The sequence below is a fragment of the Pararge aegeria genome, chromosome 12 (assembly GCF_905163445.1).
Source record: "Pararge aegeria chromosome 12, ilParAegt1.1, whole genome shotgun sequence".
Lineage (NCBI taxonomy): Eukaryota > Metazoa > Arthropoda > Insecta > Lepidoptera > Nymphalidae > Pararge > Pararge aegeria.
This window is the reverse complement of record NC_053191.1, coordinates 12747693-12856420: the sequence shown is the minus strand read 5'-3', so window position 1 is coordinate 12856420 and position 108728 is coordinate 12747693. Positions and strand designations below refer to the sequence as shown.

At 35.3% G+C, this 108728-nt stretch overlaps 4 protein-coding genes across 4 annotated transcripts; 3 read left to right on the top strand and 1 right to left on the bottom strand.

The window, feature by feature from the left end:
* Positions 1 to 1445: 1445 nt before the first annotated feature.
* Positions 1446 to 14062, top strand: LOC120628037 (WASH complex subunit 2). Its single transcript, XM_039896225.1, has 13 exons — positions 1446 to 1597; positions 1832 to 1944; positions 2520 to 2617; positions 2725 to 2812; positions 3959 to 4089; positions 4914 to 5002; positions 6487 to 6608; positions 7566 to 7694; positions 7850 to 7934; positions 8777 to 9021; positions 10068 to 10196; positions 10332 to 13344; positions 13879 to 14062. Exons 2-13 carry the CDS (start codon positions 1849 to 1851, stop codon positions 13980 to 13982), a joined length of 4329 nt encoding a protein of 1442 aa, XP_039752159.1. The 5' UTR covers positions 1446 to 1597; positions 1832 to 1848; the 3' UTR covers positions 13983 to 14062.
* A 2808-nt stretch (positions 14063 to 16870) lies between these two features.
* On the top strand, positions 16871 to 25200 carry LOC120628080 (ribosomal RNA processing protein 1 homolog). The gene is made up of 11 exons (XM_039896291.1): positions 16871 to 17182; positions 17770 to 17849; positions 19034 to 19183; positions 19466 to 19568; positions 19700 to 19791; positions 20117 to 20293; positions 20669 to 20790; positions 21331 to 21480; positions 21629 to 21792; positions 22504 to 22604; positions 22722 to 25200. Exons 1-11 carry the CDS (start codon positions 16981 to 16983, stop codon positions 23568 to 23570), a joined length of 2190 nt encoding a protein of 729 aa, XP_039752225.1. The 5' UTR covers positions 16871 to 16980; the 3' UTR covers positions 23571 to 25200.
* A 15102-nt stretch (positions 25201 to 40302) lies between these two features.
* Positions 40303 to 76135, bottom strand: LOC120628161 (protein son of sevenless). Its single transcript, XM_039896394.1, has 36 exons — positions 75808 to 76135; positions 73399 to 73518; positions 72728 to 72865; positions 71668 to 71844; positions 70584 to 70805; positions 69529 to 69658; positions 68072 to 68175; positions 67411 to 67578; positions 66740 to 66804; positions 65564 to 65694; positions 64180 to 64280; positions 63319 to 63424; positions 62003 to 62144; positions 59927 to 60056; positions 58682 to 58862; positions 58019 to 58090; positions 57304 to 57415; positions 56325 to 56481; positions 55978 to 56214; positions 55567 to 55662; positions 55097 to 55279; positions 54417 to 54579; positions 53764 to 53885; positions 53313 to 53432; positions 52714 to 52831; positions 52285 to 52356; positions 50899 to 51034; positions 50308 to 50364; positions 49413 to 49542; positions 47820 to 47967; positions 47129 to 47198; positions 44988 to 45056; positions 44538 to 44590; positions 44044 to 44129; positions 42604 to 42701; positions 40303 to 41704 (listed from the first exon to the last, which is right to left on the bottom strand). The coding sequence occupies exons 1-36, from the start codon at positions 75901 to 75903 to the stop codon at positions 41647 to 41649; spliced, it is 4368 nt and encodes a 1455-aa protein (XP_039752328.1). The 5' UTR covers positions 75904 to 76135; the 3' UTR covers positions 40303 to 41646.
* Positions 76136 to 76959: 824 nt separating this feature from the next.
* Positions 76960 to 106033, top strand: LOC120628241 (SID1 transmembrane family member 1-like). Its single transcript, XM_039896518.1, has 20 exons — positions 76960 to 77168; positions 78446 to 78515; positions 79713 to 79815; positions 83173 to 83274; positions 84812 to 84924; positions 86649 to 86755; positions 88233 to 88317; positions 89704 to 89787; positions 90637 to 90764; positions 92455 to 92576; positions 95774 to 95872; positions 96828 to 96939; positions 98584 to 98659; positions 99429 to 99605; positions 101729 to 101846; positions 102512 to 102634; positions 102885 to 103001; positions 103176 to 103308; positions 104611 to 104815; positions 105213 to 106033. Exons 1-20 carry the CDS (start codon positions 77065 to 77067, stop codon positions 105387 to 105389), a joined length of 2355 nt encoding a protein of 784 aa, XP_039752452.1. The 5' UTR covers positions 76960 to 77064; the 3' UTR covers positions 105390 to 106033.
* The last annotated feature ends 2695 nt before the right edge of the window (positions 106034 to 108728 follow it).

Below are 108728 nucleotides of genomic sequence, written 5' to 3'. Positions count from 1 at the left end.
ATTGATTTAATATAAGTTTTTCAAAGATTTTACTGAGAGTAGGTAGTACAGATATTGGTCTAAAGTTAGAGGGGTCGGTAGTACCACCCGATTTGAACAACCTTTGATTAGCCAATCTTAAACAAATTAAGGATACTTTTGCACTTTAAAATGTCGTTAAATAGTTTCGATGTTTACTACTACTGTTATATTTTTTGTTATGTAATTTAGAGTTATATACGAGTAGAAAAATCGTTTAACTTATTTTTCTTTATTTATTACTCACATAGAATTCCGAAAACTAGAATAAACCTTTTATTGACCACTAACTCCAGTTGTTGACCGTATTTGTGCCAGAGGTTGACAAATTTTTTCAATGGTGATTCTGAGATTATGTTTCTAAAAAAGAAGCAAAGGCGAGGCTTATTGGTATTACATGGACCAGGTGTAATTATTTTTTTCAGATTTACTAGGTGTTCTTTGTTGGTCGTTAAGTTCTTTGAACAATCTTGGTTCAAGTGTTTTTTGCACAGATAATTTCGTAATATTTAAATTACAAAATTCTTGTTATTTTGACAAGTTGGTCAGCTATATAAATTAGGTTCAATACCTACATCCTAGAAAAATTAGGTACTTTTGTTGACTAGTTAAAATAAACATGAAAAATTTCAAGTTGATAATAATATTGTCGTACTTATTGCAACGCATTGCTTATGACAAGGGAGGCCAAACTGATAGAAAAAAGCCGGAGTGAATAGCCCATGTCTTTAGTATTTTTCAAGCGGCTATGCGATTGGTTGATTTGCCTTAGCTGCCACAAATTATAGCCAATATAAAAAAATATATATAATACAAATTATAGCCAATATAATAAAAATAAGAGTGGCGAGAATTCTTAATATTTACACTTAATGCTGCAAGTGGTCAACCACCGGTGCCTGGTCAACTATTGAGTCATCCACCCTGAATATAGTTGAAGAATTCAGTTATGGATTTAGATGTTCTGTACCTCTACTTTGCTTAGTGTTATCCTGTACCTGGTTAAATAACAATTGTTTTTTAATATCTAATAGTTAATCAATGGTTTTCTTTCTATTTAATAATTACAACGTGAGTCGATAGGTGACGCTACTTTTAATAGCAAAGTCTTGCAGCACATCTTAAATTTAGTTTGAGATGTTATCCACCCTAAGTTGATTATATCCACTGACCTCTATTGGAACTTATGTTTTTTATTGGATTATATGGTAAACTATTGTTTACTTATTTTTATTTTATATTATTTTATAAATGGATGTAATGTGTGTAAATGAAGTATATTATTATTATTAAATTATATACCCTTATTTATTAAATTATCGATATAAAAATAATTATGTGATTTCAGAACGAAAAAGTGGATGTCGGTTTTAAAATGTGACATTGACGTTCCTTTGTTGATACTTCACTTTGACAGAAACCTTGTAACTGCGAGTGCGTACACAAAATTCATAATTACTTTTTTGTTTTGTTAATGATTTAGTGGTAATTTAGAAAGTTTACAGTTATTTTTCACCGAGTGCACTACTTTAGAAACTTTCTATAATACGAATTGTAATGTGAAGTGTCATATAAATCGGTAAGTGTTAAAAAAATTCTTTCACACAGGAAGACTAGCGCAAAGTGGTTTTTATGTTTGAATACTAGGTATAGTATCAATGTATTTTTGCTATTTTTTATCGTGTAACCACCCACTTATAAGGTTGGATATCAGGAACAAGTGTTTCTTTGTACAAATACATATTATTATAAATTTAATTTATTAATGTTATAACATTACTAGCTTGTTTTTAATATTAATGGAATTTTCCAGTCGGTAGTCTGTTCAGGATGGAGGGAGACACAGAGTCCCTTCGTAAGGCAGCTCCGCACTGGAGCCTAGATGGAGACAATCAATTACTGGGAATGTTGCAGAAGATACATCAGGTTTCTAAGTTCTTTATTTTACCAGCCTTGCTTTGATTCAGCCTGATATTATTTCATGGGTTAAAAGTCTATGGAAACAATCTTTCTTTCTTCAGAGCCCTGTGGCTTGGACTAAAGTAATTCTGCCTACCCTTATGAAGTGGCCCTGGATTTAATCCCAGATTAAATCCAGGGCCTTTTCCTCCGGCCTGGTCAGAGGCTTTGGCCGCGGCTTGCTTTTATCTTATTCACAATGATACACTACCAAGCAAAACTATTAAGGGTATTAATGCGGGAGTTAAAACCAAAGAAGCTACTGTTTGTTACAGTAGGTTTATTAAAGAAAACACCTGTGATCACTTAACATACATCTGGCATTTTATATGAGGTAACTAATGAAATACAGTATTTGCATCATTGTATGTTCCCGATTATGCTAGGAGAACAAACAAAACATGGGCGGTCACAACCACCAAACCTCCAGGAGTTGATGGGAAACTTAGATTTGGTATCTACTCTGGCATATATAAGCATTTATATTATTCTTGTCAGTTATTAAGAAATATATTCTTTCTTATCTCTTACATATTTTTCAGAAAATAATGACAAAATGTGAGGAAGCAAATATGAAGTTGGATGCCATGGTAGATGCACTGGATAATGCAAGCATAGATCTGCAAAATGTAAATAATAAGTAAGTTCTTTTGTTAAACCTTGAATTAAAGCTTCAATTGGCAAACTATTACAAGCTTTTGATTAAGATTATCGTTACTTAAAATAATTGAAATTTGTATTTTACAGATTCATGGCTTTGAGCAACAATCAATTTGTGGAGAGCAGAGTTTATGATGATGATGTTGATGTTTCGACTGAAGTTAATATATCCAAGGTTATTAGAATTTATATAGGATAAGTTTAAGACCATATTTAAAATACACTTGTCGTCATCGCCCAATTATTTTATCGCAAAGACAGTCTCTCTGAGCATTCACATTATATCATTTTGGACCTTTTGAGAGCAGTGTCTTTTTGTATCAGACTCATTGTAATTCTAAGGCTGGCTTATTTACTGTCTCTGATTTTAATATTTTTGTCTAAAATAGCAGATGCCAAATATTCTTCAAAAGTGTCAGGTTTCCCTGATCATGAAGAGCTCCTTATATTATTATTATTATTGTTGATTAATTACTTCATGTACACACATAAAAGACAAGAAGCCCCGCCGGGGCATTGCAATAAAATTTGACAAAATTATTTTTATTACTTTACTGAATTTAAATTATTATATCCAAATTAAATTTCCATTATTGCAATTGATTTAAATATTAAAATACGTCAACTTAGAACTAAAAAAACAAAATATTAGAGTTTGTCAACTAAAAACATAAGAATAATATTGATTTACAATAATTATAGAATAAGGATTGAATATAATCAGTGGCGGTTAATACTATATAATCAGTGGCGTGCATAGAGGGTATGCACAGGGTATGCATTTGATATAAACTGAAGATAATCTGTAACTCAGTACGAATTTTAAAAACCCTGAGGATAGGCATTGTAAAAGTTATAAAAAGCCTACCCTTAAGTATTTACAACCTGTACTGGACATTTTCTTAATTTTTTATTATCTGCATACCCTGTGCATACCCTCTATGCACGCCACTGTATATAATCAAAGGCAAGGTCAATCATTATGGTATTAGCAGGTTAGGTGTTTCTTTTCTATATGGAAGTACTTTCTACAATATGGAGGTTTAAAGGATTAATCTGCACTTGATTGAAACAATGAAATGCTAATTTGTATGTTTAATTAATTTTTACACTGGTAACTTTTATAGCTTATATAATGTTGGTTTGTATTACTTCCAGGTAATGAATCAAACATGAATTTATAGTTGTCTGCTATTTTGAGAAAAACAAGGAAATAGTAAACGCATAGTATTCAATGCCCTGTAAAACGTTGTTGTTCATGTATTTCAACATTCACCTTGCCCTAAGATAGATTTATCGTTTGTTTGTTTTTTAATTTCAGTCTGAACCTCCAGTAGTGGAAGCAGAGAGTGAAATAACAAAACTAAAACGTAGTTTGGCGAGGTTAGAGCAAATGCATGAGCCTATCCACATATTGGACAGTGACAGTTCAGATGATGAGGATGATGGTCGGTAAGTAATACACACTAGTCCTGCTGGTTAGTTTAAATAGGGCATAAGATATATGATAATGAAGTATGTATATTTTATTTAATTTATTATTATTATTTACTTATTTTTGTAATTTTTGTTTATTATTTAAGTATTACTTTGTGTACACCCTAACCCTTCTTAACTTCATGTACTCAATTTGATTTGGTACGTTGCCTGGAAGAGATCGCTTTTAAGCGATAAGGCCGCCTATTGTACCTTTTCTCCTTTATTTTAAATGTGTATTTTTTTAATGCTCGTTTTCTTTTTTAATTTGGTGTACAATAAAGTGTATTTCATTTGAAGATAGCTGATCTATCCTGGGTTGAAAACTGCCAGCTGATTGTGATGATCTTTAGTAGTGATTTGTATTTACTGCTATACAAATACTATAAAATTGTTTTTCTTTTTATCATCATCATATCAACCAGGTTCACTCACTCACAATGAGAAGCGGTTAACGCGGTAGTCTATCACGCTGGCTCAGTGCGGATTGGTGAACCCCACACACCTTTGAGAACATTATGGGGAACTCTCAGGCTTGCAGACTTCCTCAGTTTTCCTTCACCGTTGAAGCAAGTCATATTTTAGTGGCTTAAAACGCACATAACTTCGAAAAGTAGAAGGTGTGCTGGGATTCGAACTCAACCCCCGAAAGTGATTTCGAAGTTATACCCACTGGGCTATCACCGCTTTTCTTTTACTACAGGTTCAATTCTTAAATAATTATGGTACTCATCGTTTATAAATAAATAACGAGTAGTCATTCGTAAAACCAGAAATATAACATAGCTATATATTTTCAGAATAATAATGAAACCGAAAAAGGTGTATGCACATCGTCCTCTACCTTACATCATTGGCACACAAGAGTGGAAAAATAAGTGGCATGCAGGTGAGCTCTTATACTATAATACTAGCGGACCCCAGCGCCATCTGTCGGGCTAATTTGTGAATCTAAACCATCCAGGGTGCCACCCAAACGTATACCAAAAATTCATTCAAATCGGTCCAGCCGTCTAGGAGGAGTTCAGTGACATACACACACACACACAAAAAAAAATACTATAAATATATATATAACTAGCTGTACCCTGCCTCCCTTCGCTGTAGCACATTGTGATTGAATGGTTGAGAAAAATAGATAAAAACAATCTTTTTTGCGTATTATATATCATGCTAAAATTTCAGCCAGATCGGTGCGGAACTTTTTTAGTTTTTGAAGCGTACACAAACCAACATAACATTTTTTTATATGTAGATATTATATCCTGTTTATATAGGTGCCATGTGGTGCTATTCACAAACCCTCTTTCCGCGGGTGTCGTACGAGGCGATTAAGGGAATATAACGTAGAACAGGTAGCATCATCATCATCTTCTACTACCACCACCTACTGCGACAGGTCGATGGACCTGTCTGACCAGCTTGGTGATTATTTGCATAAAAACCTGCTTGAAGAGGCCTTTAGTCTAGCAGTGTTATAAGCTATTGATGATGTATATTATATATCCTCTATATCATAACAAATTCACAGAACAGATAAGAGTACAGAAGTTACGTACTGTTATATTTTACTATACAACGTGTAACCGAATTACGAAATAAATTTGAAGGATGCATAAGTATATTTCATAAGGAATCACCCTATAAAAATATTAAATCAAAAACAAGCATAATTATTTTTCCATACAAACGGATACAAAAAAATTTAAGTGTTTACTTATGACAACCCTATTAAAGATAAAAGGCTGACACGCGCATAATACTACGCACGGAGCCACGTGGCTCCTTTCACTTTTAATTTTGTATGTGATTTTTGTATGTGAGGCTGTATCTGATTTCTTTCAGTAAAAACTATGGCAGTGGTCTACTAAATACTATTAGGTTTTCAGTTTCCACAGATAAGTCTCAGAAACAGTACATAATGAACCTCGAAATCCTGTGATGTATTATTTCGGTTTTCATTTACACGTTGTATATAACCGCGTTCATCGGAGACAGAGAAGCTTTTTTATCTTTTCCCAATGTAAATTCACCCATAACTAGTGGTAATAAGATACAGATTCCAATGTTTAAATATTGACCTCAAGGGATAGAGGGGATTTGGAATGAACGCAATACGAAACAAATTTTGTAAGCGTTAAAAAGTGCGGCATTCATCAAGATCTTGCTTAGAAAACAATAATAGTTTTTGTGCACCGCAGAAGACAAATGCTTGGCGTTTCGTTAAAACTTAACAAACTCAGTTTAAAATGTTATTATATTATCCCTATGTACACAACCCTATCGTTGCTCTGGCTACAATGCAGTAGTAACAAAATTGAACTTTATTTCAATACGATGTGTGCTCAGATTTCTCTGACTATAATTCCGTAGGTCTCGTTCAAGAGGAGAGTGACAGTGACAGTTCATTATCGAAACACGATAACATACCTGCCGAAGAATATTCCGAATCTGAACCGGAAACTGTACAGACGGATAAACTTGAACGTCGAACGGTACGTATATGATATACAGGGTTAAATAAAAAATATCAGAAAGCCTTGTTGTTCCAACTACTTTTCAAAATTCAGTATTAATTTATTTCATACAAAAAAAAAATCATGTTATTTCTTTAAAGTGTCATTACACTGTGAAATACATGTGATATAAGACGTCGCGTCGCGTAGTCTGGTCAGTGACCGCACGATAGAGACGTGGTTCGCGCGCTTTTGCCGAAGTAACATTACAGATTACGGAGTAGTAACAAGTAGAGTATCTATGTAAAATATTGAATATTAATTATTTCACAAACGTTCAACTATAATTAAACAAAAGTCTTACAACAAAAGTTATTAGTTTTAATTTAAACAACTTCAGGTTCTACTCTGGTATATAATTATAATTAACTATATACTGTTTAAAGTCTCCCGGATGATACCAAACAAACAGACACCCTTTCGCAGATGTAATATTAGTATGGATAGTAGAAGTTTTTTCTGTTATTAATAAACGTATTAGTAACAGAATTTCTGTTATTAATAAACGTAATAATAACAGAAAAAACTTCTACTATCAGTAAAACGATGGAGTAGTTACGAGGCGTTTTTTTAACGCTCTGACTGTTGAAGGAAGGGTGTCATAACACTGCGTTACTATTCCAACGCCAACTTCATCATTTGTTAAAAACTCATTACCGGCTAGGAGCATTAGTTTACGCTGCCCCAGTGCAGATTGGTGGACTCTAAACACCTTTGAGAACATTATAGAAAACTCTCAAGCATTCAGGTTTCCACACGAGATTTTCCATCACCGTTAAAGCAATATTTAATTGCTTATAACGCACATAACTCCGAATAGTTGGTGCGTGCCGGGGATTGTACTCTGCACTTCCGTAAAAGCCATATCGCCTACACATGTATGTATGTAACCTATATCACACATGGGTTACAATGAAATAAATTGATGCTTTACAGATATCATCGTCGTCAATGGAATCTGAGATGACATCACAACCGCCAGCGAGCAGTCAAATTGTAAAGCAACCAGCGAAGCCCGCAGACATTGCAGCCGAATTAGCGCGGCGGCTTGGTGGACCTGTACAAGTAAGCAACAGTTTTCTTCAAAGTTTTTGACAACGTTGTTAGTTTAAAGTTTCACCGATTTAAATAATAATTTCGGTTTTCATTTGTACGTTGTTTACAATACAAATGATTGTTTAAACCATTCTACATGGTATTTTGTGCTCTTTTTTTTGCAGTTGCCCGCTAGTGAACCTGTCGATATACATGCACCTCCCGAACAGACTTCGGAAAAAGTTTATAGAGTCGAAAAGCCTGCACCTAGTACGTACCTATTATTACCTATTAGTATGTAGTATTTTAAAACTAGCCTACCAAAACGCATTGAAGCTGCGTGGTGGGTCTATGCTCTAAAACCGTTTATGGTTTTTAAAATTATACTGGCTTTGAACAGTGCTTATACCCGCGGCGAATAAGTCTGTATTTTCTGGAATTGGAATTACGTATGGAGACTTGCTCTTCGAGGGGAACACCACGGAGCGCTGCTATAATAAACCTTATTTCCAGGAAGTTTTCTATGGGAATCTATAGCTATAGTTATAGACGCGAATGTCAGTATTTTTTTACAAATCCCTTGGAATCCATGGTATTTTCCGTGGTAAAATGTAGCGTATGTTTTAATTCAGGGTAAAATCCGTCTACATTCCTAATTTCGGTCAGAACCATTCCGTAGTTCTTACGTTAAAGAGTAGCGAAATTCGTCCAAACAAAGTCATGTGAGTTTCAGGATGCGATGATTACTTATTTTTAGTTGTTTGTTTAATAAAATAAATAAATAATAAATAAATAAACCTTTACGTTTAATGTACAAGCAGAAATAAATTAAAAGTCTCAGTACCAGCTCGTAGTTCATAATTTGGCGGTGTCCACCCCCGTGCTTCGGAGAGCACGTTATGTGGACGGTTACAGCTATTATCACTAACACGTCATAATAATCGTGTAAGCCCGCCAACCCAAATTGGAGCAGCGTGTTGGGTTACCTCTCTCCTATTGTAGAGTAGCCTGTGCTCAAAATTGGTACGTTAATAGGCTGAAGATGATGATAAAACATAACATCTACAAGCGGTTACCGGTGTAGAAATAAAAATGTTTACTTTTTGTTTTAGCTACAATTTTTTCCGACGAACCACCTCCTCTAGACGACTACCAGTCCTACAAATCAGACTATACGGATGACGACGATATATTCGCAGAGTTGCATAGGAAGCCTAATCCCGATATTAATAAGGATCAGAATCGCGTGGCTAATGATTTGTTCGGAGGGCTCAGTGATAACATCGTCGATGATTTATTTGGTGAAGAAACTCGTGATAATGATATAGGAAACGTTGTGGATTATCAGGATGTTAAAGTAAGTAAAATATATAAATAAGACACTTCTAGGGACATAGAATATAATGCATAAGTGATTATTTAAGACTATTTAAGTATCATTGTTTTAACACACAAATTACTGGAACTACCAATTGATTCTAGAGGTTAGGTTATACGCTACTATCGTCATTAGTCGAATATACTAATGGTATTTGTAGAACAGTACCCTTAGTACAAGATGTGCTCGCTGGCATTCGAGGTGTCGTTTTCGAGTAACAAAGCATTTAAACATCACAGCAAAGTGATCTTATTTTTGTGTAACATAAAGCTCAAATTTGTCTACAATTAATCAGCGAGAGCTTTTGAACACAATATTTGCAAAAAAAAAAAAAGGAATTGCAGGCTTAAAAGCAAGCGATTTTAGATCAATTTTACTTCGAAGGCATAAAATTTCATATGCGAAAATTAAATGGCAAAATTATAAAATTCAAAAGTAAGCCTGGAAATTTACTAACAAACCAAGAAAAATGATAAAGGTCAGACCCAGTAGGTAACCGTGCCAGAGTTTTGACGGCATTTTCGGTGAAATTACGATATAAAAAACGTGACTGGACTAAACTGGATGCTGAAAGCAAAAAAACAGGTAGCATTGGCTGTTTCTGGAGAAGGCCTTGACCTTAATTAATTGTTTTTTGTAACATAACTGAGTTTTTTTGTAATTATTTTTTTAATTAAGGGAAAATATCAAAATTCAAGTGTATGAAGAATCATAAGCTTTAATTTAATGATTTATTATGCCAAAATTACTTATCAGAAGTTCTACGCAGAAGAAGACGCGAGCTTTTCATGAAAGCTTCTTCTTTTAAGTATTTGTTTGTGCTTCCACAGTGCTCTACTCACACGTAATTTTCCAGTAAATAGTTTATTTCTCCACTAAGTTGTTCTTTCCACTGAGAAAAACAAAATTCAAATTTAATAATTCTAAAGATAGTAAAGATGCATCAATGAAGCGTTTAAATATTCCTAAACTTTGGACACATTAAGATAAATCTCCAAGACTTAAAATTCTTTGTTATATTTTAGCCAAGTGCCAGTGGAAGTCCAAAAACACCTGTATTCGAAGAAGGAGTGCAATCAAAAACAGTTGCTGAAAATCCAAAACCTAAACCCAGACAAATAGAAACCAAAGCAGAGACTGAGGGTGCTGTTAAAGTAAGTATATCACGTAAACGTATTATCACTATGATCTGAAGATAGTCAGTGAATATGTAGCTTAACCTGATTTTATTAGTGGTGTTAACCATAGTAATTAAGTTGTTTTTGAAAATACTGGAATGGTTGTTACAGAAACCAGTCGGTGGAATATCTCTGTTTGGAACGATTAAAGGTGCTGAGAACATTGGTGCCGCAATTTTGAAGAGGAATCAAGGAAAATCTTCCTCTTCCGAAGGAGATACTCGCAATGTTATGGAAAATAAGCTAAAAGTTCCTAATGCTTCGATATCTAAAGAGGAACCAGTGAATAAAATTATCGAAGACCTATTTAGCAAACCTACAAAGAAAAAAACGATAAAAGAAGAAATAATAAGCAAAAAAGAGCCTGAAAAAATTACTTCTAAAGATAAAGTAGATCTGTTCAGTGATAACCTTTTTGATGATATAGATGATATTTTTACAACAAATATTGTTAAAAAACCTAAAGACAATAAACCCCAAAAATCCATATTTGATGATGATGACCTATTTGCTGATATAACCTTAAAGAAGCCTGATAAGCATAATGATAAAAGTGAAAGAAAGAGTATTTTTGATAATAATGATGATTTATTTGGCGAAAATAATAACTCTTTAAAGACTGAAGTTATAATTTCTAGTAATCCTATAAATGTAGATAAACATGATATGATAGCTGAAGAGAGTGTTAAAGTAAATATAGAAAGTGATAAAAAGGCAAAAGGAACAGAAAGTAAAGGTTTATTTGATGATGACAGTGATGATGATCTTTTTTCGGGCGTCAAAATGGCTGGTGAACTTCATAATCCCCAAAAATCTACTATTGAAAATATTAAACACGTAAATTTTACTAGAAAAAATTATAGTAATGAAACTCTCAGTACAGAAACAATAAACAATGAAGAAAATAAAGAAGTTAGCACAAGTCATTTAAACCCAGTAAGATCAAACTCTCATGTAGAGAGCCCGTCTCTTTTCGATGACAATGAATTCGATGATTTATTTAGTGCGCAAACAAAACCTAGTAAGTTGAGTGAAAAAACATTAGATAAAAATAATCATGTTATTGAAAATAAGGAAAAAAGTAAAACTATAGATAACGACGAAACAGCGAGACCAAGAAAGTTAGAAAATGAAGTTTTAGAATCACTTCATACCATTGAAAAAGATAATGTAGTGGCAGCTAAAGTACGCAATAGTAGTATTACAAATGAAATAGGAAAATCTGAAACGTCACAACCTGAAGAAGATGTGATAAATGACACATTAGACAAAACTCATACTAGAACTTCATATTTTACAGATCTCGATGATATTTCAAAGGAAAACGCCCATTCAAAACATTTAGAAACTTTACATAAAGATGGAACTAATATTCCACCATCAGATATATCACCAGAAGTGCTAACATCGGAACCTGTTGGGCCAGACATATTGAGTGACATATTTATAGATACTCCTCCTGCCTTTGAAAAACCCCTAGAACCAAAGAAAAGTAAAAACGTTAATGCTTTGTTCGATGATGATTCTGATGATGAAGCGTTGTTTTTTAAGAAGAATGAAGCAATAAGCGATGAAAAACCAGAGCTGAATTGTAGTAGTGACAGGTTTAGAATTTTTCATGATGAGCCGCCTGAAATTGATGCCACTTTTTCTCAGACACCTTCAAAAATCACCCCAAGTTTGGTTAGTGAATTACCCGGTAGTGAATTATTTGGAAGTTCACATAAATCTCAGGAACCAGAAAAAATCGATGTGAGCAATAGCGTTAAAGATTTTAATGAATATCATATCGATCTAAGTAAAGAAAATAAAGCACCGAATGTTGTCGATAATACAAAAATAATTGAAAATTCTGTGGACAGTGACAAAAACCAAGAAATCAATGTTCCCAGACTTCTAGAAAGTTTCCAAGCAAATACTAAAAAAGATTTAACAGAAGTAGCAAAAGAACAGACTGAAAGATCTGAAGAAATGTTAGGAAACAGAGATTTTAATGAAGAACCTGAACCGAAAAAACCAATAGGAAAATTAAAACATATGAATTTTAATATAAACGTGAATACTTTGCTTCCCGGGGCGTCTTTAAAAAAATCAATAACAAACGAAGAAACCGATGGGGTCCGAATATCAACAAAAAGTAATGAAGAATTACATATACATAGTCCTGAAAAAAATGAAACTAAAATGGTGAAATCCGTTAGCTTTGACGGTGATCCAGAGTCTGAAGTTCTCGATAATAAATACTCAAAACAAAGAGCAAAAATTCAAGTCAAACGTCGCCCATCTTCTCGAAGGGCTCGATTAGAAGCAGTTAGGAAATCACGTATAGACCTTGCGTCAGATTCAACAGATAATTCTAGTTCTCTCGATGAACCTCCATATAAAGAAATAGGAAATAGGGAAAGTCTTGTAGACAACGTTGATTCAACTTATACACTATTTAAATCTACAAGTAGTGACACATTAACGATAAATAATACAATAACAGTAGATATCACCAATCCAACAAATACTTCTTCTTTGCCGGAAAAGTCCCATACTGCCACTGATATTTTAATTGATACTAATAATTCACAAGCCGATGTTAAATCAAAAGTAGTTTATATTTTAAATGACGAAGACATATTTAATGATAAAAATCCAAGAACAGGAGAAAATATTGAAAGTTATAAGGCACACGACACCATGAATGTTCTAGATATCGTGGATGATGATGATGAATTTTTATTTAAATCTCCTAATATATCCACTTTAGGTAAATCTTATGAAAATACAGCCACATCTAGCTCAAATTATAAGCAAGCGGATCCCAAAACTTCTGTTTTAGTAGAAAGTGATAATAAACATAGTGGAATTGCAAAGGAAAAATTGTCTAAGACTAAGAAGTCAATTTTCGACGATCTAAGTGATGATGAAAATGAATTATTTCGTAGTAAAATTCCTACAGTACAAAAAAGCAATACATTTGATTCTGATAGCGAGGGTGAATCATTATTCGTTAAGAGTAAAATAAATAGCAAATCAAACAATGAAGTTAAGAGAGAAACAATGAGAGGATCTTTATTTGGCGATGAGAGTGATGACGACAGTGATTTGTTCGGAGTGAAAGTCGGAAAAACATCAGGTAAATTACTCTATTTACTAATTATAAAAACCTCTGAATCAATTTAACATTTCATATAGACGTGTTTCGCGAAATCTATCATCCATCCATATTTCGATATGGCTTCTGTTTAGTGTTGTTGTTTTAAATATTAATGATGAGAACTGCGGGGTTTTTTATATGTCACTAGTGTCGTTGTGAAAGTAAGAGTCTATCGAAAAGCAGTCATCGATAGGTATATAAAAAAATATTGGTCGGGACACTGCTGTCAATATAAATTCTCCAATCCGATCCCTTAATGATTTCAAGACTATTGCTAATTTAAGGGTAATTACTATTTATAATGACTATCGGACTATCAACTATAAGACTAATTTTGAAGGTTGAAGCAATGGCACAACTATCGATAGTTCTGCAACACTATTTGGCATAGTTTTATTGTTATAGATACCAAATGAATATCGATAGGGTGCGTGAACAGATAATATAATCAAAAAATATATATATTATAACATTTATTAGACAAACACATGAACTAATTTTTACTTTGAACAGGGAATGTAAGACAAAATGCACCACCAAAACCAAAAGAAGTGCAACCTAAGACATCAGAGCCAGTTTTTGAAGACCCTTTATCTATGTTTGGTGATGACAGCTGAAATCCGTATGCAACTAGAGATTATACAAACAAATATTTATTAAGTTAATAGAGATTATTGGTAATTATCTTTATTTAATATATTATTGGTAATTTTAAATTAAAATTTTATGTAATACAAAAGAAATTCAGAGATTTTTATTAAAATAATGATGTCAATTTTGTGTATAAAAATATTGCTACTAATTATTTAATTACATTATTTTCATAAATAAATATATTATTACCATTTGTCTCATGTACAATATTTTTTTAAGATAGATAAATTTATTAATATACATGTATAAATACAATCAACTAATTTTGCAATGTCCAGAGATTCTTAGAGCGTTTATGCATCAGTTACTGCACCATATATTGCAATGGACAATTTCCTCATTCAACTACAATGACTGCACCTCTATTAATAACACAATGGACTATCTGTGCCATACACAAAGAACAACTTGAATTTTGTCTTTGGTAATACTTTACGACGGTTCAATTTGGTTTAGCTTAGATATTTGTGTAAAATATAGTTGTTGACTCTAGTGGAAAAAGTTGGTACATGTAGTGTGCATTTAATAGTGACATCTAAACGTAACGTGCCGTGCCTTGTGCAAAAACGCCCTGAGTCTAAATATTTTTATAAAACAAACAAAAGACGTATTCTAACATAATGCTAAGAAATGAAATTATTATTTTTTGTTCAATATATTATCATTCCATAGTTAATATCAAATCAAATTGTGTATGTACGTAAATAGTGTAAATATTTTGTAAAAAAATATTATTGTCTATTAACGGAACAAAATAAATATTTAATTAGATAGACCAAGTTAAAATATTATGAACACAAATTAAACACGCTTTGAATTTTGAACACGCGTGTGTAAATCGACAGTGCATTTTTACTTATTATTACAATAATTACGCCTATTAATTTATATGCGCTTTTTAGGGTGGTGTTAGATTAGATTTTTATACACATATATAACTTGCAATTCGTTATGAATATTTACTTTATTGTGCAAAGTGCAAGTTCATATTATTACCTAACAACAAGTAAACCATTAATGTGTACAAAAATGTGCGCATTCGAATTGCAAAGTTTTTAACATGAATGTAGAAATTCCATTAGGTGCTTTTAGAAAATGTTAAAGCTGTAACTAAGTGCCTAAGTATTGTGTTAAGTTTGTATGAATTTAATAAACTTAACTGTTGGTATTTCTGTATTATATTTAAACCCTAAATTCTATAATAATGATTATGAATTAATTATTGCTTTAGGTAAAGAAACTGTTGTTTCTACTCACCGCCCTGTACGTTATTAAATCGATGACGGTTTTTATGAATACAGATTTCATTCTCACCTTTTATTTCTATAAGAAGAAATTCCTGTGAATTTGTTCGCGTTTCTTTTGGGTTTTCTCGAGATATAAATATACCCTAAAACGCTGCCCACGATGCAGACTTCTATGCAAAATTTCAGCGATATAAATTAACGGTGAAGTCATGTAACAGGTAACTAACGCTGTGCAACGAGCTACTCTATGTCCGTCTCCAGCTACATATGTGCTAAATTTCAGCAATATTGGTTGGTTCTACGGTTGAGTCAAACATTAGTAACAAACAAAAAACAGAAACACTGTATTAAAATTTAGTATGGAATAATGAAGTAAAAAAGTTGAATATTTGTATTACCGACACATACATAACAGCATCGGACTATAAACGATTTTCGTAAAGCTGTATGCTTTCGTACAGACTGTACATCTTTTCAAGGTTTCCTACCCGAAGGGTAAGACTATCACTGTCAGTCCGTCAAAAAATAAAAACAAAACTTGTAATTTTAAGGGGGTCCTCACCACAAGGACCATGATTTTTGGTGTGAAGTTTTAATAACAATTCAAAATAAAGTCTGTAAACTATTCATTGATATTCATAAATAATAATATAAGGATTTTAATAATTCTGGAGGATTTTACACTATATAAAGTTGTATTGGTGTTTAAGAACAATCCGGTGTAAAGAAAAATAAAATCGAGAATTCAGCTCGTACTTTACTTCATTTAATTAGCACAAGCTGTTAAACGCGATTTCTCCCGCTGAACGAAATGTTATTTAGGCCACCTTTAGAACCTGCTATTGTGGCTTAACTATGTTATTTAGATAATCCTTCCGGATTTTTTTGTACAAAATAATGTTTACTTTAATCATGTAGTACATTATTTTGCACGGTGAAGCGGTGATAGCGAATTGGATAGGAGCTTGTCTTCCCTCCAGAGGGGCCAAGTTCGCATCTCGGCACGCACCTCTAACGTTTCTAAGTTATATGCGTTTTAAGTAATTAAAATATCACGCACTTTAACGGCGAAGAAAAACATCGTGAGGAAACCTGCATGACTGAGAGTTCTACATAATGTTCTCACAGGAGGTGAGTGTGTGTCCACCAACCCGCACTGGGCCAGCGTGGTGGACTATGGCCTTAAACCGATCATATTGTGGAAGGAGACCCGTGCTCTGTAGTAGGCCGGTAATGGGTTGATGTGATGATGATGACATAATTTTTAAGTATCATCAATAAATGATAGTTTAATTTTTTTTTTTAATTGATAAGACTTTTTAAATCTTTGAGTAAATTATTATCGTTTTTTAATTTTTCTTTTTTCGAATTAGTTTGAATCTTATTTCGTATAATCAGAAAAGATATGCACACTTTCATTGACAGTAGATTGTTTAGGAGTGTATTTTAATTATTGTAAAACAACTTATTGTGACCCACAATACTAGCATATAAATTATTATTAATTATAAAAAAAAATCCTCTATTTGTTAAAAAAAAAAATTGTTGTGTCACATCTAGGTAACGTCAATGTCTCGAGCTACGTTGTCTGTGATCATTGTCATTTGTCATATCAAATGTCAAGCGTGGTTTTACTTGAAAAATGTTATTGAATTGAATCGAATTATCCATCTAATTTACTAACGAAAATAATCTAAATCTACTTTAATTAAACATGAAACTCCCTGATAAAAAGAAAACTAAGAAGCAGAAAGAGAAAAGGAAGCCTATTACCAAACCTAAGAAAGAAAAAGTTCTGCTTGTGGCACAAGAATTTAAATTTGCACGACTTCTTTCTGGAAACGAGAAAAAAACACGCGATCGCGTGTTGAAAACGCTTAAAAAATGGCTTACGAACTGTTTTGATAAGAAGTATGGTTAGTATAATTTTGGGAAATTGATAATTTGTATTGACATGTGTAACATAACCTCAAAGGGAACAATAATGTGGATTCGGTTGTAATAAACACAACTCTGTAATGTTCTGCCTCGTTAGTGTAGTTGAAAATCATTATTGACAGCTTCTAAATTGGTTGGGTACTGTATTTTACTTGCCAGCCCCAAGATAGGAACATAGTGTTGACCACTCCATGTGCCACAGAAACCAAGCAAATTCATTGGTCACACTTCTTAGCACTAGCATTTGGATAATTAGGATATTATCTTCCCTGTGAGGGAGGCAATGGACTTTCTGCCATCGCTAATAGCAGTTAATTTTAAAATGCCAGGTTATCATACATGATATCGTTAAAATAAAGATTATGATTCTGAAACAAATGCCAAAAATATTAATACTGCTTTAATCTATAATCATAGAAGTTTACTGAAAAGAACTAAAAATATTAAAATAATATGTGCTCTCATGATACACAAATCATGAAGAAATTGACAAGGCTCAATAGTGCTATCTTCATTGAAATATTTTGTCCTGTAATATAAAAACACATGAGCCCTTATGTTTCAGAATTTAAAGAAGATGATTTTACCAGAGTGTGGAAAGGTCTATTCTATGCTGTTTGGATGTCAGACAAACCTATAGTGCAGGTAAAGTAAGATAAAAGTTAGTCAAGATAATTTATAATTTTCAAAAATATTGTTGAAAATTAAAAAATAAGCAAATATTATTGGTAAAGTTATAGTTACAAAAAATCCTACTACTGTTTGTCATTTTCAAGTATGCCAAGGCACTATCTTAATATTAAGGGCCTCGAACATGAATTTCAATCAACATGTTTAACCTGCCCCCTTGATAAACTAATGCCTGTTTTCACAAATGATAAACAAGGCAATGCCTAAATAAGTAACACCTAATCTAAGGAGGTTCCTAGGCATACATCATCTGTTGACCAATAGTTATCACTTAAGAGTTGGTGAAACATTTTTTCCATTGCTTAAATCTGTAGGCATTCAATTTAGGCGATGCCTAGGTTTAGTGAAAACTGGCTTCACAATACAGTTTAAGAAAATGATTATACTAACTCACCTTTCAATAAACAAACCTTTGACGAAATCTCAGTAATCAAATACCACATGGCATTAAGTTTGAAATAGGTGTAAGTATAGAATTTGAGGTTATGGGTAATTTGCTAACATAGGAATTGCTCAGCTTTGGGATCAGAACTGAGATCCAAAATTATATTTACTCAATTCCTTTCATACATATATTAGAAGTATGCAAGATTTTATTAGTGAGGGGTACAGAAAAGTTTTCTTTGGTACTAACTGTTCTCATGGTACTAACTAGTCCTCATGGTACTAACTAGTCTTTATGAACAAAAAGTGGATATGAGCAGTCGACTTACAAGAAATGGTCGTAAATTAGTGACATATAGTAAAGAACCTGGAGAAACCTGGAAGAAAATGGAGATGAAACAAACCAAATTGATTGCCAAATGAACAACTAGCTAGTTAATAACTCTTTTCTTAATAGCTAAGAAGTAGGCAAATGCTGCTATAATATACAAGCTCATTTAACTAGATATGTTACCTACTACTAGTCTACCTACTACTTAGCTGAGTACTTACAACTTCCTGCAATATGTGAAGTAAAACTATGCATTAAAAAGTGGCCTGTTTTGGTGCATGATCTATGTAGAGATAAGGCCACCAAATCTTATCAAAAATCCAAATGTCGTAGTCACTACAAACAGACATACTTGATAATTCAAAAGTGTTTTAGGCCTACTTGAAAAAAATGAATTTTGAGTTTGTACCTCATTCTTTTACAGGAGGACTTATGTGACAGTATTGCAGCAACCCTAGACTTGTTTCCAGCTGACCAAATTCAATATGCTATAATGATGATAAAAGCAGGCTTCAAAGTCCTTGCTACTGAGTGGTATGGAATTGATCAGCACAGAATGGATAAATTCCTAATGGTAATATTTTAATGCTTAAGACCTACTATCTTTGTAGGAACTATATCACCATCCCTCAGAAATAAGATGATAATTATCATGATATTTTTTCTGAGTCACAATTGAAAATGATTGTGTTGTTTCAGCTAAAGAATGAGCCAATGGGCTAAGATAGAATAGTAATTATTATCGAAGTTTAGAAGAGAAATTCTGTTAGTTTTGTTTGTATTGTATAGCCATAGTGTCCCTCTATCAAGGCATCCTTGTCTTCATACCTTCTTAAGTTCTATATTCTCCACACAGTTGGTGCGTCGCTATCTTCGCGGTAGTTTCCGCTGCTTGCAGAGATGTGATTGGAAGCTCAAGAGCTGCCAGATGTTTTCCAACATGCTGTGCTCTAGTGATGGTAAGTTTTTAACATATTTAGCGGTTATGAGGTTTGGGTTAGAAGCGACATAGTTGCAGAACTAAATTGTTGCCACTGCCCTTTTAAATTACATTTAGAAAATGGTTTTCAAAAAAAATTTTGTTTCGTAGGTATCCTGGCGTTAAAGACGCCACTTTACGCTCGCAATGCAGCGTCCATGATGTTGCACATCACAGACTGTTACCTAGAAGAACTATCGAAGGTATGAAAAATAAATATTACACTACACTATAACAATAGAGTGTTCTCCTCTCAAGTTTGTTGAGCCTCATATGATCAAAATACAACTACACTATCAAGATTACAGACATACAGAAAAGGCATGAGTGAATGTTTGGACGCTGCTGGCACCATTTATGAATCGCATCCGCCATTTCTTTAAAATCAAGAGTCAAATCGACGAATAGTATTTTTTTTATAATTTGTGATCAATCACCTGTAGGTATGATTTCGTGCCTAAAGTGCAGAATGAAAATATACCTGACTGTACTGACATATATAATATAGTAAATCCCATTAATTTTCAGGTATCCAAAGGTCAAATACCTGAAGAAAGCTTGGTAGCTCTCATATACCCCTTCAGCATTCAAGTGTGCGGGGGTGACAGCACACTTGCTATTACTTGTAGAAGACTATTGACTTCTTTGGTTCAACAAAGTGAGCTTGGATTAGAGTATGATATTGCTACATCTGCCTGGAAAAAGGTATATTTATTAAGAGCTTTTCTGTGTATTCATTCCATGTCATTTGTTAAAGGCGCTTCTAATGAAATTTTTGGAATCCTTTGTGTGATTTTTAAGTTTCTCATGTTCTTTAAATGCAAATAAGATTGAACTGATATTGATAAAAATATGTACTTAATCTTTGTGATAAGAAAATACTAAATTGTTTAACATATTTGGTAAAGATCTGACAAAGATCTTTAGGTATTAGCATTATATTATTTAAGGGAAGGACAAATCACTTGCATCAATGTAATAGTGTCACAATCAGAATACTTTTAAACATTAGCTACTAGTGCAGTACTAAAAACCCTAATTAACAAGAAAAGTTTTAATGATATATTTTTGTTTATTTAGTTGGGATGTCCCGCTGGTGGTCCCGAAGCTCTAGAGCGTGTCTCAGATGACGAAACTGATGATGATGATGAGTATGAAAACGGACAAGCTGACGAATCTATGGAAAATGGTGATGAAAACGAGTGAGTAGAGTTAAGTTACTGGGAGATAAATCTAAAAAAAACATCAGTACATAACCAAAACCAGCTTTACTTATTAAAGCAGGCGGTACGATCTTGAGCCTTTCTGAATGAGGGTGCATTCGGGTCGGTACTCTTCCTCTGCTACACTTAAACAATCAGGCCTTTCCGTTGCCACATGGCCAAAAAGAAAGAGCTATCTTTGAGCACATAGACTACGATGGTGACGACGATGTTATAAATCTTAAGCTCCTCCGGGACAGATGTTTATTAAAACAATAAGGATCCTAAATCCCTCCCTCCCCAATTAGTTAGTGAGGAGTCTTGTGCCCTCCACGGCTGTATAGTTCAATTCAAACTTTGTCATAGCGTAAGTTACCAGCGGATGTAGCTTCGCCAGGGTACCGTCGCGCTGATTGGCTGATACCGAATATCGAATCCTGCGCATCAAAACAAATAAAATTCTGGAAGCCATAAAATTTAATCCTATGATAATATTCATGTCGATTAATAATTATTCTTCAATGTATGTATGTATTGTAGGTCGCTTCCTCTAGATCCTCGAGCGGGTCGTGTGAATGTTAGTTTGGAGCCACTTCCTGTACCGGCCAAGCTTTTAGCTGAACAACTAAGAGAATTAATGACAACATCCTCATCCAAGGCATACAAACGAGCAAAAATTTGTTTAGAACGGTGAGTTGTTTTAGAAATGTTAACTTCCCCATCAAATCTTTGTTTTCCTTTTTTTTTGTTAATGAAGTTTTAAACCTGTGACCACTAATTGTTTGATATGATGATGATAAAACATGTCTTGAATTCTGTCCACCATATTGAATTTCAGTTTCGAAGATCTAAGTCGCAACCAGTATCCGCTCCGAGTGCCGGCCTCAGACGCAGCGGGGCTGGAACCGAACCTGGACCGCGGCGAGCCGATACGAGCAGCCACACGGCTGCGTGCGTTGGAGAAACAGCTCGTCAAACAATCGGACGAGCTCGCCTTACGAGGTCACTATGAAAATAAACATTTTGTTTTTCTTCCCCACTAACACTTAGCCCTTTTAATCAAAATACTTTAAATATAGAAAGTTTTCTTGCGTATTAGATTTTTATGGCGTTACTTTATAGGCATTCACTGTTTTCGAGTGGAGGTTCAAGTTATCCCGATACCCTCCTCGTTAGCGCAGGAGCCCCAGTAATCGGTGGGGGTGGTTGGTAGACGTCCAGGAAGTGTACAACAGGTACACCGGCCGTCTAACAAAGCCAACAAGAGGGACATGCCGTGGTGGTTTTCAGTATGGGTGATACCCCCTTTAGAAAATGTTTGAATGATGAACATGAATGTTTTTGAGTCCCTGGGTATTTATCTGTATATTATAAGTATTTATTCATATTATTTAATATATAAGTATTTATTCATCAGTCATTTTAGTCATAACTACGCCTTGGGGCTAGATGGCGATGTGTGTATTGCTGTTTTATATTTATTTATTACTTGAACAAGAGATTGATTTGGTAAGAGAATGATTTTTGTGGGTTAATTAAGTATTAAGTGTGAATTTTGTAATTACGCGGTATTCTTAGCTAAGCGAAGTTTTGCTAGTTCAGTTTTATACACACGTACCAATTCATTCAAATGTATCACTCAAACTTTCTTTTCAATTTTATCTTATATTTGCATAACCTATATCATTGTCATAATTAAATTTTTTGTTGTAGGTCTTAGTCGAAAACACCGTAAAAGACTTCTTGCGAAAAGTAGGTCTGGTGTGAACATCGTGGATGAAATCTCTTCTGAAACAACTCCATTAGATACCACTGTAAGTGTTAAATTATAATTAAGCTTGTGACGTTTCATCAAAACCAATAATAATAGAATGCCATATTATTTTTTACATTTTCCAATATTGAGTTTGTAACATAATATGTTGTTTTAGAATGGCGACTGGCAAGTGGAAACAACGAAACCAGAGGAAAAAGCTAAGAAAAACGATTCCAATAAAGAAAATAAGGCAGTTGACAAGAAAAATAATAGAAAACGAAAACTTAAAGACAAAAATAGTGTTGAGCTCAGTAAAAAACCTAAAGTCGACGAAAACAATAAACCAAAACATATCAAAAGTAAGAAAAATAGTAAAGTTAATAAGAAACTTCTAACCAATAGTGAAGATAGCAAAAAAATAGTTAAAACAGAAAATGTTAAAAAGGAAAACAAAAATAACAAAAATATATTAAATAAGGAAAACAAAAATAACAAAATTGTATTAATTAAGGAGACTAATAAAGTTTCGAATAGTGATAAGAGTAAGGAATTTAATAAGTTGTCAGATAGTGATGAGGTGAAAAAACTATCAGTTAATAAGAGTAAGAAAATAACAACAACACAAGACAAAGTATTAAACTTTAAAACAAACAAACAGACAAATGAAGTTGCTAATATAAAAAAACAAAAAGTTTTGAATCCTAAAGAGTTGAAAGCAAATAAAAAAACGGAACCGCACCTTGTAGTGAATAAGGTAAAAAACTACCAGAAGCAAGTAAATGGCAAAATAAAAAAAGACGGTAGCCCAAAGAAAAGGGTTAATATAGAAACGCCGAAAAAGGTGAAGTTTGTGCTGAAGAATAACGGCATGCAAGGAACGGTCGATTATTACAAAAGTGTTAGACAAAGTCCGAGTATCCCGTTTGACAGTAGCAAACAGCCGAACAAAACGAACTTGAAACCTTCCACGCCATCTCCTATCAATCCGTTCTTTAAGAAGAAATTAAAATTAAAATCACTTTGATGACTTTATCTTTTGTTGAAACTTCATTTACACTACAGTTAATATTAGGTTTATTTTTCAGTTATTGGTATTTAATTATGCTTGTTTTACATTTCTAAATGTATCATTTGTTACTAGGACTATGAATTGAATGACGCTGCCAGTTCTGAATCTTAAAAATATAAAAACAAACATTTGTAATTAATAAAACATCTTATTTTAAAGGCTGTATTAGTTTTATCAAAGTAAATTTTAGAATCCTTCAACCCAAGCCTTAAATTGATTCTTCGGAAACATATGTCAGTTGCCAGTTCTTTTCAGAACTGGCAACTGACATATGTTTCCCCCTTTTATACATTCTGTTTTGTATATGTACGTTGAGATATTTTTGTAAGTTGTCGTTATTTTTATATTTTGTAAAGTACCTAATGGTGTCAATTCTGTTATATATAACTTAAACTTAACTAAATTACAGGAACGAAAAACTATACCTTCACTAGCACAACTATTATTCCTGTAAATTAAGGACCTATTTATTTGTTTACAACATAATTAGCAGCAATACAATTAAATCTAACGATATAAAAGATGTTAGCCGTCGAATGTCCATAGAATCCTTTAAGTTTACCTCAAACCTATTTATTCACTATTTACTACTGACAATTAAATGTTAAAATGGTTTTAATTTTGATAACGCGTCTTGCATGCAAAACCCGAATAAGACTAACATTTTTTGTTTTGCTCATAATGCTCAAGATATATTATATTTTGTACCTAAGGACGAGAGAAAATATTTTGACTTTACATACATGTGACACTTGTTTACGGTGATGTGTGTCAAATGTCAATCATGATAGTTTTTTTTTATAACGAATGTGTATCACGGACATTTTGGATGGTTTACAAATTTATTTTGCTGCTGAAAACTGAACCAGCGGAGTCCCTTCGAAACATTTATTTTGAGATATTCAAGTAGTGAATAAACGGAATAAAAATAATATCGTGTTTCCTTTGATGGTGCAGGAATGTTTATGTGGAATGCACTAAACATCCGCTTGCTAGTTTTTCAGCTCTTTGGCTATTTTTATGTCTAACGTAAATTAAAAATTTATTTATTTTAACTGCAACTGCAACTTCAATCTGTCTGTCTATCTGTCCTCTGCGTCCAATACCTGATAATAATGAAAATTCTAGAAATGAATAAATTAATTCTAGACAGTTCTGCAATCATTATCGGTGACATTTGCGCGGCGGTGAGCATAGGAATTTAATTCGATCAGCGTTTTAGAAGTGCATTATTTTTTATATAACTACTAAACTGTATTTACATTAAATATTGCGCAGAGATATAGGATATGAATCACTAAAGGAGCCGCCTTCGTAGCACTAAAAATAGTCACTGTGTATAAAAAAAAAACTGAAAATGATGAAGAAATGTTCTATTTATGGCAAAATATAAGATTTAAGGTAGTTCATTCTAATATTTTGTTATTTGGTATTCAGCATATGGTGAACAGTGTAAAAATTATGCTACCAGTAGCATATTTTAATTATAACGGTGCTATGTCGAAACTGCTAGTGTTTCTTAGCACAATTTGTTATGTTATTATGACTATGTATTGAATAATGAAATAAAATGTTTTTTAAATAATTGGAATTCTTACTTGACGTTGCATCCTCTCACTTATGTACTATTTAAGTTATGACGACGTCTGTGTCAGTTCTGTGTCCTAACCTAACTCTTAACGAAATAAATAAATAGTCAATCTAATGTAATTTCTTCAGATCGCAGATTGTATCAAGTAGTCCTTACCCATAACTAGCTGTGATGAACTAGTGTTTAGGTATTTAGACTTCCTTTCGCTTTCGGGATTCGATCCCTTTTAACTTTTAGGATTATGTGCGTTTTTAAATTGAAGCAATTAAAATGTTACTAACTTTAACAGTGAAGGATACCTGCAAGACAGAGTTCTCCAAAACGTTCTCAAAGGCGTGTGAAGTCTACCAATCCGCACTTGGCCAGCGTGGTGAAATACGCCCATCCCATTGTGAGACTCATGCCTTGCTCATGGAGTGGGTCGGTAATGGGATGATGATCTATAATTAAAAGGAAGAGTAGGAGTAGGAAAATCATCTACATATACCAAACACAACACTACTAAATTCATTTTGTCATCTTGGTTTGGAGCGTTAGCTTTTTTAGGGTGTGAGAGAATGAGATGCGAATCTCCTGCACTATGGTTATGTTAACGAAGAACTAGATTTGCTGACATTCAAATAAAAACTAACTGGAATATGGCGGAACTTCCGTCATAAAAGTTACGCTGTGGCAGGACACCATACAAGACCAGCTATGCCGATAGTTGCTAGAGTGACGTAGTACTTATATTGTGATAAATGCTTCTGAAGTTTGGTCTCTATAAAACAGATATAAGCGTCTGGACATTTTCCATCTCAAGTGTTATAATGCGAGTTAAGTGGCAGGATAAAAATTTGAAATTACAAACTCTGAAAATCTGAGGAGATCGAGACTGGACGGCATGGAAGCTTTGATATTGAAAGGTCAAAAAAATACGTACGTATGTATCTGAGGGACATACAATTTTTTCAAGTTAAAACACAGAGCAATTACTAAATACATATAAGAATGAAGTAAATCACATCTCATTCACTATCGAAGTAGGTAAATACGCATAATTAATACTCTTGCCACATAGTGTTTATAATGTACGTAGGCTGTAAGTATATAAATACATTTGACTTTTCGGCTTATGATAACATTGTTTATAGTTAGGCTTAGGCGATAATGACATGGGTAGCAGGTAAACCTAATGTAACAGGTAAACCCTGGTAGGTTTTCCAAGCTATAATCGCAACAATTTAGACCATATTTTATAATTGGGCCGTTTGGTACGTGGGCGGAGTGTTAGCGCGGTACGTGCCCGATTGCTCTGTCGATGTACCGTGGCCAAGGATACCTGGTCTGCTGGCGACGGCGAGGCTTGAGAAGCCTCCGTGGTGTCCGACATGCGCGCATTCGTCGACATTGGTAAATACGGTGTGTTTGTAGTCAGAGAGGTTACCGAACTTTCGGTTTTATCACAACCGACTCCAACCGCCCACGAATAACGTTGCGGTTTGATTGAGATCATCTGATCGACGTGATTAATTTGACGTGGTTAATTGGAAGTGAAACACAAAGGCATGGAACTGAGACCGACTTTATTTGACATTTAATTTTTTGACTACCTACATATATTTTTATACTGATACTTACATTACAAGATGGTGTGGACATTAGGCTTCCAAAAGCAGCTTTTTACAATGAGCTCAGTTCTGGTAAACGAATGAGGTTGTCAGTATTTACTTGTTCTTTAAGGATGTTCTAAAACGCTAACATCATGCAACATAGTTTGGATCAATTGAGAGGCAGACTGCTGTGGAAAGGTCTATATGGCGCAAACTGATAAGTGACCAATGTAAAGCTTTTGAAAAGAAACGTCTAGAACACCTCGACTCCCTATACCTACATAATATACTTACTAACAGCGGTCAACTCTACTGCGGGTCGGGCAATCGAAATTTTATAATTATATTTGGCTACGCTAGCCATATCTGCGCACACTCCAGATGATGAGGCCAACGTGTCGCAGTTTCCGCGACACGTCATGGAGGACATAATGTTGTGATAGCGTTGCGTTTTCTAGGTCTTTTGAGTGAGGTTTTACATGCAGATCAGTTATTTCATAGGGGGCATATCAACTTCTTTGTAGTTACTAAATGGAGCAGAACAAGCATATCCATGAACTCGTTCATTAGGCCAGACTTCAGGACAGTGCCTACTAGATCTGCTAAACCATTTATATTTGTAGGAAAGTAAGTCAAGCATCACGGCTTACCTAGAGGTCTTTATTGCACTAATTACAGTGCAAACAAAATATGGAATAACAAGGAATAAAACAACATTTGAAATGGGCAAAGGCGGTCCTATCGCTTTAAGTGATCTCCTCGAGACAACCCTTGATGCAAGAATCAAGTAAGGGAAGACGCTACAGTTTTCTCTGTGCAACAGGTTGCTTACAGACACTTACCTACTTACAGGGTGTATGTATCCTCGAACCTTGAACAGCTTTAATTCTTGTAAACTAAGGTACTTGCGGTAAACAAGGGCCACCTTAATTTAAAGCTTATAAAATGGTATAAATTTAAAAATAAAACTAAATTTGAAATCACAAGACAAATATTTGAAGATTCATTCATCTAAAACCGTACAAATATTACTGTTATTATCACATTTTCGATAAAAAATTACGTTTTTTTAAAACCTTAGCTTTGGTCCTTATTGAAATAAATGTGTTACAAATGTGTTTTTGTGGCAATGGACCTTGATAGACACCGGCTCTTTCTACCCGCAGGTACCTTATATCTGCATTTTTTAAATATACCTATATATAAAAAAATATTGAATGATGATGACAGTGATTAACTCTTACTCATATTTAAGTATGTTTTAGTATATATTAGTTTATTATTTTTTATATTTATTATTATTAATATTTTATGTGTGTAATCTAGATAAGTATTAGTGTGTAATTGTTCGTAAGTATGTATATAATAATAATACACCCCACCAATCGGTTTCCCTTGGTTTTCCTAATCATAAGGTTGCCTGGAAGAGATCGCTACTAAGCGATAAGGCCGCCCTTTGTATCCTACTTTTTAAGTTTATTTTTGTTGTGTCCATTGTTTTTTTTTTTACTATTTGTGGTTTACAAATAAAGTGTATAAATAAAAAAAATGATGTGGTATACAGTGGGGCTTGCCTAGAAATTTCATACGTTTTTATTTAGATTTCCATAATGTAGCTACCGAGAAGACTAAAGCCGGAAGAGCATTTAAGATCTTTGAAAACTAATAGTAGCTTTTATAGCTCGTTCTAGGAACTACTGCCTTCATACTTATTTCGGCCGCCAAGTAACATTGCTCTATGAAGAGCGTGATCGCTTGGCGCAAAGGGCGGCACTTTGAAGGAAGTTTTCCTTGCATGACCAACGTTGCTCTGATCGTTTCCCACTTGCCATCAGTTGGGTCGTCAACTATGGGCCTCATAAGAAGATTTAGACTCAGCGGGCGATGGAAAGAGCTACGATAGGAGTATCTCTACGTCATCAAATCAGATTGACGACATCCGTAGAAGAATTAGAGTTACAGACTCAACGAGTCGTGAAGCTGAAGTGATTATGGGCTGAGCACATAGCTCGGAGAACGTTGCACGTTGGGGTCCTAAGGTGTTGGAATCAGGAATGGCAGCCCCGCGCTGGGAGTCGCCGGAATGTAAGCGACCCAGGATCATGTATTTTAGAACGCCCTACAAAATATCTATCTCCAACAGTGAACGACAATCGGTTGAAGTGATGATCTGCTTAGCTCATCAACACCTAAAGCTATAAAAGTAATAATTTACGGAAATTATTACTTTTGTAGCCATCATTGAAAGCTAAATGAAACATAGATCGCGTACGTTTCAATGGGCTATCAACTAAGAGTTCATAACAGTAAATACCCATACGATATCTCGGTGTTCGATAGTGGAAAGGAGGGACAGGTATAAGTAAGGAGTGCATCAATAAAACACTATATTTATAACTGTGTATATAATATGTTTCTACACTGCTTTTCATTATATTTACACCTATTATTATATCATTTTTACATTTGTCTTAGCTAACGATAATATAAACGCCATAGACTTTAAACGCGATCGTTAGATTTTATTAATATTCATATAAAAACTACATGCACGTGCTACCAAAGGAACTTAATATCGATTTGCATTTACAGTTTTAAAAAAAACCGCCTCTACAGTCTATGGTCATTGATGCTGGTCACATCGAAGTTTTTTAAGCAAAACATATTTATTATTACTATAATATTTATTATGTAAACTAATGGCATTCATAGTGACAGAGAAAGACAACATTCTTTATATAGAGCTGTGACGTTTTATTGCTTTATCTCTCGATATGCAAGGTGTTGTCTTTTTCTATCAGAACACAAACCAAAAATATTGCAATTCCTTATCTAAGCTTGGCAAACATATCACCGTAGGTAAATCGCCCATTTCCATACCTCTACGGTTGAAGGTTTTCTGGTTACCGAACTTTGCCTACATCGATAAACAACATATCCTTCAAACTTAAAAAAATCGCAGTGTTTCAGTACGTTAAAACATAGCCAAGCTTACAATATTTACAGTGTAGATTACAATCAGTCACGGTTCACAAATGCCTAAGCGTCTACTGTATTATTTAATTATATAAATCCATGGGTGCTCATTTAAGCTGGAGCTGGCGTCCGTCGACCGCAAACAATATTTTGTCTTGGGCACGCCAAATTATTATTTTGCTACAGTACAACTACTTTGATAGGTTAATAGCCCTCCCCGCGTTAACTAAGGGATGTTACTTTGTATTTTATAGTTTAAGAACCACGTGGGTACTGATAGACGTAAACTTGCAACTCGACCCAATGCCACCTAGTGCAAACCGCGCGTTCTAGCTACACAGATTGAATAAAAACTTATATGAATTTGTCATGATCTCCTAAACTATGCATTTTAAAAATATGCTGTAAAATTGTATTGATAATAAAATCATTGTTTTTTGTAAGGAATAAAAACACTACGCACGTCTACGATTAAAAAGTACCTTTTAATTTTTATGTAATTTTAGACAAATGTTATATTTATAAAAGACAGGTATTTGATTGCGCGGACTTTTCTTTATATTGACTAAAGGAGCAATATTGTTATAGTACATGTAGTGTACGTACGACGTACCATTTTGTCAGCGTACGGGAATAACGCTTTTACTTGAAGCTTTCTTTACAAAAACCATTATCAAGGCTGTAATCTTGACCAATATTACTGAGATAAAATACGCTATTCATTACTCGCTGAGAACGTAGCTTTCTAAGAATTTTGACATCGGTAATGTAGTTTAAGTTGATACGTAACATACCCAAACTCAATTCTTTCCTCTTTATAATATTAATAAGTAAATATACCAATCTGCGCCAACTTTATTGGTAGGCGCAAAATATTTTTGCTAACCATGGTACAAAGTATTTACGCGCAAAAAAATTTAAACGATGACGTCATCGGCTACTAGCAAACTCTCAGAGCGGGTAAGCTTTAGTTTCTTGTTGTATTACAAATCTCCCAAAGGCTATATTTCGCTCCTTATCCAAAATTAAGGACCTGCAACTCCGCTACAGGAGAACAGTTTACAGTTAACAAGTATCTACAATAACAATGTTACCGAATTTTAAAATAAGTATACACATATCCTAACTAACCATTAGGTTAAAGGAAAACAATGATATAATATATGAACATTAGCTAAAATTGTAAACAGACAAATTAAAAAACTTGGTGTTTACAATCGTTTTAAGGCGTACTGTTAAGCGCTTAAGAATATAATGGGCATAACCAATAAAAGTGGTAGTACTGTAACTTAAAGAGAGAAACGTAAGTTGTTTACTATCGTCTTGCGTCTCTTTCTATTTGTTATTATTCTAGTCTAGAATAAAATTTACATGGCAAAATAAACATCTAAAAATCTCTTTTAGATATATAAATATATATGTATATATTTATATCGCCTATCTAATCCTTAAGGATGCAATATATTTAAAATACAACTTTTTACACTTCCATACCTTTTATTGCTAACAAGCAATATTCATTCAAACTCTAATCCTCTACGTGTCCAAATAATTATAAATTCATTTTAACCGTTATACATGTATATATACACATTTAAGCATGTATTTCAACGATAAACTTATCAGATTCTAATATTTCACCTATAATTTGGCTCAGTTTGGTCATGATTCACGTCATTAAGGAAAATAACTTTTAAGTACTAAGTACAAAAAACTATTTTTTTAATAAATAAAGCTCGAAAATAATCTAACAAAATATAAACAAGAGAAATTATGATTTGGTACTCTAAAAAAATATTAATATAATTTTGCAATTTAACTGAATATGTATGTGTAAGATTTTTTCTTTTAAACATTGAAAAAACCAAATTATAGATAAAAATAGTAGATAACATTATTTCTTAAATTTATTTAGAATGGACTTGACATAAAAATTGTATATTAATTGTATGAATTAATAAGGTCCAATTACTTAATTTTATTTATTACTAATTGGACCGCATTAATTAATTAATTCAAGAGTCCATTCGAAATTGCCTACATAAAGGCATATAAATAAATAATAATAATATATAGTTTTTGCAACATGTGCGAAATTCCATCGATACAATCGCGAGTTGAATTTAGGCTTTCGCATACCATATCCAGTTGACGCCGACTTGGCACCAACTCCATTTAAATGCGATCATGGAAAAGTGATCTATATGTGTTATAAAAACTGTTAAAACACTTGTAACTATTCACAGTCCGTTTCCCACAAAGTCGACAACGTTTTGACGTAATATTTCTAAAATACATGTTCTGTTTTATAATTTAAAATAATATCATAAAACTTTAATTTATCAATTCATTTATATGCAAAATAAAAGGAAAAAATTTTAAAACGTAATATTTGTTTATCGTAGCTTAGGCTTCAATTGCCGAAAGCGTCGAAGCTTTTCCTTTATCGGACCTTTGTGCGGGATGCGTTCGACCATTATTTTATTCTACTTAGGCCGAAGTTGCAATAACTGAAATATCTTATTATCACTTTCATTTAATCTTTATTTCATATTACATTTTTTTTATGTTTCTTAATTATTTGTTTGGGATAATAACGTCCACGATTCTATTCTCTTGGATAACCGTTGCTACGTGAAAGTCATCATCATATCAACCCATTAACGAACCACTAAAGGGCGCGGGTCTTCTCCTACAATGAGAAGGGTTTAGGCCATAGTCCACCACGCTGTCCCAGTGCGGATAGATGGACTTAAAAAAACAACGCGAAACATAAATATCATGAGTTGTATATTATTTATCCGCGACTTCGTTCACGTTGACTTAATGGACACTGGTGTTCTAAGGAAATAAAATGATACTGATTAAAGAGCTAAAAATAAAGCTAACATCAACGTCGAGAACGCTAAATTGCCGGAAATTTTGTTAGACTAGTTAGTGGGTATTTTTATTGTAAATGTCATGGTTTTAAGTGCAGAAAATAGTGTACCCTCCATATAAACCTTAAAAACTTTAGTGCTCTGTGATTGTTTTTAAACATAGACCTCCAACACGGCTTTAATTCTGGTCGGTGTGGTAAACAGTGATATTTAATCGCTTCAATTAAAAAGCACATAACTCGGAAATGTTAGAGGCTGCGATCGAAAGTTCCCCGAAAAAAAGCCGAAGCCTTATTAGTGGACTAGGCTTCGGCATCACCGCGTATACGATTAAGTATAGTTGTCGCATTATAAATAGTCAAATCTGAGTCAGAATCTGAAGTTAAACTAACTAAACTATCTTGGCCATTGGTACAACGCTTGCAGCCTAGCTGTGATCCGTTTTTACACAATGCGCGGCCGCACGCCTTTGTTTTTCACTACAAATTATACCGTCTGCATTCGATCAAACGCACCTATATACTAAACCTGATCTAGTTGCTGAACTTAGCCCAAGGTCTATAGAGTGTACTTTGATTTTTCTGACTTAAGAATAACAAACCAGAACAGAATTACGTGTACGACGTAAGTCGCGTTTTATCGCAAGTTAAGTCTGAGCGTAGTCTAAGAACGGTCTATAAATCAGCCTAAAACACAAGTACGAAGCTATTCGTATTTTTATATTTTGTAAACTCAAATATTCTCATTCAAAGAATTTTTGCATCCGATAGATCATAAAGGTATTATAAAATGAGCCAAAGGTTTAATTGATTTCTTGATAGAGATCATAATATTATAAAGATGAAGAAATCGGTATCTAAATCGGTAAAAAAATACATAACGCTTTAAAAGAATAGCTCTCTCATTTAAATTAAGCAATTATGTTAAACAATCTGTTGCCCGCGCTTATTACGGGTTTTTACAAGCAACGTGGGTATCGTTTGTTTTCTTCGGATAAAAAGCAGTCAATGTTACTCTCCGTCCTTTCAACTAACTATATGCCAAAAATCACTAGGAAGGTTACTCAGTTAGGGCGTGAAGGGACGGACAAACAAACAAACACACTTTCGCATTTAACAAAATTGGTAAGGATTCAATTTCGTGACCGCTTACTTACAACAATGTGTGTGATGTTTGATTGATGTGTCAAAACAGCCTTATATTTTTTGCAACGCTTTCTCTAATTATACGCATTAAGAAGTTTTTTCTAAATTAATTAAGCTCTTATATGTGCATTACTAGCTGTAATTTCTACTTTGACGTCCATTGTCGCGAGCGAAATGATAGTGGTATCCTTTTCGCTCCCGAAAAAAATACATCCCATCCTTGCATGTGCATCCTTGTGTGATGATATTGTAACATTATAAACTAATGTATTATTACTAGTAGCTTCCCAGAAAATAATCCGCGTAGAATTTACAATATATTACGAATACACGATAATTATATACCAATATAAATAATGTATAAGATTGAGGCGGCGAGAGAGCAATAATTCCTAATTATTATTTTATTTTAAAAAAATTCAATTTAATTATTGATTTGTACATTCTGATAGAAACTCATTGATCAATAACTACTAATACTAGATAAAAAATCACTTATAAAAACTCATACCCGAATTACTCTATACGCACATACTCAGCCGTATCCCTAAAGTGTTAAGACTCATTTTTGTAACACAAGCTGAAAATTTTTGAATTGAACACTTTTCAATCATGCAAATTTTTCGGCGTACAGCATGGCTGGTCACATCGGGTATTATATAGTACGTTTGTATTTAGTCGTCCTTTGTTATTAACACATATATACTGTTACTAGATACTATAATACCACATGCATATGGTTAAAAAAAATGCGTTTAATTTGAATATGGCAGGCCGCATCACAGCCCATTCTTGATAACATATTTTTTGTACATTTTGCACTGAATCCACAGGCGGACTTGTGTCACCCACCGAATTAAGAATATGCAGAAACCGTGTACACGACTAATATTAAAGCATCAAAAACCACTCCACTTTAGATCGGTTTATCGTACAAGCGGTTAGTCATTTCAAACCATTTAGCATTTGACAGTAACTATTTTATCTCTAAAGTTATTTCCCATGAAATGGGAAAATGGGAAAAAAATAGTGACCTAGCAAAATTCCGCGGGTGTAAAGTGTGACGCGCGCAGGGCGTTTTTACTGTGTATTGTGTCCAACACAATGCACTGCATAGAATAATGGCCGAATATTCCGTGTGTTCTTATTGCAATGGTGTCACCCTTATTTCTGTGGGCTTTTAATTCATTATCATCTACCTACTTTATCATTGGCCTGGTTAAGAAACTCTGGGACAGCTTCTATTATCAATTTGTCTAACTCATATTACGTATACTTCATCTGTGTGCAAGCGATTGTCGCTTTGGAGTCAATGCCGTAAAAGTAATGCGTTTATTTCATTTTATTTAGTAACCACTCAACGTATGATATTTGAGAAATAAATATATTTATTATACTGTGTATTTAGGGATCGATTTTAAGTCGGAACTCACTGATACACAGGTCGATTGAACACGGTGGGTGCAACAATTTTGCGACGTTTTTAATAGGTACGTAATATGAATATCTGTTTGGTGTGGAGTATAAGGATTGAAGAAATAATAAATTGCACCATACAGATTCTCCTGCTTTTCGCGGAGTATTATAGCAAATCAGGCTTAATTTTTATGATACGTAATATGAGGTTTAACTTGGCCAGTTCCGGTTATATTACAATCACACCTATGCTTACTGTCGCATATACAGCTTAATGTCGCCTCTTTGTGTTTTACACAAATAAATAATATTACATTCATTAACCATGATAATTGTTATTTTTTTATATGATGCTAAAATTGATTGTTTGTATAACGATTCGTGCGCGAATAAGACTGTATCTAGGTATTATAAATCTATGTTTTCATTAAAAATATAATAATACAATATTCATATCGTTCATTTTGAGATTGCTGGATTTTTTTTAACCAGTTGGTTTTTTTATTCTTTCAAGTATTTTGCATTAAAGTTGTGGAAACTTCATTGGTCCTATGTGATACAAAAATACGGCATTACTTTTATGTATAGTTATACTGTTTGTTTCCCTTGAAAGCTAATAAATAAATAAATTAAATTTGTTTCTATTGATTTTGCACGGATAATTAAATAACGGCCTTATGCAATAAAAATACGAGTTTTTATTATTATGTGGTATAAAAATATTAAAGTAAATAAAAAAAATTTAGGTTATAGAATTGAAATGGTTTATGTTACATGGAAACAGATAAACTATACTAAACATGTAGCGTTTTGTTTTATGTTCATAGACTTGAAGATATATTTAATAAGTAGAATATAATGGATTTTAAATTATGTGTGGAATCAGCAACATAATGTTTGCACCAGTTTAACGTGCTTGTTGAAATCCTGAAAGGTTGTTCCCGGTCAAAATATTTGAAGTTTACTGGTACAAATCGTCACGTAAGAAAAATGCGTTATGCTCCCTCGACGCGAATCGCTGAGTTCCGTCTCGAAACGAAAAGCCCTGGCCCGGGTTCACAGGTATGGCGACTTGTATCATGTGTTAGTTAAAAGTTACTTTTTTCCGATGGTCAAATGTAGAGAACTTCGTTACGAGGTTTTTATATTTACATTACTCTTTCAAAATTGACGCTTAATATAAATGGTTCTTAGCCCATCGTTATAAAGTATATTATAAGCATATTTTTTTTTCACTACAAGATAACCCTTGACTGAATCTCACATTGGGTAAGCGATGATGCAGTCTAAGATTTTTACGGGCTAAACTATGACAGCTATATTAAACTAATACTTATAATGTGGTTCTACGCGACATCGTACCGGAACGCCATATCACTTTGCGACAGGTTTTTGTCGGGTGGTAACCAGCCACAGCTAGAGCCTCCCACCAGACCAGACCAGAGAAAAATCAGGCAAAAAAATTCCCATTGCTGTTAATAGAACCCGAAACCTACCACCTTAAAACCACAGCTAACCGCTGCGCCAGATAGGCCGTCAAAACAGTAATAACCACCTTTTTGGATAACCGCCATCTCGTAAGTTTGTTTTAATTTAATATCACATCTGGCCCTACTTTAGACTAAATTACCTATAGAACAATTATTTATTATTGCTAATGAGATATATCTTCTGAACATTTTGACACCAAATATTTTTAGCTGATGTTATATCTATTTCTTATTTATTATTTTCTTGTTATTCCACCTTTTGTTTTTTTAATAATTTATGCAAAAAAAGACTCCATCTCTCAATCTTTTTATCTATCTATGTGACTATGATTTTCGTGGTTAACATTTCTTAAAAAATAGTGCGTTATTTTACGGTAATATTTTGAGATTTATCGATATTTAGACCCAGTTGGTTTTCGACCATGGATCGTGGTCACGAGGGGACTGCGGTGGTGCATGACGTCAAGCTGGATGTCACGGGCAGAATCTTCCTAACCGCTTTCGTGTTCTAGTATGTACGTTGTCACCACGATCTACGTAACTGGGTGGAAATATAAAAAAAATCTCGAAATATTATCGTGGTATGTACCCGTTTAAATATTTTTAAGAAATATCTATATGACGTCTTTCTACTGGATTCTTATTGATTATTTTTGACTATCAAACATCGCAAGCTGCACTTATGTTTCTACATAATATGTATATACAAGTTTTTCTAATAATATTTATTGCCTAATGTGTGAGAATCTCATTTGTATCACATATGTATTCTTGCCATACAGGTTCTATTTTGCGGGAGGTAAATGAGGTAAAATCTTTAACTATGACAAAACGAGAATTTTGCTCCAAAGAACCAATAAATGAAAATTTGCATTAAATATTTAAGTAAGTTTTTTTTGTTGACGGGGGGGAAATCTTCTTAAAAGATAGAAGAAGAAGCTCGATAGAGTAGGTTTTTTTGAAATAAATGATATAAACTTAAGTGTCCATAATGAAAAAATAAAGCTCAAAATTTCATTTATCATCCAATCAATAAAACTTATCCATAAGAATAAAAAAAGCTGAAGAGTTAATTTTGTTTGCTTGGACGATGTAATATCTGGAAATATTTTTTTTTTGTTTGCATTTAATAGTGCTATTTTTAAGTAAGGTTATGGATTATTTAACATCACGCTATTGCTCTGGAAGTCAAGCAAACGTAATAGAGCAGGCGGGCGACGCGACGCGGTGGGTCGGGCTGTATTGGAAACCTATCACAAGTTGTACGAGCACGTAGTCCCGGGGGACCGCTACTTGCAATATATATGATAATATTTAAAAATTTTAATATCTTAAACCATTTTTATGACCACTTCTTTATCATCAATGATAAACATTGGTAAAATATGGTTTATATACTTGAAGCTTTCGCCTCACTGACACGCTTCAAAAAACAACATCTCATGTATAAATTAATTTTCTTTTTTACATAACTTCATATATCATTTTTCACAATATACGCAATATTTCGTTTCAATTTCTTATAATATACTTATTGTAAAAATTGCTAAGCTTTCCTAAATTTATTCGCCCACTAGTTAGTTAACCGATAGGATATGGCTCGTTACGCTATCGTGACGTAACGGTCAGTAGACTAAGTACAAGATTTGTTCGCTCGTGTCTGTTTACATCGCTCGAGTTGTTATCGCATTTTTAACTCTGTATAGTTCTAGTAAAATGGACCTAATGACACTTGTTTTTAGAGTCGCAAATTCTATACTTCTTTTTGTTTTACAAACGTTCTGTTAAATACTCGAGATAAAGAATTGCAGGCAAATTCGAGCTTACACTTAAATTAGATCTATTTTACTCGAAATACGACTCCTCGTTTGTGAGCGAGCAAATCTTGGATAATATTATTTCTAACGTACATGAAGTGTCTTGAAAGTAACTTTATATATAATTAACTCAACAGTTAGTAAGAATTTTAATATTACAGTGATCGATTTTTTTTACGCAACTGCCAAGAATATTTCATTTAGTACATCGGATCTCTTACTACCATCGCTTTAAGCAGTATTATGACCGGTCTTGTCGTATTTAAAATATGAAAATAATTCTTAAGCAAAACGTCAACAATATTGCTATTAGCGACGGCAAGAAGTCTGTAGCTAAGTAGAACAAAACATACCTTAAATACTTTTCCGAAGGTTGGTTCAAATCGCAACTGCGTTTTAAAATATATCATAATTATCATATACGAAGCTTTCATATCGACTCGACACCAACTCAAAATAAGAGCAAGAAATGTGAACTTCATTTCATCCGACATAAAGTATATAAGTTATAAAACTGTTAAAATAGTCGGAGAGGTGTCCACTAGCCGTATACTTCTAAGTAGACGTCACGCTAACGGTGAAGTTAGTGTTGATTCGTTGAAAAGGTGTTGAATCGATAAATAGGCGAAAGTGTTTATACAGTAGAGTGCCGAGTGCGAGATTTTCTACCAACATTAACTAATTATATCGCGTGAAGGCTAACTGCGATTTATATGATATCGAAGGAGCGCCATCTAGTAACAACATTGAGAAACCGTATTGTCTACTCCTACTACTACTATTACTACAACTACTTCAAAACGGCTACTCTACTCCTTCGATACCATATAAATCGTATTTAACTCTCACACGATCGAATAAGTAAACGTAGGTAGAATATCTCCCACTTGGCACTCAGTTTCACAGTATCTGTCAGAAAAGTAAGCAAACGCGTATAAATTCAAGAATTTGTGATACAATAATATGATTGCATTCATGGTGTATTATAGTAACGGGTGACATTTCAAAGCATTCTATTTATTTATCAAAGTGCTTATTAGTAGTGGGCGAATTGTCTACATAACTTCACTACAAAGAAATAGAACATCTATACAAATTACTATATAATTATTTTACTATTATTTATTGGCTTTGCACATGTTTTTATTACGAACTATTTCAGAGAGAGATTAGAAAACAACAAGTTATAGGCTTTGCATTGAGAGATTATTGGATATTTATTGTCGACAAAATATGTTTTTTTTTTTTTTTAAAACGAGACTATTTTCAGCACTGCACGTCTAGAATAAGCAGGAGACAAAACAAGGGATGGAATTTACTTGTCCACTTGCAAAAGCACGGAAAAGGTAAAGTTTACCTCCGTTTAATTATCATATCAACCCATTACCGGTCAACTACAGGGCTCGGCAAGGTGATTACGTATCTCGCGACAGGCGTAAATATTGCAATCGCTGCTGTCAAGCGTCACTTTTGTTTATTTATCGTATGGAAAAGTGAAGTTTGTGATTGCAAGATTTACGCCTGACGCAAGCCCGTCGCGCGCGAGATACGTAATCACCCTGCGGGTCTCCTTCCACAATGAGAAGCGTTTAGGCCGTAGTCCACCACGCTGGCCCCAAAGGGGTTGGTGGACTCCACACGCCATTGAGAACATTATGTGGAACTCTAAGACCTGCAGGTTTCCGCACAATGTTTTCCTTCACCGTTGAAGCAAGTGATATTTCAATTACTTAAAACGCACATAACTTAGAAAAGTTATAGGTGCGTGCTAGGATCCGATCTCGGCCCCGAAAGTAAAGACGAAGTCCTAACATCATGGGCTATCAACGCTTCACATATATTATTTGGATATTTTTTCAACGGTGCGCTTATGTTCGAATAGTGGATAAAACTTGGGGAGTACATAAGAATTTCGTCCTTTACCCGAGGAGAAAAATGTCTCCTGCCCATTCTAGCCAAGCCCTGTTAGGGCAATCCCTATATCCCTACTATGTTGAGTATCTATAGTCGGTAACGCTTTGTAAAACTAAGGCAATAAATAAAAATTAAGTTATATCAGGTCACGTTAAAAGAGCACTTAATTTATCAATCACTGTGCAATGGGCGATTTATACAAAGCACGTATGTATGACATTTTTAAACCTATTTTTTACTCCCATAATACAGTCAGTTTAATGTTTATTACATAAAATAAGCATTCATTAACTAATATAATTGCACGCACTCTTATGCAATTGTATAAATTGTCCCCTGTGCAGGTCGATTGTCAGAGGTCTTTTTACGTGACGCTGCCTATAACCATTTGATGCAACGTGATTTTAATTAATTTCATCAATAAAATTAAAGATTATTTACACCTTTATTATTATTGATTCCATGACTTTAAACAGTTTCGACAAAGAAGGTAAGGTTTGTAAAGTTATGAATTCGTTTTGTCTGCGAAATCGTCTTACAGAGGTTTGAATATTTAAGTGTAGAGCCAGGGTTACAGTCCGCCATTTTTTTTTCAGTTAAGCGGGCCCGCATTAAACCTGTATTAATCCATAGCTGGTGGTAATACTTATAAGATTTGTATAAGACCAAAATATTTTAAAGTGTCATATTTCTGGATTTTAAGCTATCAAAGTTTTAAGCTATTTCTACATTTAATTTAAATTTTAACGTGGGAATAGATGGGGCCACATGTACAACTGTTATGGCTTTATATTCTTCTTAGACCATGGCGCGTTTGGAACCCACGCAGCTATAGTTTTAAGACGAATTTATCGTTTTAATTATCGCTATCACACACTTCTATGTCATATTTTACATGTAATGTACGCATCAAAAGTGCCATCTATGTGCCTATATGAATAAAGAAATATTTGATTTTGACTTTATACCTATGATATTTCGCAAAAATTAAACTTCATAAGATTATGTCTTAGAAAATTTTTGTTTGTATTGATTTTAGCTATGGATTCATACATTTTGCTGACGTACATATAAGCCAAAATATTCAAAGCCCGTCCTATTAAAAATTTAGATACTGCAAACATGTAGATTTTAGAGATGATTTTGAGACTTTAGCGATATTAAAGTACAGCATAGAGCTACATTTATCACTAGTTAAGAGTTTTATAAGACTACGTACGCGGCGCGACGGCCGTTGGGGCCGGCTTGGGTGGCAGTTTTGGTGCTAATCTGTAACAAACATGAATTACTTTAATAAAGAAGGTTCCAAAAGATCCCTGAAAACTAGTAGGCATAGGTGTGTTTGTGACTTGTCAGTTGTCACCAGACTCGGGTTCTGAGTCTGTAACTATCGCTTAGTATAGAGATAAACCAAATAATATGTGTTTTGTGTGTTTTGTTAGACTTAATTTGTATTTTCTTGTTAAATAATTTCAAGGTTAAATAAATGATTGCTTTTTTTTTATTAAATTACAAGTTAGCCCTTGACTGCAACCTCTCATTCACTCACCTGTTGGAAAGTTATGATGCAGTCTAATATGGTAACGGTTTGGCCTGTTAGAGGTATGGCAGATATATCAAATCCATACCCCTAATCGGTGTCTATGCGACATCATACCGGAACGCTAAATGCTAAACTTACGTCTACGCTATGCGATACTTGCCAGAAGATGGTGTAAGAGGCTCTTATTATGATTATCTCCAGCTCAAATAACAAAATTCTACAATATAACATATAGTTGACATATATAGTATGACAATATAATCATCCATCATATCAACCTATTACCGGCCACTACGGGGCACGGGTCTCCTCCCACAATGAGATGAAGTTAAGGCCGTAGTCCACCACGCTGGGCCAGTGCGGATTGGTGGACTCCACACACTTGAGAAAATTATGAAGAACACTCAGGCATGCAGGTTTCCTCACGGTTTTTCCTTCGCTAATGATATTTTAATTACTTAAAACGCACATAACTTATAAAAGTTAAGAAGTGCGTGCTGGTATTTGAACTGTCCCCCCGAAAGTGAAGTCGAGCTCCTACCCGCTGGGCACCGCTTCATGCGTATACCTACCTAATGTGTAATGGACGATATGCAGTAATGTATATAAAAAGTATATAACTCACGCGGCAATATGTCGCCTCTGCAACAGTGCGGAGCTGGCTGGTCGCAACAGCTCGGGCGGTGGTGGGGGTCGCGGCGGGAGAGGGGGCGGGGTGCTTGATATCACAGGGGGCGCAGGCGGGGCAGGGGGCGCGGCGCTTGCGGGGGACGCGCCCGAGGGGGATCCGTCCGCACCGTGCACAGTACAACACCATGACGTCTGGAAAACGAATGCATTGTGTATCAGCATTATCAGATCACCGACCGACTACAGGGCACGGCAGACCGATTCTGTCTTTTTAGTTACACCAAATAACCTGCTTATCATATTTTGCACCTAAGTTTCCAACTGAGAAACTTTGTTGGCAAATACAATTACGTTTGTAGTGTACTGTTTTTTTACATTTTTAAATATACTTCGACAATTCACACATCGACATCTAGCCTCAAATTAAGCGCAGCTTGTGTTATGGGTACGTTATGGGGACTGATGTACATATATACTTATAATATACATATAAACACCAAGGCACTGAAAAACATTCATGTTCATCAAACAAAAATTTTACAATTGTGGGAATCGAACCCGACTCCTTTGGACGCAGAAATTCTCAGACTTAACTAATTCTTCAGACTATAATAATTATGGTTGGAGCGTTATTTGACGGCAACTTTTCACAGGGGCTAGCTGAATTTGCTGCCAACTGAGACAAATAATAGCCCTACGGACAGGCTTGCGACTGACGTTAATCTTGCAATATTTGCTGTCAAACGTCACTCTTGTTTCTTGTGACAGCAATAATCGTTAAATTTACGCCTGTTGTGAGACACGTAATAGGGGATCGAACTCGGCCATCAGGAATCTGAGGCCAAAGCCCTAAATTAGAGTGAAGACCATTTTGGGATCACACCGTTCCTATAATTGTTGTGTAGACTATTAAGTTGTATTTTAATTCTAGTGTGTGTATATCCAAATAAAGTTTTCTTTGTTTCTTTCTAAATACATTTGTATATATCATCATAATGTTTATATTTATAATTTTCTTGCACAAAGGAATGGTCACTTTTTTGTATTATTAACGGTCTCAAGTAGAACATATTATGAACTAACTACGGGACGGACATAAAAAAAACAGTTATGAAATTGAATTGATATGGTAATGGTTACTGAACGTCCTATTTTCAGTTTTTTTTTTTTGGTAAATATAATCCGGTACCGCGTAAAAACTAGACATTCCAGACGCTCAACATGACGTCCGGGGATCTCCCTCGGGAGCGGAGACTACTCCATAAGTATGGATAGAAATGCTTAAAAATAAATGTAGATTATAAAATTTTTTTATCATTTGGGTTGAAAAATAAAGTTACACTTCACGTACACTTCATTTTCAACTTTATTAAATCTACTTTTAAGAAAAATAAGTTTTGGCATTCGTAAAATCGCCATGGAGTATAAGATATAAATTCCAACTTACAAGGTGCGGCGTATGTGGTGCCGTAGAATCCCTCCTCTTTCGCGGAGGTAATGGAGGGGGCGCCGATCCGTCCACTGCAAGAGACAAACATTAATGTAAATGTAAAAGAAATTATATGTTCTAAAACATTCTCTCCTAGGAGTTTTGTCGGCTTTAATATTTGATAAATTCACCGAGGAATAATAAATAATAATACTCGAAGTTGGTCTTAGTGCCTAGGAGATATCCTACATATACGATGGCGTGAATGGAAACTACGATTGGTATAGAATATAAAGAGCACCATCTAGTGACAACGCGCCGATGACGTGAAAGTGTTATCAATTTAAGTTGATGTATGCATTAAGTAAGATATTAAATCCATTATTAATATTATAATTTAATAAATAAATATACTGCGACAATACACTTGACGCCATCTTGTCCAGAAGTAAGCTTAGCTTAGATTTAGGTTAGCACTATTTAAACACAAACAATCTTACAAATGTGATGAGCAGATGGAGATGTCGTTGTGGAAGGAAAACTGAACGCTGCCCTGTGAACAAATTACATTTTTTATACACAAAGTTAGTTTAGATTTAGAATAGCGTCTATAATTAAAATGAATTATTTTTTATTTTAGAGAATATAAAATACTATTTGTATATATACAAATACTCTTTAGTTTATGTGCAAGGAAAAAACATACTTTGGCAAATTACACCGATTTTTTAAAACTCACGATATAATTTTTTATTGTTTGTTTTTTTTTTCGTAATATACCTATCTTAGTTTTGGCGCTTAATGCAGTACCATTGCAATATTGTTGATGTTTTATTTTATAATTACTATTAATTATAATTGGTTGTCATAATACTGATTTAAGCGATGGTAGAATTCCATGTTGGAGTTTATAATGCACATTTTCAAAGTATTAAAAAAAAAAAAGTTACCTGTCATGCAGCATTGGGCTAATAGGAGGCGCGGGTGCAGGAGATCTCTTAGGGGACATGGCTGGACTTCTGGAAAGATTACATAACATCATTAAAATACAAAATGGCGGACTTACCGGCCATTAAGGTTACACTAATTATCATCCCTAAAACAGCCACACTACAGTGAAAATTCGAATACAAGCCGGACGTGATGGATTTATGGAATTAAATTCTGATTCTTACTCCGATTGGTCACCCGAAGTGTCCTTTCAGGCTTAAATATACTTATATTATATGCATTATATGCTGAACTATGTGTCGAAATATCATGCGTCAGAGGGCAAGGCTTATCTTTATAATTCTGTATCATTAAAAAAAATTATTAATATGTCATGCCTAATAATATCTATTGTAATTCAGCAGTCACGTAACGGTCTTGTCAGCAATATACCGCAATGTGCGTGTTTATGTAAATTTAAGATAAGCGGAATCTGAGGGGAGAACTCTCACAATTTTAATTTTCATTCACTGTTTGTCATGAACATCTTCTATCTTCTTCATATATAACCAATCCAAAAACGCTAAATTTAAGAAGTCGCGGAAATAATAAATAATTAACATAGCATTAGTAAAAATAATAAAAAAATGAGGCACATACCCTATCAACACAACGGTTTACTGATAATAAAACCCACATTTGCGTTCAGTATCGCTGACAGTAACTTTTCACCGAAATCGATACCCGACCAAATGTTCTGTCTATATTTGCTATCATATGCCATATGGTGTTATAATGATAGTAATGATAGTATTCAATTACATTTATAAAAAATAATTCGTATCGAAAATTATTTGGCTTATGGGTGAGGATTTTTAAGATAATTAAAAAAAACTTGTGTGAACTTATGTCCACGCGTTAGAAGTTATACTTAAAACTACAAAAAGATAAAAATCCGGTATTTAATACATTGAAAGTTTTATCATAACGCATTATCTAGTTGACTTATTATCGGACCAACAAGTCTTACTTAACATTAAAATTCGAGATTTTTGTACAGTTGAATCAATTAAATCACCGAAATGAGCCCGCAGACGTTGACAATTGAAAGTGTACACTGTCAAAGCTTTTTTGAAAAACTAAAATGTGACTTTAGGTAACTCTATGGTGTCGGTTTTTTGTGACGGTGTGCGCGCGCATCGTAAAAATTTACATTTATGATATTACCCTAACGCGCCAAAAGAAGTATAACTTCAATAAAAAGGTTTTGAAAGATAACGTGATGATTAAAAATATAATTATTATTGTCAAAAATATGTAATAGTATGAAACTTGAATGTTAAGGATTTGTCTTAGTTGTAATTTAGGGGGATCAATGGTACCATTTAGATGGTGATTTCCAATCCAAATCCAAAAATGGTAACCAACTTGTCAACTGTGCACTCAGGTATGGCGGGCATTATTAAAAATCCATATGCATTGATATAAATTTTACATGGGTTTTCAATAATAAATACCAAAAAAAAATCTTATGCGACATGCTGAACTATTCTGGCCGGAATACGGCACGTATATCGCTTGAATCCTGAAGATGAGTGTAACATACTTTTATCCCAAAAAAGAAACCGGAACACATATCTACCAGATTAAAAAAAAATATGCATATGCTTTGCTAACAGCTAACATGATCTTTATGAACAAGAAATTTAGCATAGATACAGTTTTTTTTTTAAATTCCACTACAAGACTGCAATCTCACCTGCTGGTAAGTGACAATTGCAATTTTTTTCACATCTCTTTTAATATGCGTATGAAATGAAAAGGGCTGGACTAGTAGAATAATGTACACAATAATAAAACTCGGGGGTTTTAAACTTTTAAATTTATATATGATTTATTACACTTAAAGTCAGCCCTTGACTGCAATGCCACCTGGTGGTAAGTGATGATGCAGTCTAAGGTGGTAACGGCCTTGAGAGCTATGGAAGTTTTATTAAGCACATTGCCAAACCCAGGCAATTTTTTACGGGTTTTTAATCGATTTCTACGCGACATTGTACTGGAACGCTAAATCGCTTCCTAGAGGATGGACATAGTCAAATAGTTCTCGCTGCAAAAAACAAATCATTAGTAAGAAATAAATAAATAATTCCAGTCTTACTTGAAGAAATCGTGGTGCTTTGGACTGGGCAAAGGCCGGTCTGGCGGTTCGGGCGGAGGCTCGCATATCGCTGGAAAAAAAAGCAAAATATTTAAAATCGCACCTTGGAAGTAAACGACATGACACTCCCTTATGTCAGTCAACATGCCCCCTTGCATATTTATTTATGGATTTATAAATTTTTAATTTGGCAATCGCCACCTAAGCGCTTTATGGATTCCGACTATTCATGGATGTAGAGGCCGAGTTCGAAACGTAGCACGCACCGCTAATTAAATATGTGCGTTTTAACCAATTGAAATATCACTTGCTTCGACGTTAAAAGAAAACATCGCGAGAAAACCTGCATGCCTGGGAGTTCTCCATAATGTTCTCAAAGGCGTGTAGAATCCACAAATTGCTGGCTAAATCCTTCTCATTTTGAAGGAGAGCCGTGCTCTGTGGTCATTATTGGGTTGATATAATGTTCTGGAACTATAATTAAGAACAAATAGTACGTTAATTATACTAACGGAACTCTATTTTATTATTTATTATTACTTAGTATTTCTTTTATTCATTATAAATTCTCTCTACTAGTAAATTTGATGTTTCACCTATGTCGAGCTTTCCGTTTTTCCAAAAATTTTTTTCAAAGATATTCCAAGCGATCGCTATTTTCTTTTGATGCCAGGTTTGCTGTTTTACTTACCCGTGTGCGGTGATGTAGGCCGCCTAGGTACAACAGGAGGTGCCTCGTTGTCCGAGGGTGGTAGAACAGAGTTCGGCAGTGGTATGGGCGGTATGACACTATTGCTGGAGCCAACCGCGCGCGGGAATAGCGGCGGTACCCGCTCTTGCTGATAATTAAGTCAATATTATTTACAACGTTTGTGAAATGCCCTTACTTTTGGTCACTGGTAATGCGGTTAATTGGTTAACATAGTATTTTCTGTGAACGGGACGTTTGATTAAATACAAACTGGATTCTTATAATAAATGGAATAATAGATTTATATGGTGATGCGCTCAACCGTACCAATAGGAAGATCTTCTTCAGAGCAGGTGATAGTGCGCGGGGACCTCGGCCCCCGAGTTCTTGGAATTTGTATATATGGTAAACTAGCGTACCCAGCCCGCTTCGCCGGGCTAGATTTTGCTTTATTTTATTTAAACAATAAACTTACATCATTAAATTTTTAAATTAAGTCTCATAATATATTAAATCATTTATTTCTCTCCGTATTCATTCTCTTCTCGAGCGGGTGAAGATCATTTTCTGCACCCATGTAAAGCCAACAATAGAATATCATCATAGTAAATAAAAGCTGTATTTGACAGTTCTAAAATAGGAGTGCTCCGATCGTCACCAAACTTTACAGGATTACTCGCCAGGTCAATCCGGAGATGTGTGTAATTCTTAAGTGAAATTCAGTGATATCAGAAAGTTGGCGTGTACAAACAAACTAAATTATGCAGATCAGTGTTTTCAAAGCGGTCAAATAATTATTACTATTGGCGGTTGAGAAAAACAAAAGTTTGTACTAAATTAAATGTAAAATATAAAACACTAATACCTATCTAAACTTAGTATTATAAATGCGAAAGTTCGTTTGTTTGTCCTTCCTTTCCGTCCCAATTAAGCAACCAATCGACTTTATTGACCATAGAGTTAGTTGAAAGGAAGGAGAGTAAGAAGCATAGCTATTTTTTATCCCAGGAAAACAAACGGTTCCCGTGGGATTTTAAAAAAACCGTAATTAACGAGGACGAAAAACGCGAGCAACCGCTTGTTCTTCTAGCGGGTTGAGTGGAGGAGCTCGCTTTGAGAGATACGACCGACTTTGCGTATTATTTTAAACTTTATTTTCAAATATTGGATAAAATCAGCCGTTACTTTGCGGAACTCGATGATATACTATGAAAAAAAACCTAATTGGCTATACTCCGCAAAACGCAGGAGAATCTGTATGGTGAATTTTATAAGTTCTTCAATCTTTATACTCCACACAAAACAGCTCTTCGGCAATGTACCCTCTACGCATGTTTCGCTCCGACACCGGAACATCCTCAGGGGATGTTGACTTTAAGTTACTACGAATAAATACTTGACAATTATTAATTGTAAAGTTGTCGAAGCGAAACGTGCGTAGAGGGTACATTGCCGAAGATCTGTTTTGCGTGGACTATAAAGATTGAAGAAATTATAAATTACACCGTACAGTTCTCTTTAATTTTGATTAATAAAGAAATTTTTATCTCGCCTATCTAAATGAATAAGTTATTATCTAATGCTAATAATTACCTTCTGCGGTTGGGATTGGTCCGGCCTTTTATACGGGGGCTCCAGAGTGCACATGTTGAAAGATTCTCCGTCAACCAACGGTCCCCGAGGAGATAGGGTCGGTGGCTTTCGAGGCCCACTGTTCCATTTGCTGTTTAAACATTTAACATAATTTAAATATATAAACTAATAGTGGATAACAAACAAAAGTGACGTCGTCAGTGTAGTGTGTCGAACAGTTTGTGAAATACCGACATAAAGAACACGAAAGCGGGTAGTCAGATACTGCCCTGACATCCAACTTGACATCTCGTACCTAAGCAGTCCCGTCGTTACCACGATCCATGCAACTGGGTCGAAATATCGACAAATCCAAAAATATTATCATAGTATGTACCCGTTGAACTGTTTTTAAGAAATGGATAACAACCTACAACCTTCTATTAATCTATCTACAATCGACCTATTAGAAATTAAATTTGTTAAAGGTTTTGGGAGAGGTGAAAGCGGACGTGAATGCTTTTTAGTATCCTTGTCATTAAAAAAACATCGATTGTAGAGTAACCTCGCTGTAATAAATGTAGATTAACACATTGTTTAAATTTAGGCTCAATGTATAGCATAGATCCATAATTAACCGCAATGGAAAATTGAATATTGTGCGAATGAGACGATATTTGTCGCCATTTTTATATCGTTGCTTCAAGGGCGCGGCTTTAAACCCAATGCCACAAATGATTTCTGTAACTGCCGCAGACGATTTTTAGATGTCACAAATTTATCTTCTAGACCTTTAAATACTAGGCTATTAACACATTGTTGTGCATTTATGTGTGTAATAAAGCATTGTCGAGTGCTTTGAAAAATATATTTTTTTTTTCGCCCAAAAGCACCTACTTCTTTCTTTTCCACTTACCTTGGCGAATGGTTATCCCTGGGCGAAGGTGGCTCGTCTTTTATAGACCCGCTGTTCCTGTGATGATAAAAAAAAGTATTTAATACCGATAACAACTTAAAAGCAAGAGTATTATTTTATTAATAAAAGTCTACATTAGAACGGAGTTGAATAATCACTTTTGGGTCTGTTCTATTTCTGTCTTAGGTTATATTTATAAAGGATCTTAATGTATCATTTATTTATATAAAATTTTTTTGTTAAATAATAAAAAAAATCAAAAACGAAAAACGAAAATTAATAAAAAAAAAATCATTCCTCCGCTTGCTAGGCTTTTGAGTACCCAAGCAACCGGCGGTCAGGGCTCCAGAGTGAGGAAACTCCTTACAAAACGCGCCGTTTCAAGTACTACTTACTGTCTCCAGTATACTACCCTTGATCCAATAACCAAGCGAAAGTTTCTTAAGATGTTGGTCTTTCAAAGTTATTATTATAAGACTTTGATTTATGAGGACGTCGTGTAGTTTTGGTTCGATTCGTTTTCTGTTCTTCGGTTTCGCCCTCTTCGGGGCGTAACGAACGTGTGTGTCACTAAAGAGGTAATTAGTTTACCTGTTCAACGTGGTAACAGATTTGCTCTTATCGAACAACGCTAGTCCTTTGTCGAACAGACTCAGTTGGCCCAGCTGTGCTAACGAGCCCGAATGTTCCTGCGGGCTGGAGAGCGACCCTCGGTCATCCCGAGAACCTAGGTTTACAAAAATGGTCCTTTATTTTGGGTACCCTCATAATCATCAATCAAAAATAGCCTATAACATTCCAATGCTGAACTTATGTCCGTTTTCACTAACCCTACAGAACGCGCAAATCGAATGCCTAATGATTTAGGCGTTGTGTATAGAAAAAAAACGTTTCACCAACTCTTAAGTGATAACTATTGCTGGACGGTTGATGTATGCCTAGGAATCTGATTAGATTAGGCGCTTCTTATTTAGGCATTGCCTTGTTGGTCGTTATTTAAACGGTCATAAATGGATGGTTGGCCAATTATCACGCTTGGCTAACACGGGTTTGTGATCGCACTAGATCAGGGGTTCCCAACCTCATTAAACCAGCGGCGCCGTGACAAATTTCTTAAATTGTAAGTACAAGTTAAGAAATTTGTCACGGCGCCAGCGCTCTATTCTAGCTAATTGAACTAGATGGGACTTGTTAGTTAGGCAGATAGGCGCAAAAAACAAAACATCCTCACTATGCATGATAAATTTTAATAAATTTTAAAACGTAATAAATTTTAGATAAGAATTTTAAAAAAATTACTGCACCAAGAGAGCTTGGTGGTCCACCCAATTTTTTTTTGTTCTCCCACACTTTAAAACAGCTGTGAAAACGCTGCGCATAAACTAACAAAAAATGATTTATCTTGATTTTATTGAAGTACAAAAAGAGTGCCTCGAGGTGCCCATTAATTTATTTTCACGGGACCTCAGGGCGCCGCAGCTCCCAGGTTGGGAAAGCCCTGCACTAGATTGTTTGTTTAGTAGCACGCAAAACGCTGCTGTCCGTTCTCCGTTAAATTCCCTTAGTGGCAGAAAGAGTGAAGAAGATAGGAAGGAACAAGTCAGAAGAGATAAGGGTAGTGAGAACCGTATTCTGATCTGCACTCACCACCCTCATAATAGCAAGTATAATTATAAACGCGAAAGTGATAATTGATTTGTTCTTCTTTTACGCATCTACGGAATACCACATTAACGTTTCTTTTTTCATAGAGACAGGCTGGTCGTAACGCTACTTTTTATTTCGAAAAAAGGTAGTTTGTTGGCTTCTTGGACGCTAGTACTTACGCATTTAAAACAATTTGGCTGTTGAATAAATAATGAAAAGTACGAATGTTTATCTGTTATTAATATATATTTATTTAATTTACACAAATCCGATTCGCTCCACTCTCTTAGTGGGATAGAGTATTGTAAAATAACAATCAGTAGTACTTACCGAGATCGTGCACGTTTAGTGATACGACGGATAGACCGTCCCATGCACTCGTTGGAGACAGTTGTGCAACACCTGTAGTACAAAAATAAAGTGTATGTATATATCTGACATCCTTTTTAAAAAGAAATACGTTAGGGGTGACACTTTTTGTAGAGATTTTTTGTCAAGTTACAGTTGCATAATTTAGTTATGTTTAGTTCAGTTTAATAAAACACTGTATGTATAGTTATTATCACACTGTATGTATAGTTATTATTCACATAAGTTTTTATTAAGATTAAAAGACGTGTTAACGTGCGGAAGTTCGGTTTGGACTATGAACTGGCCGTGCAATCTGAGTCCACACGTAAGTAATAGCTAATGTGTGATCTGATACCACAAATTTAAAACATAGGTATATCCAATTAAGAAAATGGAAGTAATACTCACTACAGGTGTCGTCCGACATGGAGGAAATAGACGACGTGGATTCCCTGTGATTTTGAGCTTCGTGGAGTCTTCGCGAGACTTTCACAGGCTTCAGGGATAGTTCCGGATACTTCCGGGGCTAAGTAAGAAAATAAAAATTGACACAATTCGAGCCACCAGCTGAAATGCTATTGTGAATTGCGCAGGTACAGGTTAAATAAATTGTTTATTCTTGTTTAAATACATGTATTAAAAATAATATTATTAGTTTATAAACATTCAAAATTACTTTATTTCTATGTACTTCTCTCTCGCTCTCGACGCTCTAACCAAACGAGATTTTTGTTAGAATTGAATAACATAATGAATAAGAACTATATGGTTTTTAGATGCTAGGTACAATTAAGCATTACGCCACAATAAGAATACTAAAAGTTCAGTACAATTCAGACATTAGTCACAAATACAAGTTTGATGTAGGCCACAGACGTCATATAAAATTTGACTCTACTAAAACTTGGTCCTTTTCTGCCAAATAAGAACAAAACAAAAGACATGAACTTTTAGTATTTTTTTATAATCAACTTTTAAATATAGTCCTACCACAAATATAGGCTTACCACTTTCGTTAAAGGTTTGCTCTGATTTCGGGGCTCGATCTCCAGACTTTTATCGTATAGGTAATTTGTCACTTGATTGTCGTTCATACCAGGGAACGGTTCCAAGGTTTCCAGGAATGCCTGGGAATAAATGATTATGATATAAAATAAGAAGTCTTTCCATCTACCCAGATTTTATTTTTGAAGCTATAAATATGTTTTAACTGATTTCCTCCTTACAAATAAAACAAACTGTGTTTCATCACGCTTCTGAAAACACGCATGTGAAAGGTCTTAGTTGAAGTGTGACAAAACACTGCATCAATATTCCGACGTTACGCCTCGTTTATTAATAGCGCTCACTGAGAATAGCCGGTATAAAAAGATAAACCTATGGTGTTTTAATTGTTAAACATATTTGGGGAGACAGCAGGTTTCCCCTACACTAACTAAACTAAGGAAAATAACTTACCCTTGTTCGAGGTTCAACCGTAAGGCAGTAGGGCTGGTTTTGATACTGTTGAATCTCACCAGTTATTTCTGCAACTTTTCTCCGTTTCGAGAAGTTGATTAGTTCTGAGTTTGGTAGGTAATCTAAGAACAAATCAATTTAAATTTCAGAATATTACTTTAAAAAAGAAATACTACAGAGTTTATGATTTGTGTTCTTAAATTCATGTTCTTTTTATTTGATTGCTGAGGCAGAACTAAATTGTTGAATTTGTTTTAGGTAACTTTTATAGGCTATCCTACCCACATACCCCGATAGACTGCGTCGACACGCACGTCTACCTTCATTAAGAATTACAGTATCAAATGAAAAATTATTATTTAGTCCCTGATTTATCCCGTTTGGGATTACATTTATATTATATAATATATATATTAATTACCTACTAAATAGATTATCATCGAGATAACATCGGACTCTCATACAAACTTTGATCCCCTATTTAAAAGGGGTTAAAATTGAACAAATTTAATCAAAAGAGATGTTTCGAATTCGACTGATAGTTCCAAAGATTAGCAAGTTCAACAAACAAACGCTTCAGTTTTTTTATAAGTGAGATAGATAGGTCTAACGTTTTTTATATAAAAAGATACGAGTATTTAAAAACCACATACCCTGGTTTCCTTCCTCAATGTGCAAAATGTTTGTGAGGTACATGCCAAAGAAAGGCACGCAAGGGGGATTGATGCTGCGTAACCGCTCCTGGTATCGCCGGAAGTGGTCAGAGTTCAGTTCCCGAAATTGTTCCAACGAACGAAAAAGGCATCTCGGCACCATCTGAAGAGAGAAACTTACGCCTTTAATACTTCATCACATAAATTAAGGTTTGTAAATAAATAAATAATTCTTCTTGGAAATTTATAAAAGGGGAAAACTAGAAAAACAAATGGAACAGGAAAAGAATGAGTTTTTTAATCTAATACTCCGAACTGCTTTGTGTGTGGAAGACTAGAAGATGTTGTAGTTGATGAAGTACGACCGGAATTAAAGAACTGGTTGTGCGAGTAGTCCAACATCGGCGAATTCAATGTCTTGGTTGCTTCGGGTCAGCGGTGAATACTATTATAGGATTTAACAAATAATTGTAACTTTTGTTTTCTTTTTAATCTTTGGATCCATTGTGTAGTAGACATATAGCTTTAGGAAATGGAAACACCATGGTTTGCATGTCCTTAAGGTTAAAAGCACCTAAAAAACCAAAGGAAGAAAAATGTCTCATTAAATATTCTTACCTATTGGTATGTGAGAATTAAAATGTAAGCAGCATATAAACTATAAACCTATATATAAATACCTGAAAAGTGTATCTTAAACGATGCACAGAAGCAGATCCACAGGCCGCAACTACCGCTAGTACTCCATTGAAATTATTGAGGTCCCTTAGTGCAATGGCTACTTCTAGAAAACGGCAGAGCACAGCTGCTCTTTCTTCTAGATTTTCACTTTCAACTATCCATTTCTCCATCCATCGTGTGAACTATAAAAGAAAGTGTTTATAAGAAAAAAATTTTTTTTTTTTTCGATTTTGTGAACTCTGCCCATTTGGGCTTACATAGTTTATATCGTCTCATCTTATTAAAGTAGAACGAGTAAATGGTAGACGGTTATCCCGCGGCGCGTATGTGGCTACAGGGGTAATGCACGGGCAGTGAAAGCATTTGTCACTTATTCGTGAGGACTTAGTCCGTAATGCGAACAATTTCGAAAGTTTTAATCCTAAGTATAAATAATTTAATATTATTATTGGAAAAAAGAATAACTTACATTTGTGGTATGTTTGATTATCCTAAGAAGATTTGAGCTAGTCTTTTCTTTGTCTTTTTTGGTCCACACAGCGCCTACTAACTCCGAAGGTTTAACCTGTAGGAAAATTATTATATTGCTTCACAGCCCTTTTCTATAGTATGGCAAAAAAACTATGGCAGTGGTTTACTCAAAAACATTTAAGTTTTCGGTTTAACAGATAAGTTTCTCAGAGACAGTACATAGTTTCTGTTTTCATTTACAGACAGGCATATAAGTGGAAAGAAAATTGTGCACTTTCAATTAGATTTTATATGGGATTGCACATTACTGATTGAAGATTTTCGGCTTCAATCACTAAAATTCAAGGTCACTTTAACTGGCGCTACGTTTATTTGGCCCTGCAGTGTAAGTAAGGCTAGGTTAACTCACCTGTCTGTACAACTGGAACTCTAGCAGCGTCAATTGCCTGGCTAATTCCAGGGGGTGTAACGTTAGCGGATGCCAGCCATGTCTGTCAGGATCGGCCACATGTCGCAAAGGCGCGGGCGGCAGTCGGTCGAATACATGTGACACGCCAGAACACGCCGAGTTGACAGACCATTGCGATCCCGATGAGGATATCCCGCTTGCGATCGATTCGGTGTCGCTTTGACCGCATTGTGCGCACTGTACATACAACTTTACTCATAATTTTGTACGAATGGAAGCAGAATTTTGAAAACCGTATGTACACTAAATTTTCAATCAGTTAATGCTAATTCACTTCAGATACAGACCTTTCTCTGCACGGTCTTTAGCACGCTTTGCACCCATTTCTTCATTGGTTTTCCATCAACGGACTCCAGAAAGCTAATCAACTTCTCCAACAGAGTGGGCTCACGTTCGAAGTCGTAGAAATGTTGATCCACCCAATGTCGAAGCACGTTTATCACTCTGCAAACAATAGAGATTTAAGTCTCAACTGATACGTACCGAGTCCACGATATAGAACAGCTACATTATGTTTACTTCATCTCAGTTTACAGTATTTTAAATAAAACTCAAGAAATAAATAATATAATTTCGCATAAACGCCTGGAATGTGGGGTCACGTGAGAGCAGTGCTCTCACATATAAAAGAAAAGGCAAAAACTGATAGTAAACTGCAGTGTCGCTGGGTGAAATTTAATGAAAAACAATAACAATAAGTTTAAAAACTATCTGGAAAATATGAGACATGCTTTAACCATCTTTGAAGAGATTCAGCTTGTTGCAAAGGAGTTTCTAAATGTAGAGAGGCGAAAATGTCAAGTTGAGAAGACAGCGAAAATCCAGAATGTGAATTTGATTTTTGGAGCGATAAGCAAGTGTTATGGCGCTTACTAAAGGTTTAAGAATAGCTAGAACTAGTAGCAGTGGATTTATTTGTGTCAGAGCTCGTCCGGGGAAGGACTATCGCCATGCTAAATTATGCCGCTAAACAGCATTGTTGCTGTGTTTCGGTCTCAGGGAGTGGTTGCCAGTGTAATTACAGGCATACGAGGCTTAACACCTACGTTTCAATTTGATGGACACAGGTCGGTATGTTGCAGGACGTACTCCTTGCATGCCCTGTGAAGTGTTGCTCTGTTTATAGACGATGGTTTTCCACTTACCACCACCACCCACCACACCACCAGGTGGGCCACATGCTTGGTCCATCATTATTATTAAAAAAAAAAAAGGATTTAGAATTTTCGGAATGAGTTCATCACAAAATTATTATAACATACTTACCGAAATTTTACCGGCTGTTGGAATTCTTTTCGATACCTCTTCCAGTCTTCCCTGGCTGTGTTTTTGCTGAGTTTCTCCGCGTCGCTGCTCACTGATATCTCGATACATTCGGCTATAAAATAAATCTTGATTCATATTTCATAATGTAAAAAAAATATGTTATACAATGTTAACATACTTTTATTATGTTACTACATGTTAACTACATTGTATAACATAATTTTATTATATTATGAACATGATTTTACAACAATCACCTGAGAATTGACCTAATTACAATTATTACCGAGTTGTTTCATAGCCAGATAATAATTGTACCAAAACGATTTTACATCCGCAAATTTCTTAATAGATAGATCTTAAATTAGTGCGATTTCTTCTTCATTTCCAATTTGTCTAAACGAAAAGTACAATGCCTAGATTTTCTACCTACATGTACCTCTTCGATCGCGCCAAAGTTAAATACGATATGTATGGAATCAAAACAGCGCAATCTAGTGAAAATACTGTTTTCCAGTATTTTAACTAGGCGCATTGGCGCTCTTTTGATTCCAAACAAATCGTAGTTAACTTTTACGCGATCGAATGAAAATATTACGCATAACAATCTTGACAAATCAACACAAAAAACACAATCTTGGACGGATGAAATTATTCGCGTAGCCTTTTATTTAGTATATTTTTAAAAGCTTAAGTGGTAAATTTCATCGTATACCTATATTAAGGTCTAGATCCAACAGCGAGGCGTTGGGACTGATGTCCTTCTTGGGTGGCTTGATCCTTGGGACTGGCAGCGTGCAAACATCAAATAGCGTCAAGCGAGCATAAGAATTTATGACACTAATTAGTTATTTAACCTTTTATATTATTATTATTATATTTATACAGATCCAGCTGCATATAATAATTAACTCAAAGTAACTAAAAATTATTCCTTGACATTATCTATATATATAAAAGAGAAAGTGTGTGGGTATGTTCCGTATAGGCTCCGAAACGGCTGGACTGATTTCAATGAAACTTTCAGGGAATCTCCGGATTGACCTGTAAAGTTTGGTGACGATCGGATCACTGCTATTTTTGAACTATCAAACTGTCAGTAGCTTTTATTTACTATGATGATATTCTATGGGTGTAGATAATGATCTTCACCCGCTCGAGAAGAGAAGAGAAGAGAATGAAAACGGAGAAAAATAAATGATTTAATATATTATGAGACTTAAATTAAAAATTTAATGATGTAAGTTTATTGTTTAAATAAAATAAAGCAAAATCTAGCCCGGCGAAGCAGGCTGGGTTTTTTTTACACGTTTTATGAAGTGGGACTAAAGTAATAAATATTAGAATTATAAAAGATAATGACAAAGTGTAAACTTACCAGATCTCGGTGCGTCATAAACAAGATGAGGCTCCGGTATGTCAAATCGTTCGATAAGTAACGCAAGAAGCTCGGCAGGCGAACAGAAGGATCGATATGTTGTTAGGAACGTTCGTACAAGATTCAAATCCGCGTGCACGTGGTACGTAAGACGCTCCACCAATTTTAATAATGTTGCCCCCTGGATGACAAAAGATTCTATTAATATATCTTGCCGACCTTGAAACTAAGTTCTGAGCGAATAATAAAGATAAATAAATGAAGAAGAAGAATAAAATGACCCGTGATCTAGGTTTATATTTTGAAAACAATGCCTAGCATGCCTGGCGCCATAAAGGCCTATCTCCTCTCACTCTCCTCTTATATGAAAAAAAAACTGATCCCTCTCAAATTCAGTTTGAAAAATTCACCATGTGTGTGTGGCACTGCTACTATATGCAACCATAACTCAAACAATTCCCCTTTATTTATCCCTCTCTCACATATACCAGCACACTCAAGATGCGCGAGTGAGAGAGCATTAATTTATAAGACTTATGATTTTCTATGAGTTGTCTTTGGCAATAATTTCCAGTTTTACAAAAAAGTCTATGAGGCATCGTCTTAATAATAGAATATTTACATGGGTAATAACAATATAGAATATAGAAATCAAGGTATGTACATGTTTTGCTAGAAGTAAGCGTGCAAATATTGTAACTAAAGATTAAAGATATATTGTTGAAATTATAGAAAAAATTACGATAGTTATTTTGAAGTTAATATATAATAAATAGTAACGACTAAACACCAATAGTAAAATTTTCATTTCCCAATTTGAAATAATAAAATAAAATAATGTCATTATGTCAAAAATAAATAGGTTATATAATTGTTAAAAAGGTTTTAATTTGAAAAAGTCATTTACTTCAAATTTAATTTCTCTAGCAAGAGCATTTAATATATGATTTTCATATATGAGCAGTCTTTATAAACAGAAATAATGTTTTATATCAATAAAACATACTTATAAATGAGGTTTACCTGTATATACACAATTAAAAAAATTACTGTTTTAAAATACAGAGTAAGTTATCCCCTCCTTTTTTTCAACGAATGAAGTTGATAACATACTTATAATCGATATTCTTAAAAGTAGTTTACCTGCATAAAGACAATTTAAAAAATACTGTTTTGAAGAATTGTTTGCATATTTTTTATTCAAGTAAACAAGTTGGTACCATAGACGATATTTAAGAGGTTTACCTTTATCAAAGGCGCAGGTCCAGCTCTGTCCTCTAGAACGATATTATCTTGTGAGTCGGGTTCCGCGAATCGGTATAACGATACAGGAGGTAGCTGAAGTGGATGTCTCTTCTCCAAGTCTAGTAGAATGCTGGAACAAAATAAGTCATTCTAGCATTTGGTAGAATGTAGTCAGTCAGAATGTATACATAGAAGTAGAGCTTTTTCTGACTGAGCCATTTCCATCTTTATTTCTGCCATTGATGCCAATTTGGGAATTGAGAATTTTATTATTGGTATTTAGTCGTAATTTTTTTTTTTTTTTGATGTTCAAGACGTATTTAAAAAACCAACGAAAAATATATATTTTGTAGGGAAATAATAATTACAAACTAAAATTAATATTTACAATAAATATAAGCCTTTTAACTGTTTACTTATGGGCATGGTACCCAAAATGCTGGCGCTATTGCCCCTTTGTATAGCTAGACTTAGCCGTTGGGCTAAATAACGGCCAGCTCCGCCAGGCGCCAGGTAAGGATCAATTTTTGTGTCACTATGTTAATAAAATTTTTCGTGTCCGAAGACCATGGCCCCAGAGTCTCAAACGCAAGCGTCGCAAAAACGTAGTCATTACAAATAACGGAGTATTTACGGCGCTTAAGCATTTGAGTAGATTCGGCAGCTGCTGCCGCTTTTTGGGACGTACTCGGCAAGTGAGAAACTGCCAACGTATCAACGCAGTTCGCATCCCTAGTAGCAAAAATAACTTAACCTTAAAAAAAAATACGATTGTTATTTTGAAGTTAAGATATCCCTACTAATATTATAAATGTGAATGTAAGTTTGTTTGTTACGCTTTCACGCAAAAACTAATGAACCGATCATCATGAAACTTTGGAAACATATTCTTGGAGGTAATAGAAGTAATATAGGATACTTTTTATCCCGAAATTAAGCTCAGTTCCTTTGGGAGAGGTAATGAAAAAGTTTGACGATTTTACGCAAGGACTATATAAAAAATATTAGATTGATAGATTAATGTTCTTCGTTAATCTTTAGCAAATAAAACTTCGCTAACCTTTAATAAATCAACTAACAATGCGATGCCGAGTCGTCCTATAACGATTACTATTTTTTGTAAGTGATAGGAGGAGCTGAGACTGGTCAGACATTTCAGTACAACTACACCTAAATTTAATGTCCATGTGTCTCAAAAAACAAAGAAAACGCAGACGAAGTTGCGGGCAACAGCTAGTAATAAATAATTACGATATATAACTTATATCACAGAGTTTACGGTTTTAAAATACAGAAGAAGTCCCTCCCCCCCCCCCTTCAATTGATGCAAAATTGATCCAATTGATGCAAAATTATGTCTTTTGCTGGACGTGTTTGCCGGTCTTATTACAGACACACAATGCTTACCTACGCGTCTGGTTACTGGACACAGTGCGCACATTATAGGAATTGATCTTCACTCACTATCATGTGGAAGCGGTGATAGCGCATTGTGTAGGAGTTCGACCTCACTTTCGGGTAGCCGAGTTCGAATCCCAGCACGCACCTCTAACTATTCTAAGTTATGTGCGTTTTAAGTCACTTAAATTTAACTTGCCTCGACGGTAAAGAGAAACATCGTAAGGAAACCTGCATGCCTGAGTTCGACATAATGTTCTCAAAGGTGTGTGGAGTCCACCGATCCGCACTGGGCCAGCGTGGTGGACTGCGGTTTTAACCCCTTGCCATTGTGGGAGGATAGCCGTGCTCTGTAGTGGGCCGGTAATGGGTTGATGTGATGATGATGATGATGATCATGTGGACTAACCATCATCCGTCAACTAATACTAAAACAAAAGAACCCTATTTTTTTCCAAATCAGGAATAGACGAGTGAGCGAGTGACAGGGACGCCATCATTGATCAAAGCGAGAGTAGGATGAACAGAATTCTCTCTTGGGATGCGGGATAACAACTCCAATTGGTAGTGGATTTCAGTATAAAATTACAACATTAATCAGTAATGGTGCAATTCACGTTTAAATAACAGGTTTAATAATGAAATATTTTCGAAGTATTGGTGGAAAATAATAATTACCTGTCCAAACTTCTGTCCAACATTGGTTTAGTGTTTAGCATCACAAGATCGCACATCCAGTTTCTTTTCTCCGCGCATGACGCCGCCGCCAGAATAACGGGTGGACCAACGCGTGGGCATAGCTCGATGAGGTTACGACCCTCTGGTAATACAATAATAGAATCATTAAGAACAGCATAAAATCAAAATGAATGAATGAATGAATACACATTTATTGTACACCAAAGAAAAAAAGTAATTACAGAGATATAAATACATATCAAGAGAGTACAATTTGGTTGCCTTATCGCTACATAGCGATTTCTTCAATGGCGTAAAAGGAAAAAACATAGAAAAGAGGTAGGTGGTGCAATAAATAATATTTAATATTATACAAATATATACTATAATATATATATATATATATATTATAGTTATATATTTATTATATATATATATATATATATATATATATATACAAAATATTAGTGGTTAGAGCTTTTTGTGACGGGGTCCGGTTAAATACTACCGCAAAGCTTATTTCCTAGCATCATAGCTGCGTGGTTGCTTAATGAGGCGCATCAGGTTAATGGACACAGGGCGGAACTTTGTAGGAGTGTTAATTGCAGGCTTGTAAATGTTGCTCTGTTTATTGGCGATGAATTTTCCACTAATCTTCAGGTTGGCCTTCTACTTGGCCCGTCAATTAAAAATAATAACATAAAAAAAAACCGACTTTGTTATTACAACTAAAAAGTAAGAAATAAATATTTTCTGCAACATATTTAGGTGACCCCTACAATATATTTTGAAGATTTTCCTCGAAATTCTCCAGTATCCCTTCAACAGTTCTTGACCTAATGAAAATGGGACCACATTAGGTATGGTAAGCATACCGTTTCAAGGAAAAAAATATTTTTTATTTTGTTTTAAACAGTAAATCAGTTACCCGATTTCTGAGGTAACAAACATAAAAAAGTACAACCGAATTGATAACCACTCCTTTTTATAAGTCGTTTAGAAACCAGACTTTGTATCCAATAACTGAGGCGGCGTGATAAAAAAAAAATTGTCATCATGTATACATAGTTAAGTTAAAAATAATAAATAACGGAACTACGGTGAAGCGCTAGACTGTAGCAATAGAAAGATCTTTCTCCTAGCTCGTGTTGTACTGAAGACCGAGGTTCACCCATGGTCCTCATATGTATGAACTTCGATAGCGCGATGTAGGATCTTATAGCGCCATCTAGCTAAGTAACTTGGGGACCGCCACAAGCATTACACTATAAATAACACCTCACGCTTAAATATATGGTATGAGAAAAGTATCCTACCTTCACCATCATTTCTATCTACAATCTCCAGTTTTCGTATGTGCAACTTCTCTTTTAATTTCAACTGCTGCGGTCCACCGGCCGTCACTCCACTATTTACCGTTACCTGTACAGATAAAATCATTAGATTGATTAATTTCTTAACTCTCCCCAGATAGAACTATATTAACGAAGATTGTAAACTATAAAATTATGTTGAAAAACAGCAATCTGCTGAGTTTCTTGCCGGTTCTTCTCGGAGGAATCTGCCTTCGGAGCCGGTGGTAGAGTCACTACAAACAGACTGACTTGACGTGAATTTTGACTCAGAAATGACTCAAAATTCATTTGAAATAAATGAATTTTGAATCATTTCTGAGTAGCTTTACTTTCTACGAAAATCATGTTACGACTATAGTGATATCCAAATAATGCTTGGAAACATTATTTAAATAGCACTAAAATCGAACAATCGTATCCAGGATCTCCATCACAAACTAGCCCTTAACTGCATTCCCAAATGATGAGTGATGATGCAGTCTAAGATGGTAGCGGGATAGACTGTTCAGAGGTATGAGATATATTAAACCAAAACCTCTATGGTTTCTACACGGAATCGTACCGGAACGCTAAATTGCTTAGCGCCACGTCTTTGTAGGTTGGGTGGTAGCCTCCGACCAGACCAGACCACGGATTATAAATTTCGAAATTTTCCCCGCCAGGAGTCGATACCTATAACCTTTACAACTTTTAAAAGCACAGCGTTAACTACGTGGCCAGAGACGATGTTACAGCTCTAGTTGATCTTAATTCGGCTATGGCTTGATAATGTAATAATGTGTAAAGAGTATGGTTTTATTAATCACTGGATTCATAACTCACCAGACTCGTGATAGGCTTGCACAGTAGCAGGAGGCCGTCGAATAAAAAAGCTCGTCGCTCCGCTATCCGCTTGCCCGGGCCAATCTTCGATAAGATGTCCTCTGTAAGGTGGAAAAAAATGAAATATAAATTACATGAACAGTTTTCCTATAATAGGGTTATTTTTCGACAGCCGTTTGGCGTATTGGGCAGCCAACGTGCTTTCGGAGTCAAAAGGCCGTGGGTTCGATTCACACAAGTGGTCAATCTTTATGAGATGAACGATGTGTGTATTGTCGTAATATATTTATTTATTTTATTTATTTAAATTTTATAATAGTTATCTTACGTCGGCTATAAATGATTGCAAACAGCATTAAAACCAGTCTTATTGATTTAGTTTAACAATTGTAATTTTTTTTTATCATCATCTCATCAAACTTTTTCCGGCCCACTAAAGATCACGGGTCTGCCCCCACCACGCTGGCCAGTGCGAAATGGTTGACTTCACACACCTTAGAAAACATTATAAAGGTCTCTGGGGCGAACAGGTTTCCGAAGGATGTTTTCCCTCACCGATGAAGCAAGTGATATTTTAATTACTTAAAAAATTAAACACATAACTTAAAAAAGATAAGAGGTGCGTGTTGGGATTCGAACTCAGCCCCCTGAAAGCAAAGTCCTAACCACTGGACTATCAACTGTGATTTTTTTTTGTGTAGTAATAAGTGATTGACAGACGAAACAGATAACCCATCTTTAGGTAACTGAAAAACCATCACCTATAACTATACCAGGGCCACAGTAACCAGGGAATTCACAGAAAACATCCTGCAACGAGCCACTCTGTGTCCATCAACCTTAGGTGCAGGTGTTAAGCCGCATGTGTCTGTAATTACACCAGCAACCATACCCTTCAAACTGGAACACAGCATTGCAAGAAGCACGGAGGACATACTTCCCCGGACGAGCTCTGCTACAAAAAGCTCTTATCTTACAACACTTTCACATACCCAGACTTCTGTTTACAGCGAAACAATATATCAAATATTGTATAGAAGCAGGTGTTACGTTGCATCTTAATTTTCTATACTTCGCAAAAAGCAGGGGAATCTGTGTGATGTAATTTATAATTTCTTCAATCCTTATACTCCACACCAAACATATCTTCGGGCAATTACGCACTACATTAATCTACGCACTTTTCGCTCCGAAACCGAAGCATCCTCAGGAGATGTTGACTTTACAATTAATTGTTAAATACTCAACAATTATAACCATTTATAATTTATGGTTTTCATTTTCATAATAACGATATAACAGTCCGACGCGGGAATTGAACCCAGGTGATCTATAGTTAAACATGCTAATGGGTAGACCAACGAAGCAGTCATATATTACCAACCTCTGATAAACTCATTGCAACACTGAGGTACGTCACGCGAGTCCCAATTGTCCACGAGTTTCGTTAGTTCATTGCACTTTTCTATCGCCAGTTGTCTTCTCGCGCGATTCGCCGATCTTATCGCTCCCTCTCTGAATATAAATAAGTGGTGTATTATTTTTTTATTAATTACATCAATCATAAGCCTATAGCACTATTTATATACAACGTGTAAATGAAAACTGAAATAATACTTTGCAGTCTTTAAAGGTACATTATGTACTGAATCGGAGACTTATCTGTTTTTGAGAGAACCACTGCCATAGTTTTTACTAAAAGAAATCAGATACAGCATTGAAATCACAAGCAAAATTAAAATCATGTGACTCCTATCACTTTATTAGGTAAGAGTCGCGTACCGTAGGTACTATGCACGTGTTGGTCTTTCATCTTTAATAGGGTTGTCATAAGTCAAGTCAAGTCAAATATTTCTTTATTCAAATAGGCACATAGATGGCACTTTTTTTGAGTACATTACATGTAAAATATGACATTAAGTGAGTTGATGGCAATAACCAAATTCGTCAACTTAAAACTAAAGGTACGAGGGTTCCAAACGCGCAAAGTAAACACTTAGAATATTTGAATTCGTTTGTATGGAAAATAAATATGCTTCTTATGATTTAATATTTTTACGGGGTGACACTTTATGAAATATATTTATGCCTCCTTCAAGATAATTTCGTAATTCGGTTAGACGTTGTATACATAACATTATCAATAGCCTATAACAGACCACTGCTGGAATAAAGGCCTCTGCTTTTGGGGTTTTTATAATTATCACGCTGGACAGACGGGATCGCAGTAAATCGCAGCAGTAGCACAGATTCCTGCTGCCCATTCTCAGATATGTTCTATTAGTCGATTCGGATGACACCAACGGAAAAAGAGGAGTGGTGACAACGGTATTCTGCTCTGAAGTCGGCTCAAAAAAGTCATAGTAGACAGTTAATAATTTATACTAGAACTGGGATACATAATTATTTTTTATATCAGTGTAATTCATTTGATATAAAAACTAATTTGCTAAGAGATATTCTCTCGATATGCTAAGATATATGTAAGACTCTGTACAGTGTAACTTTAATTAAGAAATAAAATACTTGTAAGATTTATTAAATGCAACAAACTACTTACAACTTTGGTCCATTTCCTATAGCTTTTGTTAATAATTTCTCTATGGGATGTAGATTGCACTCGACCTGTAATAATTTTATTTTATATGATGATGAAAAGTTACCAGCAAAGCTTAACGAGTTGCGAAACTAGAGTGGCAATAAAAACTAACGTTTTAAATTAACTGAGGCGCGCGTTTCACGTGGTACAGTAAATTTAATTTTGGGTAAAATATTTGGACAATAAATAAATTAATTTGGCTTTTGAATTTTTTATAGTATCAAAAAGGTTTTAGTCACTAGCATAGTAAGTTATCACTTCATCATATCCACCCACTGGTAGAATAATGTTCACTATATTAAAAGGGAATGAGGAATAAATAACATTTGTGTCAGGGTTCTTAACTTGTTCTCTAATTATTTTCTGTGATATATCTACAAACTATCTGTTGCCCGCGACTTCGTACGCGGTATTTTGGTTTTTAATAAATCCAGCGGAAACCGTACATTTTCCCGGGATAAAAATTCCACAATTCAGTCAAACTGGTTCAGTAGTTTTTGCGTGAAAGAGTAACAAACATCAATCCATCCATCCATCCATCCGTCCGTCCGCCTGTCCGTCCATCCATCCATCCATCCACAGGGAGTAGGTAGTCTACCACGCTGGCCCAGTGCAGACTGGTTATTACATACCTGTTTAAAACTCTCGCGATCGTCATGTGAAGGCGCGACCGGCAGAAGGGCTCGCACGTAGCTATGGTAAAGGAACACGTGAGCGACTGGAGACATTAATAGACGCGGCAAACAGTACTTCACGGCCAGACGGAACCCGTGGCCCGCCGTGTCAAGTCTTTCTGATAGCTGCACACAAAAAATAGAACAATTTAAATATTGGATAGAAACAGCCAAAGGAAAAGCTAAGCGATTTAACGTTCCGGTAGAATACTGCGTAGAAACGATAAGTGTAGATATGGATATGGGTTGTAGCCCAGTGGGTAGGAGCTCGACTTTATTTTCGGGGGACAGAGTTAAAATTCCAGTACGCACCTCAAACTTTTCTAAGTTTCGAGGAAACCTGCATGCCAGAGAATTCTCCAATATGTTCTCAAAGGTGTGGACCACCAATCCGCACTTAGCCAGCGTGGTGGACTACGGCCACCACCCACTACTCTCAGGAATGCAGGTTGTTTTCCTTCACCGTTTTATTTTAAATGCTTGAAATGCATATAACTTAAAAAAAGGAGAAGGAAGTAAGAGGTCTGTTCTGGGATTCAAACTCGAAGTCCTAATCAATACGCTATCACTTCTTATTGTATCTAATTAACTACTTAATTAAGAAAACCAATATTCTCACCACTGGATCGTCGACAACCTTTTGTAGCGCATCCCTCGACTGTTTCTGTGTGACGATATTAGCGTATCGTACGTACGCTCTGAATTCTTCTACTTCAGCTAACTCTGAAAGCAAGACGAAACGTGAGAGACTACCATAATTATTAAAATTTCGCAGACAAGATGCAAGTAATATTCAGTAAGTGCATCCTAGACATAGAAAGTGTCTAGGGAAAGAATGACCAACGTAACCCCAAGTCATTTCTCGAATTAACATAACCTAGTTCATTAGACAGCCATTTGATAGCCGGTTGGCGCAGTGGGAAACGATCCTGCTTTTTGAGCTCGAGGCTGTGGGTTCGATTCCCACAACTGGAAAATGTTTGTGTGATGAACATGGATGTTTTTGAGTGTCTGGGTGTTTATCTGTATATTATAAGTATTTATGTGTATGATTTTCTTAAAACTATTCATCAGTTTTCTCAGTACCCATAACACAAGCAACGCTTACTTTGGGGCTAGATGGCGATGTGTGTATTGTCGTAGTATATTTATTTATTAAACGCTAAGTTTACCTAGTCAGAATCAGACAATGAATGACTAAGTCAAGGGTTCCCAACCCTAGTAATTCACCCACGCCCTAACCTATCTAGATAAAATGTATAGGTGCTTGTTAGTTAGGCAGATAGGCGCGAAAAATATAGCATCTTCATTATGGAACGAATGAAACCATAGTAAATAATAAATTTTAACAAATCATTCAATGATAAGAAAGGTCTCGTACCTCTGTACTTTCTACGGCGCCCAGGTTGGGAATCCCTGAACTAAGCAATAAATTAACTATTTCCTTTCGGAATATTTAATTATACCTTAGAAATTATAACGACCATAGTGATGTAACTTTGACCGTACTGACCATTATTTGAACAAATATCTTACAGCACACTTCTTTAATTCTGTTCTGTTAGGTGTACAATATTGTTTTTTCATTTAATTGCAAACTCGGGTTGGTTTCTCTATGAAGTTACGTATTTTGTGTCATAATTATTTGAAGCAGGTAAATCTAATGATATAATCCTGCTAATTCGTTATATCTGTAAGTGAAAGTTCTGTCGACAAACAATGATAACACAAACATTTGTAAGTTGTGTTTTAATTTATTATCCTAAAGCGATCATTGCTTTCCTTGACTCTTTTGGGATATGGACGGTAGCGTGCACTTCATACATGCACAAAGCACTGCCTACCCAAATTATTTTATATAACTCGTATGTGAGAGAAAATTTTCCATTTTATGCCGTGTTACTGTTTTATGCATACCCTGGTCGAAGAACCTGTGTACGCCACTGGATATGGAATATATTGAATACCCGAAAGACATAACGCGGGTTATTTAAAAACCTAAATCCACACGGGCATCAGCCGTTAATCAATAATTGTAGGACTGTAATAACTTCACCTATTGAGGTCAGAACCTACCTTCAAAGCAACTTCCGACGTACGGCGTCGGCGAGTCTTGGGCAATTTCCATGGCATCTTCGAGATTCCCCAGCAACATCACCGTTAACTCGTATATATCCACTATGTTGCCGAATATTAAAGATATCGCCTGAAAGAGTAAAAAGTAAATTAAAACTCTAACTTTAATACTTTATCATCATTATTATGTATCCATTGGGTGCCCACTACAGGGCATGATTCTCTTCTCAGAACGAGAGGGTTTAAAAAGTTGCTCAGTGCAGATTTGTGGACACCTTTAGAGAACCCTCAAGAACTCTATAGAGAACTCTCAGTCATGCCGGTTTCCACGCGACATTTTCCTTCACCGTAAAGCAAGTGATATTTATTTGCCTTAAACCAAATCCACTCGAAAGGGAGGCCAAAGTCCTAATCTCTGCTACTTTATTATTTATTGACCATAAATTTTATTATTTTCTATTTAATAGCCTTTATAATCGATCTGTCATAAACGTCTCTCTTTAGGGATTTCCCAAAAAGCAAATTAGTGTGAGCGAGACAGAATGATAAAATTATTATCGACCACACGCCACAGATGATAATGCAGTGCAGTAATATATTGGATTTAGTTTGTAATTTTAAGAATTTATAACGTGGAAGCTGCAGCTTCCATAGTTCTTTTAAAATATATAGAATGTGTGTTTATATGAGTTGCCAAAACAACTGTTTATGAATATATGAAAAAAAGACAAATGACATATTTTATATAATAACCCATGTAATACATAGTACATAATTATAAAATTTTAACTTTTCACATCTGGCAACAAAATTCAACATGGCAATTTAAATAATGGGCATCCAATACTGGAAATAGGTCTTTTGTAGGGATTTCCAAATACTACAGTCTTGTGACGCTTGGGTCCAGTGGTTCCCTGCAACTCTGTTCGTTCGTCAGAAGTGTACCAACACTGCGTTAGCCGGCTGAATTTTCGGGGGAGAAATCAGAATGCGTTTAAAACCCTTTAGGCTTTTGGTTCTAGGTTGAATAATAGGTTTTGTTGTCAGAATCTTACCCTATTATCGCCTTCAAGTATCTTCTCGAGCTCATCTTTAAATACCCTGATAATAAGGTTCAGATCCCTCAGGAAGCTCCTCTCATCAGCCAAGAGATCTCTTACTAGCTCGCCGTAGCTAAGGGAGGCGCGTCTGCCCCGCCTTTCAACCCCTAATGTTGAGGCGTTGAAAGCCGCTGCGCCCGCTAGCTCAGAGTCTTGATAGAACATGTCTATTAACAACTGGAAAATAAAATATTGGATAGAAGTAGGCGTTACGTTGCGGAAATCCATGATAAACATCGTCTCTTCCCACAATGAGAAGGTATTAGGGACGTAGTCCACCACGCCGGCCCACAGCTCTGAACTCTAAGGCATACAGGTTTCCTCACGATGTTTTCCTTCATCCTTGAAGCATGTGATATTTTAATAACTTAAACGCACAATGCACTACTACAATCTACTGCGATCACCATTTTGCAGAAGAAGAAGAAGAAACACTTTATTGCATGTATAACATACAGGAAAAGAAAGAGTAAGGAGTTTACAGTACTCAATGTAGACATACAAAGGCAGCCTTATTTTGACTGCCAAGTATAGTGATTATGGGCAAACCCCTTCAACAGTGGACTGTAATAGGCTATTCATGATATATATTTTGTCACTTCTCATACTCTTAGTATAAACTTAAGGCTAAGTGTAGGCGGACTTAAACTCAATTTTATGCAGTAGTGCATGATGGGCTCTGGGTTCTTGCTCTGGTTAGTATTGTTGATCATATTATTGGATATTTGGTTTCTTCAATGCAAAAAGTACATAAAAAGAACTTGTTTGTAACATTTTTAATTTTCTTTCTTTTCTTGTTGTATTACGCGTGGTCTATTCATGTGGTCTGTGCTCTGGAGAACATGAGCAATTGGCGGGAAAACATTTTATAAAATAAAAATCAGAATTGCGAAAAATCGGGATTTGAGATTTTGCTCTAAGCCTAATAACACACATTAGGCCCATTTTACTTTCACGGTATATAGTTTAATAAGTGAAATCGACTCCTCGATTGCGTTTGAGTATATCTTGCACTAAGGCGACTGTATTCTTTTCTTACCTTATCTGCACACATAGCAGTTTTTATGTCCCTGGTTGTAATAACTCGATAGCCACTCTTCTGAGAGATTTTCTTTACAAATATGCCAGATAGCCTGAGGATGTCAGTGCTTACAAACTCCAGTATGGCTGTCATGAAAAAAGTAACTGACACATCTATTTTGAACTGTAGCACCTCCTGAAACAAATGAAGATATTTTGATGTGTGTGTGATGATTAACTTCTAGTATCTATTTTATAATGTTTTTAAATGCATATAAAAATTACGCAACCGACAGGATTCGAACCTGCATCGGATAAAAGACATACAAGTGGTAAACCGCTCAGGCCGCAATTGCCAGAGTTGTAGGTTGAAATTCTATTGGTACCGAATTTTTTATAGGCATCCTTACATACATATTATAAAACAAAGTTCCCCTACGCGTCTGTCTGTCTGCCTGGGTGCAAAAAACTCAAAAACTACTGAACGGATTTTCATACGGTTTTTACTAATGGATAGAGTGATTAATCAGGAAGGTTTTAGTTTATAATATATTATGGGTTTCTGTAAATTGGCTGAGATATAACGATGTTTGTTAAATATGTTGGAAGAGCTTGGACCTTCAATGGGCTTCAAATTAAAAATAATGAACTTCATGTTTGAAGTCATCAAAATCATTTCCTACAAAAATAAGTCCGCAAGGCTATATATCTAGCTTTGATAGTTAAGTTACAAAATCTGCTTTTTGTTTAAATTTTCAATCACAGCATTGTTGAACCATAAAGATGGTGACATTCCTACCATGATATTGATACTTATCCATATACTTAGTTATATTTGAAATATATATAGATTGATTTTATACCTGTAAATTCCTCTTTAAATTATTGGAGTTGGACCTATGGGTTGGACCGTTGGGTATAAAAATGCCATAGGAAGAAAATAATCGCTAATCGGACCTATGGCCTATGACCTATTTTACAATTAAATTGCTAAGATTAAGATATCATTAAGGATGAGTAGAAAGATTTTTTTTGTTGTTTGATTAAGAGTAAGGCACCGGGAAATATTGGAAATTTACCTTGTGCAGCAGCTGGTGAATCTTGTCCATTGGCAGCAACATCTTGCGGCGGCGAGTGGTGGTGGCTTCTCGTGCGTCCGTTAGAGTCCATTGGTCCAGTGGAGTCGGAAATGTACGAGCTACTCGCTCTTCAACATCCTGTTAAATATCAGAAGATAGGTTAGCTTAAACTACCGCTTAATATAGGCAATGATTTTTTTTCATAGGGAAATAAATATAATTTCTTGAGGTATATGCGACACCTAAATTTAGATGAGTGTAATTTAGTGTACTGTTTCCTCTGTTTGTTGTTGCAATATTAGCGTCATTTAGCGTTAGTACTGTTTCTTCTTGATTTGTTGTTGCAATATGAGCGTCATTTAGCTTTAGTACTGTTTCCTCTTGGTTTGTTGTTGCAATAAATGCGTCATTTATCGTGAGTATAGTTTCTTATTAGTTTGTTGTTGCAATGTGAGCGTCATTTATCGTGAGTATAGTTTCTTATTGGTTTGTTGTTGCAATGTGAGCGTCATTTAGCGTTAATACTGTTTCCTCTTTGTTTTTTGTTGCATTTTTAGTGTGATTTAGCGCAAGTTCTGTTTCTCTATGTTTGTTGTTGCAATAATGTGTGGCCACTAGAGGAAACAAGCAATGAGTTACATAGCTAGAAAATGTTTCAAATGGTTCCAAACCTGCACAGTTAATGGGGAAGGTAACGCACACAGCAAGGTAAGTAATCTTAGGCAGAGTGACTCCACAAATTCCAATGCACTCTCCTCTGCAGACAGTGATGGATGGACTGACTCCAGGATCTGATAAAAAAATATAATATTTCTTTACATTGTCTTAATTTTATTTCATGACTTATGAACAAAAACAAAAAATAAAAAACTGGGTTCACAACTTGAGAGGTTCTAATTAGGCATTTCCTCCATGTCTTGGGGAGTAAATTAAGCTGTAAATCACAATCAATAACAACATTTAATAATTAGTACATAAGTTGAGCTTGTACATTGTGCCTCCATAATGAATTAATTTATTCAGCAATTTTTCATGTTCTTGATATTGGGGTGAAGCTTTAACATTATGTAAAATTAATAAAATATATATTAATATATTTAAAACTACACATAATATGAACATGATCAAAGAAGACCTTATTCAAATCTGGATTGAGTGTTTCAATTGCTACGGCAATGTCATCAACGGTCACTGATACATAAACCTGCAAGTCGTCAGCGTACAAGTGATAAGAGGAATATATAACTGAAGAAATTGAATTTATATATAAGGAAAAAAGAAGAGGAGAGAGAACACTGCCCTGGGGCACTCGTGACTTAAGTGAAATGAAAGAAGAAACTTTATTGTCCACACGTACGCGTGCGCTGCTGACATTTACATATGAACTTATTACAGAATGGATTGACAAAAAAATATTTCATATTTATTTACTAAAATGTGAAATTTATTACTTTGTAAGGCATATTTATTTATATACTTAATATTGTCACACATGTATAAGAATAATTATTTATTTATTAGGCCTGTAATTTTTTTTGTATGACATTAAAACTTGTATACAAGTTTTACTGAATATTGTCATAGTTGAGACATCTAAGACTTTCTAAAAGAAAAATTATAAAACTGTTGTTTTTTGTCTGCTTTGAATATGAATTTTTTGAATGTTAAAACTACTCCACTAATGTAAACAAGACTTATCTTTCAAAATTATCTTTTATATGTGATTTTTTATCGCTTACTGCTGGACATAGGTCCCAAATACCATGCTTTTGGGCCTATTTGTTAAAATGTTTTTCCAGACTACTAATATTCCTGTTTCCACCACAAAGTCATTGAACTCTTCACCAGATATTGTTCTCTCCCTATAGGATTGGATAATGGGCCAGAGTGTAATAACACTTTTAAATTTTTTTCAGCCACGTTAGAAGCTGTTTAGTAATAATTGTTATGTCAATAATTGTTAAGGAGATGTTAACTTAACAATTGTTCATTGTAAAGTCAACATCTCCTGAGGATACCCTGTTTTTGTAGAGAAATGTGCATAGAGGGTACATTGCCAAAGATCTGTTTGGTATAAAGATTGAAAAAATTATAAATAACACCATACAGATTCTCCTGCTTTTTGCGGAGTATGACAAATTAAGCTTATTTTTCATAATATTTATATCAGCCTTAAAAGTTTCTTAAAGTTTAGTTAGGCACAATACAACACATATCCTTTAGAATTGCACTGGACATCTATCCCGTAGCAACCTATCATTTTAAACACAACACTCTATGGCTCACATACCTACCTACTCACCTACTCTAGAGTATAAAAGGATGTATTGGGCATCACCTAAAAAAATATTGCAAGAAATATTCCAATTTGGGAATGATCATTATTGGACATAATATATATTTCAGTTGTCATACAAAAATAACATCAAGAAAAAATTGACAATTTTTAATGCTTGTAATGAATTGAACTCTCATTTCTATGTGATAGCATTTGAATGTCACACAAGTTTTCCCTGCAAACTTCCATCCATCATTCCACACAATAACCAACTTAATCTTGTTGCCTACTTACACTATTACTTTATTAGCTTTTTTGCCTGTAAATTCATAATAGCATTCCTCAAGAATTGCTTTACCAGAAGCAACAAAAGGTTTTTTAAATCCGAATAATAGTTCCATAGATTAGCTCCTTCAGATAAAAAAAAAAAACTACAGCTTTATTATTGTTAAGGAGGACTATTTAATATAAGTAAAAACATTTAACAGTATGAAAACAAACTCACTAGCAATACAATAATCCAAAATATATCCTTGACCCATCAATTGTGACCTCAATTATTGACATGTTACATTACACATTTATAACTTAACTTGATCTCAAAAAAAGAAAAAGGATTATAAGCCCTAAGTTTGTATAAATTGATGTTGATATGCCTATGCTTGGAAGGTTAAATTTGGTATCTAAATGAAAATAATACTTTGCGACCTTAGTTAATATATGTTATGTTTTTATAATCCTAATTGGACTAGAGACAAAAGCATCAACTGTTTTGAAACACCCATGACATATTGTACACAACCTTTCGGAGAGAGGTGACGAAGAGGCCTCGCCATTTATCCGAATTCTCCGGGTCCTGGAAGTCGTAATCACGGCTCTCCTCCACTGTGGGCAGCATCGTGGACAACGTACCCGCACCGAAATCATGTAAACACTTTAATCTTGCTCTAACAGTAAAATCATTTCGCTTATCGCGAATGGTACACAGGTTCCTAGTATACAACACAAAACCAAAACTCACAAAAATATATCCTGTACAGGATTATTGTATAATTAGTTATATCTAGACAAATAAAACAGAACTTCACATAAATTATTTCTTTGATTCATTTATTCGGCAAAACGACGCCATTTTCCATTTATTTACTGGTTTATTCTCTATGGAATTTGGATAGCTCCTAGCTCTATAGGATATATATAGTATAGGTTGAATACATAGAACCAATACCTATGTACATACGGTATGAAAATTTCGTTCTAAAATCATATTAACCAAAAGTAATCTTAATGAATATTTTATATAAACACTAATATATGATATGTTTGGGATTGTCATTGTAATGTAACCAAGCAATGTATGTAATGTAACCAACCAACCAACCAAGATCGAAAGTGCCAAGTGAAACTGACTTTATCTTGGTGTGTTCCTTTCCCACAATTGCAACATAATATTATTAGCTCGTGGAAGGATGACCACCGCGTTGATTATATTCAAGAAAACGAAGCATTATTTTCTTAGCAGTTATAATTATATATAAATAATAGATTAAAGAGAGTATTTTGGTTATCCAGATGACTGTGGCTATTCTCCTGGACATTTGTATTTGATTTTATCGACTGACCTCGGCGTTTACTCTGGACCTGTAGTATAGGTGTAAAGGGTGCTAGCCTAGGTTAGGTTGGGCTCGGTTAAAATTATAAATGAGTATTATATACCTATATAAAATCACTGCGATAACATACATACTATACATGTGATTATACATGATTCAGTCAGGTAAGTCTAATTTTAAGACATTATTTGTACTAAATTTTCTTCTTCTCTTTTCTAAAGAGTTTTGATGGTCTGTTGTTGGGTCGTTCGTTTGGGTTGACTCCCATCACCGTCAGTGTCAAGTCAACTGTCACAAACTGTCTCAAACTTTTGATTTGTATTGTTCACTGTTCAGGTGTCAGCTGTATAGTGTATTGGCGTATTAGTGCAGTTAGAAGTAACTTTACCCAATTTCTAATGAATATTTGGCAATAATTCGTATAGCTTTTTTTCAATGTAACAATAATGATAAGTGTGATAATATTTACCGTAATCTTAAGTAAAAGTGCTTATGGCACTCTTCCTAATGATCAAAATATCGCCAATAAAAAGTTTATTTATAACAACACGTACGTATTTCTATAGATTACTTGTATTTTGAGCTGATTTATTTATTAAAAAATCGGCTTTTATTTATAGTATATAGAATAAACAAACTGTCTTTTATTTATTTTTTATAATTTCGTATGAAATTATTATTGTAAATATCACTTGAAAGTTAGATTTTTAAATAAAAAATTCGTGGTTTATCTATGGTACCTGGGATGTCCACTTTTCCGGCATTAACATTAAAATAAAACATTATTATTAGAATTTGATTTTAACGGTGCTGATTCATTTGTACCTACGCTAATCTCTAAACTAAACTACCTAGCAGGTCCGAAAGTTGTACTCCTTTATTCAATACCTTATATTCTTTGTAGAAAAAGATAGCATTATTTTAAGAACTGTCAATTAAGTTAAGTTTAGAATATGGAGGGTAGAGGTAAGGAGAGTCATCTTATATGGGAGAAAAGTTGAAAAAGTGTCCAGTTGTATGCGCTAAATAACAGTTCAAAAATCCTCCACAATGGCGCTGGTGGATGCACAGGGTATGGTATGAATGTAGCAATCGTAGATGAATTGAAGTATGCTGAGTTAAAAAATTTAATGTCATATCGACTAAAGTAGTTAATTATTGAGAATTTCAACAACTTACGTTGTACAAAATATTGTGGTAAATATAACCTTACTTCCTTGTTTATTTTTCAAGCCTACTCTAACAATATTTATATTTGGCGCTTCTTTTAAGAGTTACCTTGATGCAAATGTGGCGCCATCCTAATTTAATACATTTTGATGACACTTTTTCATATACACAGATGATCCTCCTTACCTCTACCCTCCATAGTTTAGAAATATCAGCACAGATGCTTTCATTCATCATTATCAATTTAATATATTTATATAATAAATAAATAAATACATATATAAATAACAATGTAGCCAAATTATTATTTGTGAATCCTGGGTTCATGAACTGAGTAAATTAACTCAGTAACTAATAGTGTATGTGTGACACATAGACTAGTTATAAAGATGTAATGTTGAATTTATAAATTGTATATTTCATGCAAGTGCTAATTAAAATATAGGTAAAATGATTTATTTTAATTTATAATTAGGTTTAGGAACTTTATTTCTCCTCTCTGTATGTATATATCTATCACATAGCATATAGTTGCCATACATCCTGTAACATACTGGGAATACCAATGTATTTGACCATGCCATCATGTATTACTACATGCCCGGTTTTATATATTTGTATGATAAAAAAGAAATTAAGTGGTCATTCTTTTTTCAGATATCAATATGACAACATTATAGATGTGATTGTGAATGATACCACTACACAAATACTTGATTTCATTGAGGTAATATATTTCTTTACATCTTGATAATAGATAAGAATGCATTGCAGTTCCATACTGTTGGGAATCTAGAAATGTCTTAGTTATACAAGAGTACATGTACAGGGTGGCCGGTCAATTGACGTCACAAAAAAAAAATTAGGGCCGGTATGTTGTGAAGTATCCGAATCACCCCCATGTATGTTCCACGATTTTTTATAGTATTGGAATTATGATATTTGTTTCGATTTTTTGAGGAATTTCAACATAATCGTAAATAATTTCTAAAAAAAAGCAAAAGTCTTTTTAGTTTTTTTTTTGCAACTGAATTCTCATGAGTTGTACTTTTATGCTTAAAATAATCAGCTTCGTAGTTTTGATGAAAGTTATGAAAATGTTGGTCTAAAGTTAAAAATTTGTTTTTTTTCGAAATTTTTGCCAGCAGTAGCCTATGCCAGTCTACTGCTGGCCTAAAACGCTAAAAGCCTCTCCCAACGGAGGGTTTGCCCACAATCATCACGCTGGGCAGACGGTTAGTGTTCGCAGACGGTGGTAGCAGTAGCACAGAGTACGCTGCAGCCTGTACTGCTTTATATTCCCGTAGTCACCTCGTACGAAACCTGCGCGAAGGTGGTGACAACTGTATTATAATTTGTCGTCGCTTCATATTAATTGAATCGATATACACGCATTTGAAAGATAGTTTGCATTCTTTGGTAGACCGTACGCAACACAACAATCTCGGGAAATTTCAAAAAGCATGTCTTTTGTTGTATTTCATTGGTCACTCGAAACCAAAAATTTTTTACAACGAATCTGTACTAAATCGATAAATAGTGGTCGGTAAGGGAAATCCCCGCCTGTTATAGTTTTCACGCTCTTTTAGCCAATCACAATTCATTGATTTTCGCAAATGCCACTTCTTAGACGACCAGTATAGCAACCATTCACTAAAAGTTTTTTTAATTTTTTTATTTCACTATAGGTTAGTTCTTTATTGCAAACTCTGGTAGGCGATGATGCAGTTTAAGATGGTAGCTGGCTAACTTGTAATAACTAATATTAAAGCAGTTATATTAAACCCATTCCCTAAATCGGTTTCTCTGCGGCATTGCGGCCTCCACTCATAAGTCCACAGCGCTCACAATTCAAGCAGGGAGTTTGGAGACGTACTGTACATGTAGTTTTATAGGTAGGTATAATAAAAAAAATTGGTTTCAGAAATCGGATGAACTGTCGGTGTACCCGACTCGGGTGCATGTAAGCACCAATGACACCAACAATTTAGAATACCCTCTGTTCGTCACTGCAGCGCAGCAGAAAGGTTAGAATGTTTATAACTGTACATAAGACTTTTTTTATTCCACTACAAGTTAGTCCGTAAATGTCTCTCGTAAGTGAATCTCACGTAAGTGACGATGCAGTCTGAAAAAATGAAAATGAAAAATTCTTTATATATAAAGAAAAACAAAACAGAATCAAAAGTACTTAAACATAACACATAAAATAAATACAAATGTTGTTTTATTTTGCACAGATAAAAAGTGTACCTGTTCTCCGAACTAGTAAAAAAGTCTAAGATGTTAACGGGATGGGATATGAACGTTTATGTTAGAACATTACCTCTATTTTTTTTATTTTAATCAATTAAAATATAACTTGCTTCAACGGAGAAGGAAAAAATCGCGAGGAAACCTGCGTGTCTGAGAGTTCTCCATAAGGTTATCAAAGATGTTTGGAGTCCACCAATCCGCACTGGGCCAGCTTGGTGGATTGCGGCCTTATCCCCTTCTCAATGTGGGAGCAGACTCGTGCCCTATCGTGACCGGTATGATGATTGATATGATGATGATGATACCCATAATCCGTTTCTACGCGATATCGTGTCGGAAAGCTAAATAGCTTGTCGGCACGTCTTTGAGTGTAACTAGCCAAGGCCGAAGCCTTCCACCAGACGCCTGAAAATTCAGAAATCATAAATTCCTACCCCGGCTGGCAATTGAATTGAACTGGGGATCTTCAGCCTCCACTTATACTCACTCACAGCACTCACCACTGCGCCACTAAGGGCGTCAAAATGACACCCCCTAAGTGAAATATAGGTAGTTCCAAATGTGTGTGAACGAATGTTCATTGATCAAACTACATTGATTTTTTGCGTTGTAAACATCAGAAATATTATATAATTTTTGACTTATAATGTAAAAAAACAACACACTTGACCCAGTTAACCTAACTTTACAATCTCGACACCGCCATTTCTGCTCCGTTTTGCAATAAAAATAAAAATATTTATTTTTTAATCTCATGTTGATATTTATTGATTAGTGGTGTATAATTAAAATGAGTTAGACGGATAAAGTCGCGCCTTATAGGGTTTGTTTTTCGGAAACTTATGTTAAAAATTATGTTAAAAAACAAGTTGAGAGTGAATAATTTAGGTGAACATACCGTTGAACTGGGAACCACTTCCGTTTAAAAAAAGTACTAAAAAATGATACAAGAAGGAAAAATTTTTAGCCATTGAGTCATTCTTAATGAAGCGTTCACAAAATCCTTATTTAGTTACGTCATTCTTTAAATATCTGCATTTATTAACCAACGATTTAGTCGACCGGTTAGATTGCTCACTAGCTTTTTTTTTTATCCCAATACAAGTTAGCTCTAGACTGCAATATCACCGGGTGGTAAATCATGACGCAGTCTAAGATGGTAGCGGGCCAACCTTGGCCAACATTAGTTAGGGAGTATGACAGTTATGTTTAACCAATACTCCTCATCGGATTCTACGCGACATCGTACCGGAACGTTTAATCGCTTAGCGGCACGTCTTTGTCGGTAGGGTGGTGAGTAGCCACGGCAGAAGCCTCCCACCTGCACCACCAGACCAGAGAGAATTCAAAAATTATAAATTCCCAAATTGCCCCACAGCGCTCGACGCTACGGCAGGGAGGTCGTCAAAAATATGAATAGATATGCAACGTTTTGTACAAAAACGTTTCAAATTTTGCGCTAACTTATGGACGCTGTGTAGCTCTCTAACTATGCTTTTAATAAAACTGCTAGTAACTGGACCATTTTTTTAGATTAAATATATTTTGAACGGGAATCGTTTTAGAACCCAAAAGATTTTTACATTTATGAGTCTGTCTGTCTGTTCGCGTATCACGCAATATGGTATATTTAAAGGCCATAGCTACTAGGGTCTAACAAAAGCTCTTTATTTGATTCTGTATTTCCCGATGCGGTTACGCAATTCTGTTTAAACTCATCAATTGCGTTTTCGACTTTCTCAGGTTTTTCTGGTTTCTCCAGGACTCCCTTGAGTGATAGATTAGAGGTGCCTTATAATTCCTTATGTATTATATATTAGTCTGGCAAACTCGATTAAAGTACTGCGTGCACCAAGAAGTCACCCCTAAAACAAAAGCTATCACTTTCCCATAGAATCTGACTTATTTTGACTAGCAAATAAGTAGTAGGCCCCACTGGTAGTCCATCAAAGATACACATCAAGGTTCTACTTTTAGGTGTGCATTAATAAAAGATATGCGTTGATTAAAATACCAGTGAATTAAGTCAGTCAGCATATGAAGAAAGGTGCCTTACTCCAGACAATATAGGGTACATGCCTACAAGGTATGGTTGTTTGAATTAGGTACTTACTATTCTAGGAAGTTGTGGTGGGTCATAATAATAACTTTATACCTACGTGTTCGTATTTCGTTCAGTGCCAGATAACATGTATATATGTTCAATCGCTTAGCGGCTTATTGTGATCCGAACCGCTATACAGTTTCTGGTTACTTTATCAAATAGGTACTACGAAACGAATGTACGTACTCGCACAGTTGATACAATTCATTATGTTTGGTTATCACTTCCGTTATGAGCTTTTTCATCAAATCATCAACACTTAGGCTGTTATTAAAAACTCCTATGGCAGACTAGCTGTTGCCTTCGAATACGCTCGCGTTTGTTTTTGTTAAAGCATTCTGTAATTCTGTAGCCTGTGGGGTCAGTTTTTTTGACAGATGTGATGTGGCAATAGCAGCGTGAGATGCATTGTAACATGGTAAGGGTCTAACCTGTTTCGGGTATGGCACTTATATTAAACAACCAATATAAGCACTTTTGAAACGTCAAGTATGTACATTTGTAGCGACTCTACCACCGGTTCAGAAGGAAGATTCTGCCGAGAAGAAGCCGGCAAGAAATCGCTTGGCGGCACGTCTTTGTCATAGAAACCCCAGTACTAGTTATAAACAATTAAGGGTAGGCTCTATGCGCGCCACAGACTACTGGGCCTGTGCAAGCAGTGTAACATTAATGAGGTATACTGTGATACATACGTTTCTGGACAACGAATCCCACCGATTATTTTTAATTCCCCGATAAGTTAGCCCTTGATTGCATTCTCATCTGGTGGTAACTAATGATGCAGTCTAAGATGGCAACGGGCTAACCTGATAGGGCTATAGCAGTATCTGCTGGTAGGGTGGTAACAAGGAAGCCACCTACCAGACCAGACCAGAGAAAATTCAAAAATTATTAATTCCCCCTGCCGGGGATCGAACAAGGAACCTCCCACTCAAAACCACAACGCTTCTCACTGCGCCAGGGAGATAGTCAAAGACTGAGATGTTTGCAGTGATGCTGGATAAATTATTATATTTCTCAGGGGTGTCATCATGGGAGCTTCCTCTGGTAGTCCCGACGCGCACTACTGTACTGCAATTCAACGACATGGCGAGAACTCTTTGTCCACACGATGCAGGGCCGAGTAAGTTCATATTTTTATGAATATTATTTGAAATACTAGTGTTAGCGGTCGCTCCCCCTGGCTGATACCTACGCTACGCCATAAACATGTTGTGACGTCACTACAAGATTCATATATATATATACCAAAACTATTTTGTTATAGTTCTATTTTGTTTTATATAATTAGAATAATAACAATATATTTTGTGAAATAACTTACCGGAAACTAATATAGTAAAATATTATTATTGGTTCGTTTTGATGTCAACATTGTAAACGGTACTTGAGCCGTATAAAAGTAGAAGCATTACCTTCTCAAGCATTTATTCTGTATCAAGTAGTTGTAGGGGGAAACTCTGTTCGATTATATGTCAAATGTAAAAAGTGAAAGATTAGAGAAAGTGAAAGAGTATTATTCCAAGTCCTATCCCCACGTTCTCCAACACTAGCTTACACACTGAATGAATTAATACATTTTTATTGTACAACTAACTGTTGCCCGTGACTTTGTCCACATTAGTTTTTGATTTTAAAGCAAAATTTTTCAATTTGTGTAGGTATTCTTGTTAAAAAAACTGGGAGTAGTTTTTAATAAGATAATTTATGTTTTGTTTTGGTGTTAATTAAAAATTATTTTACTGCTTTATGAATTCTTTTGATGTAAAACTATTTGTTTGAATAAGAATTAATACTGCGATACTAATTTGACCCATTTTTGTTTCTACCTGTGATCTAATAACATTGTAGAATACAAAAGCTGCTATTGCGAACGAGCGCGCTGCTACTATGATAGTTAGATCATATTCATATGTTCCGTCACTGACTGTTTCTGTAGGTAATAATGAGTACTTCAATTAAGTAACTACATAATTTTTATGTATCATCAACAGTTTTCACAGCGCACGCAAAGTAAACATTTTTGCTACTTCGTTTTTGCCCAAATATTGCAATTTTCTTAAGTATCTCCAATATTTTGGACGATAGATTAAAGCCTATAAATAAATAAATATACTACGACAATACACACATCGCCATTTAACCCTAAAGTAAGCGAAGCTTGTGTCATGGGTACTAAGACAGCTGATGAATGAATATAAATATTAATATAAATACTAATAATATACATAAACACCCAGACTCTGAAAAACATTCATGTTACACAAACATTTTTCAGTTGTGGGAATCGAACCCACGGCCTTGGATGAAGAAAGCAGGGTGGCTGCCCACTGCGCCAACCGCCTGTCATATGTTACATGTTTTTTTTTTAAAAGGATGGATAAGAAATACAAAATATCTCGATATATTAAAACTACACTTCATAGTTTTCCAAAGCGAGAAGTTGCATAAGTTACTCCCTGTAAAATATTTTTCTTTCCTGTCGTAGTCCTGTCGAAATTATTACATAATAGTATTATACTTGTTTAGAATTGTTTAGAGTTTAGTCAACGATGCTATCAGTACGTCGTTGTCTAGGTACTTAATTAAGATTTGATTGATAAAAATCAATGTTATTTAGATTCCAGTACATTCTGTTTAAAGTTATTGACCTTTCACAGACATAACAGCCCAAAGTCGACCCACCCTGACCTTGGCTACGTCGAGCCCTGAGAATATTTTAGTGAAGATCAAACTAAGGCGTGTTCAAAACTTCTTCGTAGAAGTTAATAAGGTATCTGCTTATGATAAAAGAGTATTTTCCAAAAACCAATATTCAAAGCCCCTGCCAAATAAAAACATAAATTGAAATATTTTTTGCTCGAATAGTCGGTAAGAAGGTGGTGGTTTTTACATGGACACCGACCACGGCTTTTTGTTAAATGTATAATGATTTTATTAGGTTTTTTTTTTTCTCAAAAAATTCGAAATTCAAAATACATTTATTTCGAATAGGCCCAGTTTATAAGCAATTTTGAGACGTCAAGTCAGTCTGTTTGTAGTGAGTGACTCTACCACCGGTTCGGAAAGCAGATTGCACCGAGAGGAGCCGGCAAGAAACTCAGCAGATTGCTCTTTTTCAACATCATTTCACAGTTTACAATGTTTTAAAATTTTCTATCATGTGAGAGATGATAACGTTTAAACTTTTTATTGTTACCTTATGGTTTTTAGCTCGTATATAGAGTTAAGATATCGAGAACAATTAAATTCCTGTAACTCGGGTATCTATTTTTTAACTTTTACTTGTATTTTCATTCATAACTGTCACTGTAAAAGATTTTCAATAATCAACAAAACCCAACCCTTATTTGTTGTGTTTACGCAAGAAACGATTTGTTGTGATTTCTTTAGTTGTCCATCATCAACTCATTACCGGCCCACTACAGCAGGGCTAGCACGGGCGGGAGAAAAAAATTATATCCCCCGATTATATCCCCAGACAAGCGATATAATTAACGTGCCCACCTGCTAAATCACTGTAACATGGAATAGGAGCAGCTCACCCCCGTTTATTAATACACATATATTATTTGGATATTATTTCCACTTGTGCGCCAGTGCTATGAGAGTTGATAAAGCTTTGGGAGAAGATAAATTTATATCCTTTCCCCGGGGATATAATTTCTTCACAGAATGAGAGGGGTTGTAGGCTATTGTCCAAGTGTTGATTGGCAGACTTCACACACATTTGAGAACATTATAGAGAACTATCAGGCATGCAGGTTTCCTCACGATGTTTTCCTTTTTTTATGTTGGTAGACGAGCGCGTGACCGCAATCTCATCTGCACGGCTAGCATGGACAGGAGACAATTATATCCCCGGGGAAAGGATAAAAATGTACCTTCTCCCACGGCATTATTAGTTCTCAGAGCACTTACGCACGAGTGGAAATAATATCTAAATAATATATGTGTAATAATAAACGAAGGTAAACTTCTCCTATTCTATATTCGCGTACTTTAGCAGGTGGACACGTTAATTATATCCCCTGTCAGAGGATATAATCGGGGGATATAATTTTTATCTCCGGCCTGTGCTAGCCCTGCTGATAGTAAATGATGATGTAGCCTAAGGTGGAGCGCGCTTGCCTAGAAGACGCACCCGCGGTATATCAACCACGCAGATCCTTAAGTTTTTATAACTCGTACCGCATGGGTATTACGACAGGCGCAAATCTTGCAATCACTGCTATCAAACGCCACTTTTATTTATTTATTGTATGGAAAAGTGACGTTTGACAGCAGTGATTGCAAGATTTACGTCTGTCGCAAGCCTGTCGCGAGATACGTAATCACCCTGCAGGAGATTTTTTCCATTCTATATTATCTGCCCACTTAGTGCATGCACGCCACTGGAATGGAATGATGAAATCACATGGAATGTTGGCTAACCAATAGGCAGGTTTTTTTTATGTAGACCTTACTAATGACTAAAATAAAATTCCATCTTTCCAGGAAGTAACATTTAACATGACACCAAGTTCGCCAAAGTATTATTATTTCTCATTTGATCGGGATTCATTGAATCTGACCAATAACAAAAATTCGTCTTATCTACCTAAGTAAGTTTACAATCCGGTTTTATTTAAAGTTTGTCTGTTGTGCGTCTGTTTTCGCAATGCTATTCGAGTCTTAACCACGCTTCAAACGCACTTTTGAGGTAATTAGTCCATCGGTACAATTTCGTTTGGCACCGCATTAAAATACTGGGCTCAGTTTAAAAAAAAAACATGTCAAAAAGTGTATGAATGAATGAATACACTTTTATTGTATACCACATTAACATATAGTAAAATTATAAATAAAAATTGAACAAAAAGTATACAATTTGGCGGCCTTATCGCTACATAGCGATCTCTTCCAGGCAACCAAAGGCGTTAAACACAGCTCAAGAAGAAAGGTAGGTGGTGCATTTAAATAAACATATATATTTGCATATATACCTATATATACATATAATAAACATTTCTATCTCTTAAAATAATAATAATGAACTGAAGCAGATAGCCGATAATCTATAGATGGATGATTATCAATATCCCATAACAGTCCACTGCTGGACTAAACTCCTCTCCCAGCGGGAGGGTTTGCCCATTTTGGTGATCGCAGTAGGTGGTAGTAGTAGCACAGAGGACGATGCTGCCAGTTCTCCGTTATAGTCCCTTAGTCGCCTCGTACGACACCCGCGAGAACAGGAGGGATGGTGACAACTGTTTTTTTGAAAATTAAGCTTAATTTGCTTTACTCCGCAAACAGCAGAATCGGTATGGTGTAATTTATAATTCCTTCAATCCGTATTCTCCACACTAAACAGATCTTCGGCAATGTACCATCTACGCTCCAAAACCGGAGCATACTCGGGAAAAGTTGGCTTTGCACGAAACTGTATTATATTCGGCCGTCACCACACGGCACCTAGCCTACCTAATGGTTATTGGAAAACCATGTTATTAAACAGAGCAACAATTCGCAAGGTATGCAAGGATCACACCCTACATCCTGCCGCCCGGTACCCAGCAACCTGACGTGTTAAACCTCATGTGCCTGTAATTTCAACAGCAACCTTTCAGACTGCAACAAATCAATGCAGCAGAAGTAAGCAGGGCAGTAGTACTTCCCCGGGCGAACTCTATCATAAATAGCTTTACTACTTTATTAATTACATACAAGTCGAGTCAAGACAGGTCTTTTATTTTTCACCCTTAAAAACTCACCCTCATCCCTTCCCGACCTCAGATCGCCCGTAAATTATTTTTCCTTTCATTTCTATTATATTCCCCTCCTTTTCTAATGGGTTGCATCCTACTATTTTTTTTTTACTTTTTATTATTTTTAAAGGCTTCTTTCTACCCCAGGGTAGAATCAGGGTCTATACTTCACACACCATTGAGAACATTATGGAGAACTCTCAGGTATGCAGGTATCCTCACGATGTTTTCCTTCACAGTTGAAGCAAGCGGTCACCGCTTCAAACATACAAGGTTAAATTAATTTGTTAATGTATATGTATCTTAGTATTTATAGAAGGTTATGTTTTAGAATCAACTACAAACCAAACAGTGTTCTACTGATGATCGACTCTGATGACGATGTGTGCGCCTTTGTCTCCATACAGAATAATTCGGTAAGATATTGCAATGTTTCCAAATAATATCTACCAACAAGAAATCGGTTTGAATAAAGTAAAAAAGATATAGCATTTTAAGTTAGGAGGGGATACACTTTCTTTAGGAATAGTATATGTTACAGCTTGGTCGGATAGTTGTTCGAAACTGTCTCGCAAAATTCCGTTTTATATGCTAACGTTTAAAAGTTATTTCATTCGTTTATGTTGGAATTTGAATTAATAAGCTATAAGGTTTATTATATTTTTACTCACTGGTTACAGTAGTAATTAGCTACCACATTGACATTTCATAGACCTAGTTAGTAGACGTATACTAAAAACTATGTGAAGTGACCACAGACCATTGTCTATATGAATGTTTGATTGTGCCATTGATTTTCAATCATTATATCGCGTTGTCCTATGCTATCCATTCCTACTAAAACTCCTAATAAATGCGAAAGTTTATATGGATGGATGGATTGATGGATGGATGGATGGATGAATGGATGGTAAATGTTTGTTTTCTCTTTCACGCAAAAACTACTGAAGCAATTTGACTATAATTTGTAACAACGGACATAGATTTGACCCTGGAATTAAGGGTCCCGTGGGATTTTATGACATACCAAAAAACGCGGACAAATCGCGCAACTGCTGTATAACAATGTAATTATACCGTCATAAGTAGTAATATTAAACTATAAAAAAAGTTGAGCCTTATGCCCACAGAATGAGAAATACACAGAAACCGTGTACACGAATAATATTGAAGCACCAAAAACTACACCTCTTTAGTAATATTTCTCGAAGAGGCAGTTAATCACTCTATTTAGCAGTTGACAGCAATTCTTTCATCTCTGATGCTTACCATGAAATGGGAAAAATGGAAAAAGTTTGTGAACTAGCAACATTATTTCTTTATTTAGCTGAAAAAGTTCAAAGTTTCTGAAAAAGTTCAGAGTTTGTGTTAAACGTAAGCTTACAGAAAAGTCATTTTATAGCATTAAGGATAAAAATGCTTAGGTGTAAATTATTGCTCTAACCAGGTTGCTTCTTTAATAGTTTTAAATGACAATGTGACATGGTGATAACAAAAAAAAAACCGGCAGTTTGTTGTGGGTTTCTTACACCAGAGCGCGTTTGGAACCCTCGTCGAACATTAGTTTTAAGTTGACGAATATATTTATCGCCATCAACTCACTTCTATGTCAAATTTCACATTTAATGTACGCATCAAAAGTGGCATATATGTGCTTATTTGACTTTGACATTACGCGGGTGCGAAGTTAGACGTGCGCGGGGCTTTTTCGCTGATTTTGGACACAATGAACTGCATGCAATAATGGCTGAATGTGTGTTCTGAATGTTCTTAGTTCTGTGCTCATATCCCATTATTTGCAGTGCCCAGTTTTTGACAATGAAAAGGATATGCTGTATCAGGGATACTATTTCACAATGACCAACAAGGGCGGCATTACTATAACCGTAAGTACTATTACCATTTTTGAATGTCTATTTTTGGCAAAACATTGGAAAGTGGACAGCGGGTTCTTACGCAGCCTTTATAATATATCAATTGACGGCCGTGTGACGCATTCGGCAGAGACCCTGCTTTCTGAGTCAAAGGTCGTGGGTTCGATTCCCACAACTGGAAAATGTTTTTGTGATGAACATGAATATTTTTCAGTGTCTGGATGTTTATCTGTATATTATAAGTATTTATGTGTATTTTATTCATAAAAAAAATATTCATCAGCTATGTTAGTACCCATAACACAAGCTACGCTTTCTTTGGGGCTAGATGGCGATGTGTGTATTGTCGTAGTATATTTATATATTTATTTATTTAATGTGATATATTTCATTGAAGTGGTAATATCCCAGTGGTTAGGACTAGTGGAGGGTATGCACACACATTTTTTATAACTCTGCATACCCTGTGCATACCCTCTATGCACGCCACTGGAGGATATATAGGAAACGCTAATAGTTTTTGTGTAAACTACTGCCATAATTCTTACTGAAAGAATTCAGATACAGCCCTAACATCTCATGCTATATTAAAATCACGATGGTCTTGCATCACTCTATTACATACGTGTCGCGTACTCTTGCGCATTGTAGGAACTATAGTAAGCACTTAGAATATTTTGGATTCGTTTGTAATTTGTATGGAAAAATAAATTTGTTTCTTTTGATTGAATATTTTTACAAGGTGATCATAATGAAATTTACATATGCAACCCTTCAAAAGTGATTCGGTTACACGTTGTTTATCATAGAATCCCGCAAAGAAATGCCTGCTTCAATCTAACATGAGTAAAAATTTTTCAGAAATCAATGTTCCCGCGGGGCTTTTACATAGTGTTCGTTGTGAAGGAAAGTGACGAGGATTGTACCGGCACTAAGGATTCTGAACCCGGTGGAGCAAGGGATTCCGGCAGTCGGGTAAAAACTTTCAGGCGGGTAGAAATTTAATTTGTACACTTTGACATAGACACTTGTCGCTTTAATATCCTTCACACTTCACAACATTTTGGGAACATTGTTGAGAACTCTCAGGCATGCCGGTTTCCTTACGATGTTTTTTTTCTATTGCTTACAACAAATACTGATATTAATGTTCATCTTTCTATGAATCTGTTTAATTTTTTTATATATTTATTAGCTTTTCAAGGGAAACAAACATTACTATAACACATAAGAGTAATGCTGTATTTTTATATCAAGTAAACCAATGAAGTTTCCACAACTTATATGATGATTTTAGAGACTTATATGGTTATTTAAAAAAAATCTCCAACTTTACCCGAAGTATTAATTTACCAATTATGTGATTGATGTTAGAAAATAAAACTGTGTTACATTAAATCGTAACCGGTTGACGTGACACCATTAACCTAAATTAGCCGCGCCGCAAAGAAGAAAAAAGAATGAAACTGGGTTTCAGTGGAAAATTCAAGGCTTTCAGGCTAATTAATTGAAGACCTTCCTGACGCAACGGTTAGCGCTGTGAATTTAAGTAGGAGGTCCCGTGTTCGATTCCCGGCGGAGGAAATTTATAATTTCTGATTTTTCTCTGGTCTGGTCTGGTGGGAGGCTTTGGCCGTGGCTAGTTACCGACAAAGACGTGCCTGCTTCAACGGCATCACGCTCATCATCCTGGGTGAGCGAACGTGTGCCGCGTCGCCTTCGTGGCAGACACCCACGCATTCATTATTATATTTGACGGCCGATTGGCGCAGTGGGCAGCGACTCTGCTTTCTGAGTCCAAGGCCGTGGGTTCGATTCCCACAACTAGACAATATTTGTGTGAGAACATGAATGTTTTTCAGTGAATGTTTTTTGCCGCTAAGCGATTAAGTGCTCCGATGCGAAGTCGCGTAGAAACCGATTAGGGGTATGACTACCATACTCCCTAATAAGTTAGCCCGCTACCTTAGACTGCATCATTACTTACCACCAGGAAATTGCACTCAAGGGCTAACTTGTAGTAGAATAAAAAAATAAAAAAGGTTAAAAAAATATTATATTGGATACAAGCAGGCGTTACTTTGCGGAAATCCATGATATATCATGAAAATTAAGCCTTACTTGCTATACTCCGCAAAAAGCAGGAGAATCTGTATGGTGTAATTTATTAAATTAAAAAAATATTGTTTGTTTTTTTTCTATTCAACTACAAGTTACCCACTGTCTAGGACGATAGCGGACTAACCGGTTAGGAGTTTGGCAGAAATCATAAATTACCTAACTATCCCCGCCAGGAATCGAAGCCGGGATTTCCTACTTAAAAATAAATAATAAATAAATAAATATACTACGACAATACACACATCGCCACCTAGCCCCAAAGTAAGCGAAGCTTGTGTTATGGGTACTAAGATGACTGATGAATATTTTTATGAATAATATACATAAATACTTAGAATATACATATAAACACCCAGACACTGAAAAACATTCATGATCATCACACAAACATTTTCCAGTTGTGGGAATCGAACCCACGGCCTTGGACTCAGAAAGCAGGGTCGCTGCAAACTGCGCCAATCGGCTGTCGTGTATAAGACCGGGGAAGTCGACGTGGTACCGCTGGAAAAGCTAAGGATTTCAAATAGGTTTATCAACAAATCCATATATCCGTTCCAGGTTCCGCGCAGTTGAAGCGGTGTCATATGCCGACTATATAACTGCCGCTTTGGTCGTGCTCGCTCTTATGCTGCTAATAGCTGTATTAGGACCAATTGGCACCGCCATCTATTGCAGAAGTCGTATGTATATGTAGTTTGTTCTTACATATTGTCTTATTATGTAAACAATCTTATAGCCGCGTCATATTATGTAAACAATCTTTTAGCCGCTGTTGAGTCTAAAGTACGTTTTGAAAATATAGGAGGCATAAAGGAGATTTCTTTTCATTTGTTTTTTTATTTAATTTATATCAAAACAAAATTTTCACTAAGAAGTAATGAAAAGATTGTTTACATAATACGACAAGTTATAAAAAATAGAGTTTAATATATTATGTTTTTTTTTTGTACATGTTTAAATTTATAACTGGGTTTTTGAACTGCTTCGCTCGTCTCGTGGTTAGCATGTTCAACTAAAGATCACGAGATCCTCGGTTCGAATCCCGGGTTGGGCCTCAAATGATGTAACGTATTGATATTTCTATTAAAGAATTATCATTGACAGCCTGGAGTTAGGATATTGGCGGTGTCAATCCCGTAGAGCTCGCAAAGCCGTCGGCCCCGGTTATAATCACTTAATTGTGGTAATAGACGTTAAAGCCCACCAACCCGCATTGGGGCAGCGTGGTGGGCCGATACTCTAAAACCGTCTCTCCTAAGAGAGACAAGGCCTGTGCCCAATTGTGGGACGTTAATAGGCTGCGGATGATGAAACTGGGTTTAAATGGAGCCTCGTACCTGTAGTAGCGCAGTAGTGAACACTGTGTTCTGATGGCGGTGGTCCCGGATACCTCCCGGTCGGCGGTGGTTTCGCTTATCTGGTCTGGTAGATGGCGTTGGCCGTGGCTAGTTACCACCCAGCCAGCTGAGACTGCTATAGCCCTAACAGGTTAGCCCGCTGCCATCTTAGACTGCATCATTAGTTACCACCAGATGAGAATGCAATCAAGGGCTAACTTGTCGGGGAATTAAAAATAATCGGTGGGATTCGTTGTCCAGAAACGTATGTATCACATTATACCTCATTAATATTACACTGCTTGCACAGGCCCAGTAGTAGTGTGCACTCCATACATGCGTTAATGCACTGCCTACCCTAAAGTTTTTATACAGCCCGAAGACGGGTTCTTTTATGGGCTGGCCTCCTCACTTAGCTTATTTACTTGTCTTCTTCTGCTTTTACCGCGGGTTGGGAATATGACTGCGAAGAATGTATCTACCTTGTACTAAAGAAAAACCTTGTCATTAGAGTAGTGGTAAGATGACTGCCAGGAATGTTCTAGGCTACTTAATACTAAAAAAAACCCACCCACGGGATTTTAAAAAATTGTGAGCCGTCACCAGATATGAAACATCGAAATTATTTTGTACAAATAATAGGCATAAAAGTACAGATAATGACAGGAACGAAATATGACAGCTGAGTTTCTTGCCGGCTTCTTCTCGGCAGAATCTGCCTTCCGAACCGGTGGTAGAGTCTCTACAAACAGACTTGACGTGCTTATATTACGCCTACTTGAAATAATTAAATTATGAAAATTGGCATTATAAAAAAAATACAATATTACGAATTTTCTCCAGAAAATGACGACAGATTTTATTTAATATACATTTAACTCCTTCATATACAATCGTTTTTGCGCATGGCATCGCGGCGCCATGTTTTACACCTATAGACTAGATCTAGTACGTATATTCCATCATATGGCGTGGCGAAGCATCGCCACGGCCTTTATCGCTATGCCAAAAATCAGGTATATAAAGATGGTAAAGATGGTAGATGGTAGAAAGCAAAGATGGTATTACGGCTTTTAGCAATGGTAAACAAGAACATTTCCTACCAATAAAGTTAAACTACTTGATTATTGATAAGTCTTATGTGAACAAAATATATGTTTAAACGAATTGAATACTCGATTATGGATTCAATGTTCAGGGTCCCACACACATGAAATACCTGAGCCTATCAACATGAAGAAAGTCGGTAAGACATAAAACTACTGCTTTTAAGTACTTATTTAAGCTAGCAGTACTTAATGAAAATGCATGCGCATGAAATACAACGAATGAAATAAAAAAGAAATTAAATTCGTTCCAGTAGCTTCTCAGAAAAATTCAAAAAACCGAAATAATACTTCAGAGGCTTTATTTACTGTCTCTGATACTTATCTGTGTACTGAAACGCTAAAATTTTTTGAGTAAACCATTGCCATACTTTTTACTGAAACTAATCAGATACAGCCCTAAAGCCACATGCAATAGTAAAAGTCAAAAGTCAAAGTCAAAGTCAAAAATATCTTTATTCAAGTAGGCCCACAGGTGGCACTTTTGATGCGTACATAAGAACCACACGGTAGTGAGATGATGGCGATAACCACATTCGTAAACTTAAAACTAAAGCTACGAGGGTTCCAAACGCGTCCTGGTTTAAGAAGAAGCCCACAACAAACTTAGCCGGGTGTTTCTTTTTTTTGTTATCACCATCTCACAATGTCATTTTAAATTATTAGAAGAGCAACCTGGTTAGAGCAATAATTTACACCCAAGCTTTTTTATCGTTTACGTAGTCCTTTATACTATAATAGGACTTTTCTATAAGCTTACGTTTAATACAAACTTTGAACTTTTTAAGAGACATCTCCTCTAAAATGAAGTGACACTTGTATTAGATACGCGTCGCGTAGCGTCGGTACTATGCACGTGTCGTTCTTTTGTCTTAAATAGGGTTGTCAAAATAAACACTGAGAATGTTTTGAACTGGTTTATATGGAAAAATAAATATGCTTCTTTGGATTTAATATCTTTACAGGGTGATACCTTATTAAATATACTTATGCACCCTTTCACAGTATTTCGTAATTCCGTTACACGTTGTATAAAGTGGCTAAGTCATATACGTTTTCCGACTACATTCTCCATCAAAAATACAGTGCATTCTTTTCAGTTCATATTCATTTTTATCCATAATTCCATTATGTTTGTTCAAACACACAAATCACAATGCAAATATTTGCTCTTTTCTGCTTTCTGCTGTAATAATACACGTACACACGTTTACTACATGTAAACCTTCTTCTTAAATTAATCTGTCTTTTGCTGAAAATTACATAAGAATCCGTTGTGTAATTAAAAAGATTTACTGTGTACAAACAGCGAGAACTACTTTGCTTTATACGTAAATGTCCAATTCGCGCTTATCCGGATTTTTTGAACAACGGTCTCAATTTACAGATATGTGTTACACATTAAAACATGTATTTGACATTCCTTTGTTACAGAGGCAATTGTACTGAACCAGGAATCGCCCGGACCGTCTACTTCTCGAGCTGAACCGGGCACTAGCGAAATTGTACCTATAATGGAAAATGATAGAAGGGGTAAGCGAGAAATTCAAGAACCAAGAAACCAAAGGATTCTGTAATTTTAATTTGTAATTTAATGAACTCTATTCGTTTTTTCCCAAAAGCTAATAAGATCAACAGACTATATAAACCGACTTTATAAACTAACTTCTGTTTTCCTTAAAAACGATATGGCTGGTATCATTAAAGATGGCGGTGTAATGATTTTAATCAACAGCTTAAATATATTTAAAGTGGATAGGGTGGGCTCGACTTCACTTTCCGGGGTTCAGTTCACCTCTAACTTTTCTAAGTTTTGTGTGTTTCAAGTGATTAAAATATCACTTGCTTCAACGGCGTAGGACTGGGCCAGCGTGGTAGACCACGCCCTTAACTCTCCCTCATTGTGTGTCTTTACCCGTGATCTGTAGTGGGCCGGTAATGGGTTATGTGATGATGATGATAAACTGTTCAATGCAGGCAGGTTTTAAAGCAGTGTTGGCATTTTTGACAACTTCTTCGCACTTCTTCCAGCCCATATACAAGTCAATCGTTAACAAGAGAATCGGCACAATTATCTAATGTCAATCAGAAAAAAATCTTATTAGTAACCATCATATAAACCCATTACCGGCCCACTACAGAGCACGGGTCTCCTCCCACGATGAGAAGGGATTAAGGCCGTAGTCCACCACGCTGGCCCAGTGCGGATTAGTGGACTTCACACACCTTTGAGAACATTATGGAGAACTCTCAGGCATGCAGGTTTCCTCAGGATAATTTCCTTCAGCGTTGAAGCAAGTGATATTTTAATTGCTTAAAACGCACATAACTTTGAAAAGTTAGAGGTGCTGGGATTCAAACTCGATCCCCGAATGTGAAGTCGAAGTTCTACCCACTGGGTTGTCGCCGCTACTTTATAATAAAAATTAATATTTGTGTGAAAATTATTCATTAAGTTAATAATAGAGTTTTTCTCCTTTTCCAATAGAATCAGATTTGGATTCTGAAGGGGAATTCGTAACTAGCTCGCTACCAATGCCATTAAATGTTGCTGGGCTAAGTCGGGCATGCCCTGTCGCTCAGAGACGTCGTTCTAATAGGTAAGAAAGGTTTTTTTTTATCACAATTTAGCATTATTTTAATGGGTAATACCATTCCAGTAATCAGTTTAGTTAAAAGGTTTGTTGTAACATTATCAATAAAAAAAATCATTGGTAATAATCTCAGTTTCACAGTAGATACAAATTTCAATACATCAACTCTACTGCGGTCTAGGGTACATTTAATTCCGATATGTTGGAGAGTCTATGATATGTTCAATAGTCTATGGAAGTAGGTATAGAAGTTTATTTTTTGGATATTATGAAAATTTTGCTTAATTTGCTATAAATCCAGCGTTAAGCAGGACAATCTGTATGGTGTTATTTATAATTTCTTAAATCCTTTTACTTCCCACTAAACAGATATTCGGCAATGTTCCCTCTACGCACGTTTCGCTCCGAAACCGGAGCGTCCTAAGGAGATGTAGACTTTACAATGAATAATTCTTGTCTTTACAATTATTCATTGTAAAGTCAATATCTCCTTAGGACGCTCCGGTTTCGGTTTCTTGTAAAGAGAACAGTTATTCATAATTAAACCATACAGATTGCTTTTCGCGCAGTATAGCAAATCAAGCTTATTTTTCATAACATATCATGGAATTCCGCAAAGTAACGCCTGCTTCTATCCAATATTTCTTTTTTGGCATAAGTCTGTGACCCCATCTTGTTAGAAACTATTATTTTTCTGTGAAAAGAAAAGCGGAGCGTAAATAAGGGGAGCGGAGTGAGTGTGGAGACGTGTAGAAACAGACGGATCACTGAGTGGATAGAGCGTACGTTCTCTTTAGCATAAACTATTACATTACTCACAGAATTAAGAACACACAGAAACCGTGAACACGCCTAATAGTGAAGCATCAAAAACCACTCTACTTTAGATTGGTTTCTTGAACAAACGGTTAGTCACTTTATACAATTTAGCAATTGACAGTAATTATTTTACCCTTAATGTTCTAAGCGTTCACCATAAAATGGGAAAATGGGAAAAAAATTGAGTGACCTAGCAACATTCCTTGGGGATGAAACGTTAACGTAAGGTTTGTACTACTACCATCTACTGCGATCACCAAACTGTCTGACCAGCGTGGTGATTCTGGGCAAATACTCCAGTTGAGAGAGGCCTTTAGTCCAGCTGTGGACTGTAACAGGCTGTTGATGTTGCACTGCATACAATAATAGCTGAATGAGGATTCTTTAGGTTCTTAATTCAATGACATTAGTATTAAATAAATAAATAAATAAATATACTACGACAATACACACATCGCCATCTAGCCCCAAAGTAAGCGTAGCTTGTGTTATGGGTACTAAGATGACTGATGAATATTTTTATGAATTATATATACATAAATACTTAGAAAATACATATAAACACCCAGACACTGAAAAACACTTAATGCTCATCACACAAACATTTTCCAGTTGTGGGAATCGAACCCACGGCCTTGGACTCAGAAAGCAGGGTCGCTGCCCACTGCGCCCGTCAGCCTTCATTGTTTGCCAGTCATGACAATGAGGAAAAATTTGCCCTCTATGCACGCCACTGGCTACATTCTTTTATCAATTAAACTACCGTTACATCGTCAGTTATACATAATTGTAATAATGTTTTCCAATGCCATCGATGATATTTGTTGTCAGGTATTTCTGGAGTGCTCTCACTGTGGCAGTAGTGTACGCGCTGCCAGTTGTACAGCTACTGTTCACATACCAAAGGGTAAGAAAGAGATATAATATTAGAAGTTAGTTATACCCAATGTTATATTTAGGATTACGTTTCCCATAAGCCTTCTAAAATAAATTTAAAATTTAAAGTTTTCTTAGTCATAAAAAATTATAAGTTACATAAATATTTGTTATCTAATAGTCCGGAGGAATCCTCAGAGGAATAAAATAATTGATAAGTCACAGGATTTTTCGTAAAACACATAGGCCTGCTTTGTATAGCGCTCTCGAGATGTTCTTACTGCAGACATAAGGAAGAAAATAGGGATAGATTTTATTGGGCTGAAGGCTTACTTGTCGTGAAGGCAGATCAGAATACAGTGGGGTACAAGGGGATTTAGATAATGCAACGGTAGCAGCGTCCGCCACCAACCCCTCTGGCTAGCGTCTCCCATTGAGAGACCTTTATCAGTGGACTGTTATAGGTTGTTGATGAGGACTTTCTACCATCACTTAAAGCTGTATGATTTGAAAATTATAGTTATATGACCCTAAAATAAAACACAAAAATTCTTAAACCATAAATGGAATGCGTATACTTATCTTTTGCATTTTATTTCATTTATTTTATTCATTTATTTATTGATATAACATATTTCATAGGTTCTTAAGATGAGTTACTTAACTTCAAGCGACGTTAGCAAGTCCTCAGTTGAAGCATATCATAGCAGAACATTACAGACTCACTGCATTTCGAGTTTGTTTGACACGATGTCATAATTTATGGTCAACTAAAGCAATCTCAATATTTATTTCCCCAGTTGATCTACCAAACGGGCGATCAAGATGTGTGCTACTACAACTTCCTTTGCGCCCACCCATTGGGCATACTAGCTGACTTCAATCACGTGTACTCCAACATTGGTTACGTCATCCTGGGATTGGTCTTCATGGCGCAGATAAGGTGCAGACGAAAGTTTAGAAACATAAATAACCAGGTAAGATTAAGATCGTGGCAGCGTCTTAGGATCTTAGTTACTTCAAAGTTTCTAATCATCATATTAACCCATTACCGCCCCTTTTACAGGCCATGGGTCTCCTCCCCAATGAGAAAGGGTTAAGCCCGTAATCCACCACCTCCTGGTGGTCCACCTGGTGAACTCCACACACCTTTGAGAACGTTATGGAGAACTCTCAGGCATGCAGGATTCCTCACGATGTTTTCCTTCACCGTTGAAGCAAGTGATATTTTAATTGCTTACAAAAAGTTCTTATTAAGAAACACAATTGCTAAGTTTCTATTACGAATCGCTAATGTGTCGGACAACTATCTCTAACCTACCATGGACCTTTAAGGCCTTGAAATTAAAAGTAGCGGTTTAACTTGTTAATATCTAGAAAGTTGTGAGGCGCGAAATCCATTATCCGGTTAGTGAGTTTTCTGTTGTGTGGGAGTTGACTGGGTTTATTGACCGCCCGCGTTCGATCTCGCACTGAATTCTAAGTAGTGTTGCCCAAATTCAGTCTTGGTCTTGCAGTCTTGGTCTTGTTCTTGCGTTTTTGCAAGACCAAGACCAAGAACAAGACCGCGTATTTTTAGCAGACCAAGACCAAGACTGACCGTGCAAGACTTGAGCAAGAACAAGACATAGCCTGCAAGACTCTTGCGTCTTGCAGCTAGGACTTAGCGCTATTTCACGGAGTAGTTAGGTGTAACAGTTCGGTGTATAGGTAGGTAGGTACGCTTAGGAATTCTATGAGACGCAAAAAACTATATCAAAGAATATGAAAAACTGGACCTATGCGCATTACGACTAATACCATAAACATAGCGAATAAAAAAATATCTATTAAAATCAAACTGAGTGCATGCATAGTTATGTTTTAACCATCGGCACTTTGATAATGCGGCATCAAAGGTTTTGTACTTACTTCTCAAAGAAATTTGCCGCTTTTCGGAAGTACATGGTTATGATACACGCGCCGGCGGCTTCTTTTGAAATCTAAAACAATCGTTGCCGCCGCGCCGAAATCATAACATTTGACACTATTCATGCAAAATAATTTCGAATTTTAAGAGTACCTACAGGTGTTCCAAAGAATAAATAAGTTTCAGAGTGCTTAGAATGAAAATGAATACATTATACTGATCACGCAAGTAGTATTATGATTAGGATAAAATGGTGAGGATAGGTAGTAGATGTCATAATAATTCATTCTAGTAAGTAATTATAATATTGATTACTTATATGGTTTAAAACTAATTACTTAGGTACTATTATTGTACATTTAGTCATTATATTTCTTAAGTTTTTACAAGAAAAAATAGCAAAAAAGTGTTCGAATATCTCTGAGAGAGATGATGAGAGTAAGTATTTACTAGCTGTGCCCGCGACTTCGTCCACGAGGAATAGTAACTTTGGAGGTATAGTGACGTTCAGGATTTATTTATTTATTTTAAAACTTCTGTCATCAAACATACAAACGAACTCTTCAGCTTTATTCAAATAAATGATAAATCGTAAAACTCTTTTATTAAATTTCTTATAAGTTGAGGGTTCAATCTCTTTCTAGACAGATAAGTATTGTTCTTTAAAATACAGTCAAGTTATTGTAATTAATTTGTTTTTTTACATGTTTTAGCAAATGTAAGCTTATAAATCATAAATGTTTATTAAGAAACAGTTACTTCCATGGAAAACGACATATAGGTCAGTTGATTTTTCGAATTTCTTATCAAATCTTCAGTTATTTATTAATCTGCTTGATCTTTACTATGGCTATGTTAATTCAAGCTCACAATGTTCCAATTCTAATACGTTTTTCTAAGATTTAAAGTAAACTTTAATAAATAGTAATAGACTAATAGGTAATTGCAAGACTTGCAAGACTCTTGCTGCAAGACCAAGACCAAGACCAAGACTGGGAGCGCAAGACCAAGACCAAGACCAAGACCAGGTGTATTGGCGCAAGACCAAGACCAAGACTGGCTAAGTCTCGTCTTGTTCTTGCATTTGGGCAACACTAATTCTAAGTTAACTTGACTCCGTGTAAACGCGCAAGAACCTGGTTAAAAAGCAGTTTGGTTAGGATCTACTAACGGGAGTTGAACCTCTTGCAGGAACTAGGAATTCCGGAGCATAGAGGCTTGCTTTACTCCATGGGGCTGGCGTTGGTAATGGAAGGGTTGCTATCAGGTTGCTACCACCTTTGCCCGAACAAGATGAACTTCCAGTTCGGTAAGTTACCATCACTTTTGGACGACCTTCCTGGCGCAGCATTGAGCGCTGTGGTTTTTAGTAAGAAGTTCCGGGGTCCGATCTCCGGCAGATCATCCGGGCAGTTTGGGAATTTATAATTTTTAAATTTTCTTTGGTGGTTAGTTACCAGTTACCACCCTTCAGACAAAATCGTGCCGCTTAGCTATTTAGTGTTTCGGTACTATATATGGCGGCGTTTTTTTATAATCACAATAAATCATGATTCTTGATGAACGATATTATGATATCCATCAATAACCTGCTGTTTTGATTAGATTAGATTTAACTGATCAAGGTTTCGTTTCTTGACTTTTAAAAATCATATTATTATTTTAAAATTTTATATTTTATATATTTTTTTGTTATATTTTTAAAAGCCCTTTCACGGGAGTAATAGGGAGCCTAAGAGATTTGCTCGCTGACAATTGTAGAGTCTTTTTCGCATGTTGAATTCTATATCGTCAAGGTAAAATTGACTTAACCGAGCTAAAGAATTTAAGGCAAATTTGAACTTTAATATAATGAAAGAAGGATTCATTTTACTACGATGTTAAAATATTCCTTCCTCGCTAGCGACATCTCGATTGCGAGCGAGCAAATCTCGTGCTAAGCCTACTGATAACAAGACAATATTTTCATCCCAGATTCGTCATTCATGTACGTGATTGCGGTTTTGTGCATGATAAAATTGTATCAGAGTCGACACGCAGATGTTAACGCGTCTGCGCATACAACTTTTATGCTGCTCGCCTTATTGATGGCTATTGGTAAGTTTTGATTTAAATTTTAATAATTTTTAGGTGATTCTAAATGGTTGTTAGTCAGTTGTATGATGTTAATAGAAATAATGAAACATTTATAAATACTACAATACAAGGTTTGGATAAATGTCATTCGCTTAGATACGGCCGCCTTTGTGCTGTGCCGTCTTGGGCCATAAAAAAACTTACAATCGTTAGGTTAAAAATATTGCGTGTATTTATTAATGGAGATGTTTTAATTTTTTTTTTCTTCTAGGTTGCTTGGGAATGATTTATCCGAACGAGATATTCTGGAGTTTTTTTACCATAGCTCACCTTGTCGTGTGCTTTACGCTCACTCTGAAAATTTATTATGTGGACAGAGTCAGGATAGGTAAGTCTGTTTTAAAAAATTACAAGGTATTTAATTGCAATTAATTAAATGTTTGTTGATGATTTTGTGCTTCGCTTCTAATGAAGTTCTAAAGAAATTTAACTTTCGTAATAAAACATTGAATTACGCAAAGCAACGCCTGCTTCTATCCAAGTTACGCATATTTTGTTTCAGAACCATCTATGGTGTTGAAAGCGTGGTCTGCTTTGAGACAGCACGGGCGATCAGCTTTTATGCCAATGTATCGAGCGCGAAGCGTTTTACTCGCAATTGCCAATATTGCCAACTGGGTTCTTGCAGGATATGGGTAAGGAAAATCCCTATTTAATTTATGGTCATAGACTAGCGGTTGACATTTCGGCCACCTTTTTTACGCGATCTCCAGCAAGCTATCACACTTTTTTGAGTTATTTGAGTTTACCTAAATATCTCTTGCTTTTGCAATGAGGAAAAATGAAGAAACTTGTCGAGTATTCTTCATAATGTTCCCAAAGGCGACGTCTGAAGTCTAACAATTCTACGCATTTGGCCAGGGTGGTAGACTACAGCCTAAATTCTTCTCATTCTGACTTAAAACCCGTAACTTGCAGTGGGCCGGTGTGATGATGATGATAATTGAATTTTGCGTTTTGCGTTTTTTCCATTTCTTTTTGTGCTAACTCGCTTCTTTCGAGGAGGTCGGTAAACGATTTGTACGCTGTATATAGTGTTCGCGCGCCTAGTTCAACGGACCGCTAGAGGGACCGAAAACTGGTGTGGGCCGGCGCCCCTACTACTGGGTTCTCAGATAGACTCGAGCGAGCGACCCAACGCAACGACACGGCCAACGCCATATTTAATACTTATTTTTGTAAAGGCGAAAATAAACGGCATTCGTTGACTGTTTGGTTGCGTATTATTCTATGTATGGTAACATACATATAGTAGGTTTGTTTTAAGTATCGCACCACTACAAACTAAAATGGACCCAATGCGAATAGTGTTAGAAGTCTGAAATTTGTACTACTATTTATTATTTTTTGAATGTTCAGCCAAGAGCGCTGTCTATAGAGGCGCCATTGAAATTTGAAAACAAGCAGAATAAGTTTTCTTTTATTCAGACGGTACCTACAATTTTTCGATTCTTGAAAACTACCCTTTGAGAGCTTTTAAATGATATAATAAGAGTAACTTATATTTTATATGAAAGTTTGTCTTCCGTCTTTATTTAAACATTCTGTAAATGTGTAATTATTAGTACCAGCTTTGAGTTCGCAAACTGGCGGTAACTCACTCCCGTGCCTAAGAGAGCACGCAAACCTGTTGATCCTGCGCCTGGTCTCTTTCCGCTCGCATCGAACTATGAAAGCGAGGGAATAGAGTGCACCTATGTTTGCGTTGATATTTGTGCACTATAAAATCTCCCGCGTAAATGGATATTTTCTCTGAAGTTTGAGCACGGTGGGCGAAATCGGTCAGGGAAACTTTGTTTTAATTGTGTAAAGATTCATAAACAGAATAATAACGGATAGATTTCTAAGTGTTACGTTTGTTTACATAAAATCTTACATTAGAGCATGCTCCGATCTCTGCATAACCTTTAATAAGCATATTAAACACCTTTTTTCAGTCTATATGAACATACTCAAGACGTTGCCAAACACTTGCTAGCCATTCTATTGGGCAACACCATTCTTTACACACTGGGCTATGGGGCCCTAAAGCTGGTCCATAAGGAGAAAATATCAATAGCTACGTGGCTTTGGCTGCTCCTCGCCCACGCAACGTGGGTACTAGCTGGATTTTTATTTACTGATTCGAAGACAAAATGGTCGGTGAGTTTCAGCAAGTTACACCATTTTTTGCAGCTTTTATTTAGCTCGCCATATTAGTGAGTATATATGTGGGCTTGATGTGGGCTGACAGATCCTCCTCTCTCGATTGATATCGAGAGAGGAGGATCTGTTAGTATCAGCGCGCTTCCATATATTGTATACCTACTGCATTTTTTACATTGAGTGACATCGCAAAGAAAACACTAACTTTTCATCGAAGTTGGCCTTCAGTAGACCCCCAGATTGATGGATGGTCATGCCGTTTTTCGTGACGGCATATGGGTCGATTTTACTGGCCAATAGATGTTTCTTCAAAAATTTTAGGCTGCAGCTGAACTTAAAATCCTCGACCTCGAAAATCTCATACAAAATAACCGAGAACCTCCTTTCGTTACAGGAAACGCCAGCACATTCTCGGAACCACAACGCCGTGTGTTCGGCGCTAAACATGCTGGATTCACATGACTTGTGGCACATGGCCTCAGCATCGGCCATATTTTTCTCTTTTAACGCATTACTTATATTAGACGATCCTCTCGCCGATACCCCTAGGCATCTTATACCAGTGTTTTAATTGACCTGTACCCTAGAGGGAAAATACTCGATTAAAACACTTATATTAGTAAAACGTATTTCCGTGGCTAAATACAAAACGGTATCGGTTTTTTTTTATTACACTTACTTGTGCTTTTGATCTTATGAGATTACTTCAGGGCTCATAAACGAAAGTTACGTTTTTTCGAGTAATATTCATTACTAGTGTAGTGAAAAACGTCGCATGTAACACATGCATTGTTCACTACACTCTCAGCTCTTGTGTGTATCCAATATAGCAAACTAGTATCATAAAGTATTATTAAATGATTCGACTTTATAACGTCATATTTCCAATCGAAGAGGTGGGCACCATGGAAACAATGTATGAAGGAATGAATGAATGAATACACTTATTGTATCACCAAAGAAAAAAAGTAGTTACAGAGATATAAACATAGAGCAAGAGAGTACAATTTGGTGAATGTACATACGTAAGTTTATATAAGTTCTATGGTGGATACTACTAAACTGTATTGACTAATGAATCCTTATTATAATTATTTGAATTTATTTGAATTTCTTTAAATTTGGACTTTTGTCTATGTTTTGACTTGCGTTTTTTATGACCTGGCTTTATCTATGTCTTTGATCATGTAGCCAGCATAAAAAATTAATTTCTTATAGGAAAAAAAATATATTATTATTTTTTATTACTTATAAATAATTTCATAATTTTTATTAATTTTTATATATTGATAGTTGCTACAGTCTTTATGTTTTGGTATAAAATGTAGATATAGGTAAAATTATATCTACAAAACATATTACTTAGCTTTAGAAATTCATAGAAATATATGCTCACGCTTTGTATAGAACTTCAAAGAAGTTCATTAAGTATTCATTTAATAGGTGTAAGTTACTTTATATAGATGGTGACTTTTTTCCGTCACAAGACAGTGGACCAGTTAATCTGTCCAATATGTATATGTATAATATACAACGTGTAAATGAAAACCGAAATAGTACTCACAGGCTTTAGAGGTACATTATTTACTGTCTCTGAGACTTATGTGTGAAATCACAACACTAATAGTTTTTGTGTAAACCACTGCCATAGTTTTTAATGGATGAAATCAGATACAGCCCTAACATCGTATGCAAAATTAAAATCAAGTACTTTATTGTACTGTCATTTTATTATGTACGCGACGTGTAACGTAGGTACTATGTACGTGTCAGTCTTTTATCTTCAATAGTGTTGTCATAAGTAAATACATAGATGTTTAGAATTAGTTTGTATGGAAAAATAAATATGCTACTTTTGATTAATTATTTTTCCTTATGAAATTCAATTTCGTAATTGAAAGTTACACGTATTTTCATTGGTACAAACTGAACAAAATATTAAGAAAGTTAAATTAATAGTTTGGTGTATAATAAGTATCCTACATCGAGTGTCAGCGGCGCGGTGAAAATAATAGAATATTCGAAAATACATTTTCTACTTAATTTGATCAACTGCTCCAAAATAACTAAATGCAGATTTTTTTATCACAATGTGTAGTCGTCTTCAATTATATTGAATATTGCTTAAAATTGTTCTAGATTGGATAGATTAAAGGGGGTGTCAGTGTTCGTCGATAAAAAATTACGGTGGATATAAGGCTAGTTGGAAAGGAGGTACTAATCAAAAAGGGGTTTAAGGGAAAGTATTCATAATACTAAAAAACTAAACTTGAACTAAAACTTTTTCGTAGAACAATGCATCGTTTTTCTATGTATATGTTTCTTTTATAGTTTTACGCCGTGACAACTATTACATAACTGTGTTTACATTTACATTTTATTTGCAGTTATTTGAAATTACCCCGTTTTTCAATAAGCCTTATATAAAAACGAAATGTATTGTTTTCTATCAACAATAATGTTATTTTGTCGTCAAAAAAAGCTGTTAAAATGACTGTGATAAAAATGATGTCTAAACCGATTGTTATGCTATTGGTTAACGTTGATATTGTGCTCGTTCTCATATGATTACCCTAGTTATCTGTAAGTTTTATTAAATTTTTTAATTATATTTTCATAGTTTTATTATTAAATCGTTATAACCTCGCCTTAATTTATTCATATTTTATTTAAAAAAATAACCATTCAGTGCAATGCTTTAATTGTCAGCCAAGTTAACTGTACTTTGCTGACAAGTGTGTATTAAAACGTATTTTACAGTTCTGAAACTGTTTCGTTCGGCGCATACAACTCTTGCGAAAATGAGCAATCAACTTCGTTCCTTATTCGAAGTGCATATCATAATCACCGTTCTCTCCTTAAAAGTTATTCAACAATTTCAAACAAATCTAAGTAACTTTAAACAGCATATAATAATTATATCATCACACATTATTGACAATAATATTGCTGGTATTGAAGAGTTAAAGTATTGGTGAAAAATAGTATTACATTTAATACTGCCAATAATATTGACCGTTTGCGGTTAGCCGCAGGCCGTTAGGCCGCCTCACATTCGTTGTGAAATCTAAGTGGTTAGAGTTTCGGCCTCTCGGGGGGAACAAAATCGATCCCCGGCACGCATTGCAAACTTCTCCAAGTTGTGAAAGTTTTTCAAGTGCTTAAAGTCTCGAAAACGGCGTGGTATATGAAGCCTACCAATCCGCACATAGCCAGCGTGTTGGACGACAGCCTAAACACTTCTCATTCTGAGACGAGTCATAAGACCCGTGCCCGTGATCAAAAATAAAAACCACTATTTTTATTTTTGATTTCCTTGAGTGCTGAGTTTCTTGCCGGCTTCATCTCGGTAGAATCTGCCTTCCGAACTGGTGGTAGAGTCACTACACACACAGACTAGACGTTTCAAAAGTGCTTATATTAGGCCTACTTGAAATAAATGAATTTTGATTATGCCATATATCAGTTAGCCATCCTGTGATACATATTTTTATACACAATAGTTTCAACGTTCCTAATAGATATCTCTTTATACATATAGTTAATATTGTAGGCACGTGGTAGGAAAAATCGAAACTACTAAATCATGAAAAAACCAAACCGAACCGAAATTCACATCACCTATTACCTAGGGCCTAAGTACAAGAAGAGACTGCATTCGGAAAACTTAATGGATTTGCTGACCTCAGTAATGATTAGATGAAAATCTAGTTTAGTTCAATACTCCGCGACCTACATAGTAAACAATATTATAGGTAGCTGTGTGACCAATGACCTAGCCACCTTGTAAGGACTGTCGATGCCCCAGTGGCCCACTTTATAGCGCATGTGCACTTCAAGGCTTGAATGAAGTCCCACACGAACGGGAAGCAAAATTACTTCATTTTCCGGGAAAATTTAGTCGGTGTTC

What these genes read in the sequence shown, in the direction of transcription:
- LOC120628037 (XM_039896225.1), top strand. Translation starts at nt 1,849, where the DNA reads ATGGAGGGAGACACAGAGTCCCTTCGTAAGGCAGCTCCGCACTGGAGC. An exon ending in TGTTGCAGAAGATACATCAG is followed by an intron (nt 1,945 to 2,519) that starts GTTTCTAAGTTC and finishes CATATTTTTCAG; the next exon opens with AAAATAATGACAAAATGTGA. An exon ending in AGACTGAGGGTGCTGTTAAA is followed by an intron (nt 10,197 to 10,331) that starts GTAAGTATATCA and finishes TGGTTGTTACAG; the next exon opens with AAACCAGTCGGTGGAATATC.
- LOC120628080 (XM_039896291.1), top strand. Translation starts at nt 16,981, where the DNA reads ATGAAACTCCCTGATAAAAAGAAAACTAAGAAGCAGAAAGAGAAAAGG. An exon ending in ACCTAGAAGAACTATCGAAG is followed by an intron (nt 19,792 to 20,116) that starts GTATGAAAAATA and finishes ATTAATTTTCAG; the next exon opens with GTATCCAAAGGTCAAATACC. An exon ending in CTACATCTGCCTGGAAAAAG is followed by an intron (nt 20,294 to 20,668) that starts GTATATTTATTA and finishes TTGTTTATTTAG; the next exon opens with TTGGGATGTCCCGCTGGTGG.
- LOC120628161 (XM_039896394.1), bottom strand. Translation starts at nt 75,903, where the DNA reads ATGCTGCCCACAGTGGAGGAGAGCCGTGATTACGACTTCCAGGACCCG. An exon ending in AGATAGAAATGATGGTGAAG is followed by an intron (nt 62,145 to 63,318) that starts GTAGGATACTTT and finishes TTGTATTACCAG; the next exon opens with AGGGTCGTAACCTCATCGAG. An exon ending in CATGTCGGACGACACCTGTA is followed by an intron (nt 52,357 to 52,713) that starts GTGAGTATTACT and finishes TTTGTACTACAG; the next exon opens with GTGTTGCACAACTGTCTCCA.
- LOC120628241 (XM_039896518.1), top strand. Translation starts at nt 77,065, where the DNA reads ATGATAAGTGTGATAATATTTACCGTAATCTTAAGTAAAAGTGCTTAT. An exon ending in CACTGCAGCGCAGCAGAAAG is followed by an intron (nt 79,816 to 83,172) that starts GTTAGAATGTTT and finishes TATATTTCTCAG; the next exon opens with GGGTGTCATCATGGGAGCTT. An exon ending in ATTCGAAGACAAAATGGTCG is followed by an intron (nt 104,816 to 105,212) that starts GTGAGTTTCAGC and finishes CTTTCGTTACAG; the next exon opens with GAAACGCCAGCACATTCTCG.